At 40.2% G+C, this 124,438-nt stretch overlaps 9 protein-coding genes and 1 long non-coding RNA gene across 10 annotated transcripts; 4 read left to right on the top strand and 6 right to left on the bottom strand.

Moving 5' to 3' along the window:
• The first annotated feature begins 8,260 nt into the window (after positions 1-8,260).
• il17c (interleukin 17c) lies at positions 8,261-11,297 on the top strand. Its single transcript, XM_044357599.1, has 3 exons — positions 8,261-8,526; positions 8,613-8,845; positions 10,376-11,297. Exons 1-3 carry the CDS (start codon positions 8,512-8,514, stop codon positions 10,632-10,634), a joined length of 507 nt encoding a protein of 168 aa, XP_044213534.1. The 5' UTR covers positions 8,261-8,511; the 3' UTR covers positions 10,635-11,297.
• Positions 11,298-14,658: 3,361 nt separating this feature from the next.
• On the bottom strand, positions 14,659-23,083 carry utp4 (UTP4 small subunit processome component). The gene is made up of 17 exons (XM_044357587.1): positions 22,986-23,083; positions 22,639-22,802; positions 21,662-21,850; positions 21,437-21,521; positions 21,063-21,152; positions 20,685-20,896; positions 20,419-20,590; positions 18,376-18,467; positions 18,103-18,199; positions 17,878-17,942; positions 17,218-17,340; positions 16,902-17,058; positions 16,295-16,401; positions 16,074-16,169; positions 15,699-15,884; positions 15,439-15,549; positions 14,659-14,928 (listed from the first exon to the last, which is right to left on the bottom strand). Exons 2-17 carry the CDS (start codon positions 22,795-22,797, stop codon positions 14,812-14,814), a joined length of 2,058 nt encoding a protein of 685 aa, XP_044213522.1. The 5' UTR covers positions 22,798-22,802; positions 22,986-23,083; the 3' UTR covers positions 14,659-14,811.
• Positions 23,084-23,128: 45 nt separating this feature from the next.
• On the top strand, positions 23,129-25,920 carry chtf8 (CTF8, chromosome transmission fidelity factor 8 homolog (S. cerevisiae)). Its single transcript, XM_044357600.1, has 3 exons — positions 23,129-23,324; positions 24,051-24,174; positions 25,251-25,920. Exons 1-3 carry the CDS (start codon positions 23,305-23,307, stop codon positions 25,518-25,520), a joined length of 414 nt encoding a protein of 137 aa, XP_044213535.1. The 5' UTR covers positions 23,129-23,304; the 3' UTR covers positions 25,521-25,920.
• A 5,283-nt stretch (positions 25,921-31,203) lies between these two features.
• Positions 31,204-49,498, bottom strand: has3 (hyaluronan synthase 3). The gene is made up of 5 exons (XM_044357588.1): positions 48,751-49,498; positions 39,382-39,475; positions 38,688-39,238; positions 35,753-35,854; positions 31,204-35,554 (listed from the first exon to the last, which is right to left on the bottom strand). Exons 2-5 carry the CDS (start codon positions 39,473-39,475, stop codon positions 34,625-34,627), a joined length of 1,677 nt encoding a protein of 558 aa, XP_044213523.1. The 5' UTR covers positions 48,751-49,498; the 3' UTR covers positions 31,204-34,624.
• A 5,125-nt stretch (positions 49,499-54,623) lies between these two features.
• tango6 (transport and golgi organization 6 homolog (Drosophila)) lies at positions 54,624-80,395 on the bottom strand. Its single transcript, XM_044357580.1, has 18 exons — positions 80,215-80,395; positions 78,688-79,346; positions 78,296-78,418; positions 77,507-77,669; positions 77,205-77,311; positions 76,211-76,373; positions 75,725-75,792; positions 74,499-74,611; positions 73,906-74,082; positions 73,566-73,692; positions 72,011-72,220; positions 69,248-69,391; positions 67,175-67,714; positions 65,425-65,482; positions 65,099-65,257; positions 60,334-60,485; positions 59,114-59,227; positions 54,624-55,027 (listed from the first exon to the last, which is right to left on the bottom strand). Exons 1-18 carry the CDS (start codon positions 80,264-80,266, stop codon positions 54,851-54,853), a joined length of 3,306 nt encoding a protein of 1,101 aa, XP_044213515.1. The 5' UTR covers positions 80,267-80,395; the 3' UTR covers positions 54,624-54,850.
• A 2,158-nt stretch (positions 80,396-82,553) lies between these two features.
• Positions 82,554-83,860, bottom strand: LOC122986371. The gene is made up of 5 exons (XM_044357598.1): positions 83,756-83,860; positions 83,599-83,670; positions 83,461-83,519; positions 82,721-83,352; positions 82,554-82,640 (listed from the first exon to the last, which is right to left on the bottom strand). The coding sequence occupies exons 2-4, from the start codon at positions 83,601-83,603 to the stop codon at positions 82,733-82,735; spliced, it is 684 nt and encodes a 227-aa protein (XP_044213533.1). The 5' UTR covers positions 83,604-83,670; positions 83,756-83,860; the 3' UTR covers positions 82,554-82,640; positions 82,721-82,732.
• A 4,287-nt stretch (positions 83,861-88,147) lies between these two features.
• LOC122986370 (prisilkin-39-like) lies at positions 88,148-89,426 on the bottom strand. Its single transcript, XM_044357597.1, has 5 exons — positions 89,339-89,426; positions 89,184-89,255; positions 89,046-89,104; positions 88,294-88,937; positions 88,148-88,208 (listed from the first exon to the last, which is right to left on the bottom strand). The coding sequence occupies exons 2-4, from the start codon at positions 89,186-89,188 to the stop codon at positions 88,306-88,308; spliced, it is 696 nt and encodes a 231-aa protein (XP_044213532.1). The 5' UTR covers positions 89,189-89,255; positions 89,339-89,426; the 3' UTR covers positions 88,148-88,208; positions 88,294-88,305.
• Positions 88,781-94,634, top strand: LOC122986374. The gene is made up of 2 exons (XR_006404290.1): positions 88,781-88,851; positions 94,589-94,634. It is a non-coding gene; the product is annotated as an uncharacterized LOC122986374 (long non-coding RNA).
• On the bottom strand, positions 93,889-95,091 carry LOC122986369 (prisilkin-39-like). Its single transcript, XM_044357595.1, has 5 exons — positions 95,038-95,091; positions 94,888-94,944; positions 94,757-94,815; positions 94,031-94,680; positions 93,889-93,949 (listed from the first exon to the last, which is right to left on the bottom strand). Exons 2-4 carry the CDS (start codon positions 94,890-94,892, stop codon positions 94,043-94,045), a joined length of 702 nt encoding a protein of 233 aa, XP_044213530.1. The 5' UTR covers positions 94,893-94,944; positions 95,038-95,091; the 3' UTR covers positions 93,889-93,949; positions 94,031-94,042.
• A 1,091-nt stretch (positions 95,092-96,182) lies between these two features.
• cry2 (cryptochrome circadian regulator 2) lies at positions 96,183-115,203 on the top strand. The gene is made up of 13 exons (XM_044357585.1): positions 96,183-96,494; positions 101,681-101,789; positions 104,665-104,807; positions 107,191-107,375; positions 107,833-107,921; positions 108,919-109,059; positions 109,169-109,294; positions 110,853-111,038; positions 111,179-111,330; positions 111,467-111,669; positions 111,966-112,046; positions 112,179-112,759; positions 114,713-115,203. Exons 1-12 carry the CDS (start codon positions 96,337-96,339, stop codon positions 112,751-112,753), a joined length of 2,148 nt encoding a protein of 715 aa, XP_044213520.1. The 5' UTR covers positions 96,183-96,336; the 3' UTR covers positions 112,754-112,759; positions 114,713-115,203.
• Positions 115,204-124,438: the final 9,235 nt, after the last annotated feature.

Here is a 124,438-nt window from a genome sequence, read left to right as displayed (position 1 = left end):
CCTCTCCCATTAATCATCTCACGACACCTCAGATTTATCTGGTGACCCTTTGGAGGGGCCCGACCCCTAGGTTGGAAACCACAGGACTAAACTTAACTGTTGAGTGTAAGTTAAGTGTTGAAACTAGCTCCACCTCCAGCAGCTACAACAGTAACATGCTGCTCTAACACTGATGCTTCAGTATTAATAATCTAATGATATATGATATATAATGATAATATGTAATAATATATATAATAATATATCAGTCAGAAGGACCAAACCGCTACTTTTACTGCAATACTTTAACTACATCAAGCTCATAATACTTGTGTACTTTTACTGTTGTAGGATTTTTATGCAGGACTTTTACTTGTAGTGGAGTATTTTTACATTGCTGTATTTGTACTTTTAGTAAAGGATCTGAATACTTGTTCCACCACTTGGTCTAATTGCTCAATGTGGATTAAAGCTGCACTAATCACTATTTTTATATTAACAATAGAAAATACACAAGTAATATTGAAGGGGATTCACAGTAGTGACATGTCCACAGTAAATTATCACCAAACTGCAATTCTCCTCAGCTCAACAGAGCATTTTAGGGTCTTTTAACTAGCTGTTTTGGTCAAAGCTAAAAAAAAAATAGATCTAAAAGGATTCTAGATGAATATTAGATGATTTGTAAGGTGCACAGAAACATGACCTCAAATTGTTAGTGTTAATATTACTCTTTGTCTGCTGGATATGTAAATCAGAAACTGTTTGCTAACATGTCCACCTTATCAACCCCAAGTGTCACTTGTTATTTGGCTATGTACATAATTGTGTCAAATTTTATCATAAAGCAGTGGGAGACACTGGAAATTCTAGCTTCTATAGCAAATATTTCTGACAACAGAGATCCCAGTCAAGAGTGGTATTTGGGTTTGACATTATTTTCTGACTTTCTTTCAACAATTTTAATGGTGGACTAGGGTTACCCATATTCGCTAAAATATGGTTTCCTCCAAAGCCAAGGAGGAAAAAGGAGGTTTGAGAATGTCCTCCAGCATCAGTCGTTGTAGCAAATGCACAAAAGCAATATTTATATATGTTCAAATGGCAAAGCCCTCCAATGGCAGTAGGAATTATCACTATTGTCTACTGGGAGCAAATAAGGAAGTAGTGTGACGTTGTTATAAAGCAACAAAGCATGCAGGAAGGTCTGGGTGGTTGAATGAGTCAACAAAATGTCTCACATTGACAGGGACATGGCTTTTCGTTTCCTGTTTTCTGTTGACGTCAACCTTGGTTAATCGTTCACCAACCAAATTATTTTAAACATAATAATGAAGGTGCCCTAACCATAATGAAGTAGTTTTAACTCAAAACACAATGTTCTCCTAATCTTAAAAATCCTCTGTAGACACATTTGAAGACATAAAAATACTCTTATTTGAATAATAACATTTTAATACCTTGCTAGAAAATTCTTAAAATTACATCTCCTGCTGCTTCATTAAAAAATACAGAATCTCTGAATATGCAATCATTATTCATTTTAAAAGTTGAACTGCTGGACACAAGATGGCCCCTACTTCACTGTCAAGTCCATTCTCAGTGTGTGTACACTGGAAGCTTCAAGACTGGCTCCAAACTAGCTGTGATGTCACAAATCATACTTGCCTTAAACTCAGATTTAAGGTGAGCACAGAGAAACTTCCCTCCTTCAGCAGATGAATGTAGAAACAAACTGCACAGTGAAAAGAACAACATCACAATGAAGGAACAAAGTGGAGGCCAGTTACACACAAATTATTTTGTTGTTTACGGTTGAGGAAAAGTTAAAAGATAAAATGGAAAATGTATTCGATGTTAAAATACTACTGAGTGGTTATATTCTACTTTTCTGAAGCTCAGAGAACAAAGGCCACAAAGGTCTGCTATCTGCCTGCTAGTCCCATTGAGTGATTTATACCTATCCAATTCCAATCAAATCGATTATCCAATCTTACATATTTGTGAGAGGCAAAAGTATGTGAACCCTTGCTTTCAGTAACTGGTGTGACCCCCTTTTGCAGCAATAACTTCAGCCAAACGTTTCCAATTACTGTTTATCAGCTTGGAGGAATTTTAGCCCATTCCTCCTTACAAAACAGTCTCAACTCAGGGATGTTGGTGGGCTTCTTTGCATGCTTCAGGTCCTTCCACAGCATTTCTTTAGGATTAAGGTCAGGACTTTGACTTTGCCGTTCCAAAACATCTTTCTTCTGCTCTAACCATTCTTTGGTGGAGCAAATTGTGTGTTTAGGGTTGTTGTCCTACTGCATGATCTTCTTTCTGTTGAGCTTCAGTTCACAGACAGATACCTTGACATTTTCCTGTAGAATGTGCTGGTACAACTCAGAACTCATAGCTCCATCAATGATTGCAAGCTGTCCTGGTTCAGAGGCAGCAAAGCAGCCCAAACCATGATACTACCACCACCATGTTTCACAGATGGGTTAAGGTTCTTATGCTGGAATGCAGCGTTTGCTCATTGCCAAACATAACGTTTCTCATTCAAGCTGAAAAGTTCAATTTTGGTCTCATCCATCCACAGAACATTTTTCTTATCACCTTCTGGCTTATCCACGTGGTCTTGAGCAAACCGTGGACGGCAGCAATGTTCTTTTTGGAGAGAACAGGCTGTAGCCACTGCATGAGAGGCATTTAGTTTCCTAGACATTACCATGAGGTCCCTTGTGGCCTCCCGGAGTATTACACGCCTTCTCTTGGTGTGATTTTTGTTGTTCGACCACTCCTGGGGAGAGTAACAATGGTGTTGGATGTCTTCCTTTTGTACATGATCTGCCTGACAGTCGACTGGCAAACTATTTAGAAATGGTTTTGTAACCCTTTCCAGCCTGGTGAGCATCAACAACTGTCCTTCTAAGGTCCTCAGAAATATCCTTTATTCCAGCCATGACACACCTCCACAAACCTGTGTTGTGAAGCTCAGACTTTGATGGCATAAACCCCGATTTCTCCTCTTTAAATAAGGCAGGGCCTCCCAGACTCACACTTGATTGTCATCCCATTGACTGAAACACCTGACTCTAATTTCCCCTTCAAATAAATTAATAATCCTAGAGATTCACATACTTTTTGCCACACACAAATATGTAACATCGGATCATTTTCCTCAGTGAATAAACTATAATAAACAAGTGTAAGGTTTTTGTCTAATTTGTTTAACTGATGTTGCTTTATCTAGTTTTAGGACTTGGAAATCTGATCATGTTTTAGGTCATATTTATGCAGAAATTATAAAGGGTTCACAAACTTTCAACTGAGAATACAGCTTAGAATGAGAATGGGGTGTAAGCACGGACTGTACAAAGATGGGCGTAACAAGGTGTGACGTCACCTGTTGGTTTCATTGGAACCAGTTTAAAGCCCAGGGTTTCAGCTTACAGTCGGCGCCATCTTTTCCGTTTGGAGCCAGGACCTTCCATATAAGGAGTGCAGGGTGTTGCCTTTCACATTCTGGAAACACGCCCCACTACCTCGGACCCAAGCTAATGCTAGCTTACTGGGAACACCAAATGTGCACACTGGGGCTAACATCAGCTATGACATCAGCATTTGGCTTCAATTTCAAGCTGTGGTTGTTACCGCTTGGGTTTAACAATTCACAATAACAATTAACAATTCCACATCTAAAGATATATGTCCACTGTCATCATTCAATGTCAATAAAGGAAGTAGTGTGCTCTTTATGTAGGAAGGTTACAAACTTAACTATGGCTGAAGTGGTGGGTCGGTATGCAGCACATCTGACAGTCAGGCAGGATAGACTAGGCATCCTATCATAGACCTGCAATTAATGTTTACTTTTTACTGCAACCATGATTTTTCCATAACTTTAACTGTACAGTAGTTTCATGCACAGGTATTGTAGAAAGAAAGGATTTGAAAAACACTGGAGGTAAAGTAAGAAAAAACCCCCAAAAAGGCTGAATGTACTCTGGACTTTGTGTTTGTGAATTCATCCAGCATTGATGTTTCTGTCTGGTTGACATGGTTGGTTGTAAAAGTGAGATGTCATATGCAGATGGCTTGGGGAAAGAAAGGGAAACTGGAATCTACAAGTTTCAAGCTGGCCTGCACTCCCTCTTCGCTGTCTGTGGTCAGGGTCAGGGTTAGGGAATTTCTTGCATTTATTGCTGATGCCCTGTTGGCAGCTAAAAGAAAAGGATGTTTTGTTGAGGAGTTGCATTTAGTCCAACAGCAACTAAATAATTACCTCAAAAATGGACTGGAACTGCAAGGAAAATGCAGTGTACACATAGCAGTGAGAAAAACTTTGGAACTGTACATGCTTCAAAATGAACTGTGAGAGGCAGCAATGTGCTGTAAAGCATTCAGACTACCACTGATCCAAAACAAGAAGACATTTGTAAGGTCAGTTATGTTTCAATTTTCCTATTTAACATTTTGAATTATTTGCTTCTTTTTGTTAAAGCTGCATTCATTGTTTTAGGGCCACTTGGGGGCATTGAACAAGCTGTAAACACAAGACAAAACGAAGACAAAACATAATATCACCAGTTGTTGTGGCAAACACACACAGTGTTAAGCATTCATTGGTAGTCATGTTATGCCCACCTGATGAGTGGAGGTCCAATATTCACTCTCTTGTTAGCTCAGGCTTGGTCTCCATCAACTCCTGAGAAAAATATCTGGCTCTTTAGCTGCTAAATACTCCACTGTGTTCACCAGGTAGCTGCTAACTTTGTTTGTCTGCTGCAGAGTAGGGATTTCTGGCACAACTTCACCTACTTCCAAGGTGTGCGGAGAAGTAAAAAAGCTGTTAGGTGCTGGGCAGGTAGTGTACAGTGTGTTTATTAGAGCGTTTTTGCTTCAAACAGCCGCCTGCTGCTGCGGGAAATAGGTGTTATAAGAGCTGTAAGACTGAAACCAAAACAATGCAGCTGGGCCTTAAAACCAAAAAAGTCAGCTGAGAGACATCAATAAAGCTCCATAGAGCTGAGTGGAATTAACATTACACATCATCATTTTTTTCCATTGTTAATACAAAAATGAATTTAAGAGTATGGTCTAGACCTGCTCTATGTGAGAAGTGCCCTGAGATGACGTTTGTTGTGATTTGGTGCTATATAAATAAAGATTGATTGATTGATTGATTGATTGAAAAATATCGATCAGTGCAGCTTTTTAAAGAAATATATTTTCATTGGCTATTTAGAACATACAGAACAGCCCCATAACAATAGAAAAAAGAAAACAATGAAGAAAATGAAAAACATATGCAGGCATACTATAACAAACAGGCAGATGCACAAATGAAAAGCACAAAGCTTATCTTATTATGATGGGCGAGAGACAGAAATAGATACTAGATAATCAAGAAATGTGACTTATTCCATTTGGAGTTACAATCAGGAAGGTGGGGAGTTAGAGCTTAGCTCCAATGTAATCCATAAATTGCTTCCAAATTCGCTCAAATTTATCAGAAGAGCCAAATACTTTGAATCCCAGTTTGAGATGCTGTATTACCTCCCTCAGCCACTGAGTCCAGCTCGGTGGATGAGGATTCTTCCAGTGGAGAGGGATCAATATCTGTTCTAACAAGGTGACAATTTTTTTTATTTTTTAGTTTAGCTCCAGAAAGATTACTATAATTCTCTCCTACAGTGCCAAAAACGGCTATTATAGGATCCGGCTGAATAACCATTTTGAAAATATCTGACAGTGTTTTGAAGATTGAGCTCCAATAAGTGGACAGATTAGGACATTGCCAGAATGAATGTGCTAGAGAGACAGGTGAGAGTCTACATCTGGAAACATTTTAGAGAGTTGGACTTTTGAAGCCAATGCAGCACCCTGAATTGAATGAGGCCATGCCAGGCACAGATTGAGGCTGTATGCACCCCTTCCAGGGCTTTTCTCCACTGCTCTGCTGTCAAAGTCACCTCCAAATCCCCTTCCCATGCAGATTTTAGAATCTCCAGTGATGGGTTTTATAAATTAGATAAGTAATTATATATAAAAAGATATTTTACCCCTTTTTGAAGGCTCGAAGGAAAGCAGAGATTCCATAGGTATTCATCAGCCAAATCAGGAAAGAAAGGTGTATTAGCTTTAATATAGCCTAATTACGGACTTGAAGGAATCTGAAAGTGGGATTGTGGTAAATTAAATTCATTTTGCAGTCGTTCAAAGGTTGGAAATATTTTATCTATGAAGAGGGCCTTCGTGTTACACATGCCAATCCGTTTCCGAATACCAAAAGAGATGATCAGTGCAGCTTAGATTACAATTTGCAGGCACCTTGAAGTGCTGTGCTGAAGGGGACTGATAGAGATTGTTATCAGTTTTCCTCGTGTTTCACATATTTTAGATATGTCTAATGATAAAAAGATGTACTTGGCCCTTGTGGCTGTTACAAAAAAAGCACTTAATTTGGTTGTATATTAGCCAAATAAACTATTCCAAATGCATTTGTATTTGTTTAATGTTATGTAAGGTGAATCTAAGCAACCAGATAGCGAGAGAGTGTGTGTGTGTTTTGTAATGTTGGAATTGTTGTCACATACTGTGGGTGACAATTAATAGAGCAGGAACAACCACTGAGACCGTAGAGCCATATTATTACACAACAGCAGAATTTATACAATGACCACAATGAAGTCTTTCTTAAGCTTCATGCCATTCAGCTTCACCACAAAAGTATGTTAGTGATACTGTAATTGTCACCCTATTTCCTTAAGAGGAGGCTTGGCAGTGTTACTTTGCCAAACTAAACTCTGCTGGAAATTCTCCTGGCAGAAAGACAAAGGAAGTAAAAATCAAAACAAATGCAGCTGTTCTGGGATCACTGGGATCTACAACCTTGAATTCAAATATGTTGAATTACCTCATCAGAAATTAGCAAAGAGCGGGATTTACCAATTATGAAAGTTCTAATTTATCTCAAGTTTACACAACTCTCTGAAAACTAACATGAGCAGAGTTTTTCTGTATATGTTTATGTTTTTTATACATGTCTATTCATTTATCTATTTGTTTTAAAAAAAAAAGACACGTGTACCACGAGAAAGGGAGAAGCATACTATATGTAAAAAATCCTTTTACGTTCTTTTTTTACAATTGAACCCTATAAACACGGAGAGCAGTGCGTTCTTTGTTTTTTACTCAGCTGTGTTTTCTTCCTCTTTTTTGTTTATGTTTTGTGTTTTTATGTTGCATCCAACAACTCATGTCCTCTTAAATTAAAGGTGTATTGCATTTCATTATGTTCTGAAATAAAATAGATGAGCAAATAAAGTCGAAACTGTTTTACCTCTGAGTGTTTTGAAATAAACAATTATGGTTGAATCATTTTTATAAATTGCTGAGTGATGTGAAAGAGAATAAATGAATAAATAAAGTTTAAACTGTTTTAATTCAGAGTGCTTAAGTAAATAAATAAATCTGTGTTCCTAAACAATTGTTTTTATGTTATTTACTTTAACTTCAGAGTGATAAAATGATAAATAAATACATTTTCAATAGTTATTATATGTTGTGTGTTATATATGTTGCTGTGCTGAAATAAGTTAAATAAATAAATAAAATACAAATAGTTTCTGTTTTTCATTCGTTTTTTTTAATGTTCTGAAATAAACAAACAAAAAAATAACTTTCAATTGTATTTTTTATTTTTGAATAAATAAATAAAATATCTAAATGTTCCAAGACACATAAATGAACAATGCTTTAATTATCTTTGCAAGTGTCCTTAAGTAAATAAATAAATAAATAACTAAACAACAAAAATGTTTCTTTCACAAAAAAATGAATGAATATAATGACTGACATTAATTCCCCGGAGACTTAACCTAACCTTAACCTTAAACTAAGTCTGAACCCTACACACACACACACACACACACACACACACACACACACACACACACACACACACACACTTGAGCGCACGCAGGCTGATGGCGTTGACAGCACTAAGGAAAAATGCTGTCGACCACAGAGGACAGTATGTAAATTGAGACAGATGCTGAAGAGAGATATTAGGAAAGCCCACAGATCGATCTATGCAGCCTGTCGTGTTTATGTGAGGAAGCTGACATGTCTATAAATATCCTGTCCCTGAGTGAGAACACCATTGTGAATATATTTTATGACTTAATGTATTTATTATGTCATTTGTATGACACACCTTTTTATTTGTGTGTGTGTGTGTGTGTGTGTGTGTGTGTGTGTGTGTGCGTGCGTGCGTGGGTGCGCGCGTGCATGTGTGTGTGTGTGTGTGTGTGTTGAGAATTCCTGGCCTGAGCTCTATCTGATGCATGCCTATGACAACACATGTGTGGCACACCCACTACTACAGCCCACTTTCACTTAGGAAGAGGAACTAAACAGTATTTCTATTTCCCCGTTTTTTCCCAGGTACATAAATAGTAGAGACGCAAGCATGAAGGCAGCAAAAAAGCAAAGCAGCCCCGCGTGTTAACAGTCAAGACAAGACAAGAGGAGTCAGACATAATGGACATGAAACAGGTGAGTGACACACAGACAGGCACAGGCTGCTCTGCCTCCTCCATCCCTTCACCGGGCTCAACTCTTGTTTCTCTCTCCCTCCACAGATTCTCTTCTTCGCGCTTCTTCTCGTGCCCGTGTATACGTGCAAGAGCAGGTGCTATAACGAGACCGAGCTGGACGATGCAGCAGGGAGGAAGCTGAGTAGGCACTACCCGCAGCCCCCGTTGCCTTCACGCCGGGTCACAGCTGGCTCATCTCCGTCCTGCCCGGTAGAGCTCTACCGTCAGCAGGTGCAGGAGCTCATCAGCGACAGGTCCCTGTCACCATGGAGACACGTGTAAGTCCTCATTGTCTCGTTGTTTTTCTTTAAATTTAAAACGTTTTAGACACTACATACATAGGTGACTTAATTGGATCACGTGTAACACCTGACTGAGTTGATTTTAAAGGACTGCTGTCATGAAAACCCACTGTCTTGGTTTAAGGTGTGCCAGTATATTTTTTTGAGCTATAATCCATCTTTCAAATGGTTTCCCATTAAAAAAAATATAACCCTATTCAAAACTGTAAAAAATCACCAAACTTGGAGATATATGGTTTTCCCATTGGCTGATCCGATGTAAATAGTGACTGGGATGCTACTGAGATATTCCGCAGTTCAGATGATCTTCCAGTCAGACTTTAATTCTCTGAGCTCACAGATTAAAATTCTTACTTTGTGTCATCAAAAGTCCTGGAAAGTTGAGAGAGAGAAACAAATCTCAGAGATATGAGGAGTGTTTTTGAGACCTTCAAAAAAGAACTTCGTCAACAAGAAAATCCCACCTTCACTTAAAGACAAAGCTTAAAACTTTGTCTTAAGCTTATATTTTTTTAAGTTTTCAAAGCTACCAAAGCACGTCTTGTTAAATTGAATGTACATGATGGAATGATGCAGCCATTAAAACTCAGGCATCCTCTGTCCTGCATCATTACACGTCAGTGAAATGATTGCACAGCTGTTCAGATGATATTAATATTTGCAATCCTGTTATATCTCGTGCAACGTTTGCGTTCACGCCTCCTTCTTCATATTATTTATTAGTTGTGATTAGTTCCGCTGGCTTTAGTCATTGGAGGCCGATGACGAGCTCGTATGCGCCACGCCTGTCTAAAGGGAAGGGAGAGTCCCCTCCACCTTTACGACCGCTGCTTTGCTGGCACACATCCCCCGGGAATGACATGATTGCGTCACATCTGTTCACTCTGTAATCTGTTGCACTTTATTATCTGCTCGTTAATGGTGATCTGAGAGCTTTTTTCCTGTTTACTTGCAGTCTTCCAAACGTTTCTGAAGAGCCGGTGATGCTCCAAAGTCCTCTTATCTGTTTCATAGGACTTTGAATCAAGGACTTTTACTTGTAATGGAGTATTTTCTTGTACTTAAGTACATGATCTAAGTTGTTCTTCTATGACTGCAGGAGAGGGCCACAAAATTATGACAAAATCCATAATGCATGATCCTCCACTTGAACCTGGAACTTTTGGGCCCCTGAAGGTTTGGGGTCCTGGAGCATTTGCCTCCTGTGTCTGGAGGGTAATTAGGTTCCAATCTGATGAGAAGTGTCCTGCAAATGATGCCCTACTTCACTTGCTACACTGAGAAAGTTGCCAAGTGTCTGAAAATGTGTTATTTTATTTTTGAGCATTCAAAGTGCTGATGGGAAAATCCTGTATCTCCAAAAACACATTCGATTTCTTATTGATGTAGGAATAAAAAGGTTTTTGACAAAGAAATCAGTTGCATTTTCAGGAAAGTGTGGTTTTATTGGATGTCATGTATCTCAGTCAGATCAGCTGCTCATTCTGACATCTTATTCCTTTCCAGACTTAAAACCAACATGGCTCGCTACCCTTCCACCTATGTCGAGGCCGAGTGCCTGTGCTCAGGATGCATCGTGTTCAAGGACAATGCCCCAGTGGAGAGCCAGAACTTCAACTCAGTCCCCATAGTGCAGAGCAGGGTGTTTCTCGAGAAGGAGCTCTGTGAGAACCAGGATAATACAAATAGAACATACCGCCTGAAGCCCATCAGAGTAGATGTAGCAGTGGGCTGTACCTGCGTCAGAGCCAGAACCTCCTCCTAGAGGGGACTCATCCAGACCAGCTGTTACAGTAGCATGCTATAGTTGATGTTGTGTTTGTTTTAAAATGCAATTAATTCTCTGGAATGTCTAACTCGGGTGTGTCATGTCCTACAGTGTGATCAAAGGAAACACTGGTCTAGCATGCTTCCTGATAGGCATCTGACCTGTTTTATATATCTGCACTCTACAGCTGACACCCCCGGGGTAATTTATGAGGCTTCAAAAGTCAAAGTCACATCAGCCTGTTTTTTTAGGCCTATTTATTGTCATAATGATGACATCATAATTGATACATCTACAATGTGTGTTTTGTAGGTCTTTATAGGCCCTGTTTGCTCTTTATTATGACTTGTTTACAGCTCTGTATAGTGCAGGTAATGTAAACTGGGTATTTTACCATGTATTTGTTTTCATATTGATGGCCTTGTCATCGGAGAAAATAGCTATTGTATAGTTTTATAAAATAATAATTTAACTTCTAATAATATTTGAATAATCTATTTATTTGGTTTATTTTGCATGTGAAATGTTTGAGCTTTTGAAGACTATAGAACACTCATGAATGGATGAGGAAAACCTGTGACTGTGATGAAATTTGTATTCATTTGTATCAGATCTCTTGTTGGTTTTGTCCCAGTGGGACTTGATAAGTCTAAGACTTAAAAGGTCAGCTTCTTTGAAGCAAAATAAATTTAAAAAAAAGATGGTTTTTAAAGGAAAACAAATTCTCAGTGTGTTTCTATATTCAAGGCTTTTCTTTATCAACTGGACAAAGTGAGCAGCTGCCCTTATGACCCCATAATCCCAGGGCAAGTCCCAGGTTCACTGACGTCAGTGGGTTTTGTCATTTTATTACATAACATATGTTTAGCTGGTTAGGGAAGCATTTCAGTCTTTCTGAGGAGTGGTCAGGAAATAGGAGTTCATGTATTTTATTCAGAATTTGTAGGATCCAGGTTGCAGTGCAAGAAAATTGTCTCTAAGCAAGAAAAATAATGTGCTAGTCATGTCAATAGTGGTGAGAGAAACTGAGAAGTAAACACTGCTGTTGCATTAACAGCTTTAGTCAGGTAATACAATAGCTCACTAAGAATAAGAATAGAGTCCTGTTAGCAAGCCTGCTCATAAGGATAAGACCTGCCTGCTCTCTGTAAATAGAGTAAAAACCGTATTTGGAATAAAAAATAGTAAATAAATAAGAGTAAAATCTATAATAGAAACATAGTTTCAAAACTGTAATACAAAAGTATAAAACACATAATGTTGACACATACGTTAATGCTTTGTTAAGTGTGTCTGAATACTGATTTATTGCCATAAGAGGGAGAATATGTGACCTATTAAGCAAGCAATTAACAGAACACTTGAACTTGGACACTCTAATAGGATTTACTTATCCATCAAAATGGTGAAAAGGTAATCATGCTTCCTATGCAATGAACAACTAGCCAATAGAGTGTAAAGGAATATGTTGCTATTCATTTGGACCTGTAAACCGAGAGCCCTTTTGTATAGATAAAAGGACATGTTCACAATTTTTTTAAGTGTGTCTTAAAACAACAATCAGGTGTCCATACGAACATACGAACGCTGTAATCATTCCTCCCGTTCATACTGGCTTTTAAAAGATCCCCTTCAAATGTGCTTTCAATGTAAGTGATGGAGGCTAAAATCAGCATTCAGATACAGCTAAAGAATGGAATATACATACTAAAAATAATCAGTGTTGCTCAGGGCTTGTGGGCAAGTGATCCATGGTGTTTGTTGACGTAGTCCATTGTGTTGAACAAACCATTTACTAACAGCATTACATCAACACGGTACAGTGCTATGAATCATCTGTTCCATTTCTTCACCATCTGTTTGATGAAAATTTGTGAATAAATTTCAACCACCAAAGTACATTATCAACAAAGGCAGGTTCTGTTTTCCTAGCTGTTGTAGCCCCTCTTTTACAGGGGCCCATTATTTTAGTTTTTATAGCTGAGGCCTTTTTCCCATGACGATATTTCAACATGTCGAACGAATGAATGATGGCTGAATTCCATGTAGCTATTATGGCTTACTGAACCATTTTAATAATATAGAGCCATCATTAATGTCATTAGTAGCACCTGTGATTCATCTACTACAAAGCTTACGGCTGGGTTTTGTTCCAGGAGTATTGTTGTGGATCTCTGGGCCTTTGAGCAAATGTTGAAACTGCCACGTGTAGCAGGGTAAAGGTTGAGGGGTCAGAAGGGTTCCAACAGAAACCCTTCTGGGGACCCCTACCTGTTTTATCTGCTCATGGGCTTGTATAGATGGGTGACGATTCAAAGGAACAACCAACATAAAGCTTGTGTGGTCAAACCGCCAATGAGGAATGTTGATGGTGATGATCCATAATTCTTGCTGAGGTGTTGCTCCACTACTAGCCTCCTGAACAGCTTCAATGCTCCTTGTCATACATTCTCCAATGTACAGAACTCTAACAGAATCCTTCCCAACGCTCCAAAGTCTCCCGTAGGTGATCAGTTGGGTTGAGATCTGGTGACTTTGGAGGCCACAACATTCAGTATGATTCACAACATGTTCATACTCATCAAACCCATTCAGTGAGCTCATGTAACCTCTATGGAAATATGTGCATTTGTCATGTTTAGTTCAACACTCATTTATTCAAGTTGTTCCTTTAATTTGCCAGTCAAATTACTGCATGACTGACATACAGCTGGGAGAACTCAAATGTTATTTATTTCTTGTAAATGGATTTTTTTGATCTATATCAAATAACAAATCTTGTCTAATCTTAGTTTGCATAGTTACTATTTCGTTCAAAACAGGCCCTTATTTATAGTTCTGTTTCCAAACATTTGAATGGAGTGTAATAGTTTCCTTTCGATATATAAATATTTTTGGCTTCAAACTATTTTCAGTGTAGTCTTTGAAAGGTGTGTTGCTTTACATATCAGTCAATGGAAGAAGTTTTTGAAAGCAGCAGGAAGGTGAAATCAGAGTGTTTCTCCAAACCACTGAACCTGGATGCTCTTATTTTCACTGTCAAAAAAAAAAAAAGACAAATACAGCATTTAGTTTTAGATTCTATAAAATTCTAACTTAAATTCCACATTAAAACACCACCACCTGCTGACTACATGAAAGCTAGTTAGTAGTATATTAGGTATCACAGCGCTCCCTGCTGTCAGAACAGCAGCTGTACCACAGATGAAAGGAAGCAGCAGCAGCAGTTGAGTCAGACACAGACGACTTCTGCTGGACAACAGAGTGGGATCAAAAGAGTTCAGATGATTTTCAGTTTGTGAAACGATGATTGGAAATGATTTCAAAGATTGCACTTGGATAGAATTTATTTGGGACAAAAAGCATTTGTGAAAACAGTGTGCAGATGTTGCTGTGAAGGTTCTAGGGCCTGTACAAAAAAAATGAGTGGAGGGTGTGGTGTCTGAAAAGGGGGAGGGTATTATCAGTTTCTTTTCTCCCTTCCTGGTTCATAAAGGTGCACTTTACCATTTGTCATCTACAGTACAGTACATAAGATATGATTGTTATCTCTACTAACAGCTCATCATCTTTAATCTACATCACAGAAAGTTAAATCTGTCATATATAAACATAGCCCATAATATAATGCACCATCACGTGTTGCCAACTTGTTCTACTAATCAGCGAAGTGAAACTAATTGACTGTTTATTGTTTGGAATGTTGTAAATTTGATGTTTAATGTTTTGTTCAGTTCATGGTGATCTGAACACACACACACACACACACACACACACACACACACACACACACACACACACACACACACAGACACACACACACACACACAGACTTTATCATCTGTTCTTCCACACTTTGCTGAACTGACACAAAGACATCCACAGCCTCGTTTAGAGGAGCTGGCAGACAGTTTATGAAATTCTGTCCTATTTTCTGGCCTGAGAGCAGATTACAGGGCAACAATTAAAAATATTAATTCTAAAATCAACAAAAGCAGCACACTTCTCAGTCAAATAGGAATGACTGTAAATAGTTCTATTTATTAATGTAACAAAACATTCTTTACAAAGTGGTGACATATTAACATTTGTTGAAAATGATTTTGGATGTAGAAGCTCCGACTAGTTCAAACTGGGCTGAGACACTTTCAGGAAAAACCTGGTTTTAATTCCTTTATGTGGCAAACTTCTTCTGTCGGACAGCAGCAGGCAGCTGAGACATAATTTCCAGGAGGGGGCGCTCCACCACAACCAGAGAATGGTCCTCCAGTAAACTCACACACATGAGGTGCTGTGGGACAAAATATCAGGTTAACGACATAAAACATCAGCAGGACTTCAGAAGAAAAAAATAAATACATATTTATCTAAGCAGAGATTTAACAGTCTATACTGGTGTGATAGTGAAAATTTAATATAGTGTACCTTTACATAGCCAAAAAACCCATGCACATTCCTACAATTATTCATGATAAATGTTCAAATACTATTAACAATTCTTGTACTTTTTCTGTCCAGCTGTATGAAAACAGTGAGAAGCATTCCATCCTCAAAATGCTATACATTTATGTTTTATGACAGTGGTTCCCAACATTACTTTTATCTGACAATTTCAACTATTTATACATTACTTTCCACATACCCCCTGGCAACTGCATGAGTACCCCTGGTTGGGAATCACAGTTTTAGGACACCTAAGCCAATAATATTCCTCTAATACAACATTTAAACCAGAAAATTGACAATGAAGCAGTGCAGCAGATAAAGTGGAGCTCCACAGTGCTCAATATGATGATGGTACCTGGAAGTTCTTGCATATCTTGAAGGCGTGGTTGTGTTTGATCCTCTCTGGCTCAGGAAGACTCCTCAGTGTCATCTGATTGTAGAGCAGAGTCTTTGCTTCAGGGAGGGGCTGCATGTGGAACAAGACACACAAATGTAACTACACTATGATTTAACCCTCATAAACATCCCTATTTTTAAAACTAAATGCATATGACAGCAATAAAGCAAACATTTCAGTCATTCAGGACAGGCAGACAGTTATCAGTTTAAACATACCAGACTCTGGTCAAGGATGCAGAACATGAACATGTCGTGCAAAATGATGTGAGCTGGGTTTTTAGGATTGAAGGTGACATGGGTAACGGGTGTGTCCCTCTCCACCCATAGAGGGTGCAGTCCTTGTTTCTGCAGCTTCCGACTCCACTCTGTGTACTCCTTCTGCACCAGGGAGAACTCAAAGATCTGCAGCGCACGCACAGAGGACAGAAAACACAAACTGTAAGAACAATATCTCATTATCATCTTTGAGAAAGTTTAACTGTGCTTTCTTTCATTTATAAACACAACTAGGTGTGGAGAACACAAACTGAAACAGCAACAGAGCAGGTGACTGGCAGTTTATTATAAGACAACGCCTGTGGCAGTGTTTACCTGCTGGTCAGCGTGCACCATGACGAGGTTGCTGGTTGTTGGGTGGATGGCTATGGCAGTGGGACAGGAGCTGTACACTGGAACTGTACAGTGAAGCTATACACATAGAGACATACAGAGACACTTAATCTCATAGTTTAAGCGGCATTTAGGACAGAACACATGCAACGTTGTCATCAACATATCATATGTATAGAAAACAAAAGTCAGTCTCAGCTCACCTTTAGCTTGTGAAGGTTGTAGACGTGGATCTCACAGTCGGTGTTGGCTGTAGCCAGCCACTTACCATCCTCACTGGCAAACAGCAGGTGGACTGGCTGTCTGGAGCCTGGACATCACACACAAACACACACACATACTGGTTATGCACTATAAACATATTTGTGCTGTGGTGCTTAAATCATTTCATTGGCTTCCACTGCAATACAGAGTCAACTTCTTACAGTTGTTCCAAGCCCTGGATGGTTTGGCTCCCCTGTACATGTCTGAACTTCTCACAGACTACAATGTGACAGACCCCAGAGGTCATCAAGTGATGGTATGATCCAGATCTGGTTAGGATGCTGTTAGTTACTTTGGTCCAGTAGTCTAGAACAAACTGCCTGATGACCTGAAATCTGTCACAACTGTGTTCACCATCAAAAACTGTCCAGCAGTGTCAGGTTTATTACTCATTACTGCATGTGCATGTCAGACTCTCTACATTTCATGTCGATGGGGGTGGATGTAAGTTGCTTACTGGGTGCGTGGTTGCCTTACATAGGATTGTGCTTCTCTCAATATTCCAGAAAGCTCTATTAACAGGCAGGACCCTGAACCCAGACTCACCTGACTTTGGTTTGAGGGTGTGGAGGTATTTGCACTCTGACTGGCTGAGGGCAACAACAATGACTGAAGAATGGCTGGAGGAAGCAAAGAGTTTGGAGGAGTCAGAGGAGAAGCAGAGCCGGTGGGCTGAGTGAAGGATCTTGGGTAGTTTGGACACCTGGGAGGGAGGAGGAGGAGGAAGGACATTACAAACATTCTATTATTCCACATACCAAACATTTACTGAATTTATTTTACATTTAGCTCATACTCCAAACAGACTTAAAACAGTGAGTGAGCTGCTGAGTGTTGTGTTGTCAGTGTCGAGGGGCCCCACCTTTGTGATGCTGATGTTGTTGTTGTTGAACTGTAACCTGTAGAGACGGACGCTGGAGACGGTAGCGTAAGCCAACCAGCCTCCACATGGAGACAAAGCGCTGCAGCAGATGTGATCTTCCCCCTGCAGACGTCACCACACGAGCACTTTCTTTAAATGTCCTCAAAACTCAACAAACGAAGCAGTGAGGTCACCTGACAGATAGTATAGACCTCCTGGAGAAATGGATGTCTGCAAATAATAAATATCTATCTAACCTAATCAGAGAAGCTACTCACTCCTTTTTTTTAGATGTATTTTGAGGCACTATATGCCTTATTTACACAGCTGACAGAGATGACCACATGCAACAAGCTAGTTGATAACTTTATTTGCTGTTTGGTGCTGGGCAGGTAGCGTGTAGTGATAAGCTCTGACATCAAACAAGAATAAAGATTTATCTGTGGAAAAATGAGCAATTCCCACTTAGAGAACCACATAAATAACCAAGCGATATGGATTTCTAATATGACTGTCATGGTCATACATTACAAACATACACTCTACACCTTTTCACTGAAAATAACCTTTTTACCCATCTGAGAGTTCAGCTCCAACTGAGCCATACAGATGTCAGTTTCTCTCTCATGTAAAACAAAAGATACAAACATCAGTACACACCTTCCTCTTCAGCTGGATCAGTTTCTCTGGTTTCCTCTTTACAGGTAGACTGTCACCAGGCTTTCCTGATAACAAACACAATTACACTGTATCAACACTTTCATTAGACAGACGCATTTTCTGTCATCACCATCACTTTTACTGTACATTATTGGGTGTGTGTGTGTGTGTGTGTGTGTGTGTGTGTGTGTGTGTGTGTGTGTGTGTGTGTGTGTGTGTTTTTACCGTGCCCTTCGCTCTCCCCTAGTCTCCACAGCTCTAAATGATCAGGGAACTGGAAGAGCAGCAGTCCTGCTTTCTTTGCACAACAAACCAGACTCCTCTACATAGAGAGACAGGCAGACAGGCAGTCAGTCAGACGTAGGCATCGACACCAATGATATACAGCGGCTGCCAATTTGCATATTGGCCACTACATAAAAATATGATTTTCCAAAAAAGTCTTCTTCAACTCGTGATAGGCTGTGAGAGGTTTCATTGTGTTGATTGTGTACTCACATGTGGGAACGCTATTTTGCGTAGGGCTGACTCCTGAGTGTTCTTCTCTACCTTGTCCAGCAGTGGTCGCACTACCAGCTGGGTGTCCATACCTGCCAGGATTAAAATGACAAAACATCAGCATCTTTTCATATGACAAGTTCACATTTAAGATACAGTAGGGTCCAAAAGTCTGAGACCACATTGAAAATCTCTAATATTTTCACGTAAACTTGGAAATAATCAGAAAGTTTGAGGAATCAGAAACATTTAAAAAAAGACAAGAAGTTATGACATGGAAAATGAAGAGGAAATATTTAAGATTCTGTACTATTTCTAGGCCAGCAATCAAATTTAAGCAATTTATAGAAAAGGTCAGATTTCTTGAGTTGTATTTCTTCCTGCATTCAGATGACACTCAGGTGCATTTGATCGACTCATCAGAGGCTCATTCAAGTGACTCAACTTGCAGCCAGTGTTCACCTGTTATAAATATGGCTGTACCTCACTTTTCCAGCAGATCATTGCTTACTAAGTAGCATTGTGTTAGTGGAAACATGGCATCAGGATTAAGTGAAAGTGTCAGAAGTCAAATTGTTATTCTAAGCAAAGAGGGGCTTTCTCAGCGTCAAATCATGGCTAGACTAAAGGTTTCTAAGGGGGGGCAGAACATGAGACTCTAACACACTTTGCAGAAACTGGATCAGTTGTATCCTAAGCACGATCAATCTGTGACATCACAAAAACCTCTTTGAAACATTGTCAAATCATGTTGTGATAACAGGGGTCATCAGGTTTTAATTCATGGAGTCCATGCCAACTCAAGTGCATGCTGTCATTACAGCAAAAGAGGACATACCAAATACTGAGATATTATGAAATTCATCTACACTTTGCAAAGATTCTACTATTCACTCAAATTATTAAACCTGGGTGCGCCCTGGTAGCCTACTGGTTAAGACACACGCCATATAACTGCACGTCTGCGGTTCAAATCCTGCTGCAGACCTTTGTTGCATGTCACCCCCCATCACTCTCTCCCTTCAATTCCTGGCATCACTCCATTGTCCTTATAATAAAGACATAAAATCTCCCCCAAAAAATATTTTTAAAAAATTGTTAAACCTGCAGTGTGGAACTTTTACATAGAAATAAACGTCCGTTACATTTAAGTCCTTGCCAAACAACTTCACACAATACTGATTAAGCCTCCCTGCCAGATAAATCTCTCTGTATTTCACAGTATACAGAGTTTTTAATCTGGTGTCAGGTTTGACATTCCCACACTGGCTGGATGAATGCATACTGCACATGTGCACACTAGAGACTTCTGCTGGCTAAGCGGGCTAACTACTGGTTAGCTGTTAGCTGCTAACTTGAATGGGGATAAAATAATTTTATCTTATGGCTCTTTTAGACTTTCCGAATGTTATCAGACTGAATGGATCAAATCTTGACTAGTGTTCTCAGACTTTTGGACCCAACTGTATGTTTGATGCAATAGGAGATTTTTTACATTGCACAATATCTCTACAGGTGGTGAAAAATGAGCTGTGAGAATCCCAAACCAGCAGCACAGACATCCCCCTCACACAAGTAATGTTAGCATAAAAACTAAAAAGTAATGTTAGCATAAAAACTAAAAAGTAATGTTAGCATAAAAACTAAAAAGTAATGTTAGCATAAATACTACAAAGTAATGATAGTATAAAAAATAAAAAAGCAACATTGGCATAAAAAACAAAATAGCAACATCAGCATGACATTTCAGCTGTTTGCACAGGTTAAGAGCACATTAAGACCCATTCTGATTATTATATTCATAACATTAGCATGTATGAAAATCTTGCTGTTTCACACTGGACTGCGGTGAATAACAGGCAAAGCTTCTCTCATAAGACAGCACTTTAGTCCAAAGCAAAATAAAAATGAGGAATGAGGTGATAAGTATGACTTTATTACCAAACAAGCGTTTCTTCCAGCAGTTTCAGTGAATGTGTAACCTCACCCCTACACAACATATACCTATATGATTCCCACCACAGCAGCAGATTAAACACTGACCTCCAGAAACCACAGCGGTCTCGGTGTGGGCGAGCGCCCTCACATCATGTGAGTGATTTTTAAAGGTCCTGGTTCGGACCCATTCCTTGTCCTGCTGGCCCACAATGGAGGAGATGAACTGGAATTGGACCACAGTACCCTCTGATGTCCCAGCTACCAGACTGCTCCCGTCCTGTTAACCATTTGAAATATTTATCATGCGAGTGTAAACCTGGCTTCAGTCTAGAGGGTGTGTAATGTGTCCTCATCATTGGTTACACATGTACCTGTGAAACAGCCAAAGCCAGCACGTCCCATTTGGTGACCAGGTGAGTTCGGACCAGCGTTCCTGTGAGTCCATCCCACATCTGGACCTTTCCTGCAGAATCACCGCTGACAATGGTGTGGTCAGACAGGAAGACAACGCTCCACACCACCACCTCTCTGCTCTTAGACGCTCCGATGCCCCTCTCCACCAGCAGTCTGTGTGTGGCGTGACCTGAACTCAACACAGACAAAGAGGCACTGAGGAGTCACAATCATATCAATGGAGAAAAAACAAGACACCAGACTCATCTTCTCATGTTACATTTGAAGATTTTAACTGATGGTGGGCTCTGTGTTTATTGTGCAAATCACCTCTGTGTCGAGTTGTATCTGCTTACCTGTCTCAGCATCAAAGATTCTGATCATGTCCATCATGCCAGCAGCTATCAATGTGCCAGAGGGATGCCAGGACAGAGATATGATACGACCTAGAAGATCACATGAAAGGAAATCAAAGACTGCGTGTCACTGAGAGCCACAGACAGGGACCATAATTATCTTGGATCACAGTCTTCCTCAGACAACACTAGTGGTCTCTACTGGCCACCATACAGCCTGGTTTTTCATGAACAAATGTAGTTTCTTGTTCAAAAATGTCACATAAGCTCAAATAAACAACATGTTACAGGACATATAAATGACAGGTATGTATTTATGAATAGACCTGTCATTTGAAAAGTAACAATACCTCCGTATCAGCTTGTTCTCTTACCTTTCTGCCTGTCAAGGTTCCTTTGAAACTGAATCCTCTCTTCCAGTATTTCAAACATCTTCACCGTCCCATCCTCACAACCAGCCTGACACACAAAACATTCATTTAACAAACAACCAAAGCAGAAGGCTATATGTATATCAATTCTACCCCTGGAACATACACCTGGGTGGAAAAACTTTCAGCATGAGGTGTAAACATAATATCCACAAGGTGTTGACTGACCGCTAGCAGTGTCCCCTGGCTGTTGCTACTGATAGTCCAGATTGGTCCTCCATAGGCCTCCACACTATACTTGGGCCTCAGGTTCTCCAGGTCATACTCTGTGATCTCTCCGTTCAAACCAGCACTGAAGAGCCGTTGACCCACCCAGCACAGAGCCTCAACAGCCCTGCCGTCCTGTCCTGGTATCAGCTGTGCATCAGAGTCAAAACAAGTCTGGAAGTTATCACCACACATCTAACCTCCCATTATAAGTATTTGACATGTAGCCTATAAAATCCAGTCCTTGTGCCAAGACAATGTTATACCACATTACACTGGAAGAAAAAATAAAAAAAACAAGCACTTTAGAGTTGCCATGCTTATCTGTCGAAGCATGTGCACAATGACCACATTGTGGTCTCTCTGCAGCATATTCATAACCCAACAAGAAGCCACTATCTTATTAAATTAGGAGTGTTTGCTATTACATTAAGTATTATATAGTATCAATCAAAAAAGTTTGAAGACACATTCTTATTTAAGGGAATGGGAGGTTGTGGCCAAACTTTTGACTAGTGCTGTATAATACTATGTAAATATAATATATAATATAATAATATATATAATCAATTTGATAATCATCTATCTATACCAAACATTTGAAACTTTCTCCAATTCCAGCTTCTCAAGTGTGAGACTTTGCTGTTTTTCCTCCTCTTTCATTATAATAAATTGTATTTCTTTGGGTTTTGGACTGTCATCAAAACAACAACGTTAATGACATCATCTTGGACTTCAGGACATTTTGATGGATATTTCACATCATTCTGACGTTTTATTGACTCATCATTTGAAAAGAATCGTTAGTTGCAGCCCTGCTAGTTCCAACAAAATACAACACAAAAACATTTACATCATGGTGTGCTGTTCAGTTATTTATACAACGTATTGAGTTCACCAGAGGACTAGAATATCGAAACTTCCTCTGGGGTTCTTACCTTTTCTTGGAAGTAGTTGTCAGCGAAGTTGAAGATCTCCAGAGCTCCGTCAGCCCGGGCCAGAGCCAGCCGCTCACTGCGGCTGCTGAGCGCCATGGCCCGGATAGCACTGGGCATGTAGTCGAAGAACCGAACCCGGTGCACCTTGAACTCGCCCATTTTTACTAAGAAGTGAAAACACAAGCAGGCAGGTTATCTACAATGGGCAGACACGTGAATGTGCTGTCTGTTAGCACACAAAACACCTAACACATTACATTCCTGAATGTCTAACAGAAAACAGGCTACAGGATTAACAATTCATTTAAGCTATGGAGTATGTACTGTCACTAAATAATGACATTTACCTGTTGTTTTAATTCACACTCTCAACTTTCTTTGCTAATAACTCCACACGCTGGAAAACATCGGGAGCCACGTTGAGGACCTTTGAACCGGTAATGATTGAAAAAAAAACGGAAATACGTCATCACACTGACAGCACGCTCAGCTGGCGGGAAATATTATCCAAATATGAGCAGTGACCGAACGGCGTCTGTTCTTTTTATAAATGATAACTCTGCATGTTGTTGTGAATATTTTTAATGTAAAGTCTTCCATAATTTATCTGCCTTTTTCTTTGGTTAATGTCACTGTAACGGCGTGTCCTCGCTATCTGATTGGACAATGGTTCAAATAGTCATAAGGTAAGAACGGTGAACTAACGTTAACAGTAACGTTAGTTTACCTACTAGCTAGTATTTGTCGGTGTTACACCGTACTTGTAAATGTCACCAGACTCTGTGACCTGCAGTGTTGGAAGATACATACTTAAAATACTAAGATCGAAAAGAAAATCCTGCATTTAAAAGTAAAAATAGAAGTATTAACAGCTAAATTTACTTAAAGTAGTAAAGAAAAAGAACGAATTTTCTTTAAGTAGGATTTTTAACGCAGGATTTATACTTGTAATGAAGTATTGTTACGTTATGGTGTTCATACTTTTAATGAAAGATCTGAGTACTACTGAGAACAGTAACTTACAGTGAATATGTTATTTGGCTAGATAACACTAATTAAGTGTAAATCACAGGGACAAAACGCTGTGATTTGATGTTAGTGGAATGAATGGGGTAATCAGATGTACATTTTATTTACAAGAGGGAAAGTGAATACACGCTGAATTGAAAAGTAGTTCCTGGAGATTATAAAAAGTTGAGTTATATTCTACACACTATATATATTTACTAATATTGGCAGTATACATTTTAGAAGGAAATTTTTGAGTGTAGTTTGGTGTTATATAAGGGAGTAAGGACGGGTGCTCCCCCCACTCCAACAGTTTTGGCATTCTAATATTATAAAAACATGGATTGTTATAATGAAGTCTATCCAGGTATCTTTAGCTGACATGTGTGTGTGTGCTCCTGTAGAGGCAGTGTGGACGGTAGCAGTCCTCCAGAGTGGCTGCTGGTGGAGCTGCAGGGAGAGATGGTGTCCAGACACAACTCTGGTCTGGCAGGAAATGTGATGGGAGACCTGCTGTACACAACAGAGGTAAGCAACAGACTGAAAAGCACACAGGTACCCAACTTAAACTAAACTAAGTAAGTTCTTTGATAGAACCCGGGCTGGTCATTGCATGCACAGAAATAATGTACATGCAACAACAAAAAAAAACAGTGTGGTGTCTTTCATCAGGATCAGGACATGACATTACAATAGTAAAGAATTAGCTGTAGTACTTGAGCTGTTTTGATGTGCACTAACATAATTATGTCATTTTGGACTGCTTGTTTTGTATTTGCTAAAACCAAAGGACCACAAAAAACAATTAATCAAATAGTTCATTAACTTTCTGTTGACCCACTTGTCAACAGAAAGTTGACAACCATTTCAGCTCTAGTATTTATCTGTCTATATCTAGTATTTATCTGTCTATATAGTGTTTTCTATAAATGGGCATACAATATATTGTCCCTGTTCTGTTACGGTGGCCCTGAGGTGCAAAAACACAACAACATTTCACAAATCACAATGAATGTGAAATGTTGTGTTTTCCAAAATGTCATTTTGTTTTCTGAAATGTGTTGAAATGAAATGTTGTTGTTTACTTTTCCTGAAATGTCATGTTTTGCACCTCAGGGCCACCATAGATGGCGGATATTTATTTTTTAAAAACACTAGATCTTGTGTGAAGCATTGCTGCAATGACTTGGGTGGGTTGAAAACAGTGTGTAAGAACCTCTGAGCACACCTCTGATCACAGAGTGTAAGCAATGTTATTTGCCTGTGAATGCTACCACTTTTACTGTGTTTGTTGATGTAATATTGCTTTTAATGTGGCTGCACTTATTATACTGAGTAGTGGAGTACAGGTACTGTATCTGTATCTGAGTGCATTTCCTCACATGTAGATCATTAGAATAGCTTTATATTCTCAAATAGAGTTGTCTAGTACTGATTACTCATCATTCAGTGAGTGTTCAACACTCACTGTGCAGTGTTTAAAATTCCAAGACCCTCCTGGCCATTCTGTGGATCAGGAGACATGTCTTAATACCTTAAGGCCAATCCTTTTCTGTTATTCTCGTCTCACTTTAATCAGCCGCTCTTCCTCCTCCCTCCACCAGGGGGTGCCGGTGTTGATCGTAGGGCATCACATTCTGTATGGGAAGCAAGTCAAACTGGAGAAACCCTTTGCTGTCCTCACCAAGCATTCCAGCCATTCACGAGACACCATTGGCAGCCATGACAACAATGATGCCTCCCAGGTATCCATGGAAACGGACCAGCAAGGATCCACTTCCACCTCTTACTCTGTGTCTGCCCTCATCAAGCGGAAGCTGATCTTTAAGACACGCCCCAAACCCATCATCACTAATGTACCGAAGAAGGTGTAGCTTCATGTCCGCACTGTGCCAGCGGTCATGTGTAATGGAGACAAACAGGATGGAGGGTATGCTGATCCATCTGACACATACTGGACTTTTTATGAAACACAGAGTTACTGAATAAGTCATTGCCTTCCACATCTGATAGGATGCAGTTTGATTTGTTGTTCAGTTGATCAATATTACTCCTCATATTGATTGAAACTGCAAGTTGGGAGACCTTTAACCTGAACTGATTCTATTGAGACACTTAAATGAGGCTCCTTGCAGGTATTATTTTCCTGAGAAACGGAGAAAAGTTTGAAGGCTGTTTCAAAGGCTTGTCTGCACTGACAAGAATCACGTTCTGGATGGATGGCTGAATAATTGTGAATCTTTTCTGTAAAAATAAATAAAGTTTTGGACATCAGCAGCTTCAATCTTTTAAGTATCCATACCAGTGACACACAGGCAACTTTTCCACTAGATGGCCACATTTACATTTAGGTAAATAGATAGAAACTGTATTGATCTCCAGGGAAATTTAGGCATCCAGTAACTTAAACAGCACATCCAAAACATGAATACACAGAAGAATAAAAACAGCTGGGAAGTGATAGTCTAGTCACCAGAATTACTACAGAGAGCTGTCACTATGATAGACTATGTGCCAATGGAGATGCAAGGTGAGTAACAGTGCAAGATTAACAACTATTGTAAATAATACAAAATACAAATTAGAGATAAATATATAGAATACAAATACAAGCTGTGCATAGGGCTCACATAGCCAGACAGTCCAGCAGCCTAATGACAATGCAGGTTAGCATGGGTAGCAATGGAGAGGCAGCATCACACCTGATAATCAATCAGTTAATTTCAATTTCACCCTGCCATCGCTGGGAGTAGTTGAATAGCTGTGTGGCCTGGGAGACAACAGAGTTCCTTAGTTTGTCTGTTGAGCAGGACTGAGACAGCAGTCTGCAACTGAACATAATCCTCTGCCTGGTGAATGTGCTGTGCAGAGGGTGGAGGGCGTTGTCCATGACGGAAAACCTTCTCTCTGCTGCTGACGTAAGGGAATCCAGCTTCGTGCCAACTACAGAGGCAGCCCTCCTCACCAGTCTGTCCAGCCACACAGCATCCCTCCTCTTAATGCTGCCTCCCCAGCACATCACAGTATAGAAGAAAATGCTGGCAACAACCAACTCGTAAAACATCAGCAGGAGTTTCCTACAGATGTTGAAGGACTCCTCAGGGAATAGAGCCGGCTCTGCCCCTTCCTGTAAAGAGTGTCAGTGTTCGCTGACCAGTCCAGTCTATCTTCCAGCTGCAGCCTCAGGTACTTGTAGGTGTTGACCACCTCCACATCTACCCCCTCAATGGAGACTGGTTGGAGATGGGGCCTGGTCCTCCGGAAGTCCACCACCATCTCTTTGGTCTTGGAGGTGTTCAGCTGCAGATAGTTTGACCTGCACCAAGTCACAAAGTCCTCCACCAGGCTCCTGTACTCCACCCTCCTGTCCACCACTAATACACCCCACAATCGCAGTATCATCTGAGAACTTCTGCATGTGGCATGACTCAGAGCTGTGCTTGAAAGCACAGTCCCCTGTGGTGCATCAGTGCTACTGACCAAAGTCTCAGAGGAGCAGTCCCTCAATCTGACATACTGTGGTCTCTTTGTGAGAAAGTCCATGATCCAGGTCACCAGGTGCGAGTCCACCCTCATCTTTGTTGTCTCTCAGCAGGAGAGACTGGATGGTGTTGAAGGCGCTGGAAAAATCAAAGAATGTGATCCTCACAGCACCACTCCCCTTGTACCCTTGGAAGTAAGCCTGGTGTAGCAAATGGTATCTTCCATACCCACCTTGATGGAGCAATAGCCGTTTCAATGCCTTCATTATATGTGACCTCAGGGCAACTGTCCTGAAGTCATTCAGCACATTGAGTTGTGTCTCCTTTAGAACTGAGATGAGACACAGTGTCTTGCATAGTACAGAGACACTCCCTGGTTGCAGGATCAGGTTGAAAACATGCTGAAGGAGCTCCCCCAGTTTGAGAGCACAGGCCTTAATCATTCTTGGGCACACCCCATCCGGGCCAGAGGCCTTGCTGGAATGGAGTCTCCTCAGCTCTCCTGTGACCTGTGTGGGGGTGGGTGGGGGTTACATTGTCCGTGATGGCAACCTGGGGGAGGGGTACATTTACTGTGCTTGGATGATAGACTGTATATAAAGAGGCTTGGATCTGACATTTCCACTGCATGGCACTTCATGACAGAAAGTGTGTTCATCCCAAACACTGTAAATCCACTTTAACCTAATAACTTTGGGCATTGCTTTCAGGTAATTATTTAATGATTACAGAGACATTTGATTTCAGTCTAGTCATTCTGAATAAGTAAGTTTCCCATGTTTTGCGGAAAGCATTTGTCATACTGTAATTTAATTCATGTCAGTTCTGAAGCATATTTTATATTCATATTACATATGGTGCAAGGACAGTTGAGTACAACAGTGGAATATGAATGGGACATTGTCTTTATTTAGATAGAAGCAGTATATATGGTTTCAATGACTGATTTGGGAAAATACAGTTTAAATTAAAACAAAGATTTTTTTTTATATAAGAAAAGACAAAAACCAATGAATGTACTGTGACAGTTGGAGGTAGCCAAACAATATGTTGTGTGTGTTATCATCAGTTTTATCTGAGAGAAATATCTGTAATATACACGCACTAGCCACTTTATTAGGCACACCTGTGCAATCTAATGCAATCCAGTACAACAGTTCTGCCATAAATTCTACTTTTACGAAGCTTACACTTTCAGTTTTTGTTGAAATTGTCAGAAAGGTGATAATTTTACTATATGTTTATTATTGAGGTCCTAGTGGGTGGTGGTGTACTGGGGTGCATTATATTGAATGGTGTTCCTAACATTTTGTCCACTCCATAAATAAAACTCCATATAATGTGCTGTAAGTAGTTTTCCTGTTGAAGAGTTACAGTGAGCTGTTTAGAATCACATGGAAAGAGCCTGATTCATTTGGAATCAATCCAGTTTTTAATTGAGTGGTTGTTCAGTCACCTGTTGATGTTGTGTGATTTGTGAATGAGTGTGCAGGAGGTCTGGCTGCTTGCTTGTGACAGTGTCTTCATTGTTCATTTTTAAGCTGAGCTGTATATTGAGTAATAAGCTTAAAGTAACCAGAATTAGGACTTTTTAAATACTAAAAGTAACTAGAATAACAACAGTGTTAACATGTCTGCTTTGTAGGCTATTTTTTTAATGTGGGCTCATAAAGGTAAGAGTGTATAAGTCATGTATTTGATACATGCATTAATACTTTTTGATGTGAAGCTTCACTTTTAGATCTGTGGATATTTTTAGTGTTCAGTCTTTCTTGTATTCAGCACTGATCTGTACCTGTATCAGATTATCAGCTTTGTGGTACTTAATATATTTTTGTATACTAAGAAAATACATAGGAAACACATGTAAATCATGTGATATGTTGTTTGTTTTTGATGAGAACATAAAACTTTCATCACAATAGAACAATTCTATAAATTTGAAGTTCACTTTGTTTAACTTTGTTGGTAAAATGACACACGTGAACCACTCCACGGCTAAAATGATGCTTCTCTGTTTAGAAACAATATGTATATGCTAAATGTCTTTAAAGAAATAGCCTTGTTACATGTGAATGTAGGTTGCTACAATTCAACAGGTTATGCTATAAATTATGTTGGTTAATGGTGTTTTAAAATCTTGTTCTATGTGCCCCCTTTTAACTCTGAGTTCCTGCCCCTCTAAAGGTCTCTGCATGGCCCTGCATTTGAACATAAGAACATAACATAACTTGAACATAAGAAAGTAGCCAATTAGTGTAAAATAACATGATGCCATGGTTTGGTTTTCCTCCTGTCCTCCCCAGTTTTTTGAGTCACCAGCCGCCACTGACAACAACATAGTTTCAAGTGCTTTCTTACCCTGACACTAATACATGTAGGGGCATAAAAACATAGAATTTTAAACTGAATATTTGCTGCCTGCAGATTCAATCCAAATCGTCAGGATTGGCCTTTAAAAACACACATGCTAACTGCAGCACTGCACACACACACAATCATATCAATAACCAGACAATCTACAATCATGTGTTTTGTGTGGACTGTACTTGAGCAGTGCTTTTAGGTAAATGTTATTAATACTTATGTGCTCACAATGACATACCTGATGTTTAGCAGGTATAATGTTTACCATGTTGTTCACCATCTTAGTCTAGCATGTCAGCATGCTAGCATTTGCTAATTAGCACTAAACACAAAGTACAGCTGAGGCTGATGGGAATGTCAGTTTTGCAGATATTTCGTCAGAAACCAAAGTATTAACAAGTTATAATTTTGACCTGGTGAAGATACTAGATGGAAAGTGAAGGGGTGACAATCTGTACCAAATGTCATCGCAATCCATCCAATAGTTGTTGTGACATTTCACTCAATATAACATGTCAACCTCATGGTGGTGTTTGAATTGAAAAGTCAGGTGATCACTAAAGTCATTAGGCTTCATACTCTTGGAACCATGAACCTGAATGCTGAATGTGTTTGTGTTAGATCGAAACATTGCTCAATTAAATTTGCTAGGAGCTACTACTACAATGTGGGGATCTCTTTTTTCAGATTTTTACAACCATGAATGTGTGCCAGTGAAGTATATGTTGAGGTATTTCACTGTATAAGGGAAAACCTTGACCTGCTGGTGGCGCTTGATGACAAGTCAGGGAATCACCAAAGTCAGTAGGATTCCTCCTCTGGCAACTGTGAACGTTTGTATAAATTTTCATAGTGATCAATCCAATGTTTGAGATATTTCATTTTGGAGCACAGTTGTGGACTGACCAACGTTACCATCACTAGAACAAGGAATGAGTAGAAAGAACAGCTGAGAGATCAGTTTGGTGTGCATAAACATTTAAAATATTTGACTCAATCTTCTAGCAAACAGCATGTTGACATGTTGCCAGAATACTTCCAGCGTGTAAGTGTGTGTGTATGTGTTTGTTTGATGAAGGCAGTTCCCATGTTGAGGTGTAACCCCAGAAGTAAAAAGCCACCCTGTTAGTGCGAAGTGACTGAAGGGACTGATTCATTCAGCTGCTGTAAAGTTTCTGTTCGTTTTCATAAGCATTCAGATACCTCCCCCAAACACTCTCACACACATGAAGTACATTAAATGTACACACTTCCTGGCCACACTGGCAACATGTTTTGAAAGTCATTCTAGTTTGTGAGTGACTTCTCACATAACTTCATAAATGAAACAGCTCTTTGTCTGTACTCACTCTCCATATTGGTTTGGAATGAAATAAAGTGAAATAATATAGTTTTTCATTCAGAGGTCTTGTAAAGAAGTCCTCATTCAGATCAAATAAAACCATGTTCATAGATGCGGCCAGTGATGCAGTGGCTGTCAGCAAAAAAGAGCCCACCTAGCGGCCCCTAGAGGTGCGATGTTCACAGTTATATGATAGAGAATTTAAATAAAATGTATGTCTGCCATCTATAAAGCCATGTTGATAGCATAGCTAAAAAGAAAAGAGCATCATATGTCTGCTGTATGACTGTCATTTTTTATTTGAAATTTGAACTACCATTTAAATTCAAAATTTCTAGTTTCAGCACAACAGGACGTGTCTTGTAATCCAGAGAAGGGTATCAAAAATTGACTGCTTGACTGACCCATGGCATGCTCTGTTGCCCTATCAGTAAACTAGGCTATCGTTCTCTTCGCTAATACAAAATGGTGGAAACTAGTGACACCACACCATCTCAGAATGGTTTAGTGTCATGCTTACTAAAATGAGCACCATTGATAGACAAATCATGGCTAAAGGTAAGGCTGTTTGCTGTTGTTTTTTGTTTTTTAAATGCACCTGTCTTAGATGATTGTTAGCTTGGCAGCAGAGGCACAGTAAATAAACCCCTTACAACATAGCATAGAGGTAGGCCAAGTAGGTTGTGTACAAATGAATTTGAACAAATCACATGTTAGTTCAAATTAGTTCAAACTTTTTTGAAAAAGTGACAAGAAATAGACAAAACAACATCCAATTTCTGAGATCTGTGCACCACCTGACATAAGGGGGATTGTACGAGGAGAAGGCTGACCACTTAGCATTTATCATGCTTAAGCATTTTAGTCCTTTAATGAAAACACTGATGCTCTGGCCCAATTAATTCCTGAAAATGTATTTCCCCCTTTTTAAGTGAACATACAGTACTGTGAATATTCAGGATATTGACAAAGATAGCATGAGGAAAAAGTCAATGCAGTCATTGATATATATGGGATCAGGCTGTATTTGGTATGAATGGAAGGATTGTGTCAAAAACAGAAAGCATGTTTAATGACTTAGGAAAATTCCAGTGTCCTGTGATGCCCAGAGATGCAAATCTATCAGCAGATGAAGAAACAAATCCTCTTGCATTGTGGGTTGACCATCAAAAAGGCTGAACAAGCCTGTAAACATAATTTTCTTTTAATGTATGTGTCCTTTTTCAACTTTCAAGTTTCAACTTACACAGACCGCACAGAAAAACAATATGAACACAGAGGAAATTTCCACTGCTTAAAGAAAAAAGCGGATGTCAGTGAAGACACATATGCTGATACTACTCACCCTTGACAGACAGACCTGATGTTTGAGTTTTGAAACATATTTTTTAGAAATTGAGCTGTCTGATCTGAAATGAGTTGGAATTTGCATGGAAAACATAGAACAAAAAGACAGAGTGAAAGCAAAACTCTCAAGTCTCTCACTTTAGAAGAAATCTCTTTGGTCTTCAGTCTTTACACTGTAGATGATGGAAAGAATGAACATGATCTACATTTAGCATAAAAAGGACACAAATGTCCAAAGTTAAGAGAATAGTGTCCTGTAGTAAAACTTTACTATTACACAAACATGATTTGGCACCTTTACAATATATAAAAGTAACCATATAAAACTTCTTTAAACCACTGAATGAAACTACGACCCACTGGTGATTGTAAACTGAGAATTGGACCAGAATGTACAGTAATAAGTTAATCATTTGACACTGCTCAACAGCACCAAAAGTACAACTGCATGTCACATATTCAGAAATGTTGAGATTGTCTGTTCTGGTAAATCATAGCTGCTTCACAAAATACAGCTGGAGCAGATGATTGTACTGTTCATGGCTGATGAGAGTTGATAAGGACTGGTCTTTGAGCTGAAGGATAACCACTTAAGCTGTCTCAGTCTGTGCCCTGAACACATTCACACCATTACAACCAATTTCAATTTGTGTGACAGGAGAACGTATCATATTCTCTGCATTTCTTGTTCGTTGGTAACTTTCGGCGGCAGTCTCTGTCATTATATAGACACTTTTAAAGGACAGGTTCAGATTTTTCAAATCTATCTTGATACAGTACTCACACGCCCATATGTACAGTATGTCAAAAGAGTTTTGGGTTGCTCATCATTCCTCCTTCTGCTAATTCAACCCTTTTCCCGTCAGCAGCAGCAACAAGCTGTACTGTTGAAAGACTCTTTTAAACTGTCAGTCGGATAAAAACTGGTATCAGGGTACCAACGATGACATACAGACTGAACTCTTTGTCCCTGCTCTCCTTTGAAAGAGAACTGACTGAATCATTGGACTGTAATGAAATAATTTCAGTGTTCAACACCAAACCCCCATTGTCTCCTGTTGTAATCATCAAAAGTAAGCTGATTTACTATTTCGGACTGTTGTAGCCTATTGCCCATTGCAATATTATTGTTTATTGGGTATAGTTTTTGTTGGGTGTACAATTGGATCTTATGCTGATATTGCTGCTTCTGCTGTGTGTGTGTGTGTGTGTGTGTGTGTGTGTGTGTGTGTGTGTGTGTCTGTGTGCGTGTGTGCGTGTATGCATGTGTGTGGTTTATGTGGCTGCCATGCCAGTCATTTTTAATGTTACTGAGCATGTTGGTGCTGGTGTACCTCTATCCATATGCTTATATTAATGATGCTGTTGCATCTGCCAGCTGTGTGTGTGTGTGTGTGTGTGTGTGTCCGCGACCGCCATGCCAGGCTATGCAATGCTATTAATGTTCGTCTTTTTTGACTGTTTTTGCAGTCCATGTTTATTGTTCACAAGCGGTCAATGTACCAACTGTACAGACATTAGCTGTAGCTGGCTAGGAATCCATGCACAAACAGTGTGTGTGTAGGATGTATGTGTGTGTTTGTGTGTCAGCTCTGACTAATCTCAGAACTCACAAAGATCTTTTTGTTATTTCGCTTTCTCTCTTCTTTATACTTTAATAAAATAGAATCATAAGGCGCCAGGATTTAGCACACTTCTATACTCAAGTTAAAAATGTTTCAATTTGCTCAGACGTGTCTTCGCCTTGATTTGTGCAGCAAAGAGCAAATTTCCATCTGTTTACGCCCAGTTGCATCTTTCCACTGACTTTTTATGCAAATGCACCACTTCTAAGATTCCCTTCGCTTAGCTGTGCTTTGACTAATCTGAGAAAATTGCCCTGCTTTTTTATTTATTTTTATTTATTTTCACTCCCATCACATTTCATCCCATCTCATCTATATTAAAATGAAGGACACAAAAAATGTACCAACTATTAAATGAGAACTTTGTCTCCTTAGTCTCATTGTGTACCTTATCTTGCTTTACATTCTTTAAAAGCACCTTCCTGCACCCTTTTATCACAGTTTTACAGCTAACCTGCACCCATAAACTACCTAATGTTCTTCTGAGCATGTCACTATTACATGTATATGAAGACTTTACAACCTGGATCAGTTCCATTTGGTTTGGTTTTTCAATGTGAAGCACCGTTGAGCATGATATAAATGGGAGAGCTGTATGGATCCACATATCTTCAAGTCTTCCCCCAACTGGATCAGATTGCTGCTGCTCAGATTTCAGATTCACACCTTTTTTAGCACCGGTGATAAAGATGTGACCGGGTTCCTGGTGCACAGCTCATCACTCTAGCAGTTCACAGGGTCACTAGAGACCTTGCTAGAGTCACACTGCAATGAAACCTGGGGCGAATGCCCTACCAGTCCTTCTGGTAGCAGGTTTATGCCTCAGCATATGGCAGGTGATACTGCTCTTCCCTCTTGTTACACCGTTTGGCTACAATTGCCAGGTAGAGCACCAGCAGAATGAGCCAGTAGCAGGCATAGAGTATCGTCCCTGCTATCAATAATGCTTTCTCTGTCTCACTAAATGGCTCCTGTGTTTCACAATAGATTGTATATGCCACACCTCCAAGCAGCACCATAGTCCACACTGTGACAGGCACAGCACCAATCAAGTTGACCACGATCTTCCTGCGTCCTGAAGTGCCCCATCCAGCCTTGTTGATGGTGAGCAAGGCGAATATTTTGGCAGGGAGCAAACTGGACATGTAGAGCAGAGAGTAGAGTGACATGAAGATCATGACCAGGCTGCCACGCAGGAAACAGGCGTAAGTAGCCTTCACCATCCCAACCAGCTGCACCGTCAACAAGAAGAGCAGGATGTTCCACAGCCTTCCACGGTAGAAGAGATGGATGACTGTGGCAACCAAGAAGAAGGGGAAGAAGCCAGTGACCACGGACTCATAGGTCATCCAGAGGCTGTGCTTATGGAACCACAGGGCGTTGTAGAGCCACTCACGGAAGTAAGACTTGCTCCATCGAGTCTGCTGGTTGAGCCAACGCAGGTATTGGGTTGGCGTCTCAGTCTGGCACTGCGATCGCGCTGTGTATTTCGTCTTGTAGCCGAAGCTGAGCACCCTGTTGGTCAGGTGGCGGTCATCGCCAAAGCTGCACTTGGAGCCTAGGAAGGTCTGGTGGTACCAGGGTTCCAGGAAGCGCTGGAGCAAGGAGTTCCTGTACATCCCCAGAGGGCCGCTGATACACTGGACACATCCGAAGTAAGACTGGCAGGCGCGCTCAATATTGAATGCCATCCAGTAGCGCACACTGCTGAGGAAAGAAATCCACGAGTCATACTTGTTGAGGATCTGGAGGACAGAAAGTGTGGAGAAATGATTCAGAAAGTCAAGAAAGGAATAAAAGGGTTCATTGAACTTTACAGGCATGTTGCAGTCAGCTTTTTGATCACTTTTGGTGGCCCAAGAGTTGACTAGTTGACTCTCAGACAAAATATTATAGTCTTGGTCCTTCCTTAAGTTGTTACAACTGAAAAGTAAAGTTTTTACCTGTACATCTCCACCAACCCCTCCAACCATTGGATCTTCCTCAAGGATCTTCAGCATTTCAATGGTACATGCTGGGTCTAGAACTGTGTCTGAGTCACACACCTAAAATATGACATGACAAATACACAGGTGCAATAATGATGAGGTTCACACACAAGCCCCCATACTCATATGTATAACTGCTGGTCAAACTCAGCTGCAGGTGTTGTACAACACTCAGTAGTATTAATGCTAAAGTCCATGAGAGAAATGAGAGACTGCTGACAGAGATCCCAGCTGGTTCATTGTAATCGCACAGCTCTGGGTTAGCTGTGGATGTGATCTTTGACCCAGAGTAAGGGCAACAGAGGGCATGCAATAGCTGGCTATCAGTTTTTTGTCCAATGTGGGTCCATTGGGTTTGGAAGACAAATAAGCAACCTCTTTATACTATAAACAGTCCGATATAGATTTATAATTGACATGACTGACTATTATGTGTTCTGTGGGCACCCATAGATACACATTTACCTTGTGGTACCTTATAAGCACAAGGATATCCAAATTAAGTGTTACTGGTATTTCTACTATTAAAAAAGTTGGACTTTCCGAAGACAGTATTAGCATTCACAAGCAAGGTTCAGTTTCCTGTTTAAAATCTATTTCATTCGGAGGAATGTGGACATCTGTATGCGCCAACACAGAAGCAGTGCAGATATCAAATCAGTAATACAGCTGATTTAAATGATAATTGCTTAGAGCGTGCAGATGAATATAAATAAGCATCCACTGATGGCTTTGTGAAATTTTGGCTACTGCCTCACAGCACCCCTATCATCACACTTTTAATGGTGTTTTTGTTTTTTTATTTTTGTGTGAGGCCTGCTGCCAAAATGATCTGTTAACTTAATAGAAGCTGCCATGTTCTATGAGAGAGAGTGGCTGCACTGGAGATGGGCTCCTGAATACATCTCAAACTTGGACCTAAAAAGTGTGACATTTTGCAAAATAATCTTCAAATAATCTTCAGAAAAGACTCTGAAGAAGACGTAACAGTTTTAATCAGCAAGAACAGAAGAGAAAATTTCATCTTTGGATATTTTTTAAATCAAAACAACTACCTTGCTGTCAACTGGTAACTTCTACCTGCCACTGTTACCAACATTCTGAAGGAGAATCTCCACTGAGGAAGCTCACAGAAGAGTTATTTAATGAAGACAAGAGAAATTAAGGGGTCCTTGTTGATGGTATTCTTTCTCTCTCTCTCCATGAACTGGTGTGATTGCAGCGCCACCAACATTTGTGGCAGCCTCTCCTAGTTTCGACTTTGTAGTGTCTTAGTCCATGTCTACGTCTACATTTGTGTCATTGTGTGGAGTGCAAGGGAAATATGTCTATGATCGTCAGTTTCTTTTGGACATTCGTAACAAAGACTTTTGCTATGAGAAATGGCTAGGAGCTAAATTGGCCGAGCGCGCATGGTCTGCTACGCTCAGCGGACACAAAGGAGACCATGGCCTTGCCTGGAGCTGCGCCAGAGAGGAAACATCAAAAGCGGTACAACAGGACGTGGAAGCGGGGCAAGCGCAGAGAAGTGCAAGCTAGGCTAACTGTTAACCCATACAAACCAGCAGTTCCAACAATCACGTTGCCTAATGTTTTCTGATGTTCTCTGGACAGCAAAATGGATTATATAACTCCTTCATCAGTGCTGGTCACTCGTTGACATGCAAGAGCTGTCTACATCGAACTGAGAGATACTTTTCTCTCTAAATGCACTTTAATGCACTGTGCTGCTAACTTCTCGTTCTTCTTATGTTTTTCTCTTGGGAATTATATGTTTTTATCATTTTTCTAAAGGGAATTTTTAGATATACAGAATATCTTTATCCTTTCTGTTGTTGTTTCACTGCTAGGCTGGGAGGAACAGCATTTTGTTCTTTTGTGTATGCAAATACACAAGAAAATGACAATAAATTAAATAAGTAAGTCAAAGTGAAAAGGACATGATGCTTTTCCAGAAGCAGCTACAAACAACACAGTACCAAAAGTTATACCTCAGTGACAAGAAAACAAGCTTTTATCCAAGCAGTACAACATCAAAGAACAATAAATGGACAATGTTAAGACAAGACATGATAGGTGTGTTGGTCCAACTGTATGTCTTCACAGTGGGTCACATTTTAAAAGTGAGTGTGGGTATTTCTTCATCCTTTAAGTGCCAATTTCTTTTTTGCCCTGCATTGCAGATTCTATTGCTTTTATGGAGGAAGATAGGAGCCACATGAAAAATAAATGTAATAGTGCATATTTGTAGCATACAATTTCTAACTTAAGTCTTTTTGTTTCTGTTTTAATACTAAGAATTCAAGAAAAAAAAATTGAAAAAAATTCTCAAGAAGCCAAGTCATTTCAGCAAGTGTCTCATAACCTCATGTTAACGCTCAACATACAATTCCCTCTAGCGGTCGTGGTAATTATGGGAGCAAATGGATGGAATCAGGTGGAGTTATTATAGAGAGACAAAGTCCTCATAGTGAGGAGGTTGGGGTGGATGGGTGAGTCAAAAGAACATTGGACTTTAATCATGGATCTATTAACAATGCTGGCTACAGCGCTACTACTCAGCTTTGCTGCCACTCAGTGGCCATTCTTGGTACTGCAAAAAAGGCATTTTCTCAATAGACCACTATTATAAAATAGATGATTGTAAAACTGTTGACCTGACACAAGGTCAATCAGTACTCTTTGTGTTGTGAATTTCTGAATGTTTTTTATTTGCCTAGAAAAGCTATTTTTATGTGCATGATATCATCCCAATGTTAAGTCTATGGGCTGAGCAAGAACACAGGATTTCATTTTATTTTGGCTTTCATTCAAGTAAATGAGTCCAGTATCCAGTTCTTACTTTCAATATAGAGGTGCATGTAAATAATTAACTGTGCAAGGCCCTTACCTGCACATAATCCACACTGTCCCCTAGTGCTTTAAAGGCAGTGTACATCACCTCCCTCTTCCCTCCCCACTCCTGCATGATGCAGGAGTAGCGGCAGCCTCTGACCAGCCGAGTCACTCGTGCTGCCTCCTCCATGTGCACTGTGCTCCTCCCTCCGACTCCGACACCTCCTTCTCCGCTTCCATCACTGTGGTAGTTTCCCTTCCACACCATACTTCCAGCCTGGTCAGCCCCACCCATCACCTCCTGGAAAATGTCCATCATGTAGCGGTCTTCAGGCCGGTTCCCGTCCACCACCAGCACCACCTTCAGGCCAGGGAAGGAGATTCGGCGAATGCTACGCAGGCACTTCCTCAAGTAGTCTGGGTCCTCCTGGTAGGCGGCTATGCAGAGGGCCACAGAGCGACGGAGATGCTGTGGCCGGGAGGGGCTCCTCATCCGCCGATGCTCCAAGAAGGCAAAAAGGCTCTGGAGGAAAAGGTGGAGGGAGAGGAAGGCACCATAGAGGCCGAAGGAGAGGTGGTGCTGCTCAGTGTGGATGAACTGATAACCTTTACATGAACACAAGAATACAGAGAGAGCAAGTAAAAAACATGACTTTCAATAGTTTTGATCCTCAAGTATTTTGCTCTGTGTATGATATCGTTTTTGTCATGCAACATAGAGAATAAATGAATATAATTAACAAGTTTACCTGTGACATAGGCCAGCAGGATGGTGAAGAGGACCACCGCAGCAAAAAGGGTGGTGACCACGATGTTCAGCGCATTCCTGCAGCGAGAGGGCATCTGGAGGTGGAGGAGGATGTGAGGCAGCGAGGATCCCAACAGATGTCAAGGTGAGAATCAAAAAGTAAGAGGAGACAGGATCAGAGAGAAGTTGAGGGGGAAGATAGGAATAGAGCGAGGGAGGGGAAAGAGTTTTATAGAGGGTGAGCAGAGGGAGAAGACAAGGTAGGGAGGAGAGGAGAAAATTATAGTTGCAAGGGGATACACTATGTACAAATGAACTTTCACCGGATATTCACAGCAATGTCACTGAGTAAGACACATGTATTGCATATAATTTGCTTCTTACATGCATACATGGACACACACACACGTGAGGAATCTGAGCATGCTGTACAGTACATGAAAGGGGCAGTATCAACACATGTCTGCTTATACATGTCAGGTGAGACAGGGAGCAGGGCCTCTGGACAGAGAGAGCTTGTAACTCCTCATTAGTTGACCCAAGTGCCATTTCCTGTTTTTTCTTTAAAACCTTTCATCGGTCACCATCAGCTGAACACACACCCGCAGCAGTCACTGACATCATGGTGCAGGAAACATGGAAGGTGTAAGTCAAAGGAAAATACTAGCCTACTGTAGTAGTGGGCTGCTACAACAGCTATCATTATTGCTGCTGCTGCTGCTGCTGCTGCTAATACTTCTACCACCAATAGTACCAGTACTATTGTTGCTGCTATTACTAGTACTGCTACTTTCACTGGTACAATCGCTACTGTTTCTACTACTGCTGCAACTACAACTGCTAGTAGTAGTAATGGTACTAGTAATACCATTTTTATTAGCACTGTTGCTACCACCACTACTACTGCTGCAACTACAGCTTATACTAGTACTATTGCGGCTATTAGTACCACTAATACAACTAATACTAATACTAGTAGTACAACTAGTGCTATTGCTGCTTTTACTACTACTCCTAGTAAAGGTACCACTAGTGTTTCTAGCAATATTGCTGTTACCAATAGGCTACAACCTTTTGCGCTATTTTACCAATACCACAACTGTTACTATGACTACTATTCACACATGCATGCTATTGCTACTAGTACTTTTGCTACAAGTGCTACTGCTTTTACAGTACCAGTACTATTGCTGCCACCACTACTACCATTGCTGCTGCTATTAGCACAAGTACTACTGCCACAATAATAATAGTACTCAGGTTGCTGCTACCACTACTACCACTACTACTACTGTTGTCATATAGCCCAGTGGTTCTCAAACTTTTTCACATCAAGAAACCCCATACTGACACAAACTAGACCATGGACCCCCATTTGATAAGATTTTGTCCCAGGGTCCTCCATCTGATAAGATTTTTGCTTTTAGATGTTTTATTACAGAAAGTATATGAAACCCATGACCAAAATAGTCACACATTCTCTCATTGTGTGTGATAGATGGAATTATAGTGAAAATAAATGATTTCCCTTTTTGCTGAGGACCCCCTGGAACTCCCTCCAGGACCACTGGGGGTCCCTTGACCCCACTTTGAGAACCACTGATATAGCCTACTGCTACTCTAACTAGTGGTGACAGAGACTATAACTAAAAATAAAACTATTACTACAGCTATCACTACTATTGATGCTACTCCTACTATTGCTACTACTCACATGGATATTATTGCTACAACTCACATTATTGCTGCACTCACTACCGCTGACACTGGTGCTGCTACTACAGTAGGTGTAGTGCTGATATCTTGTCAAAGAGCTTGGCCCAGATTAAACATGCATTCAATCACTCTAAGTGAAAGAACTTACAGTTCAATACCTCCTGCCCTCCTGTTCTCCCCTCCTTCATCTTCCTCCCCCCTTTCTCTCCCCTCAGCACCCCTCCCATCAGTCCTTCTGGCGCTCCCTTCTTCCCTCTCTGCAGGTTAATAGCTCTAATTAAAAGGCCAGCCGGGGTTTGGCCAATGCTTGGGACCAGTCGAAATGGAGGAACAATTCTGTCCTTTCATTCATGAAATTACCTCCTGGCCCCCCTCCCAGCCCACACCCCACCTGGCCAGGTCCATGCAGGAGAGACAGAGAGACTGATATTTATATCATTACATTCAGCTCTGTGGGACACTCATGCACAGAAAGATTTAACAGGCTTGCTGAGTGGACGTACAGATTTACATGCTGGCAATGAATCACACTAACTCCACAGATGTACACTCTACTCAGGAGACACTGTCTATTGGATATTCAGGCACTGACAGAGAGGGGAATTTTGTAGATAGAGGTTTTGGAACACACACAATACATTTTCCCTCTCAGGCATTGTTTTGGTGTGTCATCACTGTCATTTAGAGGTTCTTTTGAATAATCTCAAAACCGCAACTTTCCATCGACAGTTTTCCTAATTTCTCTCCCTGTTCTCTCCTCTTTCTATTTTGTATTTCTTTTGCACTGACTTATTCAGAATAGGAGCATCAGTCAAAATGATGACAAATCCAACACATAAAGTATGTAAAACCTAATATGTTCAAGAGGTTTAGTGCAATCTTAAAGAATGGGTTTATCCAAATTACAGTTTTAACATTCTAAATGATCTGGTTTATTAATCCAGTTTTCTGCGATATCTGTCTCTGAGAGCTCTGCTTAAACCCTAATACAATGGAGGTGAATGGAATTTCATTTGTGGTGCTAAAAGCATTGAAAATTGTATTAAGGATTTAACAGCAATATCTCTTTCCACAAACAGTGTCCCGGTTTTTCTGGATAGTCTACACAGCACACTGTCTACAGCTATCATTTGGACCAGTTGTTTGGTAGAAAGTAGTTCCAATAAAAATAAAAATCTTAAAACCAAAATTATCTACATGGATAGATACCACTAGAGGTAATAAATAATTAAGAAAGTGCTTTTTTTGTAATTTAGGAGAACTCACTCTTTAACCATTATTGAATGCCACAGATGACAGTAGATGAGTGACAAATTATATGACCCTTCCCTCTAAGGGGACAAGTGGACCCAAACCATGCCAGCAAAATGCCCCCCACAGCATAACAGAGCCACCAGATCCCCTCACTGTAGGGGTCAAACATTCAGACCTGGACCAGTTTTTCCTTTAATTTTGTCAGCTGACTGTATATTGCACTGTATGTTCATTAGGGATATAAATTCCTTGTTTGTCACAGAGCAAAGAGTTTCTCCTCAATATGCGATCCATAGTGGATTAAACCAGCAGACAGAGGCAGCATGGCCCCGGGGCCACAGGCCAGATAACAAGCAGACAGTAACAAGTGCTGTTTGATTAGAGGGCCACAGTCACCAGAGGGGTTTTGTCAGGCCGGGAGCTGGGATTAGTGAAGGGACTGGGGGGGACAGGTGCAATTAGCCCCCAGGTTACATCTGCCTGCCTATCCTGACTCCAGCCCAGCTGTTTTCTGGGATGAAAGTTGGATACTCAAATTTTACCAGTGACCGCCATGCACAACAATGACATTAAACATGAAAAGGAAGGACTTTCTTCTGAGCAGCAGAATCAATCATAATTCAATAAGAAGTAGAAAATTCCAACTATAGGCACAAGTCAGCCTGCTCCAAGGTTTGTGAGTAACAGCAGTGACACCAGTATCTAGAGGCAAGTTTCTACCTGAACACAAATTCACAGAAGCCAAATCCCATGAAATAACACATCATCAAAATTGTGAAAGATAAAAGATTAAGAATTACATCATCACCTTCGTCATCCCACACACAAAAAATCTTCAGTAGTAATTGCTTTTCTTCTAGAAAAGAAAGTCACTTTTTTGTAGTAAATGTTAAAAAGACATATCTGACAGTCGTGTGGTTCTTACAGCGTGTAAAACCTGAAGTTGTGGCTTTATATTTTACCCACATATCCAGAGGGATTTTTCTACACAAGCCCGTCTACATGTGGTCCAGGTCTATGTCCATATCTTGATGAGGATCCGTGTTTGTTAGAAAAATTGTCCTGGAACACTGGGTCATCATTTTACAAATAATCCAGGATGCAGAGAATTCCAAACTTCCAAATGAACCACAAATCAAAGAAAGAAAAAGAAAAAAGTGTTTCCTCCCAAATGATTCCAGCGCTGATCAGTATCTCCAGGAACGAACCACATTAACTCAAGTCAGAAGTAATATTCCCAGGTTTCTCTCAGGAGTGGCAGTGCCAGATGGGAAGGAGTTCCTGCATCCAGGTGATGAGACTGAATGGGCTGGGAGTTCAGGTGAGGAGGTGGGGAGGTGTTACTGAATGATGATGCTTTTGGCCCTGGGATAGGGGACTTTTACACAGCTTGTGGAGGAAGAGGGGGAGCAAGAAAGGTGTTTGGAAAGAGAGTATTGGGTGGAAATTGAAAACAAGGGAGGGAAGTCAGAAAACTGGAACTGTTAACATACTCTCTATACTGTGTTATGTGTTACCTCTCATTTACAATAATGCAAATGTTCAATAGTATCAAACAGGCCAAAGTGGAGTTCAACATTTGAGTTCAGTTGCTCTGAGGAGAAAAATTCACTGGTTAAATTTAACCTCAGTGGGCGAGCTAAAGAACCACTGATTTGAGGACACAAGTTAGGGAAGAACTAATATGATCAGAATTTGAAGCCAGTCACCAAGGGTGGAATTCCTCTACACTCTGGGTTTGGAACAAAATGTTTTTTGGGGGTAAATCTGTTTAAGAGCACGCTGCTGAATGAACAATCAGTTACTGAACCTTTATTCATGACGTCAGCAGTGTCTGTTTCCATCAAAAACATGTTTTTCTTCTTGTTCCCTCAGTTGGATGTTGTTCTCTTCTCTGTGCAGAATGATGCATGCGCATTTGTTTTCACATTCATCAGCTGAAGGAGAATTGAATATTAAATACATTTTCCATTTCATCTTTTAACTCTTCCTCGACCGTAAACAACAAAATCATTTGTGTGTAACTGGCATCCAGTTTGTTCCTTCATTGTGATGTTGTTCTCCTCACTGTGCAGTTTGTTTCTACATTCGTCTGCTGAAGGAGGAAAGTTTCTCTGTGCTCACCTTAAATCTCAGTTTAACACGTGAGTCTCCAAGAATGATTTGTGACATCACAACTAGTTTGGAGCCAATCTCGGTCCATTATTCAACATAACACAAGTGTGATTTGAAAACTTCAGTACATATACACTGAGAATGGACTAGATGGTGAAGTAGGAGACATCTTGTGTCTAGCAGGAAAACTTTTGAATTGATCAATATTTGAATTATCATAGATTCTGACTTTTCAATGAGGTAGAAGGAGTAGATGAAATATCAAGAATTTCAAGGTAATTGAACTTTTTTTTATGGAAAAATTATATTAGACACAAATTATTATTCCAAGCTGAGTTTTTTATGTCACAAAACATTCAACGACTCTTGCTCCCTTCATACAACCTGAAAGGATTCAATAAAGAATGGTTTATAATGATTTTACATGGACCATTTAGCTGACACATTAAATTCTCCAAAACAGTGGTATTAAAATAACTTAAATCTCTCAAATAGCAATTTTCGCCTTAAATTGTATGACAGTACAACATTTGCTTGAACAATACTTGTCTGCACAATAGAAGTTAAAAACCTCTCTGTTTTTTTGTTTTTTTTTACTGTAGCTGTAGTGTTTGGTTTAATATAAAATAATGTGTGTGTGAGTGTACTTTTTACTTATACAGGTGTGAAAAACTAGCTTTTCATTCAGAAACATTTGTTATCCCTCCCTACAAGTAAACCCTGTAGGAGGGCAGTGCTGGAGATCAGACAGCAGGGAGGGAGGGAGAGGCATGGTTAGTGGAGCAGAGAAGCATTCAGGAAGTGGGGTTGGTGAATACAGTATAGTGTCTGAGGTGCCCAGGAGAACGCACTGAAGAGAGGACAGGCTCGACATGTTCATTGTCGGTGCATGAACAAACTTGAATATGTTATCGGCCGTCAGATCCTCACAGCCCCACACTTCCTGCTAATGTGAGTCATGATATCATCGATAAGATGAGTCAAGATCAGCTGAGCAGGGCTTCAACACAAACACATTCATAAAACACACTCAAGAGACCCGTATAACCCGTTTTGATATGAAGAGATATGATAAACAGCACTGTTGTTCCGACCCAGTGATGAGGAATACAAAGACTTCAAGATTTCAGTGTTTTCTGCCACTAGAGGGCTCTCTCAGTGCCTCCACTCAGATTTCTCCAGTGAATGTAGCACAAAATCCTCTTTTACAGACCTCACTACATAATGAAGGAAGTGATGTAGCTGGGGAAAACCTAATAAAGTACTCACAGCTGAGGAGATGTGTGTGTGTGTGTGTGTGTGTGTGTGTGTGTGTGTGTGTGTGTGTGTGTGTGTGTGTGTGTGTGTGTAAGAGGGATGGAAGTTGTCACAGGATGACCATTCATGCAAAAAAGTAATGCCTCAATTGTATTTCAGGCCATGTCATTTCACACTACCTGCTATTAACATAGACTAAATGCAGCGTTTGGCCCTCCATTCATATGTTGTGGGGAATAGCTGAGGTCAACAATATTTTAATATGTGATATAGAGTTTAATGTTTTTCAGACCTGATCTTGATATGCATCATGAGTCCTTCTCATTGCAATAATATAATTTGGCCTGCCTACATTTTGATCCAGAATTAATGAAACAGATTTGCTGTAGATATCCATGATTCCCAGAGGAGGAGTCCTGATGATTTTATTTACCCTAGCACAAGTATTCTGTATTCACACTCTCAGAACAAAATCTTAGGACAGGTTCACAATTTTTCAAGTCTGTCTTAAAACAATAGTCTTGAGCCCAAAGGAACACTGAAACATGTTTTTCTTGCTGTAATCATTTCTCCTGTTCATACTGACCATTAGAAGATGCACTTACAATGTAAGTGATGGGGGACAAAATCCACAGTCCTCCTCCTGTGTTAGAATGTATTTAAAAGTTTATCTGAAGCTAATTTGAAGCTTCCATGTCCAAATGAGTCAAATCAAGTAGATATCTTTCAACGTTACAGTCTTTTTAGTGCCAAAGTTCCTCTTTTTGTTACTATACTTCCACCGCAGCTCAACAGGGAAACACTGTCTGAGGAAACACAAAGAGGGAATTTGATGCTAAAAAGACTGTAAATGTGTCAGATATCCACTTGATATGACTAACTCAGACTGATGAAGCCTCATATAAGCTTCACATCAACTTTTAAAAGCTTTTTGCTCAAAATGACTGTGTGGGCACACTGTGGATTTTGTCCTCCATCACTTACATTGAAAACACATTTGAAGGGGATCTTTTAATAGCCAGTATGAACAGGACGAATGATTACAGCGAGGAAAACCTCTTTCATTTTTCATATGGACACCTGACTGTTGTTTTAAGACAGACATCAAAAATTGTGAACCCATCCTTTAACTTAACACACAGTGCAGACAGGTTTTTAAAGCAACAGTATGTAACTTTTGCTGAGCAGTGGCCCCTGTGGCCTCAAGTGGCAAGTACAGGGTAATGGCACACTCCATCGTTCTTCATTTCCTAACATTTTCATGGGTTAATTGCTTTCAAGCTGCATTAAATTAGCAGAGGTCAGAACTCCAAAACAAGTTAAAAATTGCAAATGTTTGATGTTTATTATAACCTTGTAAAGTAGCTAAAAATGGTTAATGAATTGGCAAGCTATTGCTTGTTGACACATCTAGAGGATATGGGGCAACATTAGCATTCATTCAGAGTTGTATTTGTGTCCACCTGATGAATGTAAGTCCAATATTCACTCTCCTTTTAGATCTATTCCAGTCTCCACCAACTCCTAAGAAAAATAAGTGGCTGTTTAAATGCTCCACTACGTTCACTTGCTAGTTGTTCACTTTGTCTGCTGTTTAGTGCTTAGCATATAATTCTGTGTGAATTAGTCACTACATGCAACCCCTTTCACATTACACTTAGTCATTTGACCCACTGTACATTTAAAAATATTGATTAATGCAGCTTTAAAGACATCATCAGACTGAGAATGAAAAAAACAGTTTTGTAACCACTGAAATATTTATCTGTGAAATGTACAGTAGAACAAGTAGAAAAAAGTCATAAAGTCGACAAACTGACCAAATAAAGTCAGTTACACATCAATATCTATCTAAAGTTTGATAGCATTAGCTAACATTAGCCACTATAAGATAGTGGTCATACCAGACCTATTAGGCCTGTAGCAGCAAAACCCTTGAAAGAATTGAGTGTATAAAGGGTATGTTTATTACTTATGAATTCACCTTTTCATTTGTAAGGGAAAGACTGTATTATTTCTTACTTCTAAGCTTAAACAATCTGTTTTAATCTTGTTTTTAGTTCTGTTTTTTTCTCATGCTACCCATCACTGGAAGTTATCATTTATCCATCTTTCTGACTGGATCAAAGTATGTTTTGTGGTTAGCAGGTCTACTTCACCTTAGGTCTCACTGTATACCAGTAGTCTGTCAAATAACAGGCTTTGTATAAAAGGCACCAGACCAGACAGGTTGAGTATGGCAGTGATGCCATGGAAAATCAAACAGTCAAGCGTTTTCTTTGGAGACGCCAGCAGCCTTCAAACAGCCACTCTGAGGCGTTCTTGTCAACTGTTTCCTAACGGTCACTGTCTGCCTCCACGGGGGAAAAAAGCAGCACGTGTAGTACATGCCAGGAGGCAACACACACACACACACACACACACACACACATACACACACACACACACACACACACACACACACACACACACAGTGATAATGTACAGGGAACATAGACTATTCTTTTGTCATTACTGAGCATTTTTACAACTTTTCCCAGCAGTTCTGGACCTTCTTTCCTCCTGTTGAAGTGTTCAGTCAACTAATTCACTCATACACACACTCACAGTGTCAGGCAGAAAAAAATATTTTCTCTACCTCACATTGCAAACACACTCACCACACAGGCCTGAACACACTCAACTCTTTGTCCTGCATTTTCTAAGTAAGCTTTAATGTTGCTTACTCCATTTTTTCTAAAACTCTCATTTCAGTTTCTGCTCCCCTTGAACACATTTGCTCTCACTTGTGAATACTTTTATTCATTCTCTTTTCTCAAACCTTCACAACTGTATACCAAACATGAGGCATTACTCTAATTTAAAGCTAATTCTAGTTTTAATCTTAATCCTAAACCCCAGTTGAAATGCAAAAGTGAAGACCAACAAAAGAGGGATTTATCTTATCTTTCCGTCTTAGTGGGGGTCAATTTACATCATAAGGACACAATGTAGTCTATTAGTGTCGAACATATAACAATATCCTTACCTTCCTGATCCAGTGGACCCTCCGTTTTCGTCTCCCCCTCAAGAATCCCCCCAGATCTATGTCCTCCTGGTCCGTCCGTCCAGCTGGGACGTCCAGCCCTCTCCTCTCCTCAGCACAGCACTCTCCTTGTTCTGTCCCCCTCCTTCCACCAGCTCACACTACATCTTTATTCCAGCTTGGTCGCTTAATTCAGGAGATCCCACATCCAAAAATACAGCAGGCAGCTTAAACCACCACCCTCCACTACTTCTGTGAGCCAGCCTCCCCGCTGCCTGCTCCTCCTCCTCCTCCTCCTCCCTCTATCTCCCAGGACTGTCCCAGGGCATGAAGCCCCCTCCCAGCTCAGATGTGATCAGAGGTGCTCAGCTGGTAACTGATGCTGTTGTCTTACATCTGTAGATTACAGGTTGGGGGTGGCATCTGTTCTGGTCTCTGTCTCTGGTGATTTCCATCCCGGCACTGGACCTTCATCTCCTTTCCGCCACGCATGAGCTACCTGGGGCCAAAGTGATGGTGATGGTCATGATGAAGGTTGAAGGCCAGAGTGAGGAGCTTGATCTTGGCCCCGTCCTCAAGTCTGATTCCTCGTTTGCGCCCTCTCCAGGTTTCCTCCACCCCTCTCTGTCTGCTGCCGTTCTGTGCTGCAGTATCAGCCCATCTCTGCGTCCTCTGTTTGCAGCAGAGCTTAAATCCTCCTTTCCCTCTCTCCTCCTCTGTCACACTGTCCCGCCTGGCTGGCTGGCTGGCAGACCGACACTGCTGAGCTTCTCCTCCCTAGTTCCTCTCTCTGGCTTCTTTAACCCCCCTCCTCTTGCTCTCCTTGCCTCTCTCCCCTGCCTCCCTCCCTGGACACCCCAGCTATAGCTCCCTATCTCTCTGCAATGCAGCCAGCAGCCTCCAACAAGCGTGGGGACTGTTTGACCGGAGCCCCCTCTCCTCTCCACCTCTCCGCCTGACTCAAAGCATCCTTTATGGGCTTATTTATCTACCCTCCCTCCCTCTCCCTCTCCTCTCCTGCTCTGAGGCTGAGCTGCAGACATCCTGTAGGTTCCACGGCCACGGCCGAGCTGGCAGCCTGTCATAAACTGCAGCACGCCTCAGAGAATCGATAGATGGCTGCCAAAGCCCCTCTAACACATTTCATTACAGTCAGGTAATACATACAATGCAATTCCACTCAACCACCCTGCATTCATACTCTCTCTCACACTCCTCTCTTCATTTTCATCTCTGGCTCGCTGACTGTGACACATGGTAAGCTATAGTAATTACTGTAATAGACCTCTCATGGCTTCAGCAGCCAGAGACCGGCACTTTAGCACTCTCTCCCTCCCTCTCAGTGGGAAAACAGAGTAAAACCAACTGTAGATAGCTGTATGTGAGACAGACTACCACAGTGAACTGAACAAAAAGGGTTCAAACACTCAGAGCCACTCACTGCCAAATGAGGTTGAAAAATGAAGGGAATTGGTACCTTAAAGGAATAATTCAATATTACAGTTTCATAAAGTTGGGGGTCTTGCCAGAGACAGATTAAAAAAAGGAATGTTCAAATTAAAGCATTAGAGGAGGAGATATCTTGACATTAAGTCCATAGAATGGGACAGATCCAAAAATGCTGGATTCTACATTCCCCATACTGAAAACTTATAGCTAATAAGCTAATAGCTAATTTTGTTTGACCCTACCTGACAATAAATGCCAAACTCTTTCAAAAGTTTGTAGTCTCCAACCCTACATTTACTGATGACACAATAAGAGTAATTCTCTCAGCTTCATGTGTAAAATTGGTGGAGCACTAATGGTATGCCGAAGTTTTCTTAAGACCCTTTGGTTTCAGATTGGTTTAATGTTATCAACTTAAATATAAGGGTTGGTTCAACCAAACCACCTTGAATATTGCTCTGTTGTTTGGTCCATAGCCAATTAGAAGGTTATACAAAGGCCTCTTTTTGCTAAAAACAGTGCAGCTAGATTAGCTTTGCAATGTCCATGTCACATTAGCATGAGCCAAATGCATTCCAAACTAGCCTTGTTAGCCATAAAGACCAAACTTCATCTTAGTATCCTGTTGTTGATCAGGCAAACCAGTTTCTTTGGTGAACTCTAATTATTTTTGGCTTCAAGTCCATCCTGCGAGCTTTCTTTCAGCTATCTACTGTCTATAGCCTAATAAAGGTTTAAAAATGCCCCCAAAATACTTTAAAGGACCAGTGTGTAGGATTTAGTGGTGTCCAGTGGTGAGGTTTCAGATTGCAACTAACTGAATAACCCCTCGCCCTCTCCCTCCCCTTCCAAGCATGTAGGAGAACCTACGCTGTCCATGAAATTCGTGAAAAACGCAAAAGGCTCTCTCTAGAGCCAGTGTTTGGTTTGTCCATTCTGGGCTACTGTAGAAACATGGTGGTGCAACATTGCGGCCTCCTTGATAGGGGACCCTTCCCTATGTAGATATAAAGGGCTCATTCTAAGGTAACAAAATGACAATGATTCTTATTTTCAGGTGATTATACACTAATTAAAACATACTTATACTTAAAGACTGCTCTGCTAGATTCCACTAAAGTCTACACACAGGACCTTTAAAAACACACACTGGTCAGAATCTCCTGCATATAAGACAGGTGAGGTATCTCTTCCCAAATTTTTGGAATGTTCTATACAGAGCCTACAGAGAACCCGTCTCTTATCCTTCTTCTTCCTCTGGTTATGTGCAAATTTAGCCTCAACATGATTTGTGTTTTGTTTTTTGCAGTTTTTTAAATTCACTATGTTATCATGTTATTTTTTCCTTTTATAACTGTTAATGTCAAGATTTATGGACCCCAGAAGACCAGCAACCTTATCAGCAGAAGCTAATGGATATCCTATGAAAAATAAAAAGGAACATTTTTTGAATGGTTTGAGCATTTCAGATAAAATTAAATTGCTGCGTTCTGTTAGTGTGAAGGCAGATATCTGAAATGGATATCTCAAATTTTGTGCAAATAAAACCAAAGCTTTTATCATAGTTACTTACTACTAGAGGTAAGTGTGAAAATATGTTTATCTGTTTAAACAGACCCTTAAAGTTAGATTTCCCTTTTGATTTTTATAGTTATAGAATACTGAGGATGTGAAGTGGGACAAAATAGCATTTGGATCCCAAGACTGAAACAGTCGCTGTGTTTGTCTGTTCCCGTTTCCAACAACCTTGACTCAAGTGGCTTGTAAAATCTCAACATTAACAAATCCCTTGATCTGATTTAAAAAAACAACAGCAAAAAAAACCAACCCAGTTTGGATCAGAATCAAGTTTTGTACCTTGAAGTTAAACTACATTTCTGTCATTAACTCTTCATGCTGCCTCCCATGTTGAGTAGTAGTCTATTGTGTGGTTTAGCATGCTAGCAGGAGACCCCAACTGTTCCAAAGTCGGAATGACCTTGATCAAAATGCTGAGTGGATTAAAATCTCTGATCCAATTTAACATTGGCATTTCATTTATCATTTTTTCTTAAACTCTTTATTAATGGCAGAAAACAAGGTTGATGGTAAAAACAATATGGCTTAGAGAACAATTTCATATCCTATTAAAAGACAATGGCAGCTAATTCAAACAGACCTTTGTCTTGCCCAGAGGCACAACCAGCCTCTTGACCTTGACTGTAATGAGTATTCTGCAGGCAGAATGAGGCTCCTACTGTGAAGTGTGAGTTGCTGAAAGGCAAAAATGCTTTGCTAGGGACTTCATCCAGTGTCTCCTGGGATTTGAACGTGGACCTATTTCGCTGCCTCCTTTTGACTTTCTGTACAAAAATTAATTGTATAAATAAAACATCTGAGGCAGACATAACACATCTATACTGTGCATCTAAAGTGAGCTCCGTTGTTAGTGTTTGATATTTTGGCTCTGAAGGGTTCATGTGGAAAAGCTGACTTCTTTATCAAGGATAATCCAAACCAGGTCAAACACTTCCAGTGCCTGGAGATACAGTAACAGATGATGGGACTAGTGACAAAACACCTTTCAGTTGATATTTGTCACTTAAAGCTTAATTAACAGATTTTTGGGGAAGTTTGGGAAATCTACAAGAAGATAAAACACATCTGACATATGACCTTAAAGTTACGGTGAACATCTTGGCAAACAGTTACCGATTTACACATCCAGCAGATACAGAGCATACTCAAGTTTTTAGAGATGTGAGGATGCTAATGAGCATTAAACCAACATCAGAGAGTGAATGTTTAAAGCTTCTGGTTTTAGTGTCTTTCGATTCAAAGAGTTGCAACTGCACAGCTAAAATGTGTTTGTAAGACTGATTTAGTTTTCCATTTATAGCATGTGCCAGGACCTTGACCAAAATAACTCTACAATGCCTCATTCTTAAAAAATGAATCTCAAATTGAAAACTCTGAACAACAACTATACTGTGAGCATCCACTGAGAGTAACAGGATAGAGCTCATATTCATGCAGTCAAATGAATTCATGTGAAATCCCCCAACTTCACTCCAGCTTAGGCCTTTGTGAATGAGATTTCACTTACCTGAAAGCCTAAAATGGGCTTCACTCTTGATTAGAAGGTTTCTATTGGCTACAGGAAAGACACTTTTTGCCAATTCCCCCATATTAGACATTAAGCATTGTCTACAAAGGCTGTTCGCTTTAATTTCATGGAAATTCACTCTGTGTGACATAAGTGATGGATTAGTCATTGGCAAACTTTTTTTTCCCTTTTACTTGGCTTATTGTTAAAAATGTCCCTTCAGGCTATTGGTGGTGGCACAAACTGAAAAATGCATAACCTCCTGAGTAAACACAGGTGTGATTTAAGAGCCATAGTTTGGTGATGGTGTTGTGAAGAGGCCTAAATCTGCCACCATGATGAAAGAGCCTGTGCCTCTTAAGTGCCTGCCACAGTGATACCTTGACTCCGCATCAGGGGAAATATCCATGGACTGCAAACAAGGCTGAAGCCGTCATGTTTGCCTGCTGTATGTTCACACACAGAGGGAGAGACGAAGAAGGTCATGCCTCATACACTGTTAGCCTATTGCTCAATTGATGAGAGGGGTGATGAAGGACAAAAGAAGGAATGTCTCATTCCTCTCTGTCAGCCTTGAGCTTTACTCTGTTCAAACCCTGGTGGACCCTACATGTTTATTAAGAGTAGTCCAGCCATTCTACACTTAAGGTTTGTATGAATATATCCCAAACAAGAAATTATTGCATATACTGCTTGATACCATATTTTCACTGACATTAAGATGTAACCATAATGCTGCAGAAGTCTGACTTTATGTAGAAAAACCAAAACCTTGTTATGTTCTTGAAACATTGCATTAAGATGAGAAGCAAAGCCAAGTAATTATCATCATTAACGTGTACTTCTTGAAGGGATGTATATTTTTACACACTCTGGCATTTGAGGAAATAATTTAAAAATTGTATGTCAGTGAATTGTGTGTTTAGTTAAAGGGGCACTCAAGTGATTCAGTATTGCACTTCCAAAAAGTTAGGGGCTCACTAGAGTCACATAAAAAAAGGTCAAATGCGAAGCAGCAAAGGCATCTTGAGTTTTGGTTCCTCATATCAAGCTCTGAAAATACTGGATCCTACGTTTCCCATAATGCAGAGCCACAGAAATAAGTTCATTTTGACATGTAAAATCAGTGGAGTGCCCCTTTAATCTTGCCAAAATAAGAGTTTTCTTTTGAATTATCAGCGACTGTTATTTAATTATGAGTCCAAAGTGTTTGGCTGATATGTGATGAATAATAAGCTGTCAGAACTAGTTTGTACATCTTGAGTATAATAGTGGCAGCAGTTTCAAAACAGTGTAATGCCTACATATTGGACAAATTCTATAATAATATTTCAGGAGAATATGTGTTTATTGAAACTTTATTTTAGCAGTGGACTGTCAGTTGTACAATAGAACATGATGGTGTAGGGTCTTCAAAAAAAGACTTTGATGGCTGTTGGTCTGTTGTTCTGAGGACAACACAGAGTCCACTTCACATGGAGGCAGAACCAGTACTGCCCATTAGTACATAAAAATAAAGTCCAAATCATGTAGGGGTTATGAAGACCACACAGAAATAAAATTTGAGTTCTATGGCAGGACAACAATCTTCTTCTCCAGCTTTTGTTTGGGAAAGATGAACCTCCTCATGACGTCATCAAGCTCCTCCAGAGCCAGCTGAGCATGGAGCACTGTGACTTCATCCGGGTCCGAGCGAACCACCCACTTTAATGCTCGGTACAGATCCAACAAAACATCACTGAGAACCTGGAGAAGTCACAAGGGAGAGACAGAGGTTACACTGTTACAATATTAAAGGTTAAACAAAGCGAGGTTTGCTAGAATAACAACAACCATGATAAGGAAAGGTAACGTTATACACTGCTATTTTAATCATAGCTGTCTACACAGGCTGTGTAATGGCTCACATTTTACTCACACTATATACACATAAACGTGACCTGAAGTCTTTTTCCCTACATTTTATGTGCAACTACAGCCCTTCCAGACGTGGGTGACTGAGACTAAACTCAACACTGCACCTGAACTCCTCCAGTGTAGACACACAGACGGAGCAGTCGCTGCTGCTGCTCTGCTAATGTGCTGCTCACGCTACGCCTCCCATAAGTCATATTTTGTCTCCTCGTTTTTGTCAACGAAAATAAAGAGATTTTGTAAGTTTTTGTACATTTTAGTCTTGTCTTTTTTTGTCAACAATATTGCATATTGATATAATCACAGTTAGTGTTTAATGACGTTGGTGCTAGCTCGTGATTGTCTCGTCTTAGTCAGGGGAAAAAAAAGGTAGTTGAGGAACATATGTCATAGTTTTCGTTAAAGAAATTCACAACGCTCAACATCTCCTGCAGTGGCCCTGGGAGCTCAATGCCCTGCAACTTACGCTGTGTCTACACAGAAAGCGTAGCGTGAGCAGCACGTTTAGCAGAGCAGCAGCAGTGAGTGCTCTGTCTGTGTGTCTACACAGGAGGCGTTCAGGTACAGTGTTGAGCTTTGGTCAACACACAATGACTGTAGTTATGTGCGAGGAAAATAGATGTGAAGCCAAGAAATATGCTTTGGGTTGCAGTTATGCACATATAGCATGCGTGACACACGAGCAGGTACGCAGGCTATACAGACAGCTGTATTGATTAACATAACAGCGTACGTGTGTGTGTCATGGACAACTGAAAAACATGGTTGAGACACTTTCAGTGTAGACACAATGTTAGAAAACATATGCACATGCGTTTCCATAATTGTAGTATGTTTCTGTATTTGGTTGTTTCCTATATTTGCGGTGTTTCTATATTTCCAGTGCATTTCAGTATTTAGATTTGTTTTCAATTTGTAGTGTGTTCTGCATTTGCAGTGTGTTTCTGTAATTGCAGTGTTTTTCTGTAATTGCAGTGTTTTTCTGTATTTTGTTGTGTTTTATAAACTTGCAGTGTGTTTTCTATATCTGCAGTGCGTTTCTGCATGTGGTTGTGTTTTCTGCATTTGGTTATGTTTTCTCACTTTGTAACATTTTTTCTAAATGCTTTGCATGTTTTCCCTCATTTGTTTCAGTGTATTTGCATGTATTTTTTAAAGTTGGAGTGCGCTGAGCTATCAGGGTCACCGTATCCTCCACCACCCACCCACAGCCCTTCACCCGGCCTGCTCTTCTCCACTTTGGCCTAACCTTTGTGCTGTCGTCTGCCAGGGTCTGTCTCCCTGTCTGTTCTCATGTCACTCTGTGTATTATTAGCCCTGTACAGCTGGTAAGGTCCAGCTGTTCGCATAATGACAGGACCTGGCCTGGGAATAGCAGCTGGACAGCTGACTGGAGTCGTGGCAGAGGCTCAAGAGCTGTATCACACCTGAGCCAGCGGCCATCAGCTCTCATGTGGGTGTGTTTCCACTGGGCTACCACATGAGGAAGAATACATTTATTTACTGTTTTTGATGCTGCTGGTAGGTTTTAATCAGACTGGGTCTAAAGATGAGAGACTGTTTTCACCAAATTTTGTTCCAGGATGACCTAAATGTGAATTTAGCAGCTTGCATGCGATGCAATTGAAAGGATAAGGTTGATGTCTATTTTCATCCATAAATCCCATAAAAAGACAAAAAAAACTATACATTTATTCTGTTAAATAGTATGTAACCAAAGCCTGTGTTGGTCCCATGGTGAGACTTGTAACTGGTGAGATCTTTTTAACTGGGTCTCAAGCTAAGACTGCAAGAAGACTGAAACGTGTCAGAGTGAAAGCAGACTGAGCTGCTTTAAGTGACGGCCCAACCAAGCATCTATTTTGCATTTTGACTGTCACCAGGGAACTTGGAAAAAATGTCTTGTTTTTAGTTTGATGACTCAATTAGATTACAAAAGAATTCGATTATAAAAGTGCACTGCAGAAGTCTTTCTACCCACTGAGTGGTGGTTGCAAGGATTTCACCTGATAATACAATTTGATGCATCAATGTTTTGTTCTTTCTAATTTTACATATTTATTTAACTGATAATTTACTTTTTGACACATCTTCCATTTGTTGAGTGCATTTGCTTTGAGTGCCTTATAGTGTTGTGAATAGATATACCAGCAGGGTTAGTGTTGTACCCTTATTCCCAACTGGAAGTACTCCTGCAGTTGTCAAGGGGTGACTACAACAAAATTCAATTAACAAAACTGAAAAATAGAAACTGGGATTTTATTAAAATAACATTTATAATAAGTTAAACCTGACTGTTAAAACTGAGGAACGTGAAACAGTGATAAAGACAGAGAACTGGTGTGACTCTAAAACATGGTGTTTGGAGTGAGTGTCCTTCCTGTGCTCTGTGAGAAGCTAACATTCAGTCTATAATCCCAGTGAAGACCACAGGGAAACTGAGACTAGATTACAGGATCTGTCATGCTTTGTAAGAACAGTCTCTCACTCTCAAAAACACACCCTGAACCACATTATTCAACCAGCCCCAAGAAGAACAAGACAATATGGATTCACTTTGCATAAACAATTACCCGGTTTGTGGGTAATTTCTGTGGGTAGTTTCTAAATTATATTGGACTGTCTTAAACTATTCCATCTGACAGGAGACATTCTTAAACGATGGTTCACATGGTAACACTGAAGAGTCCTCACTCGTGACTCTGAACTTTTGGCCCCTGTGTAGATGTTGACACAATGGCAGTGAATACACATACACATATCCACACACCTGCTCCGACCTTAAATTGGTCTCAATCACCCGAAGTACACAGTAGATTCAAGAGGTTATGGAAGATCACAGTTAAAGTAAAGTTTATAAAAGCTGATGGCTCTTCAGAACAAGTTTGAGAAGTTTTTATGTAGAAGCAAATATTGAACATATATTTTATTTCATCAGAAAGCCAAAAACAAAGAAATACAGTTGTTTCTTCACTGACAAAAATCATAATAAAAACTGAAGAGGATTTTACTAATATTCATACGAGAGATTGTAAAGAAAAGGATGAAATCACTCTACAGTTTTCAAAGGTTTTATCCCCAATATTTACTTTTCAGCATACAACCTTCCATTCCTGGAGTCTTTGCAGCTACCTGAAAGCATCATTTATCCCTCAGTGTTCTGATGGAATATTACCAGTGACGAAACACTTATTTCCTGTTGTTGAACAGGAAATAAGTGGTGGTGCTATGTAAAGTCAGCATGGAGAACAAACACAATACTTACTGGGTGATTAATTCAGTTTTACCTGAAGGTCAAAGGGAAACTTACTGACACTATGGGCTTCATGTAAGAACATTTTTGTATTTTATCTGTGAGGTTTGCTGGTATGAGTGTTCAAAGTCAGATTCAACAAACTCTCTTAACTGCACAAATTCGTCATAAATCACTTACGTCAGCCTGATGAATGTCACCTGTTCATGAGGAGGTGAGTGTTCCTGAGGTTTCTATACTGCAATGCGACCCTAAAAACCTCACAGTAAATTGTAAGCAATGATGATGATATGATTTGGTTAATTTCGGTATCATATTTAAACTCTATATCATGCTTTTTGTGATTTTATGTTATTTATATACTGTTATGATGTTGGTTATCTATGTTAAACATTGTCAGAGTTCCAAGACTTGAGGTTAACATATGTAGAAATGCTCCCTGCAAGTCAAAAGTCAGGGCTTCAACCTACTTTGAATGCTTCGTCTGCAGACAGATTTTTCTACCACAGAAAAACATGTTCAGAGAATATACCATATGTGTGCTTGGGTGTAAAAATGGACTGTGTGCCCTGATGTAAAATAGTGCACAAGAGTGTATGAGTGTCCTGCATACTAGGTTGTGTGTGTCTGTGTGTGTGTGTGTGTGTGTGTGTGTGTGTATGTACCTGGGTGGTTTTGTCGCTGAGGCCTCGGAGCAGCAGGGCAATAACGTGGACGGCAGCTCTCCTCACCTCTGCCTCCTTCTCTGTCTTTATCAGAGCAGTCAGACAGGAGCTCAGCTGCACAACACACACACACACACATGGGTACTTCAATACCACAGTGGTTTACAGTGGTGATAACATCTGGGACTGTGCTGTGTTTTACATGACACATGGCTGTCACAAAGACTCCGAGTCAGCTACAGGCTTACACTGCTGAGGTCAGTCCCAAAACTTAACACGATCGATTGACGTATTGGTCAGACATTTAAACTGACAGGGGCCCTTCATCTCTTTTTACACACACACACACACACACACACACACACACACACACACACACACACACACACACAAACAGAGTCAGGGTAAAAAAGTAAAAGTGGGCAGGTTCATGAATAAGCATCCCTGTTCATTAAGCTGACAGTGCTGCTTATTCATGCCAGCAGGCTATGGCGAACACCCCCCCCCCCCCTCAAAAAAAAAAAACACATACATGGCAGCATCTTTATTTAAGCCTCTGACCACTGCGGCAACCTGGGACCCACACATGTAAATGTGGATTGAGTTTCTGTCCACTCAGACTCTGATCAAAGTGAGCAGGCGTGTATTCATGTTTGAGCAGCTCTCACACACACACACACACACACACACACACACACACACACACACACACACAGGGTCTCTGTACATTAGATTTGTCTCACAGTGTAACTTTTATTCTGTATTCTTTGCTATATTTGATCAGAAAGTACTAATGCATGATGAGGTAGTCAATAAAAGATGAGGTGGTGAAGAATGCCCTCTGCAAAATCTGTTATTTTCTTATTAGAGTACACTATACGGTGCATTATTACATTTACACCAAAGCCACTTATTAAAGGAAACAAAATGGACAAATTGAATATTTTTGTCAATTTTTAAAACTATTTTTCTGATGTCTTTGTCTTTGGTTTTAGTAAGTAACCAGTGTAATGCATCTGCATTTTGTTATGGGTACTGGCAGTCTAAAATATGCTGTGCTACCATTAGCGCTGATCTAAAACCCAGATTAAGGCGTTTACTAGAACCACATTTGAGTTGTCATGATGTATGATTTGATGGATAACTGTCTTTTACTGTTGCAAAGACCCAGATCCTCCAGAAGGATCATAGAGGGTTCATGTCAGTGAGCTCACTCTCACCTCTTGTGCCAGCGGCCCCAGTGCGTAGTCCAGTCTCTGATAGAGCTCCCCCAGGTTGGACAGACTGCTGGCCCGGACGCTTTGGTCCAGGTCTCTTGTTCCTTGCAGGAAGACGGCCAGCAGGGGACGACCGAGGTGGGGTGCCAGCTCCCCTGGAGGAGGAGAGGAGAGGAGAGGAAGATGAGGTTAATTCTCAGGGTGTGTGTCTAAGATGCATTCACATTGCTAACATATAGAGTAAATTATCTATCAGATACAATTAGGGTGACCAGATGAGAATGGGTGAAATTCGGGACAGGGGAGTTGGGGATGGGTGTGGTCACATGCTCACAGTGGACGTGGCCTCCAGTACATTACATTCAGTGTTGACGAACAGTAAAACATGTGAAAGTGAAAATACAATGCTAGAATTTATGATTTTTGTTCATGAAGTCAACTGTCTGTTTATTAGGAAAAAGAAACACAATGACTGTGTTGTATGTAACTGTGTAAATCATTATCTGTCACATAAAATTCATTTTATTTTATTCATTTCATCAGGATGGTTTAATTCCCCTCCGTAAATGTTTTAATTCAACAATGTCATAGCTATGCATCACCACTATGCATAGTCAATTCGCAGCACTACTGTACATGGCAAAGAAAAACTACAACAGCCATAATTGATGTAGGCTATGGACATATCAGTGCTCATCAGTGGGCAACACCAAAAGAATGTTTCACAACGATCAGTATTTAATGTTTTATTAAGCTGTAACTAATCAAATCTCAGGTTTAGTCTCATTTTGCTGTTTTAAAAAGATGCATGTGTTGTCAGGCCTGAAGTCTGTAACGCCAAATAACATCCACTACTAGAACTATGAAGAATCTTTAAGTTAAATCCAAAAATAAATATAACCAGAAACATACAAAAGCTTATTCTCTTTCTTGCTGATAGAGGAGAAGACTGATACCACTCTCATGCCTGTATGATAAAGGTAGTTGCCAGGCAACAGGCAGAGACTTCATGAGTTTACTGCTTCCACCCTGGACATAGTTCAGCACATAAATTCACATAAAAGCCAAGCTTTTACTTTTTACACTTCCGTTTTTGTATGGATTTAACAAACAAGATATGATGTGTTCATTAATAAGCTTTAGAGGTGCTGGTAAGCAGACTTTGTTACCTTTAGATGGGAGTCAGGCTACATGTCTTTATGCTAAGTTAGGCTAACTGGCTGCTGGCTTCTATTTACAGACATGACTGTGTCTTTTTCCATTCATCTGACTCTCAGCAAGAAAGCAAATGAGCGTATTTCCCAACTATTCCTTAAAATAACTTTCTTATCAGAGTCACTGATGCAAACCGCATGACATGTTGACATTAAAATACAAGCTAGTCAATATCTGACTTACTTCAATTTGATGCAGAGCATTCTGAGTAAAATGTGTCCAGCTGGTGATTTTAAAATTAACTTCAACTCACCTCCACCTGAATATGACTGAATGGGCTATTTGATGATTTTTGTCCTGACATTATCCTGATATCAATCATTTTCATACAGGCTGAATCAGGAAGAGCCCAACACATCTCATTATGTTATCCATGCCATTACTATATATAATGGCATGAGCAATTGACTCTCATTAAATATGTGGCATTTCATAAAAGTGTAATCATTTATTCTAATGTTAGTGGAGGCCGTCTTTATGTCAGGTTAAGCACTCTGCCTTTAATAGAATATACTATAGGAAGCCCTGCATGTATGAGTCTTTATGAGAAGTAGCCTATATACTGCAGCTCTAACTTGGCAACTGGTTAATATGAGAGAACAAAAAATGTGGACTGGGATCATATTCATCTTTGGTAACTGCAAAATAGAAATTAGTCTCAACCTACAGATCCATAAGGAAAAACACATTGAATCAGTTATTCCACTGATATACTTGCTCTTTACCAACTTGTACGCTGCAACGTCACATACTTTGTGTATACCTGGAGGACTGAAACGTATATCCAGTAGAGGGCAGATCAGGGTCTACTCATCCTTCCACTTTTGCACAATGTAAACAGAAACCATGGTGGCACTCGAGGAGGTTACTATATTATTAATGTTTGCGATCACAGGACAAAAAGTGCAAGCAGCGCCGTCATAGCAATCTGACGCCAGCTATTCTGACATGCATATTTATGACTGTGGAGCGGCATGGAGACATCATATAAATGCAGGCAGCAGCGGATGATCTCTTTGAGTTTCTCTCCAAAACTTTCTGCCTGTCTGATACTGCCCCCCACCAGTCATGAGCTACATTGCATCTCGCAGACGCGCAGCGCTCCCAAAGAAAGCAAGACACGTGTACAACACGTAGCTAAAGTTGCAGATCAGCTCAGTAACGTGCCAAAATACTAAGACAAAAAAAAAACAACAAAAGAGACAAGGTGACTACTGTAGAAGTGAGGTGAGTGATAAGTTAGTATAAAGAGAAATGAAGGCCAAAGTTGTTGTTTACAGTGTAGTCATGCTCGGTTTAACAAGCTGCGTTTGTGGTTGACTGTTACATCGGCAGGCATACAAAGAACAGAGCTGACTACAGCTGCTCCTGCCAAGCAGCAGGGGAGAGACGCCAACAGCCTCCATGGAGAGGAGACAACCAGCTGACTGGCTAGTAGTAGTAAGACCTGCTTGACCCGTGTCTGTCTGTGTGTGTGTGTATGTGTGTGTGTGTGTAGGTTACAGCTGGTTATATTGGCCTGATCCAGAAACAGTACTTGTCCTACATTACGCTTTCAGACTGCCAAGCACTCTCTCAGAATCACAAGATTCAAACCAACAACACACACACAGAGCGTCTCAATAGACTGTCACGGCTCTAATAGATCTAATGAAAGAGAATCGCTGTGTCTGAGTGAGTGTGAGTCAGCAGGTTTATCGGCCTGCGTTGATTAACATACACACACACAAATACACCTGAGTAAACAGATGCAACACTCCCTCAGCTGCTACTAAATTTGCTGAACTGTATTTAGTTTATTCAGTACGTCCCATCCCTACATATAAATAAACTCTACATCTTTGAGAAATAATTTGCTGTAACGTTCTTCATCAGAGCTCATGGTGCTCTGCAAGTGCTTCTCTGCAAGTGCAATAAGCCAGCAACCGGGAGAAAACCAAAGCTGAGCCAAACATTCATGTATTCAACATTTACTCAACCAGGCCAGTCAATTAAGAAAACCTTCTTATTTACAAATGACAGCCTGGCAAAAGGCAAATCTTGGCCACTCCGGGGGTTCAAGACAAACACAGAGGCTCTCTGGATGTCTGTGCAGCAAACTGAAGCTCTATCCAATCTCTCTGCAAAGATATAAACCCCCCGATTGTCCCAGGGAAGTGGTACGATGGCAATCTGGCAGATAAAAGCAGTGAAGAAAAAAAAAAAAAACAGAACAGAACAGGGTTTTCTATCAGGGAAAGGTTCTGATACACAGGGTCCCTTCTGAACACAGATCTGCAAGCAAAACAAGACTGCACTGTGGTTTTTGTGGTGTGGTGATTACATGCCGATAGCTGTCCGCAACATGCACATACAGCAACATGCATGTCAACAAACATGGACACATACATTAAAAGGCATATTATCATTCCTTCAATGTTTAAAGTCAAATTACTATGTTCTTTTGAGCACATAAAAGCTTTTTAAACATTTTTTATTCTCTCTGTCAACCCTCCAAATAGACTCATAGGTCTGCCTCAGCTACAGATTCATCAAACAAGATTTCATTTATCTCACAAACATCACTAAACATGTTGCGTGTTTAAAGGTAGGCATGGGGTGTACGGTCACTCACTGTATATTCTTAAAGCTGTATTAATTGTTTTTTTGGCCACTTGGGGGCAGCACAACAAGCTGAAAACACAATAATGACATAAAAATGTGTTGGCAAACAGTTGCCTATTTACACATCCAGAAATAGAGCAAAATTAACATTCATTTGAAGTTGGGTTTGTGTCCACCTGATTAATGTAATCCCAATATTCACTCTTCTTTTAGCTCTGTTTTGGTCTCCACCAACTCTCGCAGCTAAATGCTCCACTTTGTTCAATAGCTAGTCACTAACTTTGTCTGTATACAGTGGATTTATCAGAGCTTTTTTGCTGAAAATAGCAGCCTGCTCTAGCTGGAAACCAGATTGATGAGAGAGATGAAAGTGAACAAAACAGTCAATTTGTGAGCTTTAAAACCAAAACAATGAGCTGACAGATGCTAAAAAGCTCTTGAAAGCTGAGGGGAACTGCAGAGTTGGTGATAATTCTCTGTGGATTTGTCACTATCAGCAACACCTTTCACATTAGATGTAGTTATTTAATCTATTGTTCACAAAAAAATATTGACCAGTGCAGCTTTAACTCAATACAGACTGTACAGAGTTGCAATGTGGGAGTAGTTACTGGGTTAAAATGTGACTGTCGGTGGGTGCTAATCTGTGATTTTTGGTTGGAGTTACATGCTGTAATTATTTGAAAAACAGTTTATCTATTCAGCCAGAACATTGGTGCAGCATCTCCTGCTATAGCGCAGGTTGCCAGATACTGTCAGTGAGCACAGGTTTTGGTTTTGGTCTCTATACAGACACAATGGTACCAAACTTAAGAAAATCACTGTGCTGCACAGTCACTGTTGTTCACCAAGAAACAGTGCCAGCACAAAACTATGAGTTTATACCTTCTTAGCAGTCAGGAAATAGGTATCAAGTGAAATGTAGTCATACAAACATGAACGTGCTCACCCATAGCCCTGCTCGCCCTCATCAGGACTTCACCCATTTTAAGGCGGGTCTCCAGGGAGTGGTCCTTGTTGGATGTAGGGAGTGAGGGACCATGTTGGAAGTCTTTTAGGAGCCTCTCAAGGATCCTCTCAGGGTAGGAATCAGCCAGTGCAGCCAGTCCTACAAACAGTACACACTCAGTCCATCTACCTTCAAGAGACAACTGACAACTGTTCCAGCTAGGCTGTTAATATTACCAGTGAATAAAAACAGACCATATCTGTAGATGGATAATCACAAAAATCAATGTTAGCATCACATTTGGCCAAGCTGCTCCATCATATTACCTTGAATCGCTGACAGGTAGATGAATGAGTCTTCATGCTCCAGGTTTTCTAAGAAGAGCTGGAGGAGACATACAATCTGCTTGATTAATCACCACATACACTGGTGTATATTTATATATGAGCCTCAGTTGTACCTTACTGGGAATATTCTGCCATTTCTGTGAGAAAAACTTCAAACATTTCACCAGCATGAGTTTCCCTGCTGATATTACCAAAGAGGATCAATACTGGCACAACACTGAATACATTAAAACTGTAAGACAAACTATCAAAGGGAATAATCCAAACATTACCCCCAGGTACTGTAAGGGGTCCTTGGGTTGTACCATACGAGAGAACCCACCCAAAATATGACACAAAAGAAAGAAAAATCAATATCTACTGCTGTGCCAGTATGGGGGTGGATGGTTATCTAAGGTGCACACAGTGGGGGGCTTCTCATTACAGAGAATATTAAATGAGCTGTTATCCTTTCTTGCCCATCCCACCTTAACAAGTCCCTAGAGACAGCCATTGTCCCCTCTGACTCACCAGGGAAGAGGTTCAACTGCCTCATTTATTATTTGCTCAGGAGACACAGACAATACCTCCACCTACAGTTACAGCTTCCTCACGCACACATACATGCTGCTGCTGTTTTGTCCGAGCAGTCAGTCTGGAAGCATCTCCACACAGCACCTCGAATGGCTGCTTGGACCCGGTCCGACTTTTTCCCATAACTCAATGTAAATGCTGCGTTTTTGCAAGATGACCTTGGACCCAATTAAATATTTAAAGTCCAACTGAAATCCAATTTAGTCATCTCTAATAGTTTTTAATAGTCTTATTATCAAAAGGAAGAAAAAAGGTCTTTGGGGAAATATCAGAAAAGCTCCTTTTTGTCTCAGCCGGCTGGAGGGGCGTGTCAGTTTTACTGGTGCACCATAATGGAACTTTCTTTAATACCCACAGAGTATTAGGTTTTTCAAAAAAATGATTACCAACCATCAATTGAATTAATAATGAAAAATGTGCACTCCTAATTAATGTTTGCGTATTTACTAAGCAACAGTCTTGTTATGTGAAGATGTCTGTATACCACTGATGGCTATATTCATCAATAAAAAAGACACCCTAGTGATGGCTGAAAATGTTTCTCTATTAATGTAATCAATGACCCACCTTGTTCTGAAATCTGATTTTTGACACACAATTCAGCATTTTCTTCTGAACTCATTGCATGTTGTTATACCATAAAAATAGCTCTGGTGCAGAATTCTGAAACAAAGACTACAGCCTACATTTGCATTGAACGCACACACAAACACACCTGACTAGAGCTCTACTGGTCCAGTCCTCTCCAGGATCTGGTGCACAGAAGAGAAAACAGGATGCCCATAGAAGGAGCATCTATCAGGGCCATAGAGGCTGTTGATACGCACTGGTAATGAGGAGGTATTGAATAGGACCAAACCTTGTACCACTGAGCACATACACAATAGTGTTATAATTTTAATACTTGTTTAGCTGACATGTTTATTCAGATTTTTGACTTACTAGGAGCTGAAAAATATCAAGAACAGTATCAGGGTATCACATCTGGGTAAGCTACCTCATTATATTTCTGTTTTCTTTACCATACCTTTACCTTTTTTTTTTTACCAACTAAGTTTTCAAGTGCACAGAAAAAGAATAATATCAGAGCATCTTTACTGACTAAATGCTTAAACAAGGGCAAAAAAAAGTTGAAGTAAGTGACCAAGCAACTTACGATGAGGACCTTCTCCTGGGCCTGGACAGCCTCTGGGTCTCCGTTTTGCACCATCCGGGTCAGGGCCCTCAGGGCAAACGCTCTAGTTGGCACGTCTGGGTCACATGCCTCTAGCAGCCAATCAGAAAAGGTCTTGGTAGGAGGGGAAGTGTCATTTTTACCAGAGCTCCTTCCTTCACCTTTTGGTCTTGTTCCTGCTACAGACCCTCCAGAAGACACTGGGTGTCTGGTGTGAGTGCTGCTGGGAGTGTTAGTGTCCAGGGGAGGAGAGTGAGGACTAGTCTGTGAGGCGTTTCCTTCAGTTTGTGTCTTTTTCTTTTTCTTTAAAGGCACACTGTTGTTCTTTGGTTTTGTCTCAGAGTCTTTGGAGCTTGGAGCAGTGGCGGCAGTGAGGTTTTCAGGCCGGTAGGCACCGTGGGTGGCAATAACAGCTCTGAGGTTTGAGGCCAGTTCCTGGACAACCACCTCAGGGTGCTTCTGAGATAATGTCTCCAGTGGTGACAGCAGCCTCGACATAGAAGAGTAGTCCTCTGCAGTGAGCTGAAAATTTCAAAAAAGGAAGAGAGGTTTTATTAGGAGAGAACAAGGCTTCCCTCAGAGGATTCTAACATTTTTATTAAATATAACACTCATCTTCTAAGATTATTGGTTTCTATGTTGGATTATATCATCTCTTTATATCTGCAGTCTGACAGATCTCCTGACCCTTTTCTTTTCTTTTTTTAATGTTTCTTCGTTTTTCTTTCTCTTTAAAGGACGTGTTCACAATTTTTCAAGTTTGTCTTAAAACAATCCAAATACCCAAATGGACACTGAAATAGGTTTTTCATGCCATAATCATTCCTCCTGCTCATACTGACCATTAGAAGATCTCTTCATAATGCACTTACAATGTAAGTGATGGAGGACAAAATTCACAGTCCTCCTTCTGTGCAAAACTGTATTTAAAAGTTTATCTGAAGCTAATATGAAGCTTCAGCATCCAAATTAGTCAAATCAAGTAGATATCTTTCAACATTACAGTCTTTTTAGTGCCAAAGTCTTTTTGTTACTATACTTCCACCACAGCTCAACAGGGAAACACTGTCTGAGGAAACACAAAGAGGGAATTTGATGCTAAAAAGACTGTAAAAGTGTCAGATATCCACTTGATATGACTAACTCAGACTGATGAAGACTCATATAAGCTTCATATCAACTTTTAAATACATTTTTGCACTAAATGACTGTGTGGACACACTGTGGATTTTGGCCTCCATTGAAAGCACATTTGAAGGATCTTTTAATATTCAGTATGAACAGGAGGAATGATTACAGTGAGGAAAACCTCTTTCTCTGTTCATATGGACACCTGACTGCTGACCATAGATGTCTTTGTGTGTTAAAATATGAAGAGTGCAGACCTTATAAGGGAAGCAGCTGAGTTGTCATTTACAGAGTAACTTAAGAGTACTCAACCCGATCTAGCATTACCCTCTTAAAACACTGTTGGACCCATGATTGACACTAAAAAAAAAAAAAAAAAAAACAATGCAACTTGACCGCTGACAGTTTGCTCAGAGATTCAGGTGTGTTATAATAGTAGCGGTTAATGTAGCCTGGAGCTGCTAGAGATGAGATGACAACATCCACAAATCCACAACACCTGTAAACACACTTTTATGTGTAAAATCAATGGAGATCCCCTTTAACAGCAGACAGAGCAGCAGGCTTTACTGCCCTCTGTGGTTGAAAGTTTCAGGTCTGTGGAATCAAATGAGGCAAGAAATGTGTCCTGTTGCACCTCTAACCACACCCAACAGTGATGTACTGACACACCCTGTGCACTTTTATCACCACTGCAACAAAGTGACATGTTTAAACACTGGAGGTCAGAAAAGACACGACCGTCAGCTGCACTGGAACTCCTTAACCGCAACAGACAATTAACTGACCTCTAGCCATGCTGCAGTGATGTATGACATCACTGTATGTATTAAATGTGTTACATCAAATAAAAATGAGCCGACAGTTTCACGAAGAAGATCTACTACATGTATAAAGTAAGTAGATGTAGTTTTCAGCAGTGACTACCTGAGGTCCAGAGAGCAGAGTAGCCACCAGGCCCATCCCCATACTCAGCGTCTGGCTCTCTACTGGGTTTCCAAGACTGGGACTAGAGGCCTGATCCAGACCCACACAGGCCCTCTGAAGCAGGGACACCATGAAGTCCACCACCTGGAGGAAAGGAAAACAGAAACATGGATACAAATAATTCACAGAAAGAGAAACAAAGGGTCCAAATATAGAAGTTAAACCTCTCGGAGGGAGATTGTAAATGGACTATAATTAATAAATATTATGCTAGAGCTAAATGTAATAGTAGTTAAGTCTGACACTTGTTCAAACCTTTTCCCAGAAAACATTAAACCCTTATAAAGACATCCAAAGGTAAAACAGCTAAAAATAAGAGCTTATCCATGAAGTAAGGCCAGTTTTATCAGAGACGTTTCTTAATCTGTGAGGGAATGTTTGTGGGCCCTACAATTACAGCCAGCCAGCCAGCCAGCGTGCATGTTCACTTTCCTCCTTTCTCACCCTTTTCTCATCAACTGCACAGAGCAACTATTCTATTTTTGTGAGGCAGTATGACTCAATGTGGCCTGCTTCCATTAAAACAACTCCCACAGGATAACAACTGATTTTTAAAAATATGCTGAAGAAAGAGCGACGCGATCCCAGGAGGACGAGCTATAACACCTAACAGAGGGTGAGACGCTGGTGTCACATTTCTTCTGACAGCAGTTTTAACATAAAAAGGGCAACAAAGTGCGGTTTGCAACATCGGTTTCATTTCGTTTAATCCTTGAACAAAACAACCACACAACATGAATTTAGGACACAGAGACAGTCACAACCAGGCCAGAATCCTCTGTAATGTTTGGGCTCCGTGCCTCCTGTGTGGGCTTGTGCACCGTCTACAGCCAGTAGAACAGATTACCATGGGTTCTTCTGGCAGTCGTTTGCTTCTCACTTGATTCTCATTTGTCTTTTTAGTGTTAATGGGCTGGAAATAAGGCTGTTCTTTACTACTGATTCTGTTACAAACGGGTCACAGCAGCCAACGTGTCCAGTAAAAGTCACTTTAGTCTCCACATTCCACAAGCGCAGTAATTACTTTAAATTTACTTTTTTACTTTAAAGTTCAACTGGAGTGTTTTTTTGCAGTCAAAACGCTTTTAAATTGACATTAGTCTTGGTTTGTATGATTGAAAGACGTTTTTGGAGATACATCAGGAATGCTCCTCTCAGTGGGCAGGCGAGTGTATGTGCTTGATTGACAGCTTCGTCTTGCACAGGTGACTGTATCTAACGATGCCGAGGACAGACAAACATTTAGCATCTAAACTGACTGATGCTGACATTTGTAGGTAAGCTAGTTAGCTATCTGGTGGATGTTTGTTTCACTTGTTCAACAAGCTGAAGTGTGCTTGTAGAAAAGAAGGAGATATTAACGTCAAGACTGCTGTAGCCTGCAGCTCAGTTCAGTCTGTAGCTCTTGTGTTGTGACTCAGTATCACCGTCAGCCAATGATAGCACACTGACAGTTACTGATGATTTAAATGATTTGATTGGTTATATGCAGCTATCTATGCTGTTTACAGTTTAGGCACAAACAGAGAGTGATGTAGTGAAACCACACAATATGAAGCATTAATTTTTCCCTTTTACATACTGCTTTTTCTCACAAAAAGAGCAAAAGGACATGTGATTTACAGAGCAGATCTGTATGCGGTACCAGAAACAAGAACACTATAATGATAGGTGAATTTCAAATATCAAAATTAACTGTGGCATCACGGCTGAACTACCCACAGGGTCCTGAAAGCAGCTGAAAGGCCCCCAAATAGATATTGCACACAATTTCATCTCTCGAATTTCAATCGACCATCCATCTGTCCGTTCTCTTTATCTCCCTAACCCTCTTCACAGTCGCCCAGCAACCACTGGGCAGGAGGCAGAGGACAGTTTCAATTTGTGCCCATATATGTAAAAACATTTTATAAAAGGACACAAGGCTCTGACAAAAAAAATGAAGGGTCACAAAACCAAGCTTTTCCTGAGATTCCAAAGGATGCCACAGTGTCTGGTCTAATGATATTGTATTTAAGGTCTCTAACAGCTACTGTCTCTAGTTGCTAATGATCACTGGAAGGGTCTATGTGAGCACAGTTATTTCTGTTAATGAGAGACACACCTTAAACTCTGCTAATGTGACAGTCTCTACTGTATTCGTTAAATATGCAGGTTCCAGCTACAGTAAAACTCATTAAAACCTCCTTGTCTGAGTGTCTAGAGGCCCAAGAGCATTTCATGATGAACACAGAGGTGGTGGATACTGATGGCAGTGGAGGTGTAGAGTGGGGGTTGAATACAAGCCCCTGCAGGGTACATGAGGTGTGGCATATATCCAGTTCTGTATGTATTCTTTTTTACCTGTGACTGTAAGAGTAGGTTGGTGTATTTACCCAGAGGGGAGAAGCTAAAGAGCAGCACCCGGCAGCAGGTGTTTGTTGACAACCATTGCATTGTATTTATCATGTTTTATATTCAACACTGTGTTCTGTCTTTTGCCCGGCTGCCAAAAAAAAAAAAAAAAAATCCTCTTATGGACAATAAGTTCAAGTTGAAATGAATGAACATTAAAAGCTGTAGCCTGCTGATGCAAACACTCAAATCTGGAATGGAGACCGGCTGTGACTGGTTAGAGTTGTGAAAACAAACGACAACTTTGGTTTTGCACTACAGTGGCTGAGGAACCTGGGTTTTTGCATTTCTGCTCCTTCTATCTCTCACCTGCGTGTTTTTTCTCAGCAGCACAGTATGTTCCACACACTCCACCATCACAGCCAACACCTGAAGCAAAGCCAGCTTCTGGCCTCGCCTCGCAGCACGACCCAGCAGCTGCTGCTCCACCTCCAGGAGCGTCATGGCTGACACGTCTAACTCCTGCTTCTCTTCCTCCTCCTCTTCCTCTTCCTCTGCTGCTGCCCAGCTGGTCAGCTCCTGTGGGAGGAGTAAAGAAATAACAGAATGTTGACACAGCTTACTTTTTCTCACTGTTCTTTACTCCTCAGTGTTAATTTCATTGATGAAAACTATGACAAAAAAAAAATCTTTGACAGTCTTTTTTTTCCACAACGAAATCAAAACTAAAACAAATAAAAAAATGAACCTTTGAAAATGAGAATGATTTTGAAATGTTTTACATTTTTGGTCAATGAATAAAAAAACTAAAGGATAATGTGAAAGATGGACAAAAGGAGTCATTTCTGTTTTAATGTCAAAGCCTCTTTCACACATAGTTTGAGGTAAATTACTGAGATAACCTTTCAGGCACCACTAGTGATTTTCACTATTCACACATGCAGCTAGATTCAGGAACATTTCCGTCCGGCACTTTTTCCACACATGCCATGACAATGGTGGAATAGACGGGGCACGGGACAGTCCAGCAGATGGACGGATGTAACGCAACACTTATAGATGCCTACCGCCATAAAACTCAACAGAAGAAGAAGATAGAGTAAGACCAGATTTATGTGTACGCAGCAGGAGATGTCTCTTATTATTTTCAGGAACATTGCACATGACCTCATGTAGAAAATGTTCCTGAACATTTCAGGGATAGACTGCATGTGTGAACGGGGCTTTAAAGTCTTAATGACATATGTAGAACTACACACTGTAGCTCCTGATTAGTAAAACAGTCTCCTCCAGCAGCCAATAATACCTCTTGTTAAGAAGCTGATTTAGCTGTTTGACCCGTTGCTCTACTGTTAATAAGAAGTATCTTGTATTCAGTAACTCTCTGTTTCTGTCAATAATGTTATCCGACGTTAGTGCTTCAAGGAAACAAGACGCAGCAAGAAAACAGCTAGACAAACTAGGAAAACATACAGGCAGCACAGACACATTTATAAAAAGCTAAGCTAATGTAACATCATCAAGTGCTGTGGATGTGGATGTAACGTTACTTTCAGTTGGTTATCTTTCCTGTTGCCTTCAGGAGGAATGAGTCAGTTTCAGGATTAATGTCAGCGGTAAACAATCGAAATCTTCCTCTAGATGTTCAAACACAGAGATTACTGAGGAGAGTCAGTCTGTTGGATTATTACAGAGCACAGTCACGTGGACATTGTGTGTGTCAACAAGTAAACACTGCCTTCTACACCAACCAACACTTGTAACCATGGAAACTGTACACAACAAGATGGTGACAGGTGTAGCCTCAAAATGCTTAGAAGGCTAAAAGCTAAAAGACTGAGAGTAAAAAAAACTACAAACAACAAAAATCAAATGAGTTCAGTTTTTCTGTCAAAAGACTAAAACTAAATCAAAATCTGCTTACCTGCAGCAGATCCAGGAAGAAATCTCCAGGCAGGTCGCTGTCTTTGAGTTCAGCCAGCAGCTGCATCAGACACTCCAGCCTCCACTGCTCCCCTGACAGCTTCTCATACAGAGCATCATCTTCATCACTGGGAGACAACAACAGAACAGTGAGGGAGGACACTGAGAAATGATAGAAAGGACAGTGATCATTGCTGAAAACAAAGAGAACAGATGACGGATGAGATATAAATGATGGGTGGCTCTTTTACTGTTGCTGATTGGCCCGATTCAATACATTGTTTGCTCTTTCACAGAGATCACTTGTAAGTTTCTGTCCCAAGCAGCTGAGTGTCAGTCACCTGCAGCTGTCTCTACAGCTGAGCCTCGCTCCTCCATCACTGCCCGGGGTGAAGTGGAAGTCTGCCGCCAACGTGTTCTTCTGCTCCTGCAGGCCTGAGAGCTGCCTTAGTGCTGGCAGGGCTGCAGACGTCTCACTGTGGTGCAGATACCACTGCAAGATCTCCTGACAGGAGGCGCTGTGGACCGCAGAGCACATACACATGCAGCTCATTTTCTGTGTCTTAATGTAGAACTTATAACTTGTCAAGGATTTATCTTTGAACCATGTGTACTTTACATGTCTGCTGACTATTTTCCCACAGTGCCAGTTTCAGTTTTCAGGACGCTATGAGATGTGAGATCACAAGATCATGTGAGAATCTATCTTGTCAGGTTTCAAGTTATGCGCTAGTGTCTGAACCACCGGTGGTCCGGACCAATCGGCATCACAAATCCAGCTGTCTCGCAATGATACAACACGAATGACTGCCTTAAAAGCTAGAGTATCCATGCAGACAGTTATTTAGTTGCGGGCATTTTAACATTTTTTTTTCAATGAGTGGACCAGTACGTGTACATGAAAATCTCTGCTAATAACAAAGGAAAAGATTACCGCAGGTGGGAGACGTTCTGCTTGGTGAAACAGAAGAGTGTGAAGATCACAGGAAGGACTTCCTCTAGAGCTTTGAGTAGAGGAGCTGATGGACTGTTCCCCACCACCCAGATCTGACAGCAGCAAGAGACACAGACACCAACAACACTGAGTGAGAGGCAAAAACAACTATTTACATCTACATCAATCCATTTTTTTTTTTTTTACTATTATTCATAAGAATTCTGACTTTGTTTGTTCTTACAAACTCAATATTATCATTCACAGCCTTTTAACACAATCATATCAACCAGGATTTTTTTTTTCATAATTCTTTGAATACAATATGCAAACAGTTTTCTCATTCTTTATGCAGAGCAGTGAACATAAATGAGATTCTTAAATCTGTTTGCAAATGCCACTAAATGTTACTATTCAGATCATTTCTTAGGATTCTCATAATAAATAGTGCATGTGCTATTCTCCATGAAACTGAGGCATTCTGGGTACATGATTTTATATGCTGATGGTTTCAAATTACCAACCATATTTTATTGTGGAAATTACATTTGAAAAAGTAGGGTTATGTTATATTCAAGGACCAGAACATTTCATGTTCACAACATCAGAGCAACCACTACCACACCACCGGCTACTACAGAGAGTGATGCATTATGGGTTGTTTGTATCCTTAATGTTTCCAGGCTAGCAAGTGTATCCAAGTCTATTAATAGTGAGTCTGTTGTAACCTGCAGGAGTGTCTGAACGCGTGAAAAACGACGTCTTTACTGCAGAAACACACTGAGGACTAAATTTATCTGTCAAGCAGCCGAAAATTACTGCTGCCTGTCACAGATGATGAAGAGATTTTCCGTGCTGATAGACAAGCTAAACAAATGTGGGATTTATGTTCTGCTTTAAATGCGATATTCCGCTTTTATGAAAGAAAAGACTTTGAGGATGAGGACAATCTTCTCCTTGGATTAATAGTATCTGTGGGAAACTTTTTTTCTCACAGGATGAGTGTGAAAATGTGGTGTATCTTTAAAAAGTCTTTCCAAAACAGCTGCTGGGAAAGGGGAGGTCGTCTTATATTAGGACCAATACAGTACTCCTCAAAACACAAACGTTCTCAGTGTCTTGTCTGACATACAGTAAGACATTATTAAGGCCTTTTCCAGGGAATTTGCGATGATTACCATTGAACATCAGTGTGGAATACAATGGAGACCTTTGGGTCGCCTCACCTTGTACACGTCCTCCACACAGCGTGTCAGCTCCCACTCCTCCACAGCAACTAGGGAATGAGCGTCATCTGGAAAACACACACACATGTAGAGCAGCGTTCAGCTGTGTTGGGATCTGACTCCTCTTCTGTCTGCTGGTTTTGGGATAGAGTGATGATAGCTAGCAGAACAAACAGGGCGATAGCTACCATCTGTTCTCCTGATGGAGGAAATTCATTGTCCCTATAAACACAGGCGGCACATCTCTGGACTCACTGTTTAATACACTATGTTTATTAGATGCATGATGAAGTGATGCAAGGTGTAACTGAGCTGGGAAGGACTTACTGTGAGTAAACATAACAAATGGAAATATATGCTTATATTGTTGTATAAGAAAGAAAAATAATGGCAACATAGACTACTTAAAAGCTGCATTAAGCCGTTTTTTTTTTTTAATTTAACATCAAACACATGACAGTGTGCTAAGTTGGCCGTGTTACTGACTGGAAGCAGTGGTGCAGCGGTGGAGAGGTGCGAGCAGAGGAGCGAGCAGGTACTGCTGGGCAAAGCTGGGCTTCTCCTGCACCACAGAGAGCACCGCCCTGGTGGCCACACGCTGAAACTGTTGGGCTGTCAGCTTGTCTTTGAAGTGCAGAAGGTCGAGGATCTGCGCAAACAGACCAAAGCCATAATAATAAGACTCAAACTATAAGAACTGGAATTATCATTTTAAATGCACAATGTGTAATCTTCTGCTGCTAAGGGTCTTCAATCAAAACAAAAACAAAAGACAGAGTTTGATGACATTGTGAATTAGCGTGGGATCATGGGAGTTGTTGTCTTCATTGTTAAACATCCACTATTGCTATCATTGCAGTCAAACACTGAATAAAGCAGTTTGACGTTAAAAATCAGTGTTTATCCCATGCTATTCAGTGGACACAACAGGACGTCCGGAGAGGCTGTGAGCCAACATGCCGCTAACGTTTGCTCAGCTTGTTTCACTGATAACTTAAGATCCAGACATCTGATGACTAAATTCCTTCATCTGGTTAAAAGATATAGTTAAAAACAACCAAGATCTAAAAAGTGTATCGTAAAAATGTGGCTTAAAACTGGATAAAAAGTCAATTTATAACACATGCACAAAGGGAGTATGACGCCATTCACAGGCGACCAAATGAAACATGCCGTTTCTTTGATTAAAATGACAGATTTCTCTGGATTTGAACATTGTTGGAGACATTTGGAATCATCTAAATACACAACTCAACAAAATATACAACACAGGTCTAGTCATTTTAGTGAAGAAAAGTTATATATTTTTTTAACTGAAACAACACACACTGTGAGCGTTGTTTGATCCACCCAAACTACACTAGACGACTGAATGAAACGGACCTTGTGTTTGATGAAGACCTTTTTTCTGTTTGCACTGCAGTTTAGTGTTTTCCAGTGTGTGTGTGTGCGTGTGTGTGTGTTTATGTGTTGATCCGACCTGAGGACAGACTTGTCTGTAGTAGCTGTCTGCTGAGGCAGACTGTTGCGGGCAGGCCACCAGGATCCTGGCCACACCGTCACATTTCCTCCAGTCTGACTCGCCCCCTAGAGGACAAAAACACCACTTCAGTTAGATTCGGATGAATCAAATGAAAGTTCAATTCTGTGAAATGATTCAAAATGTAAAATACAAGACATTAAACAAATGATATGATACAGGCAAACACAGTGTGATAGAGTTCAATTGTATTTGTTCAGGTCGGATGGACAACATGCATTATTTCCCCCTCCCCCGCTCACCTGTACCTCCCTCCAGGATGGCTCTGACTACAGCTTGGACCCCCTTGGGCTGCATCAGACGCTCAGACAGCAGCTGACCGCACAGACGCCTCAGCCAGGCTGGAGCTGATCCCAGAGCTGCCCTGCTGCTGCTGGAGCCACTAGAGCTTCCAACTGGCCTGGACTGGAATGAGGGACAGTAAAGGTCACACAGTATTATGGTTTTGGCAAAGTTATTCAGACATTCAGAAAACCATTGCACTATTCAATTGAGATTTTCCGTGCTTAAGGCTGCACTTATCAGTAGGTTTATAGTATATTAACAATGGATAAAAAGTTATGAAACATGTTCACCATATTAACTTAAGGTTATAATAGGCCGTGTTTATATTATTTCAGCAATAACATGTTGCGTTTATAGCTTGTTCTGCTGCACCCGAGTGCCTGAAAAATAATCCATATATTTCAGATTTCCTTAAATTTCACTTGACAGCCAGGTGGAACTAACTAACAAATGTCTCTTTTCAAAAGGATCAATTGTTGTAAATTGGACAATTGAAAGCATGAAAAGGTGAATTAATGGGCGTCAGATGGAAAAAGTAAATATGCTTTTTCCTATTTTGCAGTTGTCATTCAGGTGAGTTCAGTTTAAACTGAGATGATCCCTGAACCCATAAAATAAACATGTAACCAAGAGGCAGCAACAACACAATATAATCCTTTCAAATATTGCTGAAATAAAAAAGCAGACTATTACCACCTCTTATTCCAGCTGTCTCTGCCATAATCCCTCCCAAAACACATACATACCTGTTTGGGTCCACCTTGTAGGATGAGCAGCTCCTTGATAACGATTGGCTGGTAGACTTTTCCCAGAAGGCTTTTGAGAGCTTCCCTGCAAGTTCTACGTTCTTCAGCACTGAGCTCCTCCATCTGAAAAGTTTGCATGAAGAAAAAAAACAAAGTCTTTCAAATGTCTACCTGCATCGTAAGCATGCCAGGATTTTTGACAAAAATAATACCATTAGGTAACTACAGGGACTTATGTGAAGTCTTTTACTGGATTTAAATCTAATTGTAACTCTAATTGTTTTTCACAGGAAAGCAGATTTCAAATGTCACCAACTAGCTTGTATTAACTGATGTAGCTCATAAATTACCTGTCCAACAGGCAAGACCAAACCAATATGTAGATGTGTTACCTTCTCCTCCTCAGTGCTGCATCCATCTGCCCGGTGTGGCTGGTAGCCAAGCTGGCACAGCGCTGCCATCACATCCCCAAGGTGCCGCGTGAACACTAGTGTGGCGAGAGATGATAGTTCTGCCAACTCCAACAAGACATTCACTGTGGTCAGAAGGCGCCGTCCCACTGCCGACACCGCCCCTCCACGGACCAGTTGCTCCACCATCCCACCAAACGCTGACCTGCGACCCAGTGGCACGCCGACTCCAGGTGCCAGGTAAGGACTGAGCCCAAGAGAGACCACAAACTGAAGAGCTGCTCCGAGAGTCTTCTGCTGGGTGACGCTGAGGACGTCAGGAGGTAAAGGTGGAGCCATCTCAGGGGTGCGTGGTTTAGGAGCAGAGGGAGCGGGGGTCTGATTGAAAAGCTCAAGTTCAGCAGAAAGGTGTCGAGCTAACGTGAGCAGCAGTAGGAGACACTCCTGGACAAAGCTCCACGTAGTGTCCTTTGTGTCATTAGAGAACCAGTGCGCCTCAGCCATCGCCTCCTCCCTCAGCCTCCTCACCTCCTTAAAGCCCCCATCACTCTGGAGCTGCTCCAAGAGCGAAGCTCTGTTGGCCCGCAGAGCTTCCAGGAGCGCCTCCTGCTGAGAGGACTGAGCATCATGTGCAGACACCTCTACACACAATAACACACACATATAGCATTGTGGGTTACATACAAATAATTCAATGTTTTCTCACAACAATACTGTTGAGTACATGACTTTACAAGTTGCATCACACTGCAAAACTATTATCAAGCAAGCACCATCAGGCATACAGACAAATGAATAGATTGCTAATGCTGGAATAAAGAACTGTATGAACTGAAATGAATGTGTTTACGGCTCTGCAGCATGTAAGCTCATAGCTTCGAGTAGCTTCTCAACACTGACCAAGTCTCTGACTTCGCATCTCTGTCTGAAGTGGTACATACTGAGAAATACATATATTACAACTGGAAATTGACATGGTCAACCTACTAACCTGAACTTAACTTCCCTAACGTTTATATTTGGTTGTTAGCCGAATGTCACTCTATGCTTCTTCGTAATGAGTTACAACGTAATTTATGCTGCAATACGACACATATAGCGTTATAAATACCCACGAAACACTGAATTTACAATAAATGACTTGTATAATTTATTCACGCCCCCTGTCATGTTAAATTGCAGTGCACTGTAATAAAAGCAAAACGTGTAAATATGAGTTTTTCGCAACTTGACGTGACGCTTTTACCATTAGCGCTTCTTTGAGTACCTTGAAAAGCGCTCTTTAAATAAAATGCACTATTATTATTGTTATTATTGTTGTTGTTGTTATTATTATCAATAATAATAATAATAAAATATGTTAGGTTATAGCTAACTTAAACAAAATGCTGCACATTGACACCTATAATATCTTATAGCGTTATTTATTCATTATTATTTATGAACTGGTACATTTGCTGTTACTTTAGTTACTTTTGTTATCCTCAGTCTGTCAAACTACTCACTTACCGCCAAGAGGTTTCGTTAGGACATTCAAAGCGGAAAGGATAGCTGAAGTCATGTCGCCATTACATAGAAAACCAACTTTATATTCCTGCACCAGCTTGGAAATGCTTTACAGCATTTGTTTCTACTGTGCATTAGCCCGATCTAGCCATGCTGCTAAAAACATCATAAAATGGCGCTGAAATTATACGTCATGACGCATCGTCCTGAGATTGACTGACGTTGCATTCACAGCACTGTTGGAAATGTCGTAATTACCAAATTACCAGAGGCAAGCGCACTTTGCGAACACACACACACACACACACACACACACACACACACACACACACACACACACACACACTGAAAAAGCAATAAAGAAGTAGCATAATAATGATTAGAATGATTAGAACCTGCTATCACTTTCAAAATGATTGACTTTTCTTAATACATGACGGTTTATTTGCATCAGTAATGGTTGTAAACACAAGAGTAACAGTGGTCAAACCACTGGTAAACTGATTTTATTATAAACGTTATTACAATTTGCTCCAATAATAAAGAAATAACGTAGAGTAAAACACTTATGATGACACTTTTATTATATTAATGAGACATTTCTCATTTTATTTTGATCACAAATTGGGCAAAGCAGCCTGAAAAGCTGCAGCTTCGCTTTGTGTCAGTTTGGAGCAATTGCACATTTGTCAGAAATGCCCACTTTCCCTTTAACAATTTTTGTCCATGTTTGACAAATTTGTACTCCTTCTGGGTGTTCAGGGTGTAGCAGCCCTTAAACCACCTGAGGGTGCAGCAGAACATGTCAGGGACAGAGCCAGAAAGTCAGAATTGGGGAGTTGAAGAAATAAAAGCAGAGTAAAATCAGAGGATGATCATGTTAAAGGACACGCTGAAAGAGGTTTTCCTTGCTGTAATCATTCCTCCTGTTCATACTGGCTATTAATCAGAATCAGAATCCGATTGGATCACTGGATCAGCAGGTTTTATTTGGCAATAAAACCTACTTTATTGCCAAGTAAGTTTACACATTCAAGGAATATGCCTCGGTGTGATACATAACAGTCAAAAAGGTAAGAAAAAACACACGTACCTATACAAAGTAAGGGAAAAATACCACTACCATGAAAGATAGGTTGATATAAAATATATAAATAACAATTTACAATTAATAAATATAGAAAAAATATATTCTCAGTGAAAAGATCTATGGAATTGTATAAGATGGAGCACCATGGGGGATGGAGCTTTCTGCTCTGCTGCACCACACTTGTGGAACACCCTGTTGGTGTACAGGGAGAAGAGAGGTGGAGAAAGGACATGACCTTGAGGGGAACCGGTGCTGATGGTCAGGGAGTCGGAGACATTCTTCCACTGTTTCACATGCTGCTTCCTGTCAGACAGGAAGTCTGTGATCCACCTGCAGGTGGAGTCAGGTACATTCAGTTGGGAGAGCTGATCCTGCAGGTGGAGTCACTACGATCTCCATAATAAACATAAAGTAGAATTATCACCTTTCTTACAATGTCAGCACACATTCTTTTTTAACATCCCTCCATCGTATCACACTGGCCCAATAAACTAAAGACTACTTGCTAAATTCTTAACACTGATCAGGTCTACACACTGTCTGATTAAGTGTGTGAAATGATTTTTTCAGAAAGAGGCCAAAAACTGAATTTGTTTTATACATTTCAGCGTAATAAATAATCTCAACTGGAATGACACAAATTCTCAGGTTTGCAGAGTCTGACTTGAGTCCACATCTCTGGTTTCTGTTGGTCTGAGGTTACTGTATGTGAGGGTTAACATATCCCAAATACAAATAGGCTGCATCATTTGTAGTTAGTCATTTTGCATCTGTCTGACATTTTTCCTGGTGAATCAGAATTTAGCTGCTGCTGGTTGTTCAAAAACTGCAGCTGAACTTCAGTATTTAGTTCACACTGGAGATGAAGAGGCTTTAGGAACAGCTGATGTCTCATTTCTGTCTAGTGGAAGTTACTTGGTACAAAAAGAGGTCGATTTATACTGGTCAGTAAACTAAGTGACTGAGCTGTCAAACTAGTAAACTAAAGGATAGTGCTAACCAAAAAGTTTGATATGTAGACCTGCAAGCACAACTTCAATTTTTGTGCACCATGTATGAAATAGAGCCACTGGCAGGAAGTGAAGCTCATCTAGACCAGTGACCTCAGCATCAATGAGGCTTAGTTTGTGTATGCACAATACCACTAAAATGTAAAGAGTCAAACAGAGTTGTTATGTTTCCTCAGAGGTATACTGCTACATAACTGCTGACACATTAGAAAGTAAAAAAAAAAAAAAAAAAGTCATTTGAAGCATTTTAAGGCTGTTATGACAGCTACAATTTATTGGCATTTTGTCATGAACAGTTGAGTCACAGTAATGAGTCATCTGGATCAGACCTGCAAAAAGCAGAGACATTAATAAGGCAACTATCAGTTGATGAATAGCAGATATTGAGATTGGGCCAATTGTGTCTTACCAGAAAGATCTTTCAGAAGCCACCTTTGGTTGGTGCTTTAGCAGGACTCCTCTGGTTTGAAGTTTTGCTGTTGGGTCCTGAGACTGGGGGAACAGCAGGCTCTCCTGGGGTGTAGCGGGTTTGAGTATACACCTCTCTTCCGTGCTGGTAGCTTGAGCGGGAGCTGAAGGAGTAAACTGGCTCCAGATCAGACACGTCACTGAAGACCGGCTCTGGGTTTTCATCACCGGCAGAGGCGTCCCCCTCATAACCAATACCTGAGCTAGCATAGCCATAGCCATAATAGTTGCCACCTGGAGCACTGCTGTCATACCCACTGGACTGAGAAGCTGGATAAGCAGCCCCATAGTTACTGACCTCAGGGCTGTTAAAGTGCTCATCCCTGAAACTAGCATAGCCACTGTGGTAGTTATTACCCCCAGCCATGTTGTGGCTACCGTAACCGCTAGGGCCAGCACTGGAAAAGCTATCTTGAGGAGCCGGAAGCTCAGAGGGTTTGCCAGAGCTTGGGTTGGGTAGACTTGGTAGAGAAGAGCTGCTGCCCAGGTCAGAACTCACCCCTCCTCCACTGAACCAATACCCATTAGATGGCTGCCACCTGAACCCTGCATCAGCAGCACCTGAACCATATTCTGGGGAGAAACAGGATTCTGTTTTAGCAACAACTAGCATTCATCACATGCTGCTGAGATTAGAGTAAAGAGCTTTTCAATGTCTGATTTCAGTGGTTCTTGTCTTACTTTTCCCCACAGGGACACAAGAGATGCTTCCAATCAGCAGGCATGAAATCCACAACACCCTGAGAAACAACAAAGAAAGAAACATTTGATTTTGAACCTTAAGATTTTTGATAACCCTTTAAGAACTTAATTACTTACCTCATCCTGATGTAGTTAGGTGGATAAATTCAGGTTAGACTTAAAGCTAATTTGTGACTTCTCCCAAAGAGACTGTACATTCAAAAATTAAAAAAAATTCTGGTTAGTATCAACAATTAGAGACAATATTATAACCCAAACCAAACCCATTTCATACCTGCTAACAAACCAGAAAACCTTCCCAACAGGAGTTCTTCTGTGGTGTCTTCATGAACTATGAGCTGCTTTTAAACCATTCTCAATGCTGTGGGGATTGATTGCTCATTAGTAACAGCTGGTGGTAAAGGACACCTGGAGTGTGGGTTAATTAACCTGCTCATCAAGGAACAAACAATCAACTTAAGTGGACATCCTGAAGGAAAACTGTCTGGACAATATTGGTCTCTGCTCTGTTCCTCTTCTTCCTCTCCCAATTCTGGAATTTGTTTGCTTTTTGTTTTTAATGAAGAAAAAGGACAAACGCAACCAATACTATATTTTTCTTATTGTCATCACATTCTGTGAAAAGATCCAAATGAACAATGAACTGATCTACTGATAGGTATTGTGTATTAAAGCCGGATATATCTTATTCATGCGTGCCGTAGACCTTCATTGTTGTCCAAAAACTATTAAAAACACATTGTTGAAACTGAATGTTGCACTGGGTGACATATTCCTTCATTACCATGAACAAACACACTGTAGTTAATTTTATCTCAATTCCACACACACGTCCTGCGACGCAACCTGTCAGAAAGACAAGGGCCAAACAGGCTTCACACTGGGAAGATCAGGTGTATGTAGCGGTTAGTCAAAAGAGCCCTGACATTCCTGTCTATGAGCTCAAACTGGAGAGAGGAGGCAAGAACAGACTAGTACATAGAAACCTTTTGCTTCCATGTGACAGCCTGCCAGTGGATAAACCTGAGACAAAAGATCACACCAGAGGAAAAAAAGACCCCCAATATAAAAGAGAATGAATTCGGCAACAGCTACCAGACCAGGATACGGATAGTGATGGAGAGGATGGAGGTGAACTTGTGTGGAGGTTTCCACACCATCACAAACATGGCAGGAGAGTTACTGTTCCTATTCCTGAGGTGGAGACCTGTGGGCCTGAAGTCGAGGGAATGGAGGAGCCTCAGTCATGATATGGTGAGGCAGCCTTAGCTGACACTGGGGAAGAAGAGGAACCTGAACTCCAGGTAACACAGGATGATCATGAGCCTCTTCAGTAATAGTAGGAACAAGCATCTGATGAAGAGGATCAAGATAAAGACTCTGAATCAGAGCAGGAGTCATCACCTCAGCTGCTGAATGTCTACCCTCAGAGAGAGAGGTGGCGGCCCAGGATGCTGACATATGATGCAATGGGACAACCTACACAGAGACATTGACAGACTGAATGACTACAATGGCAAAAAAAACAAAACAAAAAAAAAAGACACCGAAAACAAGAGATAATGGTTTCTCAAACAGTGTTGAAGTTAAAAGTGCATATTGATAAAGACTAATGTGGAGGCATCGGTAACATGTAACTCATAGTGTCTAATAGGTAAACAACAGAAGTGTGGTAACAGAGTCGAGTTACATTGGCCAATTCATCCAAATAAGGTGAAAATGTTGAAAATGTTAAGGTATGGAGCCTGGAAAAGAGAAAAATGGTTTGATGTTCAGATAAAATGGCATTGTGTTACAGTTAAACACAAATAACTTTTACTTTGGTCTTTGAATGCATTTAATTTAGAAGTTGTAAGATGGAAGTTTCTACTGGACAGAGTAGATATCTTTGGTTATTAAAACCATTTAATTATTCAGGAATGCACCAACTATATGTCAACTGTTGTGAAAATGAAGACTTTTTTTAAGTGGGGGAGTGTGTGGTGCCATGGATGTGGTACAGCTTATTACTGTGTTCCAAACTGATATAACTATGTCTATGACACCATCTTAATGTATTTGTTTGTTTATTTGAATAATGGTTGGTTATTTGAACAAGTATTTCGTGACTACATGGAAGATGACCTGCTTTTCACAGGGAATACCAGTTTTAGCCAGCAGAGGGCAGTAGTCATACAGGGAAGCATTAGAACAGTGCTTGCAGGTGAGAAATCCTACATGTCGCAAAGTATTGACAATAACTTTTTGATAACTTGTAATATTCATAAATGTGGTGTTGAACATGTTTTGTGTGAATAAGAAGTGGAAGACCATGTGATTGTTTGTTTACTAGCATAGCATGCTCAACACAAAGCTCTACTGGCTAGTCTCACATGTTAGCCGTCTGATTGGCTTTGTTTCTTTGAGCTTTTACAGTTTTATTACAGTTGTGGTTAAGTTACACAGGACATTTTTATTTCTTATTTTACTTATTATTTCATGATGTACATTGGGATAGTGGAACTGATTACAGTGGGAATTATTTCTTGATTTATTGTAATGTATGTAAGCCATGCTTACATAGAAGAAAGCTGCGCTAGTGAATGAAAGCATTAGAACTGTGCTGCGGGCATCTATAACATCATTTCATTAGTTGCTCACAGTTGATTTAAATATGTGGCACCTGAATCCTGTCATCATTAAATGTGTGCAACATATGGAAATGAGATCTGCATCTATGTAAGCAGATAATGGAATGGTATTTCATCAAAATAATGTAAAAAGAGTGGGCATCGTCATGAAATCTAACAATTTAAAATTTACATCTCTTACTTTAGTTTCAGATTTTTTTCAAAGCAAAAAAAGCAGTTTAATTGCAGTTGGACTTTAAGAAACCAGGTTACTCAGAGAAACCAAGTTATGCAGGTTATCGGGGAAAGCTTTTACATACACTGTACTAACCTGGTTACTGTTAATCTACTTATACATGCAGGAGGTCAATAATCAGATTTCCCCATCTACCCCCCAATCTTATTTTGGAACTGAATTTAACAGAACCAGAAATCAACTTGTTTAGACTTTTAGTCAGACTGTCTTTGGAATTATTTTAAATACGAGGATGCACTGCTTCATGTTATGATCCTCCAACTACTCTACTGTACTTTCTCTGTCAGCAGACTTTTGTCATGCACATTCATACTTGTAAAAAGCCACTTAGAAACCCAGTTGCCTGTATATATATAGCCAAGAAAGCAATGTTCTCCAGGAGACAGCTACCCCAATTATGTTACCTAGGTTTCTAGTTTACATGACATTATAGAAATCAGCTTACTGCTTAACCAAATCCATCCATCCACCATTTACATTGTGATCCAGGGCACAGTGGCAACAAGCAAAGCAAACCAACCTAGACATCCTCACTAGTCATATCATCTGTCTTCCTTTGGAGGATCAATGGCTTTCCTTGACTAGATGGGATATGTAGTCTCACTAACTTGTTCTGGGTTTAGCCCAAGCAAGTAGCTCCCAGTTTGAAAAGTGAAGCCAATGCAGAAGTGCCTTAAACCTGCATTCTTTCTAATGACCAGCTGGGGGCAACTCCACTGGTTGCAAAAAGTCTGATTGTATGAAAGTCTATGAGAAAATGATCCTACTTCTCTCTTTATTACCTCAGTAAACACATCCTAATGAGTTTATGGTCTCAATAGCTAGTTGCAAGTCTTCTTAGCATGATGTTCATTTTGTAAATTATGGTCCCATTTAGAATAAAATAGACAAAGCAAAGTATGCTTTAGGGTATGGCTACCTTGTGATTGACAAGTCACTATGACAATGAAAATGTTGATTATGTAACATAACCATGTCATAACCAGAGATTCACAGAGTACAGGTATAGCTGCAGCTATTTCACTGACTGTTTTCAGCTCATGAAAGTTAACATTTGTCACCTTAAAAAAAAATCTTGCTCAGCTCTTGGTTGTACCAAAACCCTCTAAAAGGAGTTGGATGTTAGTCTTTCCCAGTAAGTACATTGTTTCAATGGTTTTAAGCCTGTTTTTCACCAGCAAAAAGATTAGCATAGTTAACCATAGACTAAATGCACTATGCTAACCAGTACCAATCAAGCTAGGGCCACCTCCACCCTCTCGTCCAAATATGGTCACTTCTGGTGCCAATAATCAGAGACGGCAATGGTCAAATTGCCAAACGCAAGGCTTCAAAATAGTCCACAAACAATGGGTGAAAGTGACTTCACGCTATGGCTTGACCCCATTATTGTACTTGTGAAAACATTTTAAAATCCAGTATTTCAGACTGACAATGCATGTCCAGCCAAGAAGAGCAAGTCTTTGTGACAAACTGCTGTGGTAAAGAATGTTTCTTAGGCTTGTGAATGGCACTCTGACCAGAGCACAGCTTAGCTACAGTAGTCAGTCCCAGTGATGCTGTGGTTGCATGTGTGACCTGTACTGTATACCATGTTTAGTTGAGGCAACTTGGCATTTGAAATGAACACCCCTAAAACAGACTAAGACATGGGAGGATAACCCAAAGGCAAGTTTTGTGAAGTAGGCTAGTTGCTGGTCAAGTTTGAGACAGTTCCTGCTGGCAACTTGAACCTTTCCAATATCAGAAGTTGTCTGTTTAAACCTAATGCAAGACAGTCTTAATACAAGAGGCCTTCAAAGACTTGTTATGAAATTTAGTTTATTGGCATTAGATGTACAATTCAGGAGCAGCATGGAGACCTGCAATGCAAGAAAACTTAGTAAATAAGCCAATAGTGGATTGCAAATGCTTAGTATACACACACACACACAAGTTGTACCTTACCACAAAAGGCTTTCAGAAGCCACCTTTGGTTGGTGCTTTAGCAGGACTTCTCTGGTTTGAAGTTTTGCTGTTGGGTCCTGAGACTGGGGGAACAGCAGGCTCTCCTGGGGTGTAGCGGGTTTGAGTATACACCTCTCTTCCGTGCTGGTAGCTTGAGCGGGAGCTGAAGGAGTAAACTGGCTCCAGATCAGACACGTCACTGAAGACCGGCTCTGGGTTTTCGTCACCGGCAGCATAGCTGGTAGAGGCGTCCCCCACATAACCAATACCTGAGCTAGCATGGCCATAGCCATAATAGTTGCCACCTGGAGCACTGCTGTCATACCCACTGGACTGAGAAGCTGGATAAGCAGCCCCATAGTTACTGACCTCAGGGCTGTTAGAGTGCTCATCCCTGAAACTAGCATAGCCACTGTAGTAGTTATTACCCCCAGCCATGTTGTGGCTGCCGTAACCGCCAGGGCCAGCACTGGAAAGGCCATCTTGAGGAGCAGGAAGCTCAGAGGGTTTGCCAGAGCTTGGGTTGGGTAGACTTGGTAGAGAAGAGCTGCTGCCCAGGTCAGAACTCACCCCTCCTCCACTGAACCAATACCCATTAGATGGCTGCCACCTGAACCCTGCGTCAGCAGCACCTGAACCATATTCTGGGGAGAGACAGGATTCTGTTTTAGCAACAACTAGCATTCATCACATGCTGCTGAGATTAGAGTAAAGAGCTTTTCAATGTCTGATTTCAGTGGTTCTTGTCTTACTTTTCCCCACAGGGACACAAGAGATGCTTCCAATCAGCAGGCATGAAATCCACAACACCCTGAGAAACAACAAAGAAAGAAACATTTGATTTTGAACCTTAAGATTTTTGATAACCCTTTAAGAACTTAATTACTTACCTCATCCTGATGTAGTTAGGTGGATAAATTCAGGTTAGACTTAAAGCTAATTTGTGACTTCTCCCAAAGAGACTACATTCAAAAAGAAAAAAAGATTCTGGTTAGTATCAACAATTAGAGACAATATTATAACCCAAACCAAACCCATTTCATACCTGCTAACAAACCAGAAAACCTTCCCAACAGGAGTTCTTCTGTGGTGTCTTCATGAACTATGAGCTGCTTTTAAACCATTCTCAATGCTGTGGGAATTGATTGCTCATTAGTAACAGCTGGTGGTAAAGGACACCTGGAGCGTGGGTTAATCTGTGTCAGCTGCTCATCAGGTAGATGCTCTACATATAGTAGATTAGACTACTTCTTTATGTTTAATTAAGATAAAACAACTATTAAGAAATGCACTATTGGAACAATGACTATATCAGATCACGTCATGGTCATTCTAACAGTGAAGTTGAGCTCAAAGACAGGAAAATACTTATGGAGGATGAATAATTCCCTCTTACAAGATGCTGGTTTAAAAGAGATGATTAAAAAAATGCAAAATGAATATCTGAAATTAAATGATGCAGAAGAAATTAACAATATAATTTTGTGGGAAGGGGCGAAAGCTGTCTTAAGGGGAGAAATAATAAGATATTCATCAGTAAAGAAAAGACAACGGGAACAAATTAAGACTGAACTTGAACTTCAAATAAAAGTATTGGAAGACAAATAGAAAAAATCACATGACTTGAAATTAAACAAATAACTAAAGAAGAAATGTGCTGAAGTAGATAGAATGTTAACAGAAGAAGTGGAGAAATTACTAATACTTACAAAACAAAAACATTATGATGGAGGTCCAAAATCCATGAAAATTTTAGCCTACAGGCTTAAGAAGCAAACAAGTAAATCTCATGTTACTAAGTTAAAGGATGACACATCAAAAATTCTAACAGGTAAAAGCAATATTGCATAAGCTTTTGCAAAATACTATGAGGAACTATATAAGGATGAAGCCAACAACACCAATATGAGAAGAATGGAATTATACCTTAAGAACCTTAAGTTAAAACAAGTTTCATTATCACAAAATGTGAATCAGAAGACGAAATATCACAACAAATTAGGAAATTTAAAAAAAAGAAGGCCCCAGGAGATGATGGGTACACTAATGAATTTTATAAGCAGTTATTTTATAAAGATGGAAAGGATACAACAGATATATCTTCTTATAGACATTTACATTTACATTTACATTTTTCATTTAGCAGACGCTTTTATCCAAAGCGACGTACATCTGAGACTGATACAACACAAGCAGGGATCTAGTCAGGAGACAACAACACAAGTAAGTGCCATAAAGCTTAAGTTTGGGACCGATAGGACATAGATGCCAACAGGCAGTGCACCAAGGCAATGCATAGAGTGCATAGATTGCATAGAAGCAAGTTTGTTGTTTTTTTGTCTTTTTGTTTTTTCTCTACCTACAGTCTATCAAGTGCAGAGATGTCCATGAAAGAGCTAGGTCTTTAGTCTTTTCTTAAAGAACAGGAACATTTGAAACAATGGCATAAATGTATTAAATATGTGGGCCGCAATTAAAAAATATTGATGGTTTCAGCCCTAAAGTGTTAGAAGAGTTAATGTCCCCCCACCCCCCCCCTTCCTTTTTTTTCTCTTCTCTTTTCTTTGTGTATGTATGTATTATTGACTTATTTATTTTATTTTATTCCCCCTCTTTTTTTCTTTATTATTAATATTTCACATTAAAAACATATAAATGTTGTAGGAATGATGTAGGTATGAACAATATCATATGTATAACTCTTGTACTCCTGCAATAAAGTATTAAAAAAAAACAAAATAAACCCTGCTCGTCAAGGAACCTGCTGCCAGAAATACTCACTGAAGCTGTGGTTCCCAACCTTTTCTGTCAGACATTCCCCCACAGCACCTTTCAGATGAACTCACCTCTTCGGATATTATTACAATTATTTTCATACAATTCAACTGACATTGATTAGGTAAAATTTGCTGCTACCACTTGGTGTGGCAGAAGCTGGACATTTCAATCATTTATTCATTACTTTGAGTTTACTGTCTTAACTGGTTAACCATTATTTTACTTACTATTTCAACCTTCTATCCATTACTATTAGCCGACTATTTAAACGGTTTATTCATTATTTTAAGCTTTAATTTTCATTTTGCTTGCTAACTCATTTTTACGCACTTTCAATTGCAAACCTGCTGTTTAGATGCTTATCATTTATTTTATTTTTTATAATTTCTATTTTTTTCTAATTAGTTGAGTTCCTCCACAATCTTTCTACCTACCCCTGGCAACTGCAGAAGTACCCCTGGTTTTTGTGACCATTTTAAAAGATACACCTACTCAGTAAGAACCAAAGTCATGCAGTCTTAAGAGGCAGATTACCTTTTACAACATAATATTATAATAAATATAGAATACCATGAAACCTATGCAATATAAATGTCAAAGATCCCACATTAGCCTCAAACTCACCCAGATTTATTCCAGATATATAATGAACAGCTGTTTATTCTGTGGTTAGAGAGATGACGGGACAAATACAATGTGGTAGGCTATTATTTAGATAATGTACACTGACTGACTGCTGAAAGCAAAAACTGTGAAAGAACATTGATAAGCCTGAAAGTTTAGTCTGACACAGAATGGTTGAAATGGTTGTGTTTAGGTATAAAATGATTGACAGACCTCTGTCAGCCACATGCTTCTAGTCTCTGTCGTATTTGTCCATCAAAATACTCAGATGATGACCTTAAATTATGGTCTCTTATATGACTTAATGCGTAGTTTTCCAGTTTGATATTTATCACATATGTGAGCAGTCAGAGGTAACCCTCTCTGCTGATATGGTTCATTAGTTTGTCAAAATTTAAAATGCAAGAGATGAAATGTGTACTGCCATTCCTTGTTAAATGCTCATGAAAGTAACATCACTTTTCTACAGTTTTTAAACTGTTGGATTAGTCACAATGGGGCATGTACAAGTTGATGATTATCAATAATGACAGATATATATTCAATAGTGTTCTTAAAAATCCCTGTTGACTGAAAGGGTCAATACTTATCCTGAACTCAACTACAGCAATCTGTTTCTGTATGTGTGTAATGATAAACAAAGTATTTTTTATTGAAATAACAAAATTTTATTGTAACTTCAACTCAATCTCAGGGCTGAAACTCTCCAACACAGAATTGTCTCATGGATCAGCAGTGGTGAAAACATAACATCCATACAGGCCCAGCATAAAACATGTCGTTCTGAGGCTGTATTCTTCACTCAGTCAGAGAGTGGCCAACCACATTGTGTAATGATTCTCCAACTACTCTGCTGTGGTTTCTGTCTGCAGACATTTGTCATGCATATATGTAATTATAAAAAGTCACTTAGAAACCCTGTTACCTGTATATATATGGCTAAAAAAGCAATGTTCTCTGGGAGACATCAGTTAACTGCTAAACCAAATCCATCCATCCACCATCTACATTGTTATCCAGGGCACAGTGGCAACAAGCAAAGCAAACTAACCTAGACATCTTATCTGTCTTCCCTTGGAGGATCAATGGCTTTCCTGGACTAGATGGGATATGTAGTCTCTCTAACTTGTTCTGGATTTAGCCAAAGCAGGTAGCTCCCTGTTTGTCGGAATAAATATATATACACAATTTTATTTGCAAGAGACCAAACATAAATATGTTACCATTTGATGTACTGTACCAGAGTTGGCTTACTGCTAATTTTCATCTGCAGTCCCTTCAGCTAGTCAGTTAAAATATACAACTGCACAATAACAAAACAGTATGAAGCAAAAAACACAGGACACATAATACAAACTTACATGCAGCGGCACATCACGAACACTCACAATGTCAACTAGAAATGACAAATATACGCTTGACAAATTAAAAGCAAGATTTGTGTTCATGAGAAAATGTAAGAGTCAGTGGTTACAGAGTTGAATAGCTTTTAGCAGCCTTTTTAATTTGGTTTTAAAACTACAGTTCTTCATATCAGGTAGGACATTCCACTGAGTGGTGGCTTTCACACAGAATGCTGGTGGAAGAATGGTTTGTCAGTATCAGATCTAGTTTAGAGAATTTTGTAATCTTTGAGCCTTTTACGAAGTGGAATTTCTAACTTATCCCTCCCAATTTACAATAAAGACTCATTAGAATTAGTTTGCACCCTCTCAGGATTTCTGCAAGATAATAGAATGTGTCATTTGCTAAAGGGGACCTTTATACACTGTTCAATTGATTTCACAGCATTTTTCCACCCTACACCAACCAATCTTATGACCTTGGGTTGTTGTGATGCAAGTGTGTGCAAGCTGCAGTAGGAATGTGAATGTATGCCTTTACCAGAGCACAGCATAGTCAATGTCATAAAAGGCTAACAGCTTAGCTACAGTAGTCAGTCCCAGTGATGCTGTGGTTGCATGTGTGACCTGTACTGTATACCATGTTTAGTTGAGGCAACTTGGCATTTGAAATGAACACCCCTAAAACAGACTAAGACATGGGAGGATAACCCAAAGACAAGTTTTGTGAAGTAGGCTAGTTGCTGGTCGAGTTTGAGACAGTTCCTGCTGGCAACTTGAACCTTTCCAATATCAGAAGTTGTCTGTTTAAACCTAATGCAAGACAGTCTTAATACAAGAGGCCTTCAAAGACTTGTTATGAAATTTAGTTTATTGGCATTAGATGTACAATTCAGGAGCAGCATGGAGACCTGCAATGCAAGAAAACTTAGTAAATAAGCCAATAGTGGATTGCAAATGCTTAGTATACACACACACAAGTTGTACCTTACCACAAAAGGCTTTCAGAAGCCACCTTTGGTTGGTGCTTTAGCAGGACTTCTCTGGTTTGAAGTTTTGCTGTTGGGTCCTGAGACTGGGGGAACAGCAGGCTCTCCTGGGGTGTAGCGGGTTTGAGTATACACCTCTCTTCCGTGCTGGTAGCTTGAGCGGGAGCTGAAGGAGTAAACTGGCTCCAGATCAGACACGTCACTGAAGACCGGCTCTGGGTTTTCGTCACCGGCAGCATAGCTGGTAGAGGCGTCCCCCACATAACCAATACCTGAGCTAGCATAGCCATAGCCATAATAGTTGCCACCTGGAGCACTGCTGTCATACCCACTGGACTGAGAAGCTGGATAAGCAGCCCCATAGTTACTGACCTCAGGGCTGTTAAAGTGCTCATCCCTGAAACTAGCATAGCCACTGTAGTAGTTATTACCCCCAGCCATGTTGTGGCTGCCGTAACCGCCAGGGCCAGCACTGGAAAGGCCATCTTGAGGAGCAGGAAGCTCAGAGGGTTTGCCAGAGCTTGGGTTGGGTAGACTTGGTAAAGAAGAGCTGCTGCCCAGGTCAGAACTCACCCCTCCTCGCCAATGCCCAGAGTAATGAGAGAAAGGAATGAGGCCTGAGGGTGCCGGAGCAGCATTGTCTGATCTGTAGGCTGGAAGAGTCAATGTTAATGTAGTAGTTTGATTCATATAATTGCAATAGAACATTTTGAGCAGGTCATTTCTTACCTTTTCGTACAGGAGTACAGGTCATGCTTCCAATCAGCAGACACAAAATCCATAACATCCTGCGAACACATTTTCACTTAATGTGAAATGTTTGATTATTCTAATTTTAAGTAGACATGTCAATTACTTACATCATTTTGGTTCAGTGGATGTCTTCAGGATAGTCTGCTCTATAACTTCTCAAGAGACTGCAGAAGCAATGCACAAAGACCAGTCCACTGAACAATTAAGTACTGTAAACATGAAGATGAGATTGCAGCCCAAACAGAAACACTTCATACCTGCTACTGGAACAGCAGGTGTCTTCCACAGGAGCCTCTCTGCAATGTCTTCATGAGGCTCAAGAGCTTCTTTTAAAGGGTTCTCAAAGCCATGTTAATTGATTGGTAAGTAGCAACAGCTGATTGCAAGAGAACCTGAGGTGTGTTCAAAGTGAAAAAAGTGAATGGGTTTTTTTTGTTTTTGTTTTTTTTTTCTGGTTGAGCAATGTTTCCCCCTAGTGGGGTGATTTTTTTTCCAGCAGTCACTGAGATAGGTCTGTTCCCATTTGATAGATGTGCTGTGGATGTTATTGTTATCAAAATCATTGACCTTGTTTGTGGAGGAAAGAACAGCAGCCAAAGATGGGTATTGTGACTTCTTTCTCTAACAGGAAGTGTAAGGTTTTTATAAACTAAGTCAACTATTGCAATAGGTAGAATAATTCCAAAGACTGGGTTTGGGTTGGCAATTCCTTGCAATCATAATGATGATTTAAAATACTGGATTTGATCTGTTTTGACGAGAGCAGCTGAGGAATGTAAAGGCCAAAGGGCTCATCTCAAGGAGCAGGATTAGTTAGTGAGCATGTAATACAATTTGAAGTTGTTAAACTGCATTGAGTAATTAGATTTCTTAATTTTGGAGACTGGGATCCTTTATCATAGATTTTTTTTTAACATAGCCTACATTAGATTGTTTTTTGTAAACCATGCATCCTCAACCTACAGATAAAAACTGCATCATTGAGTGTAGACAAAAACCAAGCCTGTGATGCATATTTTGTCAGATTTTCCTTGGTGGTTCAAGAATTCAACTTAATTAAATCTAACTAATTAAATCATCCAGCAGCTTTAAGGTCATCCTAAATATGAATCTAAATCAGCATTCTACTTTGGATAAATATGCACCATGTGAAAACGGAAATGATGGCATACATAGATATGTGATCATTTCATTAGATAAGAGTCTTGCTCGAGTCTTCTGTTAGAGGCAGTACGCCACTGCTCCCAAACAGGAACGTGACACAGCTCTCCATCGCAGCTCTCTGCAAGTGCCAATCAACCAATCAAAGCTTGTCCGTTTTGTAATTCATGTTGACGTATTACCGTCTGCCCAATCAGCGAAAAGATACAGGGACAGTAACGTGTAACCACTGAGTATTGTCCACGCCCCCTCCAGTGTTGGTTGTCGTTTGACAGCCACCAAAGTTTCCTGAGAGTCTCCTGAACTGTGACTATCCTAGCCTTTGAATCTTTATTTTAGGCTTCATTTCGACCGATCCCTCTGGATTTACCCTAATGATGGAATAAGAAGTAATCATGGTGGTGAATTCAGTGCACTGGTTTCGCAAAGGTCTGCGTTTGCATGATAATCCGGCGTTGCAGGAGGCCCTGAATGGAGCGGACACAGTGCGCTGTGTTTATATCCTGGACCCGTGGTTCGCTGGCGCAGCTAACGTGGGAATCAACCGATGGAGGTTTGTTGTTAAACTCTATTTTTAACAAGTTCCTTCAGCGTCTGTTGAACATAACGTATTATGTGAAGACAATTTATGAGGTCGCCATTTGTATGATTCATTGCCTGGTAATTGTGCAGCGTTTGGAGTTTAGGCTTGGGCCTCCACTCCACGTCAGTTAGCTAATGCTAGCTGAGAGTGGAGAAACTGCTATGCAGAGCTGCATAGAAGAAACGAACAATTTAATGTGGTCCTTGTTTATTGACAAGATATCCACACCTTGAAGAAGACGATATCTGTATCGAGTCAGTGCTGTCCACTTTAATGTTCGGCGTACAACCGAAGTGCTCAGTAACTTAAATGTTGTAAAGCAGGTCCACAGTGTTTATTGACGTAGAAAGGAGGTCATGGGAATAACAAGCAAAGAAGTGCTCCAGAGAGGTTTTAATGTGTATATAAAACACTCTACTTTGCATAATAATTTGTGTCTGATATGTTTTTTCCACAAAAAAGTTAAATTATATTATTAAAATCTTTAATATTACATCTTCTTCTCCCTCATTAAAGGGGCCATATTAAGAAAAACTCACTTTTTTAGTGCTCGTGCATATATATTTTGGTCTCTGATGTGCCTACGCACCAGCTGTGAAATAAGACACCCCAGTCAGTTTCGTGTGGGCTGGCTTGCTCTGTACTCTTGTGATTCAACAAGCCATTCAGATTTGATGCCCCCTCTTACATCACTTGGGGCTTCATTGAAATTGTACCGTATCCCATCCATACCTCTAACTGAGTCTCCGCCCACTAAATTTCTTGAGGTTTGTCATGTTTTTCTTGCAAGCACTGTCTGGGACTGGGCTAAGCTAAGCTAAGCTAACAGGGAAAAATTCACATGTATCGTAGGGCTGGACAGGGGAACAGAGCCGCTGCTTCCTGACAGACGGCTGCTGAGCACTGGCCAGCTCTGGAGGAAAGAGCTAGGGAGCAGAGCCGGAGAGTCCTGTGTAGAGGACAGTCTGTTTCTTTTCTTTAATTCCACTAAATGAAATGTTTTAATTCTTCCCAAGGGAGTAAGTCATTGTTTTTCCAGAGGTGATCTGACCCCTTTTCAGAAGTTACAAGCTCTTAAACCACTAGACTAGACCAGTGATCTAGACCAGTGATTCTCAACTGGTGGGTAGCGACCCAAAAGTGGGTCCCGGACCCGTTCTGGGTGGGTCACGGACAGCTGGTCAAAAATAAATAAATAATATTTAATGCACATCTGATGTTGGACTTGTCTTTTATTTTGACAGGCATGCGTCAGAGACGTGCAGCAGTCTCACGCCGTAGCTATGGTAACCATTATTTGATTGACATTCACCTTAAGTGTGTGTTGATGTTTGGAGGCAAGATGGCGAAGCTCAAGTATGACCCGGATTATTTAAAGTGTGGATTTTCATACATTGAGGATAAAAAGGGACAGAAACCCCAGTGTGTGATATGTAGTGAAGTGCTTGCAACTGAGAGTATGAAACCATCTATCAATCTAACTATCTCTGAAATGCACTTTGCACATGTAAATATATGTATTTATGTTAAAAAAAGATGACACGTGTGTTTTAGAAGGATATTTTTGAAAAATAAACTTGCTTGGTTCGAATTTTATAAAAGTGGGTCGCTACTTAATGACCATGGGAAAATGTGGGTCCCAGGGTGAGACCAGTTGAGAACCCCTGATCTAGACCCCTTTTCACCTCTCCTCCCAAGTGGGGCTACGACAGCATGATGCTGACCACACCAACACTCTCTCACAATTCTTTAAAAGACAGATGGCTGACAGGAAAATACAATTCACAGGAAGATGTGAAAGACAATAAAATAACAATTTGGTTATTTTAACTGGAGATCAAGTCAAGAAGAAGATACATTAATTCAATCTCTCCTCCTCCCTTCTCTCTCTCACATACACACAAACACACATGCACACAGATGCAGCACATGACCAAGGACCTTTGCTGATCCAAAGATCAGAGGGCACAGAGGACTGAATGATGACATTGAGTAGATTTGTCTATCCTGTCTGAAATAATCAACATTGCATGTTAGAAATATCATGTGTTAACTGCTTGCTTGTCGTCTTGTGGACAGACCTGACAAAGCATGAATTCATGAAGTAAATCTAAGTTTATTTTGGGTTCATTCAGGCTGAGCTTCAGTAACATCACTGTGCTGGTTGGGTTGCCTGCCGGTGCTCGCTGCCTGTTATTTAATTAATAAACACAAATGACCCCGTAGTCAAACTCATGCGAGTAATGCGAGGCGTTTGGTTTGTATGTTTTCTCCAGCAGCCGTGTTTCTTCAGGGTTCACGCTCAACAGTTGCCATGGTAGCCTGCACACCCCGTGGAAGAGGGTGGAAGATGAGGTGGGCGGGACAGGCACTGTTTAGACAGGATGAGAAGGCTGCTGTGGTCCTTGATCCTTGTGGTATTTAGACCAAAGCATGTCAGATACATTTTATTAAGAAGAAAACTGTGTTAACTTGTGGAAAAGGGGTATAATATGCCCCCTTTTTTGAATATTCCAGAATCTATTTCATTTCAGAGGTTTAACTGCTGGACACAAGATGTCTCCTACTTCACTGGAAAGTCCATTCTCAGTGTTTGTGCACTGGAGGCTTCAAGTTTCCACATCACACTTGTAGAAGTTGGATATTGGACCAGGATCGACTCCAAACTAGTTGTGATGTCACAAATCCTGCTCATAGGCCCACCGCTTAAAATCAGACTTTCAATCAACACAGAGAAACTTTCCATTTTCAGCAGATAATGTGAAAAAAAAGCCTTCTAGTGTCAAACTCTGCACATACATCATTCTGTACTGTGAAGCTCAAACATCAAACTGTACGAACAAGAAGAAAAAATGGTTCCTGATTAGTGGGTCATAAGCAGCCTGAGCAGGGGGCTAGGATTCAGAAAAAAATATGTTTTGCAGTGTTTATCTTTGCCACTGTGCAACAAAATGAAGCTACATAGTGAACAGACAGTGAATGCATTTTTTTTTCTGTTAAAAATGTAATCAGGATTCCCATCTGTGTCAACATTGTTCTCAGTAAGCCTAGTTTAACAGTTAAATGAGAGAAGCAACCAGCAGGAGGATTAGGAACATGCTCAGCTAATTAAGTTCAATACAGTTTTGTAATTTACAACCCACTCTGTGTAAATTATACTTCTAAACAAGCAAGTAAATGACATATTCTAAAAACTTCAGCTGATGTCAATATGTTAACTAACCTGATGTTTGAAGTAAGTATTTAGATAAAGGATAAACAGTCTCTATTATTCTCGGTGGGCAAAAAACAAAAAAACCAGGAGAATTACAGGAGAACCTTCTTGTGTTTATTGAACTAAGTGAACACAGTTTTTGTCTGAGCCGCTGATCCTTGTCCAGTGTAGCTACAACTTCCTGTGGAACCATGACGCTCCTGAACAGGAGCTCTACTGTTCACCATACAGATGCTGTTAGCTGTATGAGCAGGGATAACCTGAGTTAGTCGACTTTCAACAACTGACAGTCGATGGTCAAAAATGTCGATCACTGTTTCTCAAAACCCAAGGTGACGTCATCAAATGTCTTGTTCTGTCCTGACCAACAGTCCACAACCCAAAGATATTGAATTTACTGTCATAGACGATGAAAGAAACCAGAAAACATTCACATTTGAGAAACTCATAGAATTTTGATATTCTTTTCTTAAAAATGGACTCCACACCATGAATCAATTTGCGTTTCATTTCGTGACTTGACAGGTGAAAAGAGGTCAGTGTGATCCGGTACTGTGGATCACCAAAACATTTAGTCAGGCATTATTTTTTTATTGATTAATCTGACTGTGTGTTTTTTTAAATGAATTGTTTGGTCTATACCCGTAACAATTTGCTTCAAATATGTTGTTTTGTACGACCGAAAGTCTAAAACCTCAAAATATTCAGTTTACTATCATGTAAAAGAGGGAAAAGCAACAAAGTGTCAGATTTGAGAACAATGTGAGGCACCATCAGTTTCTTTTCTGTGTGTTATATTCTAGTTGTGGTTGTTAATGTCAGTGTGTTTTGTGTTGAGGGAACGAGGGAGTGTTTGAACTGTTTTTAACAGATGTTTGACTGGAAACAGGAAAAAACAACACAAAAGTTCGGAGATGTTTTAAAAATTATGACTGGTTCTGTCGATTTCATTGTCGGTTAAAACAACATGTTGTAGTACTTTACCTTCATTTTGCCACAATCTGATTATTCTGACTAAATTTCTCTTCTGTCTAAAAGTGAAAAACTGTCTGTAGTGGTTGGCTGGAATGCATCCGGGGGGAAAAAAAACATCAAGGCTGAAAAATATTGAGATTTTCATTGATTGATATTGGTTTATTTAACATCTGCTTTTCTGGCACAGCGTGTAGCCTAGTAGTGTGGAAAAAAGAGTCGTAGGAGGACGCAGTAACACATCAGGGACTTCTACCTGGAACCTCCACTTGAAGGAATTTCTGACCATTCTTAAAGCACAGAGACGCTTCATGCATGTAATATTATGCCTCATTACCATCATGAGTGCTTTTTTTTCTCCTCTAATCTCAACCACATGATCACTATCTCCGTCAACAATTCCTGGTAGAAAGCTCTGTTTTCTCATGTGTCTGCACAGAGTAACAAACATCTCCATGCTGCTTCACTGCCAAACTTTTACCAGCCTATCATAGTGAAGCAGCTACAGCTCCAAATTAGTTTGATTATTGAGGAAGCTGTCAATCTAATTATTTAGTCTACAACTTCAACCTCATTAGGGTAATTGTTGAAAAATCACAGGTTCTCAGAGGTTCTTCACATATTTTGCTAGTCACTGATGTTGGGAACTGCTGTGTCTTTGGTGTGTAAAAGTAAATCTTTCATTTAGATGCTTTTTGTCAGATTTCAGACATCAGTTTTAAATGTTGCAGGGAGGAATGAATAAAGAAACAGCCAGGGCAAGCTGATTAGAAGTACACAAGGTACTACAGTGTGGGTGAACCATCAAACTTCAACACTTCACCAAGACATGCAAACCTTCTACTGTGCTGGTCCTGCTGTATTCACTCTGCTCATGCTTAGTAATGGCATAGTGGTCAGTACTTCATCCCCAAAGCAACTGAATTCTGTTCCTCTCTTCCTAATAACATCTTGCTTTATGTGTGTGCAGGTTTCTGCTGGAGGCTCTGGAGGACTTGGACAGCAGTTTGAAGAAGCTCAACTCCAGATTGTTTGTAGTCAGAGGACAGCCCACTGATGTTTTCCCAAGACTTTTTAAGGTCTGTACTCTAGCCTGCTACTCGTCTTCACTGACTTTTTTTGAAACAAAGCCTTCAGTCTGTTTTTCCAAACGTTATTTCTGCTGACTATTGAGAATAGCAGCTGTGTGTGAAATAGACTCCTTCCTGGTGCTAGCAGGGGTTTGAATGCTTTTATTTCAGGTGTTAAGCAAGTCTGGAATGTCAACTATATCTAGAAAATCGGTTGGCGTTGGTTATTATTTTCATGTTATCTTAAAATTCCCCACATGAGCTTCACACGCTCTCCCTGGTGCAAGCCACAGAAATCAAAACTGACATTCAGTCTACACAATAAAAGCCAAAACTGACCAAAGTCTGGTGTTTGAGCAATTATTAAAGGCTAGACTAGCTTGGATACAAAGAGCCTAATTACTCTTTAAAAATCTCTGTAGACATCTTTTAATGATTTTATAACATCCCTGGTATGCAAATACATGATTGTACTTTTTCCTGTATTGTGTGCCAGAGTCAGGCAGAAGGTCAGTGTATTGTTGAGGCATTGCCAGACTCCAGCTCTGTCAGCAGATCAGGCTCAACTGTTATTATACTCTTTTATTGTAAGTGCCAGTAAGCAAGCGCCAAACTACAGTTTTAATTCTACTGCTGGAATGTTCATTTTAATCATTACTGCCGCTATGATTTCTGGGCTCTCTGTCAATATTGTTGCTGTAACACAAATAATCTGAACTACTGTAGCTCACATCTAACAGAAACCAATGTTGCTGTGTAGAAATGGAAAGAAAACAGCAGCATAAAAAAGTTGCAGAAGGCTAAAATAAGCTGAGAGCAGAGAAATAAAGCAGAATAATAAAGACAATTAATAAAGAATCATTTTAGAATTTACAATAGCCTCGAATTTGACCAGAGATTCCTCAATTTAATGTCTCTCTGCAGACTCTTGTAGCGGCTGGAGCATGTGAGACAGACAGCAGATATGTGTCTTGTGATCTGAGATAATGATTTAGACTCATGTGGAGTTTACAGACATTAGATGGAAGATGTGATGTCCGAATGTTCTGAACACACCCTGTTATGTGTTGTGTTTAGTTACACAAGGACTGTTTTTAGCAGAGTGAGAACGCCTGCAGCCGAGTTGTAAACGCTAACACGTTTGCGGTGGGTTTTTTTTGTCTCAGAGCACACGCTTATCTAAACGAGCTGTCATGTCACTGCACGGCAGGTGACATCAGATAAATACACACTTTGCAGACCCGCCGCAGTTTGCACGTTCACACCACCCTGAACTATGTTAGAGCAGCTGCAGACGGTGTTAACATTTATGAGGAGGTTTCCCGGTGGGGATTTAGTTCCAGGCAGGGAGGAGCAGTTCTGCTGCTCACCGTCTCCAATACAACAGCCCTTACATAACACGCTGCTGCTTCTCCATTATGTGCTCTGGAGACCCGAGAGTCTGCAGGTTTTCCACTCCACAACCACACAACAGGAGCAACCGCAAGTCACTCCGCCAATGAACAGCGGAGACTGAAATGTGCTACTGTGAGGTTCGGTTGGAATGAAGTCACTTCTCACAAGCTTGTTTAAAAAAAAAAAAAAAAGAAAGTCAGCTTGCAACATCCAGTTGATCTTGTGTTTACCGTCTGGTTTAGTTTAGTTTGCAGCTCTTTGTGGCCCTTTCATGCCAAATAAATGAGTTTAGAAGATGATGAAGATAATGTAATAACTGCCCTCCTTGCCTTCATTACCAGCTCTTTGAAGCCTAGTTAGCAACTCGCATTAGAGGAGGAAAAAATGCTCTAATTTCTGGGCTAAGAGAGGTTTCTGTGAGACCTTTCTCCCTGAATCCAATATAAAGAGTTAGACAGAGGAAGAAAAAACCAAGACATATTTACGTTAGACATTAAGGCTGCCCCTGAAATGTTGATGATTGAAAGCCCCTGAGTTGAATCTGTTTTTTTTTTGTCAGTCAAATCATTGCACTTGTTTTTTTTAGCTGCATCATTGTACACAGAGCAGAATAACTTTTACAAACTGAGTCTTATCTCCAAATTACCAAACAATAAAACTCACTGTAATGGAAATAAAGGGCAACACAACGCAGAGCAGAACAACCCTTTTCTGTTCTCTGTTTTGACGCCCTCAGCTCCAGTGCTGAATGTCAACAAAGTCAACAAAACTACTTTTCAATCAGACGCTGGTACAACCTCCTCCACTGAGCCTTTGACTGGCAGAGCCTTGGATTGCTTTTTTTTTTTTTTTTTTAGTGAACTAATGCCAGGACACACACTTTTTATTTCTCTGTGTGAAAATCGGGATCATTTCCCATCACAAATGATGAACAACAGCCTTAAAAACACAAGTCCTACAGGTAAAATATGTAGGCTGTTACAGGAGGTGCTGTGTCACTAAATATATGACAGAAATATCACCAAACCAATTTTCTGATCAAGTCCTGTCTGTCCGTCAGGGTGCTTTCACATGTAACTGTTCTCTGGTGTGAAATCTGTCAATCATCTCTGTATCAACTAATCAGGTAATTGACTAATCATCACAGCTCTAGATACAACACAATTGTGATGATTACATGAACAAGACTGGAACTAAAAAGCAACAATTGCTCACTTCTGTCCTTGGTTCAGACCAAATGAACCAAACTACATGACCTCAAAGTGACCTTTCTGTCCACTACTTCTGCGTCCAAAAAACTGCAGCTTGATTGGACATATGGAACCAACCGTGACCTGATTCTGTTACTTTGTAAAACACTGAAGGTTGATTACTGAGCACCGTGTTGAATTCAAACACTTGAATGATCCATGATGAAGATTTTATATGCCCGGCGCAATCTGCACTCGCCTTGTTTACTCACTAACGCAGTCTTTCTGTCCCTCTGCAGGAGTGGAAAGTGACCAGGCTGTCGTTTGAATATGACCCAGAGCCTTATGGGAAGGAGAGGGATGGAGCCATTATCAAGATGGCCCAAGAGTTTGGAGTGGAGACTGTTGTCAGAAACTCACACACTCTCTACAACCTGGATAGGTTTGTAGCACGTGCACACACACACACACACACACACACACACACACACACACACACACACACACACACACACACACTGTCTGTGCTTCAGGTTGACCTTTCTGTTACAGTATGTTTAATGCAGAGCTCTGTTGGTCAGAGTTGAACTATGTTGTGTTGACAAATTGTGTAGTTAGGCGCAGCATTTTGCTAAATTCAACATGTAGCAATTTACATGCGCCTTAATGTAAAATGTTGAGGCACTACTTTGAGATCGAATGTCGTCTAAAAGCCATCAGACTCAGTCAGTCTCATAGAAACAGATACTGGAAGTTGAGGAAGATGCTGCACAGGTGGCCATGCAGACTGAAAAATTAGAGCAATGCAGTCAATAATTAAGTGCTTCTTTTACATCATCTTATTTTAGCCAGTTTCAGCTCAAGTAAGTTTCTATATCTTATAAATTGTGGTAAACTGAGAAATTCTTAAATTTACTTAGAATGAACCCTTAAAAATGCTAGTCAAGATAAATTGTATTAAATATAAAGGCTGCTCAGAAGGCATCTTATTCCTTAAAACAGCTTCTAAAATCATTTATGTTTAAGGTTAGAGTTTCAAAGCAAAGGCTGCTTTACATGAAGGCAAGATGTCTAGATGCTGAAAGATGTGAGTTAATGAAGTTTCACTTGCTGCTGCAGCTTGTAAATTATCAACACAGTATTGATGGACTAAATGCAGCGGTCTTTGATGGCAAACACACTCCCATCATCAGCAGTGTAGTTTGGGTTGTCATGTCAAGATGAACAGACACCCAGAGGATGCTGGCCAGAGTCTCAACTACCAGTATTAAAAATCCATCCTGGTGCATCTCATGCATCAGAGCCCTCCGGTGGTCATCTAATGCTACTGCAGGTCACACCCCTGTCCATGTGCTGAGACCAGGTGGCAGAAGGGGTGAGAGTGGAGACGGGAGCAACGGACTTTCCCCCATATACAAGCCTGCCTGTGCCTGGCCGTCTGCATGGAGAGCATTCAGCTCAGCACAGTATTACAGCACCGCATTACATAATCTATTAGAGTATGACTGGTCCGTGTGTTTTAAGAGTACTGTATGTGTGCATGAGGCAGGGGGAGCTTAGCTTTGTGTGTGTGTACACTCGGCTGTTGGGTTTATATCGGTGGTTGTGAACATGTGCTCAGCTTACTGAGCTCATTCATAGTAGTCACAACGAACTGACCAATAGGAGGCCATCTCTGCTGCAAATCCACCAACCAAGGATTCAGAGCGTCCTCACAGATATAGACAGGTTGTATAAGATAGAAACTATAAATACAAAGCTTCACTGTCAGCTCTGCTGGCAAACAGCTTGAAAATAAGTCATTTAAGTTGAAATACAAACGCTAAGTGATGAGTTTTTGGTAAATAATAGGTTCCTGTCACTCTTGCATGCAATTTTAGCAGGTTAAAGGCAGTTCAGTGCCGTTGATGGATTTAGGTTGCCCATCTCAGTCTGAAGAAATTTGCTGTGAATATTCATGGTTGTCAGAGGAGAAACGCGAATGATCTGCAAACCCTTGGCTGTCTGTCCACCACCACCATCAGATCAAAATATCCTAACATTGTCAGTATTATTGTTCATACACTTGCAGTGGAATCACTTTGTGAAAATGTGATCATATCAACTATAAAATTCTGTCGTCCAAATTAATGACTTCAAGCAAACTATGATGACAAACTAACAATAGAATCAAACAAAATCAAATTTGATTCTTTTTATGTGATTTTGCATAAATGTTCAATATAGGCTTCTTAAAATATCATGATACTGATTGTGACTATATTACCTGGGTAACCTCTAAATATGGTATCTATAACAAGGCATTGTGAAAAGTAATTCAATTCAATTCAAAAAGTCAACTTTGCTGTGGATATTTCTGCAGACTCCATATCTATGCTCTAAGCGATGGTTGAAGTTCCTGTAATTGTTTTTAAATGATCTTTTTACCCATGGATTTCTCATAATGAATGAAGTTTTATTTTAAACACAGAGTGGTGGATAATTAATCGTGAACCATTGTATATTCTATTTTTAAGGTCTTTCTTTCAGATTGATTATGTGGTGAAACAGTAGTCATGTTAAAAGTAGACTATCTTTGTAAATATCTGTAGAAAAATGATAATGCCAACCATCGTATATGCAGCCAATTCACTGCGTAGTTTCAGTGGTTTGAGGCATTGGAGCATTATTCACCAACATTTAGTCGTATATTATTACAGTTTATTTTTGAAATGTCTCTCATGAGATTTAAGATCTTAGAACAGAACTTTGTCACTGATTAAACTTGTTACATAATTTCTGCTGTATATTTGTTTCACCTTGTATCCTTTCTGTATTGCTTCCAGGATAATAGAGATGAACAACAACAGTCCTCCGCTGACCTTTAAGCGCTTTCAGACCATTGTGAGCAGACTGGAGTTGCCCAGGAGACCCCTGCCTCCCATCACCCAGCAGCAGATGGACAAATGTCACACCAAAATAGCTGACAACCATGACCAGCTATACAGTATACCTTCACTGGAAGAACTAGGTACACACAACTGTTATTATTACATTTTTAGAATTCAGTATATGGCATCTTTAGGACTACACCATGATGGTTACACTTATCTGTTGTCTGGGTATACAGAGGGAGAAGAAGGAGAGGGTATGCGATTAGCCTTATTGATTACTGCTATGTTTGATTCAGGAAAAAAAAAATCAAGCTACTGTGTGAAACTGAATAACATCTTAAATGGAGATGGCATCATGCCAGACTTCATTCAGAAATCTGTCAATTAAAATGTCCTTGCTTATTTGTTAGGGTTAGCACATAACTCCAAAGGTCCCGAGTCATACTTTACTCGTGATACGGTTGCTAATAGTCACATTCATACACCACATGGCTAAATGGAGTTTAGCTTGATATCCCTTTAATGCAGTGGAGAGCAGTAAGCACTTAGGGATGGTTTGTATTTGATCTTGTCTCTGTGTTAATATGTGTACAGGTTTCAGGACAGAGGGTTTACTGCCAGCTGTGTGGAAAGGAGGAGAGTCAGAGGCCTTGGACAGACTCAATAAACATCTGGACAGAAAGGTAAGAAAGGTTTTTTTTGCCAGTCAAACCTGACATATCCTGGAGATTTATTCAGATTAAAATCTGTCAGGAAAGGGAAGTACGATATGAACCCCTGGAAGGCTTTTAATGTGAAACATCTGGGCAGAAAGTGTTGAGTTTCATTGACCGTATATACCGATCGGAAAACGGCAAAGAGGAAGTGATTGAAAACAAAAACAGAAGAGAGAAACTCAGGGCAACAGAGTCATGAATTTGACTCAGTCATGTTGTATCAAATGACAGTGAGAGGCGTTGCTTGTAGTGATGAACCTACAGAGAATTATCAGTGAATCTGCAGCTGTCTGGCTACAACTTTACTGTTTTGGATCAATCTCAGTGCTCTCATATTGTTGTTTTTGGCTGCAGCAGGCAGCTGTTTTCAAGGAAAAAGCTCTAAAAAGCCACTGTACACTACCTGCTCAGCACCAAACGGCAAACAGACACAGTTAGCTGTAGACTAGCTGGTGAACATATTGGAGCATTTAGCAGCTAAAGAACCAGATATTTCCCTCAGGAGTTGGTAGAGAGCAAAAACAGAGCTAAAAGAGAGTGAAGTCCTTCGCTTAAAATCACAAGGAAGCGAAGACTAAGAGTTAGCATGAGAAAAGGCATGCGTAGTGTGAGATCTGTGTTAGCTGCGCGAGTCTCCCACTCAATGCGAGAGAGTTGGCAGCCCTGCAGATGTGAGGCAGCGGAGCTATCAAACGGGCAGAACAACGTCAACTCTACAACCTTATCTGACACAGTGCAGTCTCAAGACATATAGTGCTGCTGTACAACAACACATCGGAGAATATAAAGACTAAGACTAAGACAGGCTTTCACCACTGACAGATGGATATTGCTGCATATATGTACATATGACAGTCAGTAAATTGTATCTTTGACACGGAACTATCAAATATTTGGAATTTTTGCTTGAAAATTGACTTAAATGAATGAATGATTAATCGATGATTTGTGTCTGTCTGTGTAGGTGTGGGTGGCTAACTTCGAGCACCCTCGGGTCAACACGTGCTCTCTTTATGCCAGTCCTACCGGCCTCAGCCCATACCTGCGTTTCGGCTGTCTGTCCTGTAGAGTTCTCTACTACAACCTCAGAGAGCTCTACATGAAGGTACTGTGGACATCTGTAACTCAACCTCAGATCATTATGAAAACTATAATATTTGCAATAACTTTTTAATCACAATTCCTCTCTCTCTCTCTCTCGTGTTCTCCGTCAGCTCCGTAAGCGTTGCAGTCCACCTCTGTCCCTGTTCGGCCAGCTGTTATGGAGGGAGTTCTTCTACACCGCCGCCACCAACAACCCCAACTTCGACCGCATGGAGGGAAACCCCATCTGTGTCCAGGTGGGTCTATGCAGCACTCTGTTCATAAAGAAGAGTTCACACTCAGGAAGGAAACTTCCTAAACAATCAGTATTTTCAGACATGAGGTTATCAACACAAACGATATAATGGTGTTAGACATTTGGTATAAAGTGCAACAGCTTGTCACGCTCTGGTGCAACTGTTAAAAATCTAAGAATCTGAATTATTCACATTTATGATTATGTAGTTTTACCACAATAATATTAATACTATGCTGGTATTTAAAAAAAAAAAGAAAAGAAAGCATTGATGTCAAAACAGTACAAACTTGCTTATCACAAGCTCCATCGTTAATAGAAAAAAATTAGAATTTATTTTTCTGGTCTGCATATACAAATTCTTTTTTTATACATACATAAACACACAAAAAGGGACAGATAGTTAAGTAGAGCAGCTCAAACAGCAAAAACAAACCAATCAGAACAAGACATAAACAAAACAATCAAAACAAATTCCATGAGTGCAAATGAAGTTGTTCTATTAGATCTAAACCCATATTACTGTTCACACAGTACATTATGTTTTGCGATACGTATGTATGTTTTGTCATATATGTGTAGGCTGGCGGTCATTGCTAGAGCGCACCACATACTATGCATTTTCCTCTGCAAACATCATGAGCAACAGCGATGATCTAGACATAGCAACACTTGATTAATCCCAAAAACAGAATACCACAATAACATAACTCAAAAGCAAAAATCAGGAGTGGAGCAGTGCTCCAATGAAATAGTTTAATCATGCACAGACGTGTCATGCAGATGCCCCTCAGTGTTCAAATGGCAACATTGTTACAACCTAGCACAGGTGAGCTGTATAACATAATGAAGTGCAACAATGTAACCAATAAGATGTGTTCTATCCCAAACGATACTCATTCAAAGAAGGAACTCGCAAAAACAAGGATAGGACAATGAGAAGTCTTTATCATTAAAGTGCTCCTTAATCCGACTAGTTTTATCATAATGTGTCATTCAGGTAGATAAGCATCCAGGATTTGCTAGCAGTAGACCTGACTGAATCCAAACTTACACCTCTGGGTACGGTCTGGTTCAAACTAGATAAGAGCTCTTTGAAAAGTCTCTTCCTCTTATGTTTTTGGCCTTTTGAATCCACAACACAAAAGCAGCTGTTCACATTTGGTTTGATAAGGCAGGAGGGGGAGAGCTTTCTCCTTTTTGGCTGCTTGCATCACAGCTAGACAGTTTTACTCACTCCCATGTCTGCCCATGTGAACCTGTTTCTAACAAAGTCCTCACTCATTCTCATGGCTCTGAGTGAGATGTTGTCTTCAGCCCGACAAACACTGTTGAAACGTCTCTGCAGGAGCCATTTAATTGGAGTGCTGTTCTGCTCCTGAGTTTTTGATATCACATAATTACCATCACCCTAAACACTAAGCATGTAACCACTGATTGTTTTCAGAGCAGAATATACAGTTAAAGAGAGACTTAAAAAAAAAAAAAAATAGTTTTCTCCTTCTGAAAGCAAGAAGAGAGAAGTTCACATCTCTCATGTCTCATGCGTTCATCTCCAGATCCCATGGGATCAGAACCCCGAGGCACTGGCCAAGTGGGCTGAGGGTCGGACTGGTTTCCCCTGGATCGACGCCATCATGACCCAGCTGAGACACGAGGGCTGGATCCACCACCTGGCCCGACACGCCGTGGCCTGTTTCCTCACCAGGGGAGACCTGTGGATCAGCTGGGAGAGCGGCATGAGGGTAGGACAGAGTCTCAAACACAAAGCTGGTGTCTGATGGGCGCAGGACACTAGTTTGCTTTTGCAATATGATTAGTGTGAGACAAATCATAGTATACATCAGGCAGTAAGCGTGGTGTGTATGTGTGTGTGTTCCTGCAGGTGTTTGAGGAGCTACTGCTGGATGCTGATTGGAGTGTAAATGCTGGTAGCTGGATGTGGCTGTCCTGCAGTGCCTTCTTCCAACAGTTCTTCCACTGCTACTGTCCTGTCGGCTTTGGAAGGAGAACTGACCCGTCAGGAGACTATATCAGGTAGACCATACACTGGTTCTCCTACAGTATCTCCTACCCTACCACCAACCATTATCTCCCATATTTAATTTCTGTTGGCAGTAAACAAGATTAAAATTGTTGCAAACTTCTTTTTTTTTTTTCAAATTTCCTGTAGGCATTACATCCCTATCTTAAAAGACTACCCAAACCGCTACATTTATGAGCCCTGGAATGCCCCAGAGTCAGTCCAGAAGGCAGCCAACTGTGTGGTGGGAGTGGATTACCCCAAACCAATGATCAACCATGCTGAGGGCAGCAGGCTCAACATCGAGAGGATGAAACAAGTTTACCAGCAACTCTCCCATTACAGAGGACTCAGTAAGTCAACTAACAAGACTAACCTGCAGGGTACTGCAGTACAGTTTGTGTTTCACTTATGGGTCAGTGAACTATGCATGAACTTGTGTGTTTTATTGTTTATTCTGAAATACTTATTTTGTCCTGGCTTACATGTCTATATGTACAGTTGAAGTTATTAATGACTGTCATCATCCCTAATGTCTACTGTGCCACTTTTCTGTAGATACACACAGTGTTTGGTGGTCTGAAAATTATTTTACAATGCACTTATATATATGTTTGTGTGTGTGTGTGTGTGTGTGTGTGTGTGTCAGGTCTACTAGCATCAGTACCAACGATCCAGGAGGAGGCAGAGCCACCAATGACTGATGAGTCCCAGACAAGCAGTGGCCCTGGTAGGAGCAAATACACAAAAGATTCCCATTGTCTCATTAAGGATGAATTAAATTTCATGATACGATTATTACTTGGGTTCATGTGACAAACTGTACACAATATATGTTTATAATTTTCTCATCTTTTCCTAGACTCTCCTCCCAGAGGTGCTGCAGACGGTGAAGACACTGGCTGCTCTATAGCTCCTGATTCCTCCACAATCTGTGCATCCTCCAACACTGCCCCACATCCAGATCTGGAGGAGGCAGCAACCAGTCACCCATCCCAAACAGCCTGCACCTCCTCAGGCTCACATGGACAGTACCCTGCAGCCATAACCTCTACATCTGCAGGCCACCCACCAGCCACAGCAGCTCCTCCCTCCCCAGCCTCGACACAGGCCCAGAGCCCTCTGTCAAGGTCCAAACCCTCCTCCCCTTCCTCCTCATGTCCCGCCTTGTCCCCATCCACAAGTCCAGCCACGACCCTCACTCAGACCTCCTGTCTAGGGCCGAGGAGGAAAAGCCTCACCCGCAAGGTGCGACGCAGTCAGAGGCAGCGAGGACGGCAGAGCTGCACTCCAGCACCCAGGGAGGGAGAGAGGAGAGCCGAAGATGAAGAGAGGGAGGAAGCAGGAGGGGATGAGAGAATGGAGGAGGATGTTGAGCAAGAGGAGGAGAGAATGGAGGAGGAGACTTGTGGAGAGTTGGCAGGACATCAGCAGTGATAAGAGGTATATTATACAGTAGCTTCATGAACAGCAAACATCTAGAAAAGCATGTAGAAAGAGGCATGGTTGTTACACATGGCAACATTGCCTGCAAATATAAGGCAAGGCAAGTGTATTTGTATAGCACATTTCAACAACAAGGCAATTCAAAGTGCTTTACATAGAGCATAAAAGGCATCAAGACAGAATATAAAAGCAACACAAGTAAAAAGACTATTTAAATGCAATTAAAAAGAGTTAAATTTGGGAATAAAAAGAAGCTAAAAAAAGAATAAGACATAAAACAGGAGAATAAAAGTTACAGTGCAGTGTAAATATTAACCCTCAAATTTGGTTCAATAAAAGGCAGCTGCAAACAGAAAAGTCTTCATTTAAAAAAACTGAGAGTTGCAGCAGACCTGCAGTTTTCTGGGAGTTTTTTCCAGATATGTGGAGCATAAAAACTGAACTCTGCCTCCATGTTTAGTTTTGACTCTGGAGAGAGAAAGCAGACCTGTCCCAGATGACATGAGAGGTCTAGATGGTTCATAATGTAGCAGCAGATCAGAAATGCGTTTTGACCCTAAACCATTCAGTGCTTTATGAACCAACAGTTGTATTTTAAAATCAATTCTTTGACAGACAGGAAGCCAGTGTAAAGATCTGAGAACTGGAGTTATATGATCCACTTGGTCTCAGTGAGGACTCGAGCAGCAGCGTTCTGAATCACCTGCAGCTGTCTGATCGATTTTTTTTTTGTTTTTGTTTTTTTTTAGGGAGACCTGTGAAGACACTGTTACGGTAGTCAATTCTACTATAGTAGTCAAGTCCACTAAATATTATAGCCTCAGCTGCAGTGCTTTTGGAACAGCATGGTGTTAAAGGAATAGTTCAGCATTTTGGGAAATATCCTTATTTTCTTTCTTTTTGAGAGCGAGATGAGAAGATACCAGTCTCATGTCTGTGTTAAGTACAGAATTGGAATCAGGACATAGTTATCTTAGCTCAGCATAAGCACTGGAGGCAGGGGTAAATGGCTAATCTGGCTCTCTTTGAAGTGAAAAATATGCCTGCAAGCAACCAAAGCTCACTAACACATAATATCTTGTTTGGTTAACCTGCATATAAAAAGAATTGCGCTGTACAAAGGAAAATTTGCAATTTCCAAAAATGGAGGAGGCTATCATATTAGTTCTGCCACACCATCTCAGTTTTTATGAACCTGCTCTGCTGGAGTATAACCTCCTCCTCAAAAGACATGAGGCAGGGTTTGGAGTCAGCTGTTAGGAGACAATGGTACAAATATGTCTCTTGAATGATGTGTGTTAATGTGTTATTGTCTGAATAGGAACTGAGCTAGCTTGCTTGCTAACTTTTCTTCTAAAAACAGTTAAAAAAGCTAGCTAGCTGGCATTTTTCTTAATAACTAAAATGGTTCAAAAAGCTAGCTTGTTAATTTTTGTTATTTGGAAAAGTTAAAAAATCTAGCTTACTAACTTTTTGTCTTTTTCATAATTGAAACTGCTCAAAAGCCCAGATTGTTCACTCCGTTGTCTTTTTAATTGAAACAGGTCAAAAAGTTAGCTACCTTATTAAACATTTTTAAAAACTGAACCAGTTAAAAAAGCTTCCTTGCTAACTGTTTGCCAGTCATCTTAGCTACAGTTGCTGGCTAATACTAGCATGTTTCCACATAGCTCACCAGCTATATTGTCTTAACATCATTATTGGCCCAGCCAGCTGCCACTGTGTCACCAAGCTTCTAGCACCATCTATTTCACACGGATATGAAAAGGAATTTTTGCATTTTCTGATGTGAACAGACAATAAGTCACCTCACCAGCAAATAAAAGGCTGTAGTTCCTAAAGTATCACAATAAAGCAAGTTCACATACTCTATCAGACACATGAGAACACAGACTTCCAGTACTTTTTCAGTAGCTAAAACCCTGTTTTCTGCTCTGGTTTGTCTTTCAGGACTTTGAGGGAACGGTTTTCAAACATCCATCCCGGACTACTGGACTCATAAAGATATACAAGGAACAATGTTCTGGATATGTGGACAACATAAATATATATAGAAGCATGCATACAACACATGTGGAAGCAGTACAGAAGCCTTTTACTCAAATTTACTCCAGTCAGAAAAAATGGGAAATACTGTCTAGACAGGCATTTAAATAATAGTAACTCAATGCAAATAAATTAGCCATTTTGACAACAGAACCAGTCCAGAATGACTGTAAATGATTCAAAATCATCTTTATTTGAGGAAGTGGAGGTCATAATTCTTGAAAAGATTTAATATGAGTAATCTTCTCTTGTACAATGCCACTCCTGAGGCACACACACACACTAGGGGTGCAACGGATTACAGAACTCACGGTTCGGATCGTATCACTGTTTTGAGACATAGATCGGATCATTTTTCACATCATCAAAAAAAAAAAAAAAAAAAAGAAGGGAGACAAATATAACTTTGTTTTCCATTTATTCTGTATAACACTTAAAGAAAGGAACTTTTGTCCATGGTCTTAAATGAAAACAACATTCAAGATGTCCAATGTTTAAATAAAATCTTAAAATATATAAAATATTCAATACTCAATTGTTAAATTAAAGTGCAATATGAGGCCTGATACCTTCCTCTTTTAAACATGGTAGTGAATGAAACAACAGTCTGTGTCCACATCATCAAAACTTGATGATAACTTAGAAACATAAACACACATCTTGTCCTGCAGCTTAGTTTGTTGAACGAGCCACCAAACAAACATTCACCGGTGAAAAGTGCACCGCTAACGTCAGTTAGCAGCTAGATAGCTAATTGGCTGCAGCTGCAGCCCCTTAAACAGCATGTAAACATACCTGCAGATGTCACTTTGGACCCGTTAGATGCTGGTTTAGTTGTTGTTCTTCAGAATCCCTGTTAGCGACACGCTGTCTGTCCATGACTTGTAGCTACAGAGATTCACATGTGCACCGAACTGTGGGGGTTCCGCTACACTACTAACACACACACACACACACAGCTAATAAGGAGCAACATAATGCACTGCAGCTCTTACACACCATATCCACGTTGAATCTATACAACATAGTGTGGCTGTCAGCAGTAGCACATCTCTGCTTGTCCTCCTGCTTCTACAAATATCACCTCCATAGAAACAAGGTACAACAGGAGCCTTAATGTCACCTGCCAAAACACACTGTCCTGTCTCTACACCAGACTCTCGCTGTCATCTGTTGCTCTTTGTTCTAGGGAAGAAAACTCCTCAGAAAGTCATTTGATAAAGCAGTGTATTTTGACATTTTGCAGTAACGATTTTGTATACCTGTGGTTTATGACTTTGAATATGTTGTGGGTGACAACAGAGTCCCAGAGTGATGGACTAAACCAGGTCAGTCTAGACCATGATCAGGCCAAAAACGGACTATTGCCTTGATTTTGAGGCAGGCAGGAGCACTGCTAGAGCTTCAGACAGATTTACTTACCTTCAGTGAACTGTATTAAAATTCACTTTATGTTGTAGCTCCCTTCAATGTACAGCTTTAGGAGGCACTCATTTATATTCAGATGGGAGAATGCTCTTGTTGATGTCTGACCTCGAGGAAATAGAGGATATTTTTGTTCATGTGACCCTGATGATTTTGTTAGACGTTCCCTTGATTTAACCATGTTACAACACAAAGAAACACTAGAGAACACAGTCGAAACTGTACATGTTAATATGTAAATGCCCAATATGAATGTTTTTGGAAATTATCTGATATTTTTGCAAGCAGCAATGGTGATAATTAGTGAAACATTTTTATAGTCCAACGCCCTAAATCACAAAACCCCTGTCTGTTTGAGGATCACACATCTACAAAGGTCTACTAAATTGCTAATTGAAACAATGTAAATGAAGAAGCCAAGGCAAGAGCCTTTATCTGAACATTTTCATATACATGTTTGTATCTGAACATATATATGAGGCAAATGAATTGAGATACTGTAGATGTGACACAGGGGGATAATGAAGAAGAGTCCACCAGACTGAAATTTTTGCATTTGCCATATTTTGTCTGTGGCAATTGAAAATGCTGCTTTTGTGGAATGAATGTAGAGAAAAAACTGGCGTGTTGTTCTCCCCATATATTTATCAGAGTTGTATATAAAATATGTAAAACCATAACCTGTCTGTTTTACTAATGGTCTGATTAAGGGGGGTCTCACAAAGGCTCGTTTCTGCCTGGATGTTTCTTACCAAAAGCATCCACTAGAGGGCAGTAGATACAGCAAAAAACTGTTAAATTGATAAGCTTGTGGTAAATATTCTACTTTCATAAATGCTTAATCTGCTGATTATTTTTTCAATTCATCGACAAATGATTTTTTCTGTAAGATGTCAGAAAATAGTGAAATATGCACATTACTATTTCTCAGAGTCAAAGGTGATCACTTCAATGTCCAAACAACAGTCAAAAAAACAAAGATATTCAGTTTACTATTATATAAAAAGAGAAAAGCTGGAATCAGTAACTTTTTGGGGGGCATTATTGCTTGAAAAATGACCTAAACAATTATTTAGTTATCAAAACAGTTGCAGATTAATTTTCTGTTGATGAACCTATTGAGTCATTGACTAATTGTTTCAGCATGACCAGTCCAGTTTACCTTCTGAATCCCCAAAAGTCATTTCAGAAGTTCTACAGATTAACTTTCCGATGCCATTTAATGATTCATGTTGAGTAAATTGAGATAAAATTGTTTTAATTCAGCAATATTTATTTTCTAATAACATTAAATTAAATAGAAACATTGGCTGGCAATGGATTATAGTGACTTTATACTTTTGGAACACAAGAAATTGCTCAGTGGAATTCCCATCAAGTTTCAAAACATGGAATCAAACCAACTCAGTTAGATTAATTCTGGAGTAGACCCAGGTTTTACTTTGAAAGTTTTCAAATAATCGAATTAAGATCAGAGTGTTTTTCAAAGTGACAATCAGTGAGGCAATTTCATCCTCACAACTTTGTTTTCACCTCAACCTTTGACTCACTTCAAACCAAAAACAGATGCCAAGAAAAGACAGAAATATGATTTTATACGTGCATATGTCTTCTTCTTTTTTAACTCAACCTTTAGTAACAGTTCTGCCTGGCTTTGTGAAACCCCCTTAGTGTTGCGTGGATGGGTCGGAGTTTCCCAGGAGAGGGATCATAGATTGTTAAGAGACAAACCTCACAGCCCGGGCAACTGTCATACTGTTAGTGTTCAAGATAAGCGGGAACTCTGAAGTTTGCATCCTCAAAGGTAAAAGAACCTCATGAAACCTGAAATGACTTGCTGACTGAGCTTGCGTTTGACCCCCCGGTTCAGCCTCTCCTCAGATCAGAAAAGATCACAATTCCCACTAATCCTGAACACAACACAAGCCCACATTAGACGCTTGTATTTTGCTGTACATTCCAACTAACAACAGTATGATGCTCTGCAGGGCTGGAGGTCTGTCTGAGAACTGTGGGCTACATGGCTATTTATTTGTTTTGTATTGTACAAAAAGAGTTTATTTTCATTAAAATTGCTGATGGAATTGTGATTGACAGAAGTTCATGGTGTGCTTTGTGTTTGTGCTACATTACCAGATCCCTAACTTTTAGAGATTCAATTAATGAGATGTGGGAAGTGCTGTATGTTCCTTGTGTATTTAGGATACCCATCACCCCCCCCCCCCCCCAATTTTATTTGCATGAGCGCAGGCTGATGCAAGTGTCATCAGCCAATGGGCAGTGCCCCAATGTCCTAAGTCACACAGGTGAGGTACACGTCTTGTGTGAAGGCTCTCAAAGCTATGGCATCTGTTCCTGGTAAGTGGGTTTCTCTCTCTTTTTTTATTTTTGTTTCGTGTTGGCTTCTGTCAGGTGTAAAAATAAAAATAAAAATAATGGTTTTAATGGCCTCTGCTATAGAACTTAAAGGATAGCTTCGCAATTTTTCAAGTGTGTCCTAAAACAACAGTCAGATGTCCATATGAACAGTGAAAGAGGTTTTCCTCGCTGTAATCATTCATCCTGTTCACACTGGCTATTAAAAGATCCCCTTCAAATGTGATTTCAATGTAAGTGACGGAGGCCAAAATCCATAATGTGTCCACACAGTCATTTTGTGTCTTTTAACATCTTTTAACAGTCTTCTTTGTTATCAGTAACAATATGACCAAATGTCTCCTCAGCATAAAGCTACATAAAGGTTAGCCAATAGTCAACAGTAAAACAACAGTACAGAAGCTTCAAGCTTAAGGAATGCAAGATGTGACAATATTATATAAATAAAGAGACAGCAAAATAAATAAGTGATACATATATTATCTATCTATTGTTGTTGTTGTTGTACTTCTCTGTGCCCCCCTCCTTCTTTCTTTCTCTCTCAACCCAACCAATCAAAGCAGATGGCCGCCCACCAAGAGCCAGGTTCTGCTTGAGGTTTCTTCCCGTTAAGGGGGAGTTTTTCCTTACCGCTGTCGCCAAGTGCTTGCTCATGGGGGAATTGTTGGGTCTCTCTCTCTGCAAATTAAAGAGTACTGTCTAGACCTACTCTATGTGAAAAGTGCCCTGAGATGACTTTTTGTTGTGATTTGGCCCTATATAAATGAAATTGAATTGAATATATTAGGAATAAATATATATCAAATGACATGTTGCATAAATTAATTTCATGACCAGACCATGAAATAATTATCTAAATATAAAGTTTTAAAATAAAATATTTGAAATACTGAGTACTTGAAATTACTTTGAATACTTAGTAGCAGCTGTAATAATGATTTCATTTGAACCATTTCATTCATTCTGGTGGTTGCTCTCTCATTCAGTCAGATCATAGACTGTATATAAAGACATCACAGTTGGAAACCATTCAAAATCACTGAAAAACAGAGATTAACAACAACAGATGACCAAATATTGATCACTGACTACAGTGATATAAATAAGAGTCGCTGGGCAAATCACTAAAAATGTAAATAAGTAAAGGTATCATCATGTAAAACTATTCTAATATGAAGGTAAATAATAATAACAATAATAATAATATTCCGTTTTGTTAGATTTTGTCTTTGATAATAACCTGCCTGTAAAGCATCAAATTCAAATACAGTGTTACATATTCTTGATATTGTTCCCTCCTTCCTGTGCTCCATTTTTTCATATATTCATCCATCCATCCGTCCATCCAATGTTCAGGTGTCCATCAGGACTTTGTGGCTGCATCCTTCCCTGATGATTTGTAAAGGATATCAGGACTCTGCAGACTGATGTGCTCTAGTGTTACTCGATACATTACCGTCAGAACAGGACAGTGTTGAGACGGAAGGGGGTGGTGTGTGTGTGTGTGTTTGGTAATAGCCATTTTTATGGACAGATGGGAATCCAAAAATAGACCTCGAATTAAATTTCACTGTGCACCAACCTGAACTTGACACATACTGATCCTCAACATTAATATCTTCATAACAAATACATGTTGTATGTATTTTCTCTGTTTGTTCAGGTTAGGTTTTGATGGTTACTGTGTATTAGCCTGAACATCCCCCTATCATCAAGCTCCAGCAGTCCTAATGCACCAGAGTGGGGGGTGGTCTTCATACCACAGACCTGCTGATGCTGACTAGACTTTGGATGGACGGATATATAAGAGGGGAAATGGATGAAAGAAGATAAGGATAAAAAGGAATATATGAAAGATAGGAAATAAAGAGATAGTAAGGGATAGAGGAGAATACTTTGGTGAGTATAGTGGTCTGTGAGTTTTAATGATACAACATTTCCCTGTATTCAAATAAAAGTGAAGAATTTAACAATGTGAAGCTGTTTTAAAGGTAATTCACTTATTTGGAGTAGAAAACAAAGGCTATCGATCAATTATCACTCAAACTGTCTGTTGTAAACATCCATCACAGTTTACAGACCAACTTTGAGGTTCACCTTTGAGGTACTGTAGTTCAGTTTTCCTGAGCAATGAGCGATTATTAGAGACAGACATTTCTGGTGTGTAACCAAGGACCAAGTTGTAATAACAACCAAAATGATCCTTTAATCCTGATGGAACAGTCCATAATTTTAAATCACTATAGCACAATTTTTGCATGTCAGTATCTACCGCTTAATGACAATATTCGCTGAAATGATAAAGTGACAAATATTACCTTATCCTGTTGCCCTGTCTCATGGAAGGGTCCCGTTATTTCAGTTCATATTATGCTTAAATGATACACATTTCTAAATAGATTTTGTTTAATTAAATTATCACAAACTTAATTGAGGGCACAGATAGTGTTCCTGCAAAAAAAGTAGTGGTTATGTGGGGCAACAGGCAAAATGTAATGAAACTGCCATGAACACTGTTGTGTTCACTATGATGGACACTTGAAAGTAAGGCTACATACACAATGCACAAAGATTGGGAGGAAATGGGGTGCCCATAATTTTTTCTCTCAGGTCCCCTAATGAGTCATTTGTCCAAACAGCATTAACCTCTGTTTTTGTGTTTTAAAGGTAAATGCCACGTTTAGTATTTAGATTTAATATTTTAAAAATGCACTAATTACACACATACAATAAACGCTAGAGTAACAATACATTTGTTGTAATAAGTTCAGTAACTAAACTTCCTCAGTTATATTACTGTATTTTGACTTTGCAGGGCTGTTTGTGGACAGTCATGTATAAAGAACCTCTAAAGGAATGTAATTATTGATGTGAGTCCCAGTGATAAAATTAAAAAAGAAACTATAAGAACAAAACTAACACAGACAACAGTAAGGGGAATGAAGAGAGAGAGAGAGAAATGTGCAGTGTTGTTGTGTTGAGAGGAGAGGAAGTGGTTGTTAATGGCTGTTTGATCGATTAGATGAGCAGCTCTCCCTATCCTTGAAACAGAGAGAGAGAGAGAGGGGCAGCAAGGGCATTCACTAGATGTCTCTGAGAGAGAAGCATGCTTCTGTCTTACTGTGCTGAGGACAGCGACACAGGGAGAGTTTTTCATCTAACAACAGATCAGACTGTTATTGTTTTTTTCCTCCCTGCTTCATCAGAAAGAAGGATTAGCTCTTCGTGAGACTATACTGGTAGACCAAGGACCACCTCTTCAGTAGACCCAGGGACGCTACTTCAGTCAAATCAGGATGACTTCTTCAGTAGACCCAGGAACACTACTTTGGTCAGACCCAGCATCACTTCTTAAGTAGATCCAGGAATGCTACATCAATAGACCCAGGACTACCTCTTCAGTAGACCCAGGACCACAACACAATTAGACCCAGGACTAGATCTTAGTAGACCAAGGACTGCTACTCTAGTAGAATCAGGACTTAGGACCACATCTTCAGCTGACCCAGGTCTGCTGCTCCAGTAGACCCAGTGCCATCTCTTCAGTAGACCTAGGAATTCTGTGCCAGTAAACCAGCAGTATAGCTGTAGCAGTAGCTTCTATTGACTGAAACACCCAACACTAGAAGTTGGCGAACAGGGACACAGTTGAACCAGGACCAGCACATTGAAGAACAATCTCTGGTAGACTTGTGTTGGTCCCAGTAATCCCTGGTCTCACTAGAGTCAGATAGGCTTGAGTGAACATAAAATCTAGGAACAGATGTAATCGCTGCCAGGACAACAGCTTCACTAGGTGCAAAAGCAATTTAAGTGGGCCCAGTGCTCTAAATACAGTAGAAACAGAAACCTTCAGAAGACCAAGGGCTTGGCTTGCAAGACCTAGGAATGGCTCAAACATAGAACTGGGTCTAGTCACCAAAAGACAGGAAATAGAGAGAACTCAATATATATTAAATATTTAATATTTAGCATTATCCAGGGAGGCTGCTGTGCCCCCACACCTGCCCTGCCCATGCTGCTGTTCCTAGTGATGGACCCTGCTGAGAATGGGGAGAAGTTGGAGGATCAGTGGGAGAAATGGTATACTGATTCTGATATTTTCATTTTCTTCTTTAGCATCATTATCTGGATGCTTAAGACTAGAAACTTAAATCAAACATGACCTGCAGGAACACTGTGGAGTTGACTTGGATTCAAGGTTTGGTGAATCAGACACTGTCAGGCAGTAACTTGGCAGCACATTGCAGTTAGGACATTATTATTCCTGGAAACCAGTTCTGTCTTGGAAACCATACTGTTTAATGTTCAAATATCACTACTAGTATTTCCAGTCATGCAATTAGTATTTTTATTTAATCTAAATATGTTTGTTGAATTAACTATTGTCCTTTCTAGATTGGGTTCACATGTGACCCAATCTAGAAGGGATAATAGTAAGATCAGATAAAAAGAGGTGCAACTGTTCTCTAACTGTTCTGTTTTTCTTTTAGAAATGAAAAGTGTGACTTTTTGGTGTTGCATATCTGATAAAGATGGCACAATAGAAAGTCCTGCTTTTAATCTTTGAATGCATTTTTTTCTTTGGCCTTGAGAGTGTCACATCTCTTTCTTTAATCAGATTTTATGGGCTGCACATCTACCAAACATAGTTTTGAGCAGCATTATTTAGTTTGGAATGTGGAAAGGTAGAAAATTTGACATTCCTCAAACCTGGAACTACTGTATTATGACTAATCTGATATTGTTAAGATTAGGAGCAAAAAAATGAAAAGAATGTCCACACTTACACACTGTGACTCTTCACCAGAGTCTTAGATCAAAGTTTTAAAATAAAACTGTCCATGCATATTTTAATACTGATTGCAGTGTTGAAAGAAGATTTTGAATTTCCATGTAGCCAGCACCATCCCAGTAGAGAAACTTCCACAGTCCAGAATCCACAAAAATACATTGTCCATTGGTCTGCATTGTTTCATTCGTGTCATGTCAAATGTTCTTTTTAGTTTCAAATTGTGTTTTTACGTGCATTGATGCTCCTCAGGTTGACCAGTGACTTCAGTTTGAATGAATTTGAAGATGAAGACCTGTCTGAACTCACTGAGATCACAGACCAATACCATGACCAGGTAGGAGAGATGCACCAACCAAAATTAAGATGTTTAATGCTTCTGACTAGCCAAAATACTAGCCAAACTTTAAATGTGTACTGTAAATATAAATATTTGACTCAAAAGACATTTAATTTATTTTAATATTCAAAGGGCAATAGCAAAATATCTAGCTTTAGCTAACAAAGCATAAACTTCCCTCCATTATTGATATTGGTTGAGCTTAGGGTAACGTTAGTGATACATTTGGAAGTTTTATGGACAATGCTGCAGGCAACAAGCAACAGTGAACTAGAATAAAATATCTATCCAATATGCTGAGGCAACTCCCAGGGTACTGTTTAACATCAGAAGTTGCCCATAATATTGCGTTGCTTATTGCTATCCTTGGGTTAGGGATACTCTGGGCAATTTTTTGGGCAATATTAGATGAATGGCTGGTTAATTGGACGAATTGCTGAATGACTGGTTTGCTGGCTGCTTTATTGGCTGACTTAATGACTGACTGTATTATTGTTTAACCAAGTGAAACAGTTGACTATTTTATTGACTTACTGACTGAATGACTGGTATGTTAGCTAATATAACTGGCTGGCTGACCAAGTGACTGACTGGTTCTTGGTTTTGACTGGCAAGTTTGCTGGCTGGCTGAAATAGGGGTTTGTTGATTGGTTGAATGACTGCCTTGTTCATTAGGTGCTAGCTGGTTGAATGACCG

This window comes from Thunnus albacares, chromosome 7 (assembly GCF_914725855.1).
Source record: "Thunnus albacares chromosome 7, fThuAlb1.1, whole genome shotgun sequence".
Classification (NCBI taxonomy): Eukaryota; Metazoa; Chordata; class Actinopteri; order Scombriformes; family Scombridae; genus Thunnus; species Thunnus albacares.
The sequence above is the reverse complement of the archived record's forward strand: the minus strand, read 5'-3'. Positions and strand labels throughout refer to the sequence as shown.

Coding starts and splice junctions, on each gene's coding strand:
- il17c (XM_044357599.1), top strand. Junction 8,846..10,375: donor CTGTCACCATGGAGACACGT/GTAAGTCCTCAT, acceptor ATTCCTTTCCAG/ACTTAAAACCAACATGGCTC.
- utp4 (XM_044357587.1), bottom strand. CDS start 22,797: ATGGGCGAGTTCAAGGTGCACCGGGTTCGGTTCTTCGACTACATGCCC. Junction 18,200..18,375: donor GCAAAATAGCGTTCCCACAT/GTGAGTACACAA, acceptor CTCTCTATGTAG/AGGAGTCTGGTTTGTTGTGC. Junction 15,550..15,698: donor GCATCCTTGACCAGAGTCTG/GTATGTTTAAAC, acceptor TTCCACATGCAG/CCCCTCCCTGAAGCAAAGAC.
- chtf8 (XM_044357600.1), top strand. CDS start 23,305: ATGGTTCAAATAGTCATAAG. Junction 23,325..24,050: donor ATGGTTCAAATAGTCATAAG/GTAAGAACGGTG, acceptor GTGCTCCTGTAG/AGGCAGTGTGGACGGTAGCA. Junction 24,175..25,250: donor ACCTGCTGTACACAACAGAG/GTAAGCAACAGA, acceptor TCCCTCCACCAG/GGGGTGCCGGTGTTGATCGT.
- has3 (XM_044357588.1), bottom strand. CDS start 39,475: ATGCCCTCTCGCTGCAGGAATGCGCTGAACATCGTGGTCACCACCCTT. Junction 39,239..39,381: donor CCTGCTGGCCTATGTCACAG/GTAAACTTGTTA, acceptor GTTCATGTAAAG/GTTATCAGTTCATCCACACT. Junction 35,555..35,752: donor GGGTTGGTGGAGATGTACAG/GTAAAAACTTTA, acceptor TCTGTCCTCCAG/ATCCTCAACAAGTATGACTC.
- tango6 (XM_044357580.1), bottom strand. CDS start 80,266: ATGACTTCAGCTATCCTTTCCGCTTTGAATGTCCTAACGAAACCTCTT. Junction 73,693..73,905: donor AGCTGTAGAGACAGCTGCAG/GTGACTGACACT, acceptor GTTGTCTCCCAG/TGATGAAGATGATGCTCTGT. Junction 59,228..60,333: donor TGGGGCCGCTGGCACAAGAG/GTGAGAGTGAGC, acceptor TGTGTTGTGCAG/CTGAGCTCCTGTCTGACTGC.
- LOC122986371 (XM_044357598.1), bottom strand. Junction 83,353..83,460: donor TTGTGTCCCTGTGGGGAAAA/GTAAGACAAGAA, acceptor GTTTCTCCCCAG/AATATGGTTCAGGTGCTGCT.
- LOC122986370 (XM_044357597.1), bottom strand. Junction 88,938..89,045: donor TTGTGTCCCTGTGGGGAAAA/GTAAGACAAGAA, acceptor GTCTCTCCCCAG/AATATGGTTCAGGTGCTGCT.
- LOC122986369 (XM_044357595.1), bottom strand. Junction 94,681..94,756: donor CTGTACTCCTGTACGAAAAG/GTAAGAAATGAC, acceptor TGACTCTTCCAG/CCTACAGATCAGACAATGCT.
- cry2 (XM_044357585.1), top strand. CDS start 96,337: ATGGTGGTGAATTCAGTGCACTGGTTTCGCAAAGGTCTGCGTTTGCAT. Junction 104,808..107,190: donor ACTCTCTACAACCTGGATAG/GTTTGTAGCACG, acceptor TATTGCTTCCAG/GATAATAGAGATGAACAACA. Junction 109,060..109,168: donor TCAGAGAGCTCTACATGAAG/GTACTGTGGACA, acceptor GTTCTCCGTCAG/CTCCGTAAGCGTTGCAGTCC.